The 144,179-nt window shown below is 34.2% G+C and overlaps 5 protein-coding genes and 1 long non-coding RNA gene across 6 annotated transcripts in view; 2 read left to right on the forward strand and 4 right to left on the reverse strand.

Annotated features, from left to right (window-relative positions):
- Nucleotides 1–3,241: 3,241 nt before the first annotated feature.
- LOC138136798 (angio-associated migratory cell protein) lies at nucleotides 3,242–4,972 on the forward strand. Its single transcript, XM_069056100.1, has 2 exons — nucleotides 3,242–3,495; nucleotides 3,550–4,972. Exon 2 carries the CDS (start codon nucleotides 3,564–3,566, stop codon nucleotides 4,668–4,670), a length of 1,107 nt encoding a protein of 368 aa, XP_068912201.1. The 5' UTR covers nucleotides 3,242–3,495; nucleotides 3,550–3,563; the 3' UTR covers nucleotides 4,671–4,972.
- An 8,390-nt stretch (nucleotides 4,973–13,362) lies between these two features.
- On the reverse strand, nucleotides 13,363–25,470 carry LOC138137591 (uncharacterized). The gene is made up of 2 exons (XM_069057067.1): nucleotides 20,811–25,470; nucleotides 13,363–17,614 (listed from the first exon to the last, which is right to left on the reverse strand). Exons 1-2 carry the CDS (start codon nucleotides 25,380–25,382, stop codon nucleotides 17,516–17,518), a joined length of 4,671 nt encoding a protein of 1,556 aa, XP_068913168.1. The 5' UTR covers nucleotides 25,383–25,470; the 3' UTR covers nucleotides 13,363–17,515.
- Nucleotides 15,301–16,261, forward strand: LOC138137089 (uncharacterized). The gene is made up of 2 exons (XM_069056376.1): nucleotides 15,301–15,803; nucleotides 16,057–16,261. The coding sequence occupies exons 1-2, from the start codon at nucleotides 15,301–15,303 to the stop codon at nucleotides 16,259–16,261; spliced, it is 708 nt and encodes a 235-aa protein (XP_068912477.1).
- A 24,229-nt stretch (nucleotides 25,471–49,699) lies between the features above and the next one.
- Nucleotides 49,700–55,232, reverse strand: LOC138137594 (zinc finger SWIM domain-containing protein 3-like). Its single transcript, XM_069057072.1, has 5 exons — nucleotides 54,980–55,232; nucleotides 51,521–53,543; nucleotides 51,294–51,464; nucleotides 50,894–51,203; nucleotides 49,700–50,830 (listed from the first exon to the last, which is right to left on the reverse strand). The coding sequence occupies exons 2-5, from the start codon at nucleotides 53,505–53,507 to the stop codon at nucleotides 50,806–50,808; spliced, it is 2,493 nt and encodes an 830-aa protein (XP_068913173.1). The 5' UTR covers nucleotides 53,508–53,543; nucleotides 54,980–55,232; the 3' UTR covers nucleotides 49,700–50,805.
- A 22,097-nt stretch (nucleotides 55,233–77,329) lies between these two features.
- Nucleotides 77,330–78,780, reverse strand: LOC138137401 (uncharacterized). Its single transcript, XR_011161718.1, has 2 exons — nucleotides 78,239–78,780; nucleotides 77,330–78,176 (listed from the first exon to the last, which is right to left on the reverse strand). It is a non-coding gene; the product is annotated as an uncharacterized lncRNA (long non-coding RNA).
- A 63,927-nt stretch (nucleotides 78,781–142,707) lies between these two features.
- The window catches only part of LOC138137387 (uncharacterized), a 19,637-nt gene continuing 18,165 nt past the window's right edge, over nucleotides 142,708–144,179 (reverse strand). Inside the window, exon 3 of the mRNA XM_069056746.1 lies at nucleotides 142,708–144,179. This exon is cut by the window's right edge and continues 57 nt beyond it. Within this exon, the coding sequence (XP_068912847.1) occupies nucleotides 144,114–144,179 (66 nt within the window). The 3' untranslated portion in view covers nucleotides 142,708–144,113.

Consider the following 144,179-nt stretch of genomic DNA (forward strand, 5'->3'; position numbering starts at 1 on the left):
GAGTTTACAGTGTGAAAATGACAAAATGACCGCAACTGGATACAAAGAATAGCATGTTCAACATATAAGAAATGATGCTTTTATGCTTGGGTAAAATTAATCCAAATCCAAAATGAAACATTTACACCGGGTTGAAAATTTTTTTTCTTTACTTGTTAAATTATCTACTATTTTTCTAAAATCGCCACGAAATCGACAGTGAAATATTATTTTTGTAACAATTTTGTGTAATTTTGATTTGAAAACATTTATTGTTTATTATACATGTTAAGATTTTGGTACAGTTTCCCTAATCTACGTCATTGGCGCCCACCGTGGAGGGAGAAAAGACTGGAGATGGCATTTCCTATGCTTCCCATGTTAAAAATCCGAACCCTCTAAAAGCACGTGCAACAACCTTTTATGACCCAGTCCACAATGCGCTAGATAAAGAAGCACAATGCGCCTGGAAGGAAGGCGAAGGAAGCGATTGGCCTAGCGTCTATATTCAGAAACCTTTTATGACTTTGTAGCTTTCGCGGGCCGGTACACTTATTTGAATTAGTGCCATCTCCAGTCTTTTCTCCCTCCACGGCGCCCACACATCACCCCTTCAAGTGGTGGTGCGGTCTAAAAATAGAACGGGCCGAAATCAGAGCACTGCGTGGCATTCGATAAGAACCGACTAATCGAGTCAGGGTGTGTTTTTGTTTTGAGTCGAACTGTTGTAAAATCAAATAAAGAACGTTTTAATTCCAAATATTGCATCATTGCTAACATAGATTATTGGGTCGTACCACGACACCCTTATTAAATTTAATCATGTCTCTAATTACGATGGTGACGAATTCATTTCTTTCTGGCATGTTATAATTGCATAAATCTATATCGTTTTATGTTTACTTTAATTACGACTTTAGTAAAACGGCAACTTTAATACCGTTAGATCATTTAAATTTATAATTAGAGTTGGCTATGACTTTAAAATTAGATTGGCAACATCATTGACATCTTGATTTGGTTTGTCAAAATGGCGCTTTAAAATTCAATACAGAATATGAAACTGCGAGTTAACAGTTGTATCAAATAGCTGACTTGGATACAACTTACTGTTAACTCGCCGATTCATACTTTGTATTGAATTTTGAAGCGTCATTTTGACAATTCAAATCAAAGTGTCAGCGATGTTGCCAATATAATTTTAATCTCTCTAACTGTGAACGTGCTGTGCACTATGGCCCCAACAACTACAAGGCATTCACGATCTTTTTGGGACCGAGTTGGCTATGACCATCTAGTGATTTTGTTGGCAGTACTTCGGTGATAACTAAATTCCCTAAAGGAAATTGACACTTTTTGTGTTAGGTTAGGTTGTTTTCAGTTTAGGGTTATATTTTCTAAATAGGTACATTGTTGCCGGATCTCTTAAATCTGATCTGTCCTTTTTAAATTAAATTAAATCGTTTAATAGAAATTTTTTATCGTATAAAATTATTTTGGCAATTTTTACTGTTCCTTTGACGGAAATTTAAATTATTTTTACATACATAATAAATCATTTAGTTTCTTACGAATATTAAAATAATAAATCTGGCAATCCGGTGGCAAGAAAATGTCGAACAGACACTGACATAAAAAAAAATTACATCACTGAGTCAGTGAGTCCAACATGAAAAGAAAAAATCATAGCCAACTCGGTCCCAAAAAGATCGTGAATGCCTACTCTCGTGTCAAAAATGGATTACTTCCTAGGATTTAGGGATATTCGTTACTAGGTTGCCATAAATTTGGTTAGGTTGGAGGCTATGTGGTTTCTGGTGACAAACAAAAGATATCCCAAAAATGTAAGACAGCAAATTAATTGTAACAGTTGCAAATGCCTAATTTCTCACTAAGTGATAGATGATTTTTTGTTTCACAATCAATTTTGGTTACTGGCGGCATATTTATTTGGATTTAATCTCTCAATTCAAAGTAACCAACCTTAGGCATTCAAAATAACTTTTGAAAATTCTAGTTACACACAATATGAAAAACGTTATTTCCCTAAAAGTTCGAATTCTAGGGAGTAATCCATTTTTGACACGAGAGTAATACGTAGTTGTAGGGGCCATACTGTGTCCTGATAATCTAGGTCCTGATCGTGGAGGGAGAAAAGACTGGAGATGGCATTTCCTATGCTTCCCATGTTAAAAATCCGAACCCTCTAAAAGCACGTGCAACAACCTTTTATGACCCAGTCCACAATGCGCTAGAATAAGAAGCACAATGCGCCTGGAAGGAAGGCGAAGGAAGCGATTGGCCTAGCGTCTATATTCAGAAACCTTTTATGACTCTGTAGTTTTCGCGGGCCGGTACACTTATTTGAATTAGTGCCATCTCCAGTCTTTTCTCCCTCCACGGTCCTGATACATGTCAATAATTAATTATTCTTTTCCTAGACCAGCGAACAATGTGTGTTGCCTAACATTGATTAGGATCTTGTATTAAATTAGTCAAAACTTCACGATTTCAAAAATATTTCATGTGCACTACGGCAATAAAGTTGTTTTTTTAATAACTATTTTGGTTCATTAAAACTTTGATCACTTGGTCATAAATAATTAGGTACCTACATATTTGTCTGCGGTAAAAACAAAAATGCTTACCTACACAGAAAAGCTAATTGTAAAGAGGGATCTTTACCTGTTCTTGACAATTCTTGTTTCTCATTTCTTCGACGCAAGTTCTTTCTTGGTTTATTTAATTAACTACTTTGGTGGTTTTCTGTGCATCGTTAAGACACAGTATTAACATTTATTAACTATAAGATTTTCTCTTCATATAGGTAGGTACTCGAGAAAAAACTTCAAATCAAAGATCTTGGAAGGTCCACGATGGAATGTCTACATATCAGATACACATTAAGAACAAACTGTGAAGACCAAAAACCGCCAATTTACCAGAAAGTAATTATTTTTGATAAATGCCATTTTCAAACGCAAATTTTCAAAACGCAACTCAAAAAGCAACATGGCATCATTTTCATATCCACTTATCCAAATAAAGGCAACTTACAACAAACACAAAAAATATCGAAGAACTAGCATAACAAGTTAACTTTTCAGGTATCATCCTGGCGCATATTTTTTAAAAACCTCAAATTTTTACCATTTTCAAAGACCTAGGGCCCCCAAAGCACAGAAGAGAAATAATTGTATCTATTCTGTGCCCAAAGCCCAAAGGGAAATTCACCTACTTATTAGCAGCGTCATCTGAGTGATTAATACTGCAGCCTAGCTAACATAACCTCAAATATGAGTTGTAATATCATCTAATTTAACGAATTAATCGTCGGAATAGTTGTATTTCTCATCTAATTCAATAAATTAAATGCTACAATAGTTGTGAAGTTTCATAATTTAATGGGATAAAAAGTGTGTTGCCTATCTCAGGGGATGAATACAGCGTAAAAAGCGTAATCCATTTTTATCAAAGTTATTGGTTAAAGTACAAGCATCAAGCACGTGCAGCGTGGTATAGTCGTATTTCGACACTTTACACAGCTTTTTTACCTGTCGTGTGTTTTAGATTTATCCACCAAAATGGATGAATTCACAGAAAACGCAGAAGACGTGGAAGTAATATATTTGGACGAGGAAATCGACGAATCAGTTGAACTTCAAGAAGTCGAATACAATAATGACCAATCCGAGCCGGTAGATGTTGCCAAAGTAACATTCACCAAGCATAGTAAGTCAGTGTTTTGTTGTGACTTAAGTCGCGACGGCCAAATAGCAGTGACCGGGGGCGAAGACGACAACGCCTACGTGTGGTCTACCACAGACGGCAGCGTCGTGTTCGAGTGCACAGGACACAAAGATTCAGTCACGGCGGTTTGTTTCAATCACAACGATGAACTGTTGGCCACCGGAGACATGGCTGGGATGCTGCAAGTCTGGAGTGTCAAAGAGAAGAAACTGATCTGGTGCTACGAGGGCGACGACATGGAGTGGCTGGCGTGGCACCCGCTGACGAATATTTTATTGTGTGGGAGTCACTCCGGAGAGGTGTACGTTTGGCAAGTTCCACAAGGTAATTGCAAGGTGCTGACGTCGCACGGTTCAGCTTGTACCTGCGGCCAGGTCCTTCCGGATGGCAAACACTTGCTGGCAGGCTACGAAGATGGATACGTCAAACTGTGGGACCTCAAAGCTGCCACTGTCAAATGGCAATTTACTGATTCCCAAGTCAATTCTCTCGAGATAAATTCAGATGGGAGTTTGTGTTCGTTGGCCCCCAGTTCTACTCTGCTGAAAATAAATGACGGTAAAGTCGTTGGGAAGTTGGTAGTCGAGGGGGAGCCAGAAATCGAAGCTCACGTGTTCAGCAGCGAGTTAAATCTGTTAGTTACTGGATCTCTAAGCGGACAACTCTGCGTGTGGGACTTGCCCAGACAGGCGATTCGTCACCAGGCGAAACTCGACTGTGGGGTGACCATGTTGAAGTTGGGGTTAAATGGCAAAGTGTACATTGGCACCACGAGTGGGGTGGTTTACGTGTGTGATGTCAGGACCGGTGGTCTCGTCGAGACTTTTACCGGACATAAAGTAGATATTTTGAGTTTGTGCGTGTCCCAGGATGGACTTTCGGTTCTCACGACTTCGGATGATGAAACGGCCAAAATTTTTGTCAGCCAGTCCACCACGTGAATTTGTATTTTTTAATAAAATTTTTGAATTGTATGTGTGATTGTGAAAATTTGCGAGTCCAGTTGGCCTCGAAAAACTAAAGCGGGTTCGTAGATTGACTTGTACGAGTGAAATGGTCAAGACAAAAAAGTTGAGTTTGTCGACATCTTGTAAGAATGGAGTCAAGGGAGTTATAGTTAACAACGGTAAAACATTAATTTACGCTCAAGTTTTAATTTTCGTGGTAAACGAAACTCAAATTTTCTTCATCATGTGTTATGTTTTATGTATGAATGTTTATGTAATATATTTTAGTGTTAAAAGATGATTTTATTGTTCCATTGCTGAATCTATACTTCATTTTTTTCCATGGAATATGTTTATAATAATACTTGCTAAATATTAGGCATTCACGATCTTTTTGGGACCGAGTTGGCTATGATTTTTTCTTTTCATGTTGGTTTAACTGACTCAGTGATGCAACGGATGCATTTTTTTTTCCTGTCAGTGTCTGTTCGACATTTTCTTGCCACCGCATTGCCATATTTATTATTTTAATATTCGTAAGAAACTAAGTGATTTATTAAGGGCCGGTTGCACCAACGTGAGTTAAATTTAACTATAGATTAAAATATAGGAAAACATTGTTATAACAATAGGTAACTAAAGTAACGAAACATTTTAACCTACAGTTAACTTTAACTGGCGTTGGTGCAACCGGCCCTAAGTGTGTAAAAATAATTTAAATTTCCGTTAAAGGAACAGTCAAAATTGCCAAAATAATTTTTTTGTTCGACACTGTCAGAATTTGAGAATTTTCTCCAATGTGAACGGATTTTGATAAATGTCACAACTTGTCAAAACGAAACTTCAAGATAATTTTAAAGGTTTTAAGTGATTTGGAGCCTTTAAGGGGCTCGTCGAACAAAAAAACGTTGTATGCAACTCGTTCGTGTCTAAATTGGGCCTTTTTTGGCACTCGTGGGCCTTTAAAACGCTCGTTTCACTCGCGTTTTAAAATGGCCCACGCGTGCCAAAAAATACCCAATTTACACACAAACTCGTCAAATAAACTACTATTATTACGATAAAAATTTTCTATTAAACGATTTAATTTAATTTAAAAAGGACAGACCGGATTTAAGAGATCCGGCAACAATGTACCTATTCAAAAAATATAACCCTAAACTGAAAACAACCTAACCTAACACAAAAAGTGCCAACAAAATCACTAGATGGTCATAGCCAACTCGGTCCCAAAAAGATCGTGAATGCCTTATACATAGATATAATTTCGTAGTAATTTCTATTGTTGTTGCTACTTTTGTACTACTTTTACAGTAGCTTGTATCGGGTGTTTTTTTGTGAACAAAGTATGCAGGTTAGGATCACGGATCAGCTGTTTTACACCAGTGGTGCGTTCACAATCGACTCTTCAACGCCTACTACTAAAAAAACACCCGATACAAATGCTATAAAAAAAATGAATATTATACACAACGATAAAATTTAATTATCTTCTCGAGCGTAATTAGCATTTCGACTAACGTCTGGACGCTAAAAAACGCTCTCGAAGATAAAATACAATTTTATCGTCTTGTATAATAAATAACTACTGTTAAATGAAAGCCTCTGACAAATTAAAACGAATTTATTTTGAGTGGATGACCAGCATAACTGCATGTGAGCTTGATTACTACTCTCCGATCTTGCTGTTTCTTGATCCGAGCAGAGCGGTGTTTCCCCCGCTGCCTCCGGACCACTGGCCTCGCCGTCTGGCGGACAATTGAAATTTCATTTAACATTCGGCTGTCCTGACGTAGGAGCGTCCTCGCGACGGCTGTCCTGACGTAGGAGCGTCCTCGCGACTGCTATCCATGTCCATCTATAGTCTGTTTTTCCATCAAAGAACCACCAACACCGCAATTTACACCCACTACCATGAAATCAATATATGCGGAAATAATTTTATTTGCGACTCGCGCCTATTTATGGAACTTTTTTCGTTTACTTCATCCGTTCTAACGCACTTGGTTCAAGCTCACCCCTTTTCTTCTTAAAACACTCATCTTCGACATGTCCCTTTATTTTGCAATGATTGCAGGTTTTATCGGATTTATACTTAAAACAGTCAACCTTTTTGGGCCCCTCGCGTCCGCAGAAATAGCATCTCAACACTTTCGAGTCTTTTGCAGTAGAAACAGGAGACCGTTTGCCCAATCTGTCTTTCACAGATCCACTACCGGAAGCGGGTTCTTGTTGCTCCACATTTGCAATTAGAAACTGTAATAAATGTTTAGTACTTACGCACCCTGCTGCTCGAGCCCCAGATTTGAGGAAAGGGTCGTTAATCGTGTTAGTGATGATGTCAACTATTATGTGGTCGTCCAACTTGCACGCACGACCTAGCGCTAATTTGCGATAGTAGAAATCCACCAAACTCTGATGTTCTTCCCGTTGCACATTGACCAATTCTTTCAGCTTGTCGAACACACCTTGCCGGGGAGGGAACGCTTCGATCAGTTTTGTCTTCCATTGTTTCCAGGAAAGATTGAGGTTGTCCTGATTGTTGTACCATGATTTTGCATTGCCTCGTAATTTATTCGCCATGCAAAATATACGACCCTTATCATCCCAACCAAATACATCTCCAGTAGCGTTGATGGTGTGTATCCATTGCTGCACGTTCATTTCCTCGAAACCACCACCGAACATTGGTATACCGTCTATTTTACCTTCATATCGGTTTGACTTTGTACTTAACTTACTTCCTCTTTAGTTTTCGCACTTTTCTCTTTAGATGCCGTTTTTCCTGTAAACTATCACTTGAACTACTGTCTGAAGTACTGGTACTGTCAGTACTGTCACTCGAACTTGAACTCGATGATGATGGTGATTGTTTTCGATGTCTCTTGTTCTTAGGCATTGTTATTACAATTTATCGCGTATCGATCTATTTTTGGGAAACACTATGCCGAAAAGCACATAGGCCAATCCCACTTCTGATTTGTTAAATGAAAGCCTCTGACAAATTAAAACGAATTTATTTTGGGTAGATGACCAACATAACTGCATGTGAGCTTGATTACTACTCTCCGAACTCCGATCTTGCTGTTTCTTGATCCGAGCAGAGCGGTGTTTCCCCCGCTGCCTCCGGACCACTGGCCTCGCCGTCTGGCGGGACATTTGAAATTTCATCTAACACTATGAACATTTTTTATGAACTCGGGTAAAGAGTGTTTTTTTAAATTTGGCGTCGAAGTAGGCGTTGGAGAGTCGATTGAGATCGCACCACTCGTGTAAAAGCGTAAGATTTAAACAGCTGATCTGTGATCCGTAACCTGTATAGTGTGGTATAGTGGTGTATGTGTGGTATCCCGCTATGATGGGTGATTTTTGTTAGGTTCTTCAAAAGGAAGATGATAGCCCGCATAATAGAAAAATAGTTATTTTTATATTAAGTCCGTGAAGAGAGTGTTTTTTGTGCAGAAAAGGTCTTTTACGCCGAGACGAAGGTCGAGGCAGTATAAGCCTTTGAATGCACAAAAACATCTTCACGCACGAAATATATACAATATTTTTTCTATAATTGATTCAAAAAATTAAAATTAAAAATTCAAATTTTTGAAGGAACTCTGAAGTTTCAATGCAGTGACCATGTTGCTAGCTAACTAATAAAAAACAGTGCGTGAAGTGAAACACAGAAATAGTCGTGTGCGTGAAATCGCATTTCACATACTGTTTTGTATGGTTTCTATGGTTTCGATCTTACTAACAATGCAAAAAAAAATACACGTAAAAAAATGACCCACTTCATGTACGGATAACTATGCGTGAATTTCAATTTTTTGAATCAATTATATAAAAATGTATTTTTTTTAATTGTAAAAATACAATGGCGTCAGTTCACTTTACCGATTAGATTTGGTGGTCTGCTTCCCTGCTTTCCTATCTTCAATTAATGGGGTTAAAAAGCTTGTTTCTTTATTACTAAACTCAAAGGATAATGAGCTTAATATTCACCATTATGATGAAGTTTAGCAGTCTGGGGTGTAGCAAATGAGAACGAAATACCAACAATTCCACAATTTCAGAAGAATTGGGATAATATTAATATCAAAGGAATAGTGTTTAGAAAAAATTTCGATTTTACCACTTGTAATTTCAGCAATTTCAGGGAATAGTACCGCAATCTCTTTTTAAAAATTTAAAAATTCTGGATTTAGCTAACACATTGGTAGTTGAAATTCAAAAAGGTATATTATTATACTCATGTCACATCGTGAGGAAGTTCCTTAACATTTACACAGAACATACTACACAACAAAGTCAAAATGCGGAGGCGAGACGCCGGTAATTATGTTGATAAGCACTGCACTATTACTTGATAGTAATATCCGTAATAGTGTATGTACTCCGGCAAAATTGCCGTGCCGTCGGGTGGAGGTGGGATACGAAAATTGCCAATGACTTAATCTTTAATTCATCTAGAGACTTGGCTCGTTTTAAAGCTTTGCAATGCAGAGAATCAGGATCTTGGTTACATGCAATACCTTCTCCTAATATTGGTACTCTTTTAGATAACACTTCCTTCCAAGTTTGTATTGGTTTAAGATTGGGTTGTAATCTTTGTACACCTCATCTTTGCAAATGCAATGCGAAAGTTGACGAAATTGGCACCCACGGTCTAAGTTGTTTCAAAAGCAGTGGTAGATTTTCAAGACACACAGAAATTAATTCCATTATCAACCGGTCTTTAACTTCTATTCATGTGAATTCAACTTTAGAACCAAGCCAAACGGACTGTCTCGGGATGACGGAAAACGCCCAGATGGGATGACTTTAGTACCGTGGATTAAAGGTCAACCTTTGGTTTGGGACGTTACTGTTGTAGTAGATACACTTGCAGACAGTTACGTATTGAAATCATCTGAAGTCTCAGGTTTTGCCGCTGAAATGGCTTGCAAACGCAAACATAGCAAATATAGTTCAATCATTTCGTCAAACTACGTGTTTAAAGGGTTAGCATTTGAAACCTTAGGCCCTTGGTGCAAAGAAGCCATCGATTTCATTAATGTCATCGGAAACCGACTTATCGCGGAATCAGGCGATTCAAAATCAAAGAAATTCCTTTTCGAGAGGATTTCCCTTGCCATTCAACGTGGAAACGCTGCAAGCATTCGGGGCACTTTTCCAGATTCCGCAATATTATCGGAAATTTTTGTATTATAAAACAAAAATGTTTATGTAATTAAAGTCCATTCGTTTTAATAAACAATTGTCAATGTCAAAAATTCTTAAAAGACTGGACTGTACCACCCCAGATTCCCCAGAATATCGTGTTTATGGACCAGATGTATAATGGCTTTTACACTAGATATTTATTGAGGTTATGTATATGTTGCACTTTGACGTTTTTCTTTCGCAATTCGATTACACAAATCACCACACCATAATAATGTCATATCCAGCGACCGGTACGAAAGTACCTACAGAAAAATGATATCTGTTAAGACCTTGCACATCAAAAGCAATGTTATGACGTTTAATGATTCTGAAAAGTGAGTTGCGTCTTCAAACTTAGCAAGAAGAAAGGGAATATTTACTTGAAATCCAATAAATAGGGAAATGTGAACGGTTAAATAAAATGTGGATTAAAAGATAAAAGACAAAAACTAGTTTAATATTAGAAAAATGAAAAAACTAGGAAATAGGTTACATCAAAAATATGAGCAGCTTTCTCGCAAATTTCTTTCATCGACATTCATGGTTTTTCCGTCTCCAATTCTTTGCAGTATCAAACTACTGCCATCTTTTCACGTTGAAGAAGCGACTGACCTGTACCCCTTTTTCGTTAAGCCATTCTTCAACTTTAAATTCTTCGCCAATTTTGAAATTTATGCTTTTATATTTAAACAAGTCCTGTGCATGTCAAATAGATGAAATTTGGCTGACACTCAGAATACCAAGATTCATTTATGAAATAACTAGGTTTGACATTTTGGCAAGTCTACCAACTTGACAACATTTTGACAATTGTTTATTAAAACGAATTTACTTTATGTTATTAATATAAGCTCTTACAATTTTATTTTATAACTAAACCTAAAATCAAAAACTGTTCAGTTTCACAATCAGATTTGCTTAACTTATTATTATACCAGTTGATAATTATAGAAAAAATATTGTTTATATTTCGTGCGTGAAGATGTTTTTGTGCATTCAAAGGCTTATACTGCCTCGACCTTCGTCTCGGCGTGAAAGACTTTTTCATGCACAGAAAACACTCTCTTCACGCACTTAATATACTATTGTTTTGTGCCGAATTGTACTGGTACTTAATCGTTCTTTCTGTATTAACATTTTGCAATAGAATTATTGATTTTTAAGTTTTTTTACTGTTTTAATAAAAATAACATTATTGCATATGGGTTGTCACATGTTGTTCATAACTCGGAATCTAGACGTGCTAGAATAATTCTGTTGACGTTTATAGAATCAGCAGACCCTAATTATCCCAGATTAGGTGTTTTGACTGCAGTTATAAAAAAAAAATCAAAAATGTCGGGTAGTGTTATTAGAGTATAGGGAAGTGCGCGTACCAGTTCTTATGTATATCGTGAGTCAATCTAAGACGAACTTTTCGATAAAACAAAAGATGAGGTAGCAGAGTAGCACTCTTGATTTGTTTTCTTTTTGATCACTCGGTATAGTCAATTTTTTAATTATAGTCCAATGAGCCTAGTCCGAATCAAGAAATCGGCATGACCTGCATCTGCTTTTGACATTTGACAGCAGTGCATGATGCTACCAATATTTGAAAATTTATATTGGCATCTTGAGACAAATATCATTACAAATTTAAATTTCTGAGATTTTGAGTTGTGTTCTTTTGTGTTTTCTTAGTTTTTCTGTAAATTCATTCGTCCGTTTATATTTTGTTTTTCAAAAGACAGTTGTCGAGGCGTAGGGCCACCCCCCTCCTTTTCGAACGAGAACCACCCCTGCGTGGGTGAAGACAAAGATTTTTGACGACAGTACCGAGATGGACTCAGGGTAGAACAGTCAGAGTCACAAGTCAGAAGTCATTTACCCAACATCTCGAGTACGGTCGTACGGTCCAAAGAATTGTATAAATGTAAATAAACGTTTTACACAAAACGATACGGTGTGTCAGTTCACGCGCGCCTACAGTCAAACCAGTGAAGCCTCCATTAGGCTGAGCAAACCCAGGAGCCCCATTTGGTTCCGAACAAATTCCTGGAGCCCCCATTAGGCCCCAAACAACAGTAAAAACGGGAAGTTTTAAACATTTCTGGGATGACGGCAGCTGTAAATGTGCCATGTGCCAAGTACACTGGTTCCGAAGGGAAACGGTACTTATACTCGTATTATTATTTGTGCATGCGGGATCAAGGAATTGTCGGCGTTAATATTTGTACATATTCAATTGAGAAAAAACTTTCAGTTTTGTAAGTTTCTGCGCAATTTCAATGTTATTTTTGCAATTACAAATTGTGCAAATGAATCTGTCCACTTGCTACGTAGCTTTTCGTTGGGATTATACTTTATATGAGTGTGAAAGAGAGCGGTAGATACCCTTCTCGGGTTAGTTTTGGGACTCCATAAATAAAGATAGTTATTTACGGGGGCAATTGGCTTCTTAAGAGGGTTCACAGTAGGATGTATAATTGCAAAGATGACACTGAACCAGTAAAGTGCCTTTAAAAGAGAATAGCCGAATCCGTAATCCCCCATAAATTACAAGTGACAGTTTTATGAAGTGTTCTGACAGAAATCAGTAGGAAAATATTTCAAGTTTTATTGATTTTTTATTAATCGAGTTACACATTTGGCGCAATGATATCAAATATTCGTCATTTCAAGACACGTCGATTGATATCAAAATATCCCCATTTAAGTGGTCTTTAGAATTACATATAAAGTGTGCGTTCTCCTTTCAAGTAAAATTAAACAAAACTCTCTAATCGCATATGCCAAAGCGAGATGCATATGGGATGTGCTTAATACTTACCTACAATACGTACTTTACATGAATTAAATAGGTTGTTTTACATTATGTCGAAAAGAGATCGCAATATATGTAACAGTTGTTCGGCTTATTAATTCATCCATTGGAGTATAATTAAAAAATGGACTTTACCTAAGAGTTATTTTACCATGTAGCCGAGAATTAGTACCGAGGAACTTTAAATAAACTATTATCTCAGAAATGCTAAACAGCATGCACAAATCTATGCACATTAGGGATCGAACTATTTGAAAAACGTTGCCTATAAATTTTCTGGGCTTCAGTAGCGTTCCCGGAAACTTCACCATAAGCTAACTGTATGGTGATGAGTTGGACCACAATGTATAATCCAATTTTTGTTGAATGCTCGAAGGACCAATCTTGATAGATGAATATGTTTGCGGTCACAATGGATGACCAGTTTTTGTAGTTGAGGATCACAATGGATGACCAATGTTATGCTTGATGTAGATCACAATGGATGATCCAGTTTCGTCGTACCAATGTTTCGTGCGATTAGTTGAGGGTCACAATGGATGACCAAATTAAATATGTATGTTGCTTTGAACTTCGTTTATTTAAACTTAACACTTAATACTACACAATGTCAACAAGAGTACACAATGAATTTACGAGAATGTTTTGCAAGAATCATGACCAAGAATTCCATAAAAATTTCAATTCAATTCAACTTCATTTATTTCCTTGCTTATTTATTACATTTCATTCGTTCTTAGGGCTATAGCAGATTTTTACAAGGAGGCGCTGCTGAGGCTTAAGGCCTTTTCAGCGCTGGGATTATTCTAATTAATGTTATACTTAATGTTAGACAATGATATGGTTATAATACAATAATGATACAATAGAACGGAAAAAAAACAAAGCTGAATACAATGGAAGTTAAATAACGTTTGATGGTAACAGTGAACTTTTGCTAGGTGAAACAAAAACTTATATACTAGGTGAGGCAGATGGGGCTGGGGGGTACAGATGGTGTCCTGGGCGTCCTTGAGGTTCCTGTGGGTGGATGGTTCTGCTACTGGATTGTTTTTTTTGCTCTTCTGGGTCCTGTTGTTCAGTATCTGGAATGGAGAAAGAAGAGCAGAAAGAGAACAAGGGGGGTTAGAAGGGCTTACCGGGGTAGATGTCCTGAGTCCCGGTAGTCCTGGCGTCGTCGACGGCTACCGCATGGTCAAGGGGGTTGAGTCCACAAGCTCCTGGAGGTCATCTGGTAGGTCGGTGTAGGCTGGTGAGAGGAGAGCTGTTGGGGGGTGTTTTAGCTTGCGCTTTGGAATTTTCGGGATTCTGCTGAGGAGGCGGCCGTCTCGTGACGGGTATTTAAACGAGGTGGACAGGGTTTGGATGGCGAGGGCGTTGTTGGAGTTTAGGATGCGTGTCACGTAGCGGCTCTGGAGTTCTTTGAGGCGGGATTGGATCGGGATTGTGTTGGTTTCCTGGTGGAGCTTTTCGGAGGGGAACTTGTCGGGGAGTCGAAAAAACCTGCGGAGCATTCTTCTCTCGCAGGCGGAGATTTGGTGGAGGAGGGCCGGGTATAGGGTGGCGTAAATGGGGGCGCGGTATTCGATGACGGAACGGATGTAGGATTTGTAGGTGATAATAATTTGAATGTTCTTAGAATTTATAGTTTTCGGGGTAGGTAGCGTCAACCCCATAAGTGGGCGTTGCTTCCCCACCCCGCTGAGGCCCCATCGGCCGTAACATCTGCAACATCCCGGCCCCATTGAATCGCCAGGTTCAATTTACTTAATTCTATTTACAATCATGGGAAATCATTGTTGTTACAAACTCATCACCATACATTGGTCCTTGCGAGCCGGATCGTGACGGCGAATCAACAATCGAATCGAATCAACAAGAAGACAACGAGAGCCAAGAATCCCGCCTGGTCGACTCAGCAGTCAAGGTAGGCCTTTTATATTTTTCACTCTGTATATATCTCCTCACGGGTACGATAAACAATGACAATGACTCAAGAAGACGTAAAGGCACTCATTGCGCGTCGCGGCCAAATAAAGGCGATCACAACAAGAATCAAAACCTTTCTAGACAAATTCAGAGAGGGTGACAATATTTATCAATTAAAATCGCGTCTTCCAAATCTCGGCAATGCATTCAAAGAATTTGATCAGGTTCAAACACAATTAGAATCATTACAAGCGGGAGAAAGACAGGATAAAAGCGCGACGATTTTGAAACGGATTATTACAATATTGAATCGCAGATAGGTATTGGCATTATTACATTCCGTGGAACATGCAAAAAGTAAATCAATTAATGGTCAAGTGCAGTCGTCGAATAACCGCGTCTAAACCCGGTAAGGTTACCCAGATTGGATTTACCTTCGTTTTGCGGCAGTTATTTAGAGTGGACCGCGTTCGCAGACACCTTTAAATCATTGATTCACAATAGCGATCTGTACAGTGAAATTGAGAAATTCCATTATTTCAAATCGTGTTTGAAGGGAGATGCTCATAAGGCACTGGAATCAATATCCGTGTCATCAAACAAAAACGGTTTGAAAATAAGCGATTAATTATGTTGGAGCATGTAATGACAATTTTAAATTCACCGCCGTTAATCAAAAATTCACATGTGGCAATGCGTCAACTTTTAGACAACATCACGATAAATATCGAAGCTCTCAGAACGTTGGGACAAGATGTGGATAAATGGGACGCGTTGATTGTACCGATAATTACCCTAAAATTCGACTTTGTTACCAAGCGTGATTGGGAATCAACCCTCGATTGTCTAATAGCCAAATTGGCGGATCTAGTCACGTTTTTAAACAAAAGAACCATTTTGTTAGAGTCATTAAATGCAGCCGAACCAAGATCTCAAACGAATTCGAAAGGTAAAAGTAATCAGCATTTCAATAATGCTCAACAAAAAAACGGTGTTTATAATGCCAGCGTAATTGATGAAGGTAAAGGGCCGTTGCAGTGTTTCATGTGCAAAAAGAATCATTCGCTGTATCAATGCATTGAATTTCTCAATCTACCGGTCGTAGAAAGAATCACGCGAGTCAAATCACTAAAATTGTGCGCAAATTGCCTAAAACGGAATCATAATGCGGAAAAATGCATCCTCTTGCCGCCAATGTAACGGAAAGCACAATTCGTTATTGCATACGGAAAATGCAATCGCGGAAGTCGATCCCGTTCAATCAGTTGTGTCCCATGTAAAGAACAACAAATCCGAAATACATCAGGTACTATTATCTACGGCACAGATCCTAGTAAAAAATCGTCGTGAACAATGGGTCCTTGTCAGGAATCGAGTCGTTATCGGGACGGACAACTTTTTGTTTCCTCCTTATTTTGCTCGCCTCTGCTGTTTTCGTTGTTTTTGTAGCAGAGCGGCGGCGGCGAGGGTCGGAGCCGGAAGAAGATCTCCCGGAGTAGTCCGGTTGGATCCTCCGCGGATCGCGGCCGCGGTCAAGGTCAGAGCTGGCGGGCCAGGGTGCAGGATCCAGTTCGGCAGGTGGTGCGGTGGTGGTCCCCCTTTCCGGGACTTACTTCGAAGACGAGTGGTGACTAGTGGAGAGACGCGAGAGTGAGAAAGACCACCGTGAGGTGAAGTGTAGTTTTAAGGGTAGTGTAAGGTTTAGGTTAAGGCTAGTTTGTAAGTTAGGGTAAGTTTTAGGTTTAAGTTTAGTAGTCCTAAGTCTTTGTAAATAGCTCTCGACGAGAGAAATGTAATCCGGAGGTTAATAAAGAAATTTATTAACGTTTTCGTATCCCTCCTCCACCCGGCGGCACGGCAATTTTGCCGGAGTACATACACTATTACGGATAATACCGAGCGATCATTTAAAAAATAAATCGAGTTTGCTTTGGAGCCTATGCTATAGCATGGGTTGCCATAGGTAACACGCCGACTCGATTTATTTTTTAATTGATCGCACCGTACTATCAAGTAATAGTGCAGTGCTTATAAACATAATTACCGGCGTCTCGCCTCCACATTTTGACTTTTTTGTGTTTTATGTTCTGTGTCAATGTTAAGGAATTTCCTCACGATGTGACATGAGTATAATAATATACCTTTTTGAATTTCAACCACCAATGTGTTCTCTAAGTCCAAAATTTTTAAATTTTTAAAAAGAGATTGCGGTACTATTCCTGTTGCTGAAATTATAAATGGTAAAATCGAAATTTTTTCTAAATACCAAAGATTTCTCATAGCAACGGAGAGTTCTAAATATTTATTAATTTTCGTATTATATGTCTGTGTTATATTGTGTGAATTTGGAACAGCTATATCTAAAAGATATGCTTGCTTTTGTTGTTTATTTAAAATAATAATGTCTGGTCTGTTATGCTGAATGTGAATGTCAGTTAAAACTGTGCGTAACATTAATATTAGTATTACTTAAAATCAGTAACGAGCATCATAGAAGTTTTCACTTCTGTGATGCGGTCTTAAGCACATACTTTTTTTTATTATCCTTACATGTCTCGCACGTCTCCAAACAGCATTTTATATGTCATCTTTTTGAAAACTGGCAAATGAACAGGCCGGAGAGAGCCAAGAGTCTCGACTATTTAGAAGGTCGTGAACTTAAGTAATGTTTAAATATTTTATTTCAAGAAAAAAATAAACAGATTTTCCAATAAAAATGTTCGGCTTTAGTACTCAAGACCTACATATATGACATATCTAATTCGTCTTTATCAATTCTATAATGTGATTTACAGTTTACATAAAAATAATCTGACAAATTTTGTGGTGGCCTTTCTTTAATCGTTTCTGTAAGTGGTATGAGACCCATTCTCGAAACTTTACTTATAAAATTATCATTTACGTGACCCTAGTTGGAACTATCTTCTGAATATACCCATTCGTCTTCTGAGTCATCAAATGAAGAGTAAACAAAATCGTCAAGATCTGAATCGTCATGAACCAATACCTAGAAAATGTAAAATTTTTACTGATAGAAAACAGACAAAAGATCTCGTGTTATATAGGCCGTGCCAAACCCAAATAACCACCACCTGTTGAATTATGTTGGTGAAAACAAAATTACACTAAGTGTATAATGGCAATTTTGATATTATTAGGATGCTAGACCAATCAAATCTAAGTGTACAACGTTGCCGGTTGATTTTTTGGGTAGAATGCAGTGTTGATGGTTATTTGGCTTTGGCAAAGACCATACATACAGGGTGTCCCAAAAATGGGGTACTAACTACTTACTACCGTATCCAGGATGTTTAAATGTACACGAAAAAAATATGGAAAAAATTTTTCAGACAAAAAAATTAATTATTATTATTTTTATTATTAACGGTAATACAATGTAAACAAAGATGTACTCGTACATCATTACCTTGCAATGTTACCGTAGCGGATTTAAAATATTTTTTTCGATTTCCAAAGCTTCTAAATTCACTATTGTGCAGGATTAGATATTGGTAGTGAGTAATCCTGTACTTTGTGATAATATGTACGATTAGAGGTAGCAGTCATGAGAATTTAATACATATATTTCAAAATAATTTTTCTGTTAAGTGCCACTTTCAAGGACCGCCAAATCAGCAAATAAGTCCAATAGAATTTTTTAAACATTTTTCTGACGTTTACTGTAGTCTCTTCTACACCGTAGTGCACCGTTAGTACGCCATTTTTGGGACACCCTGTATAATCTATTCCATCTTTTAAAAAACAATAGGTTGCCATGCTTTAATTTTGTTAAATTGGCAGTACTGAGGAAAGTAGTAGTTATATTTCATTTCATGTTGGTTGTAAACCTTTTTTAACTAAATTTGAAATGCTATGTTGCAAGATGATTCTAAAACAAAAAGTAAATAAAGTTATCAATAAATGTCATTTTGACGTTTTTCTAATTTATTTTAAATTAGACAACACAGAGTAATAATTTAAAGGGTTTGCCTACTACAAGTGCATAATGCCAAAAGTTGTGTCATTCGAGACAAAACGTAGTGTGTTGAAGTGCTACACACATTTTAAACGATCTACTCGTAAGTAACGATACGATTATTAACAGATTGATGGACATCTTCAATGTGAGAAAAATGAATTTGTATTCGATTAAATTCTAAACTGTATACAGTACAATTTCGACAATTCAGACACACTCTGGTTCTCTATTAATTTCTTTTAATACGATTCGTAAAAAAGCAGAACATAAGTATGGCAACATTGCGACCTCAAAATTTTCAAAATTCCTAACCAAACTTTTCTTCAGATTTACAGGATGAAATCTGTCAGACTGTCATGGCCAAGCATCGTTTTTTTTAAGTTGGAATACATTATAATAAAAATTTACACGTTTCAAAACTTATCAAAATGCATTGTGTCAGTATAATGTAGAAGCAGTGCTTCAAGACATAAGAAAACTTTTTGTGTCAGTGCAATGTAGAAGCACGTTGAACGTTACAATATTCTTGACATCGTTATCATCTTGAGGAAAAGAATAAAAAATAGGTGACGGTACTATCAATGAAATTTTAATTAAATCAATCTGCAACCTTTGTTCAAAAAGTTTAAGTAAATATGGTAAAACCACGAATTTGTTAAAAATGTTACTTCAAAGAGAAAGTTAACAGCTGAACTTACTTTTAACAACGGAACAATTTTTGTGCAGATCTGATCGATTTCGTGACTAAAAAATTGGACATTGCCCGATTATACAGAGTGTTTCTGAAATACGTGTGTTAATTTTAACCAGTGAAAGAACGCGCCAAATCATGGAACTTTTCTCTATAACATTTTTACGAAAAAGCAATACAAATTGATTTAAAATTTGGAATAAATTAACCATCAAAGTGTATACTCGCCAATGGGTAAGGGCGAAAATTTTCTGTTGTGATAGAAACAGAGCTTTGTTAAAAAGTTCCATTGTTATAGAAAAAAATAAATACATAATCAAAATTTAGATTCTCATGGTTACAAAAAATAGAAACTAGTTAATCACACAAAACGACTCGTTTGGTAAAAATTGTGGGTCAAAAAATCTTGGAATACTTTTACGAATTTTACAAAATGTTATAGAGAAAAGTTTCATAAATTGGCGAGTTCTTTCACTGGTTAAAATTAACACACGTATTTCAGAAACACCCTGTATATAGTCGTCCAATAATGCACTTTGACTTCATTAATGAGATGATTATTATTATGTGACACCTCTTAGTGAGAAAGCCACAGTTCGGCCCAACAGAAACTACCTGGAACCTCCACCCTGTTTTTTACAGTGTCCCCAAAAAAGAAGACGAGTCCATAACTCCGTTATTTATCAGAAGATTTAAATTATCTGTACACCAAATTAAATGGTTACTAGTAGGCTACAAAATGGCCTAATAAATTCAAGTATAGCTCCATGGGCTTCAAGAGTAAACTGTATTTTTTTTTCAAATAGGATTACATATTTTTTCTAGTAATTCTGATAGAGATTTTTATTCTGAAAACAACAGTGTATCACAAGTATATACTTAAATACCAAAAATTCACACAAGAAAATGTAAAAAAAACGCTACTATCGTCTATGTTCCATTTTGCCCTAAACATTGGCGGCATATCTGCGCAGTCCCACATGTTTTTATTTGTCATTTGTTTTTCCAGCTACCTTAATTTGGTTATTACATTGTAACGCAATGCATTTTGATAGCTTTTCGCTTGGTGCTCGTCATTTGTTTCAAAAGTTAGTGTTATTTTTTTTATGTGAAGTTATACTTGTGAGATACTGTTGTTTTCAGAATTAAAATCTCTATCAGAATTATTTAAAAAAAATATGTAGCCCATTTGAAAAAAAATATTTTGACAATTTAGTCTTGAAGCCCTTGGAGCTATACGTGAATTTATTAAACCGTTTTGTAGCCTATTAACAACCATTTAATTTGGTATATAGATAATTTAAATCCTCTGATAAATAAGGGAGCTATGGACTCGACTTTTTTTTTGGGGACACCTGTAATGTAGAGCTGGGTTATAAAAATTTTTTTCACCGTTGAAAACTGCCGAACTATTTATTTTTTTAATAAATTTATACCTAATTATTCATAATTACGGACTAATGAACAATTATGAAAACAAAACTTAAAATTGGGTTGTCCTGTTGTCACAATTGATATTAAAAAAATACTTACAGAATCGAACCCATAACCCTTTGAGAAAGAATCCTCTAAGAGTTTAACAATTAGTTTTCTTTCCAAAATTCCTTTTTTCTTACAATCTCGAATAAACTTGGTCATTTTCAATAATAGATCGCTGCGAAGGTGTTGATTTTCGACTGCAAATTTCAAAGGGTATTCGACGTTGTTGACATCGATCTTATCCAAATCTATTCTACCTTCTAGAAATAATTCTACAGCAAAACAATTGCCATGGTAAACAGCGTAGTGAAGAAACGTTACGTAGTCAGCAGAGATTAACTGATCGTGTGCTCTAGCATCGAACAGCATATTCACCACGCGATGTGATTTAGTAGATGTTACAGCATAATCTAGAGCAGTCTTTTGGTTGTTATCTCTTTTGTTGGCGTCGACACCGTGACTTAACAACAACTGAATCACTTCAAGATCAGGGGAATGTACTTTTTCGAAAGCCGCATGTAACACAGTTTTCCCGTAATCACAGACAGCATTAATGTCAGCATCGTGATCAAGTAGCACCTTTATACAATTGTAGTTTCTTTGGAAAGCAGCATAATGCAGTACACTCTGATTTTGTGAATCTTTAGCGTTTACGTTGGCACCATTTTTTATTAAAAAATGTACTGTTTTTGATTTTGAACTATTGGAAAGAATCGTGCGGTCCAAAATATTTCTTTTACAGATGTTTGTGGCATTAACGTCTTCCTCCGATTGAACAGTTGCTGTTAATAGATCAAAATCGTATTGGCAAGCATAATGTAGGGGAGTACACCCATCATCGTCTTTACCATTCACATCTGCGTTTTTACTGATCAGCAACCTGATCATTTCTTTATTTAATTTGCCTTTTGTGAATGTTGTATGTAATAAATTAGTTTCCTTCTTAGTGACAACTTTTGCGGGAAGATCACGATCAAGTAACATTTTCAAAGCATCGGAATGTCCTTGTCTGCAACAAAGATATGATGGAGTTTCTCCATTTTCATCTTTGGCGTTCGTATTTATCCCTTCATCTATCAAGAGTTGTATTATTTTTATATTTACTTTAGAATTTTTAAGTGCAAAATGTAGTGCGTTCCTTCCAACACGATCAGTCAAATTGATATTCGCTCCTCGTTTCAGTAAGAATTTAACGATCAGATCGTTATCAAGTTCAGAAGCCAGATGCAGAGCAGTTGTTTTACAGCCACATTGTGCATTTACATCCAAACCGCATCCTATTAACGTTGTCATTACATTTATGGTTTCCTCCAGTAAGGTTTGTTCATATTTGTTATTCGTTTTAATTCCCATAATTGCCACGTGTAATAATGTCAAATCGCATGTTCCAATTTTCACGGATAAAGCTTCCGAGTCTTTTCTAATGACAGCACGTAATAAATTAGGATAACCCATCTGTGACGAATAATATGCAAGTGTGTCAGTGTCATAGTGATCGAATAAACTTTCAAGGTTTATCGAGTCTCCAAATCTTTCTAAAAATTTTTCTACTGCGAACAAGTTGCGGTGTCGAATGGCGTAGTCAAGACAGTTCCATCGAAAGACGTCGTCCTTTTGAAATACATCACAATGCGACAACATTTTGAATATTAGTACATACTGTGTAGAGACTCCTTCGATGATATTTGCAACACATTTACTTTTGTAAGACGATGACGATGTGTCTACTTCTTTCTTCAAGAGAGGATGTTCGACGCCATAAGTGCACAACAAATGAAGTGGACTTCGACCACCTTGATCTTTCGCTTCACTTTTGTCCAAATGCTTTAAAACCAAATCAACATGTTTATAGATTACAGCCAAGTGAAGTGCACTATTTTCCGCCAACATAATATCGAATATGAGCTTCAGATTTTGATTTTTTTTTGTAAATAAGTCATCTTGCAGCAGCGAAACCTTATCCAGATTATTCTTTAGCCATTCACACGCAAAATACTCTGCGTAAGTCTGGTTGAATATGGCTTCATTATCATCGGTCACTCCACTGACTATTCCAAACGGATCTCCAATTTTTAATTTTTCTAAGAAATTTTTACTCCTTCCCAAATTTATCTTTAACTTGTCGAAAGTCGTGGTATCAAGACAAGACACCAGTGCTGGCAATTCGTATTGTTCCAGATACAGATCAAAGTCAAACCCGAGTTGGTTCTCGTATTCGTGCATTCCCAATTTTCGATGTTGATGTTTCTTCTTTCCTTGGAAAAATATTTTATACATTTTGGTCAACACAAAAATTTCTTGGTCGGGTTTTTTCCACAAATTTTTATTGTTGAGAAAATTTTCTGTAAACATGAACAAATGTAAAGGAACTTCCAACAAGTGTCGACACTTAACGATATCCACGTCTGCGTATATTTTATTGGTAATATGTTCGACTTCATCTTCTTGGTACAAATCCTGAAGACGCTCTTGGATGTATGCTTTCTGCTGCTTTTCTGTCAGCTCTTCAATTTTTATGGGAACTATGTTTAGGATTTGCGACACTTTTTGCTCCAAATTTTCACGTGAAGTAATCCACACCCGATGACCCAACGAAGAGATGTACTTAATAAAATGCAAAGCGTCCTGAAGACAGTCACTATCTATTTCGTCCAATCCGTCGAGAAAAAAATACATTCTTTTGTTTTGTAAAAGCATCGAACGAATCTTAACCACTAATGAATCCTCCTCTTCTTCAAGAAAATGGTGCAATATTTTATCGTATGCACATACATTCTTAAAAAGTGTTTTGTGATTGATCAAATTTACACGGACACTCCAGTAACTGGACGGACAGATGCTGGTTAAGCGAGACACCAGCGTGCTTTTTCCCATTCCGGGTGGTGAACAAATGACATTCAGAGGATGGTCGAGATATGTGAAAATTTCCATTTCATCGATACGTGCTCTTTTAGGTTTCATTGTTTTCAACGAAAATCTGTCTCTTTTACTTATAACTGAAATGCAACTTTTGTCGTCGAAAACTTGGAGTAAATGCACGTTTCTCTCGGTCTTTTTACAAATGTCATTGAATTGAATTTGAGGCCATTTATTAGTCGTCAGCAAAACATCACATTTCTTTCTATCTTCCAGTTCCAAGTATTGGTCAAGCTCCATCGCGTGCAAATCGAACTGTCGAATTGCTTCATTCCACCGTTGAGAAACGTTGCAAATGATCAGGAGAGAACTTGTTTTTTTACAAAACTTTGAAATTTTGTTTATGTCTAAAGTAACCGTAGAAACACTTCTGGGAATATAAGCTTCAAACGAATTCTCCTGCCTTCTCCCGATTTGTATAACTTCTTGGGTCATTTTAATAAGTTCTGTTGTTTCAATAATTCTGCCATTTTCTTGATCAAAGTTAGGCAACTGGTCCAAAAAAATTGGTGGTCGACCTTGAAGGGACACCGCAAAATGTTTAGTGATATCTGTGTAGACACCTTCATTTTGTATATCCGAAAGATCTTGGAAAATATTCCACCCCGGGAACTCTTCTTTTGTAGCATTTGCCAATAATACTACTTTTTTTTTTTTAATTATCTCGAGCAGCCTGATGGCGTGTTTAACTTGTTCTTGACAACACTCTTCCGCTTTCACAATCAAGGGAACTTTGTTTAAATGCCACAACACTTTACTACTTTCCTTTGGAGATAAATCCTTAATCCCCTCAACACACAATCCAGAATATTTCAGCGATGTGAAACAGATTTCCTCATCACTTACTGTTTCGTTCCAAATGTTAGCGACAACTTCATCATGCGTATCTCTAACAAACGTCATGTCAAATTTCAAAATTGCTTCTTTAAGAAGTTTTGATTTTTCGTTGCACTTTCTGTCCGATATCGTTTGTATAAAAGGTGTAAGCGTTATCTCAGCCAATTTTGCTACCACGTCATATTTGGTCAGGATAAAGTTACCAGACCACCACGTTTCCATGAACTGGATAAAACTTGAAGAGTAAGTAGCATCGATGATTCCACACTTTTCTTTCAACATTGCGTTGATTAACGACTCTGCTCCTGTCACGTCAGTCTGATGGGCAAAGAAATAAAAACGTTTCAAATAATCATCAAGACTTTCAACTGATCCACTATTCTGATTTAATTCAAACTGAAAAACGTTTGTTCCTTTAAGGCGTTCTTTTTTTCTATTTTTTTTCTTAGTATTTTCATTTTTGCTCCATAACAGAAGTTTCTCAGAATCCAAGTCTTGCAGTTCCGTCACAACAACCTTATCATATGTCTTGTCTTCATTTTTAATATCAATTGTTGATTTACTTCCGATACTTGTCGATTTATTTGTGTATAAAATAAAACTGACATTTTCAGTGTTTTCAAATTTTGAAATAGATCTCATATATTGCTGTAAGCTGAAGTCGCCATTTTCCGCTGCAAACATTTCGTCATTAACATTTTTCATATTCTCAGAATGTTTCAGTTGCAAGAGAAATATTTGCGATTGTCCATCCATAAAAGTCACTTTTAGCGCCACGTCGTCAAAGTCTCCACAATCGTCACTGTTGGTTTTCATCTCGAAATCTGCCACAATATCACTTGTGCTGAATTTTAAAGCGAATAGAGCGCACATCAGTTTTTCATAGTCCTTGCCGATATCTGTGGTTCCAAATCTTTTTTTGTAAGTATCAAATCGGAGCTGACTTGAAAAATCAAAGAACTTCTTGTTTGTTGCAAACTGAAGATTAAAAGAAAATTACAAATTACACTATTTTGAAAGAAGTTACATAATTATCATATTTAACAAAATTTTATTGAATAAAATTTCATCCAAGTGATTTACTTGTATTGTTCAGTTGAATAACTTTATAATTTTTGAAACTGCCTGTTAAAATCGAGATAGAGCACTTAAGACTTTGTTACCACTTCTCAGTTATGCAGTGTGAACATAGAGTATGAAACAAAATTCATAATAGCGTTAGGTATACAGGGTGTCTCAAAACTGGCGCCCAATCTCTTGAGGGGTTAAACTATTTGAAGAGTTGAGTTCAATTTCGTTGTGAATTTTTTTTCCTTTGTCTATTTTCTAAGTTATACACATTTTAAAATAAGCAAATTTGGCAACATTGGTTGGTATGCACAATCAACTAAACCAATTCTCCTTTGAGGTCAATGTTGCCACTGTTATTTTAGCGTATTTTGCTAGGTCATTACTCTAAAAAGAATTACTTCGGTGTTGTTCCACTACCTAAAGGGGTCTTGGAAAAAGTAACATTGTTAAGTAATTTATAATTCAGCTGTAAAATTTGGTAATAAAGGAGATACATCTCTTTGAAATTACAATATTTAAGAGCAAGTTATACAAAATTTGTTGGTCCGATCAAATTTTGTATTGAGATTTCACGGCTACAAGTAATTCATGGCCTGTTACGAATAAAGTTCTACTTATTCCTGATAATTTGGAATTGACATTTATTTATTTCTTATGTTATAATAACATTTCAATATACAGAATGTGCTATATTTTTGTACTCAGAAAAATATAATGAATCTAATTGTACCAAAAAAATTAGATGTTGCCATTTAAAAAAATTAAATTGACCCTTGGAAGGTAGGATTGCTAAGGGCAATATTTTATATACAGTTTATAGTACTTTTAGAACCCTTTAATTTGATGTACCGCTCGTTGAAATTGCACTTCAAATAAGAAAGATATACTTAAGCTGGGGCGTTTTTTTGTGATCACTCTGTATGTGATGTATTTAAGAAAATCGCTCGGACAGCTCGATTTTATTCCATAAAATGCCATTCTGTGACGCATAATTTGTTTTTCTATAATTGATTCAAAAAATTAATATTCATGCATAGTTATCCATGTGTGAAGTTGAAGTGGGTCATTTTCTTACGTGTATTTTTTTTTACATTGTTAGTACTGTAGTAACTATAGAAACAATACATAAAGCCGGCCACACACACAGAGGGAAGAATGTGCAGTTAAAAGTGTACACGCTTGTCCTAATTTAAACCTGTGAGTACATACACACTACTGCTTCCCCGTCAATTGTGCAGCAAACGTTCATTGTGATGGTGACCAAAAAGTAAATTTGTCTGATAGCAGTGGCGTGCCCCTGCATTGCATTCACGAGACATATTTCGTAAATCAGACAAAATACGGCGGTCACTGAATTTTAACTGAAGCTTGCAGAGACTTGTGGCCACACACAGTAAGTTATCCCCGCGCGGGATTGAATGTGCACGCCAAAAATCAAGACAGTCTTGATTCCAACTGACTTGAATGCGCGTGCCACATTCTTCTCCACACACACGGAGTTTTAACTGTACCCCGTGGCGTGTGCATTCAAGTCTTGACTCTTCCCTCTGTGTGTGTGGCCCCCATAACAGTGTGTGAAATGCGATTTCACGCACATGCCTATTTCTGTTTTTCACTTCACGCACTGTTTTTTTATTAGTTACTTAGCAACATGGTCATTGGTTGATATACGTCAGATTTGCTTTAAAAATTTTAATTTTAAAATTAAGCTTTGAAAGCAATTATAGAAAAAATATTGTTTATATTTCGTGCGTGAAGATGTTTTTTGTGCATTCAAAGTAGTGGCGGCTCGTGGCATCTGGTGTTGGGTAGGCGACTGGGTACTCAGCAAAGTAAAACAAAATAGGTTAGAATGTCGAGCCGCTGACAGCGGGGGTTCGGGGGGCAGTAGCCCCCCGAGTAATGCGCCACAGGCAATTTTTTTATAGAATTATTTATTAAAATGATGCTTAAATCACCCCAATGTTACTGTTAGCTCTTTATTTAAAACCTTTATTTTTTGGGGGGTCATTATCCAAATGACCTCATGGACCAGCTGTCCCTGTTAGGTTTTATATATCAAATTGATTCGTCTGTCTTTTAACAAAGCGAATCTTCGGATTATTTCATCAGAAAAATCATTCTTTTGATAAAGTCGAAATAAAAATTCTTTTTCGATAAACAAAAGCGCAAGGAATGTTAACCGAGATTGGCACATTGTGTTCCTTGAATAATTTTTTATTCGTTTGAGGCATGAAAAATTCCGTTCCATTGATACGGTCGGTCGTTGAAGATACAGAAGCCGTGAAAACGGCGTTTCTATCAAACTGCATAAATAATGTCGTTATATACATCCATTTTATTAAATAAGAATGGGAGAAACTATTAATTACCTCTCCAAAAAATCAAAAATACTGTAAGGTATGTAATATTGAAAGATCAACCTGATTTAGTTTAGGCGCCAACGCCGAAAAGCCAACGGTCAACCTGTTATTGTCTTTTATTATAAACTTACAGACAGTACCTACTTATTGGGTCATATGCATAAACCATTAGCAAATGCTTTTACTTGTATTAGTAAGAGATAGAAATACATGGACTCTATTAGATAGAAAAAGACAAATATATAGTATAAGCAAATGCTTATTCTTATTCATACTACCCATTATACCAACCTGACCTGATCTGAAAAACCTGCCAAAGCAATTCAACACCTGAAAAACACCTGAGGACCTCTGAGGAATCACCTAAATCACCTGTTTTAACTACTACCGCTAAACACTGAAACAACCTTGACTAAAGCAAACTTGCCATAAAGTTGAAATTAGCCGAGCACGATACATTTTTCACGTGTGCTCACGAAAAGCGGCGGAGGCGAACGAAGAAATCGCCTGAAATCCTCTATTTTGTTGTGAATTTTAACACGTCAACCACTGCTTTCGCGCTTAGATTTTCGCTTTGTAATTGTCGTAGTGGAAAATAAAACAGACAAATTTTAAAACTTCCAGATTGTCGCCGACCCGCTAAAGGCTGAGCAGTGCAGTGAGATGGATGGCTATGGCGCACGACTTATTTCTCACTTCATTACAAAAGATACAAAAAGATCCGATGAAAATGAGAATTAAAATTAATACAATATACGTAACAGTATTAAAATAAAATTTTTCTAAATTTCGAACGTTAGGCGGTGCCTACCTTGCCTACCCTGACCAGCCGCCACTGATTCAAAGGCTTTTTTGTCCTCCTGTGATGGAAACTTTGCAAACACGCACTGTTCGCGTCACATGAAACTTTGTTTTTACAGCGACTGTGCGACGGTGAATTTTTCCCACATACTATGCGGCGAAGTAAATAATCCTTGTTTTTAACCTTTAAGAAACGTAGAAGAAATACACAATTTTAACTTAATGAAGCTGAGTTTCAGGAGAACAATATGTATACATTTTGAATTCAATTAGTTTTTAAAATAAAATCTAAAAGAAATGAAAATAGCAGCGCCATCTGTCGGTTCTGCCTTACATTTGACAATTCTTGGGTGCGTTCCATTAAAATTCGAAAAGTAGTCATTGTTTTTAACATTTTAAATTAAAAAACGTTGGTCAAAAAGCATTATACATACCTTGTGTGTGAAACATTTTGCAGCGCTTAGTTTATGAAACACTCCGCTGCGCGTCGTGCTTCAAATGAAACTTCGCGCTGCAAAATGTAACTTCCCACACTCGATTGTAAATAGCTATTACTGCCTCGACCTTCATCTCGGCTTAAAACACCTTTTCATGCACAAAAAACATTCTCTTCACGCACTTAATATAAAAATAACTATTAAGTGACGTCAATGGTTTTTGCGCAATGACGTCATCACCAATTTTTTTTTTAAATGACAACCCCCATTTTTTTCTTCTCTTTCTGATAGACTTTCCTACTACCCAAACGATGTATGAAAAAATTGATACCTTACATAACAATTTTTCTTGTGAAAATTACATTTTTCACTTAAAAAATTCAATTTAATTTTTATGTAAAAAATTTTAATTCACCGTAAACAAAGACAAACAAACATCTAAATTTAACAATAAAATTTAACGCAAATCTTGAAATTGTCCCCGCCAACCATTTGTTACTTACCGACATTGTAAGTACACTGTGCTCAATAATGTCAGGGCTTATTTGTTCCATTTCAGCGCAAATTTTCTGCCGTAAATCCTCTAAATTGTTTGGTGTATTAAAATAAACCCTCTATTTTAAATAAACCCATACAAAAAAAAAAGTACCTACTGTGCGAGCAAAAGAAACTGGTCTTCAAAATCATGCTTTAACGCAATGGAAAATGCTCCATTGTAAAACGGTCGTAAATATCATAACCTATCATCATGTTGTATGACCTTAATTGTCATTTTTTTCTCATGTTTTTGACACTTTGTTGACATCGGCATAATCAGACAGAGATTTTAAATTTGTGACAATCTAACGAAATTTTGAAATGACATTGACGACCAGAATTTTTTACTCGCGACAGTACATAAAAAATTAAATTAAATTTTTGAAGTAAAATTTGTCATTTACTCGAAAACATTGTTATGTAAGGTATTTATAAATTTTATTTTTATTACCATCTCCGAAAAATTAGTCACCTCGATTTCAAAATTTAGATTTCTCTTAACAACGTCAAATTGTTTCTGCTCGATTTATAAATTCCATTTATTTTCATTAAAAATACACATACAGGGTCTCTCAAAATTGGCTTACTACCTTATCGAGGATGTTTAAATGTAGGTACGTGAAAAAAATATGGAGACAAAAAAAATCAATTATTGTTATAAATGTTGTTACACAGTCTAGGACTGGTTTACAAATCTATGAGGGGCGTGATGACCAACTCAATAGACCGGGACCAATGGCTTAACGTGACTTCCGAATCACGAGATAGAATATAGCCTTTTTTTTCCGCCCTGGGTCGGAATCGAACCCGCGACCCTCGCGTCCCTGAGCCGAAACGGACTCCCTTAGGCTATATTCTGCCTAAAAAATCAATTATTGTTATTATTATTATTAACGGTAATTCAATGTAAACAAAGATATACTCCTACATCATTACCTTGTCATGTTACCGTAGTGGTTTAAATTAATTTTTTCGATTTCCAAAGCTGCTTAATACTCCATTATGCAGAATTAGATATTGGTAGTGAGTGATCTTGTACTTTGTAATAATATGTACAATTAGAGTTACCTATCATGACGATTTAATATATACAGTGCGTTCGTAAATTCGGAATAAATTCGATAAAACTGTAAGTATTAATTTCTGAGAAAAATCCTCGAAGAGACGACTTTATATTTTAAAAATGCATATTCTTCAGTACTTTACTTATGTTGACAGCTTGTCATCTCCTAATTATGACGTCATCAATAATTTTTTTAAATGACAACCTCCACTTTGTTCTTCCCTTTCTGATAGACCTTCGTACTACCTAAATGACGAGTGAAAAAAATTGGTACCTTACATAACAATTTTTTTGAGAAAATGACAATTTTTATCTAAAAAATTTAATTTAATTTTTAAGGTAAACATTTTTTTTTCTATGGGTTTAGTTAACATCGAAGATTTATTTTAATAGACCAAACAATTTAGAAGATTTGCGGCAGAGAATTCTCACTGAAACGAAACAAATAAGCTCTGACATTATTGAGTGCAGTGTACAAAGTGTCTGCTAAATGGTTGGCGGGAGGCAATTTGAGCATTTGCGTTGAATTTTTCTGTTAACCTTAGATGTTTGTTTGTTTTTGTTTGAGGTCAATTAAAATTTTTACAAAAAAAATTAAATTAAATTTTTGAATTAAAATTTGTCGTTTTCTCAAAAAAGTTGTTATGTAAGGTATCAATTTTTTTCATTTATCGTTTACCTAGTACGAAGGCCTATCAAAAAAATGAGAAAAAAGTAGGTAATGTCAGAAGTGAAAACTTCTATGATGCTCGTTACTGATTTTAAGTAATATGTACCTATTCTATAAAAGATATATCATTGTGGATGACTTGGAGGAATAAGGAGCAAGGCATAAATAATTAATATTATTTAAATCCAATGCTGTTTTTAAATAAACATAAAAAATATGTATTTTTCAATAGAAACTGCAAATACGTCCGCTTTTAGAGGTACACTCTAGCAAAATTTGACTGAGATGAATAAGTAATAAATAAGTTTCTGGAGTTGGCCTTTTGTATTTATTTCAACTTCGTATACCAAATCTTTCGTATGGCCCCAAAAATTAAAATCCAGAGCGGTTACCTAAATGGAGGATCGGGGACGCCATCGTATTGGAATAAGTCAGAACCAACCTCACATAAATTAACATAAATGCACATGTAGCTCCACAAAAGTACAACGGGACGGAAGGACTCCTTCAGGAAAACGCTCGCCGTATGGTCGCCTTGCCGATCTTAAATTACCACGTGTTTCGCCATAGAGTAAATGCAAATCGGCGTATTCTTGTTTTGTGAATTTCATAACTTTTTGAAGGATTCGCAAATTTAAAATTAAACTTGACAAATGTCATAGGTGTTACAGGTACCGTTGCTAAAGAAATTGCAGCCGCGTAACCAGAATTACCTTTTTAAAACCGATTAACTCATTAGCGTACAGCAAATTTGGACCAGATTTTCGACTATTTTTATCTCGAAAACGAAAAGACTTTTATTAGAAACGTTTTTTGTGTACGAGTTCTACTCATCATCACCTATTACTGGATTTCTTCTGGTAGGTTATATCGGGACCAGTCTGTATATACAATTACTCCTGTAGGTCTGCACTGAGGTCAGTCAGGTCACAACACAATTATCACTGAAAATTGAAAACTGGCAAGTGACGCACAGTTGATTGTTTTTCGCTCGCTCCGCAAAAATCTCGACTCCCATGATTTTAGCTTACCGTGTCGTTCTGCGGACGATTTGCGCTGATCTGCGTTACGATTTTACCGTGTCGCATGAAACTAATTCACTGCCCGGGAATAAAATGGATGTAGTGCGCCTAAAGAAGTTTTCACTTCAAAAAATTCTTAATGACGTCATAATTAGAAGATGACACGCTGTCAACATAAGTACAGTACTGAGGAATACGCACTTTTTAAAAACAAAGTTGACCTCTTCGAGGATTTTTCTCAGAAATTAATACTTACAGTTTTATCGAATTTATTCCGAAGTTTACGAACGCACTATATATTTCGAAATAATTGACCTGTTGAGTGCCACTTTCAAAGACCGCCAAATCAGTGAATAAGTCCAATAGAATTTTTTTTACATTTTTCTGACGTTTACGGTAATCTCTTTTACACCGTAGTGCACCGTTAGTAAACCATTTATGGGACACCTGTATGTTTCGTGAATATTGAAATGTTTAGAAAGTGCCGTTCCCACGAAATTCACGGAAGTGAATTCCCTAATACAGATTAATAATAATACAGGGTTATTCTAAATGATTGTAGTCGTAGTAGGCGTGAAAACTGAACGTAAAATTTATGGTTGCCGCTCCGCATAAAAAAAAAGAATGATGTGAATAAGTGAGTACACACGGGAGTTAAATTGAATGCAAAACAACTCAATATCCCTTAGATACATACATAACCGGGAAATGATATACAGGGTGATTCATCTTTTACCGCCGGTGGCAAAAGAATTAAGAAAAAATTATGAAATTTACAGTTTTGATTTGTCGAAAAATTTATTTTCAGCCGGTATAATTGATTTCAAAATTTTTTTCTTCTAAGCAGATATTTATAAAAAACTGTTTTTAAAAAAACTTCATGTTTAAATTTTTGCATCAGAATGTGGCTAATGACGTATAAAATCAATACCTGCAACCCGTTTCAAAAAATCTTTGATAGTTTTTGAATTATATCGATTTTAATGGAAAAATTGCTTTTATTGGTAGTTGTTGGCTTTTAGGGTTGTAAATTTTCCTTAACAATGACTACCCTGTAAAACTGACCTGCTTAGGTGAATTTACGATAGGATTTGTAAAGGACCCACTGCTGTGGCAATAAAGACCTTGTTGTTAAGATATTGGGACATTATGTCGTAAATCATGAAGCAAATACAAATTTGAATATCAAAATGCGTTTATTTCAATAATACCATATGCGAAAATTGATTTAACATGGTAAAATTGTGTGAAAATACTTGAGTGGACATATGCCACAAGATTGAATAAATTAAATAACTAATAATTGAGAAAATGCCAAAATTTGACATAATTAACTTATAAATTCCATTTTTTGATATTATGTGCCTTATGGATAATAAATTAGGTCTGCAAAATATGAAAGTGAAATCATAATTTTTAAGGTCAATTTTGCCACCGGCGGTAAAAGATGAATCACCCTGTATACCTATACAGGGTGATTCACGTAGCGCGTTCGTTAGAAACTTTCTGATTTCCCAAAATCGTATTGATATGAAAATTGGCAGCCGACTACAATCGATTGGTCTAACTTCAAATAAAATATTTTCAAAATGGCGACGCTTCCGGAAATACCGGAAATCGACGCCATCTTCGTTTTTTAAATAGAAAGGCCCCATTTTGATTTCAAATTTAGATTCTACGTTAAATTTTGAGTTTAGATCGTTCTTTTATCAATACATATCTGTCATTGGGGGTTGCAGGAGTTCATTAAAACATTTATAACTCCTGAACCATTCGAATGTGCCTTAGAGAGAATGGAGGTGATTTCGAACATTTGCTATAGTAAAGTTATGGTTACTTGATTTTTGGAAATTCTACTTATTTTTTTAATTAAAAACAAATTTTTGATTTTTTATTTTAATGTTTGTGTATTCAGAAGATAAACATCTATCAGAATAAAGATAAAAAAATTTACAGTGCAACTTAAAAAAACAAAGCTAACTGCGGTCTGTCAAAAAATATAATGTCAAAAAAAATCATAGCATGTCGGGCTATAGTGTTTTTAAATAGTATACAGGGTGGAAACTTTAACTGGAATAAAATTCATAACTTGGAAATAGGCAATTTTTATAAAAAAATCCCGAAACGGGTCGATTTTTATTTTTCCTTGCCCACATTTTGACGCATATGGTTTTTGCATATCTGCTCCCGGAAGTGCGCAACTACCCTCAACTTTTTTTTTCAAACAGAAGGATATGTCAAGTGACACCTCGTTTGAAAGACCACTTCGCAAAGAATACAACGAACTATTTGTTCCTAGATATTTTCAAAGCCTACGTGTTAAAAAATAAAAACCAATTTTTGTAAGTTTAACATTATTTAATGCAAAAATTGTTCAAAATGGCCACCGTTTGTTTGTTGGCAAATTGCAGATCGATAGTAACCTGCATTCCTTACGTTTTGTAACATTTCCGGTGTGATTTGCCTAACTTCGTGCCCAAAACCGAATAATAATATATATATAGCCTAATGGAGTCCGTTTCGGCTCAGGGACGCGAGGGTCGCGGGTTCGATTCCGACCCAGGACGGAAAAAAAAGGCTATATTCTATCTCGTGATTCGGAAGTCACATTGGTCTCGGTCTATTGAGTTGGTCATCACGCCCCTCGTAGATTTGTAAACCAGTCCTAGACTGTGTAACAACATAATAATAATAATAATAAATAAATAAAAATTTATTTTTTATAATAATTTATTATCCAACAGTAGGTACACACTACTAATAAAAATTTAAAAATAAATTTTTATTTTTAATTTATTATCCAACAGTAGGTACACACTACTAATTACAGGATAACATTATTAACTAAAATATAATTAACTCAGTCGAAATACAATAATAACAAATTAACAAAAAAAAGAAATAAGAGAGAAAAAAAAACAAAAATCTAATACTAAAGAAAGAAATTACTCATTCACGCCCAAAACTGACCAAATTTTCTAATACCTTAATTATCTTTAATTTGTTTTAATGTGGAACAAAAAATGTCAACATTAAAGCAATAGGTATTCACTTTGCGGCACATTTCAACGAGGGGTCCATTAGCACAGTGACGAGTATTGACACATGGCAAGTATAGTCATACAGAAACTCTAGTGGAATTCGGCTTTAGTTGTAAATATAACAACAACAACCGAAGAATAAGATTTTATTATCAAGTAATAAATGTTGTCATAAATACAACTACCACTACCTGTAACGGGGACAGGTAATCTCGCCACCAGTAATTACCTTAATCTTTTGCGCATCCCCGTTGAGTAAAATCCCATCGGTAATTTCGCCACCAATATTTTTCAATACATTTTTATTGAGGGTCATACCCAATACGGGTGGATTTAAGTAACTACCTGACACCTGACCCAACTTTATTTGTGTTTTTAGAAAAACTGAAAGAATTTCAAATAGACACTTATGTGAAAATACAAAGTCTACATTTGGTAGCAAAAATTCATAATAAGCATGTCAGAGACAGACAAAAATTTATAAATAATATGATAAAACGACATAATAATAAGATTACAATGGAAAGATTAATTCTTAAAAATAACAATTTTATTTTCAAGAATTAATCTTAAATAATAAATTGTTTTTCCATATAGGTACATGCATTTACTTGTTTTCCTGTCTCAGACTCTCAGGGCCTGATTTCAAGTTGACTTGCGACGGTCGCACTTGTTGTTGTCATGGTAACGTCGCAAGAGAGAAAGATGACGCATATTGGTAATTAATGTGTAGGATAAAGATAGCTACACATTTGCGCTGCACAACCTATTTGCGACCATGACTTGAAATCCGGCCCTCAGATACAGAAATATTTATGTCGGCCGTCCACTGGCTCCGTCCGTATGGGCAGGTAGGTGTAGAATGTAGATTAATTCCGGGAAGTACAGTGGCGAAATTACCGGTAGGCTTAGCATGCCATTAAACGGTGGTGGCGAATTTACCTGTATCTTAATCTCGTAATGATGCTTGGTGGCGAAATTACCAACACCGCCTGTAACATCCCTGCCTGATGCTAACATTGCAAACCCCAAACTGACAACCCTCATTAGCATTTATCAGTAGAATTATTGCTGCAGCTTAAAATTCTATTTTTCAAGTGACAAGCATAAATTTACAACCAAAGCCGAATTCCACTAGAGTTTCTGTAGGACTATAAAAAGTTAACGTACTCCTGCTGTTGAGTCTAGGAACATTAAAGTTCAAAGATGAAAGTAAATTTTCATCCGATATAGAATTGTTTATAATTTTACAAACAAAAATAATTTGACCTAGTGTACGGCGATCATTTATTGATATATAATCAAACTCATTTAATAAATTATTATAACAATATCCATGGGCCAAATACTCATGATAACGACGATAATACAATGTTTTAAGAAATTTTCTCTGAACAGTTTCAAGCATATGAATGTATTTTTGGTAGGTTGGACTCCATACAATGAAACAATACTCTAACTTGCTACGAATAAAAGCATTGTAAAAAGTTTTTAAAACATTGGAATCAAAAGAAACAGTGTTCCGAATATTGAGAATATTAGGCATGACCCATAAAATTAGCCAAATCACACCGGAAATGTTACAAAACCTAAGGGATGCAGAAACGGTGCCCATTTTTAACATTTGTTGCATTAAATAGTGTTGAACTTATAGAATTGGTTTTTACTTTTTAGCACGTAGGCTTTGAAAATATTCAAGAAACAAATAGTGCGTTGTATTCCTTACAAATTGGCCTTTCAAACGAGGTGTCACTTGATATACCCTTACGTTTGAAAAAAAAAGTTGGGGGTGGTTGAGTACTTCCGGGAGCAGATATGCAAAAACCATATGCGTCAAAATGTGGGCAACTAAAAATAAAAATTGATCTGTTTCGGTATTTTTTACAAAAATCGCCTATTTCCAAGTTATGAATTTTATTCCAGTTAAAGTTTCCACCGTGTATACTATTTTTCAGTTTTTACGGTAAAAAAAAATATTTTTTTGTTCGACGTTGTCAGAATTTGAGAATTTTCTCCTGCGTGAACGGATTTTGATAAATGTTACAACTTATCAAAACAAAACGTCAAGCTAATTTTAAAGATTTTAAGCGATTTGGAGCCTTTAAGAGGCTTGTCGAACAAAAAAACTGTATTCAACTCGTTAAATAAACTACTATTTTTGTTGATTTGTTTATTGAAGTGAAACTTTTTATGGGAGGGTCTTGAAATTCTGATCGGCAACCTTTTTGTGTGACGAAAAGTGGTGGGGGTAAACACTATCGTCTATCAGGTCGAGTGGGAGCACTGTCTCGTATAGTGCTTGTAACTTCCTAAGGAATTCTGACTATACAACGGTTGCGCCAATTTTTCCATCTCACTTAAATGTAAGTTAATCTGTTTGACACGATACAAACATCCCTTAAAATTGTGTATACTTCTGTCTTTGTCACACTCACGGCATTTATCGATAATGTCCTCTCATTAATTTGGAGGCTTAAAAATGAACAATGAGTTACGCATTTCGATATTGTTTAGTGTTATCGTTGTTTATAATTTATTTTCTTCATTAAAATATACAATTTTGTTGTGAATATGCTATTTAAAAGTGACTGATGGATAATTACAATGTTCCTCTGTAATACAAAAGTTTCACTTCTATCGTGCGTCTTTACGACACATTCTGTTTTTTATTTAATTATTTTGTTGTTACATATCTACTATTTATTTCAATGCGGTATTTGAATAAAAATTCAAATAAAACAAGTGCTATTTTCAAAAAATAGAAATTACGTCAAAACGGCTGGAAATAGACATACATAATATTAATAAAAGTGGCTTTAAATTAAATTTTACATTTATATTTAGTATCAGAAATGGTAGTTGCCATTTAAGAAAATGAAGTTTTTGACATAAGAAAATTGAACAGTTTATCAGAAGTGGTGTAGAAAGAAATGTTTTGTAGCAATTGCAAATTATAGGTATTATGTATATGTATTATAGTTATTATTCCACACACAACAGCAAGCTTTTTCTTATTGCTGAACATTATCCTACATTTTTTTTAACATTTAACACTTATTAAAACTAAAAAACAGAGGACTTGGGGTACGAAACTTTCGTCAAGTCGAAATTCCACAGATCTGGTTTGATCCATGCATAAATCCCTGATTACTCGCGCATCAACATGCGGTTTTGCATGTGGCAGATTAATTTTGCAAGATTTATTCGAGGACTTTTATTTTGTGATGGTGGGTGAAAACGGTTATAGTGCTTGCAGATAAAATCGACAATCTTTACATGTTACAAGCGAAAGATCAACCTGTGTGTAAATTACTATTAGAATATTCACCCAAATTTTAAGATAACATGATTTTTAAATGCTTCTTACCATAGAAACTCCTTTCTGCTTTTTATGACTAGCAGTTTTCTTCTGTAAGTTTTGAGCTTCCTTGTTATGCTCATAATTTGTACTACTGCAGGGGGAATCTTGTTCGGTACATCTTTTCTGCAACTCAATTTGATCGTCCACCTTCAGCTTCTCTTTGTTGTCACAGTGTTGCTCCACTTCGTTAGAACTTTTATTATTCTTATTGCTCATGTTTCGTATTTTTCATAACTTTCTCCAAATGCTCGTTTTATGTGTTTTTATCTGCAACCCTGATGAAAATTTAAAAATAAAAATCATTAAAAGCTTAAAAATGAACCTTGAGTTACGCATTTCGATATTGTTTAGTGTTATCGTTGTTTATTTTCTTCATTAAAATATACAATTTTGTTGTGAATATGCTATTTAAAAGAGATTGATGAATAATTACGTTTCCATGTAAAGCTTGTTTGACACGATGCTAAATTTTGTAAATTATTTTTTCATGTTTATAACTTCCAATAGTTCATCAGCATTTTTGATCACATGTTCAAATCTGTTCAATCGTATCATTATTATAGTGAGAATAATCTAAGTACATTATCCAAGTGAGAATAATTATAGTTCGTATTTTGTTTTAAATAGTGACAACGTATTTTTCAATTCGACAGTAAGTGTCATCAATTGCTGAACATGAACGAAGAACAATTCAGTGCGATAATATAATTTTTTTTTGTATTTTTGATTTTGTACTCATGAAAAAATAATCCTACGAATACCCCTCGAGAGTGAGAATAAGTAGAAAATAATTCGCCAGATTCTTTCTCAAACTTGTTGCCAGATGGCAATAGCCACTCGAGCCCTCCGGGCTCTCGTGTCTATTGCCTGGCAACAAGTTTTCGAAAATCTGTCGAATTATTTTCAATTTATTCTCACTCTCTTGTGATATTATTACAGAAAATTTGTTAGAAAATGAGAGAGACCCTCGATCGGACCAATGAACGATCAGGATCATAGTCTGTCTTTGTCAGATCCTGATCGTTCATTGGTCCTCTCTCATTTTCTAACAAATTTTCTACAAAATTTAGCATCGTGTCATACAGCCTTTAGTTACTAATAAATATACCTACAGTGTCTCAAAAACGGCGCCCAATCTCTTACGTGGTTAAGATGTTTGAAGAGCAGAGTTAAATTTCGTTGTCATTTTTTTTCCTTTGGCTAGTTCCTAAGTTAACAATGGTTATACCAAGGGCATCTGAATCAAAAAGCTACGCTTATAAGGACGTTTCAACTTTCGATTTTTCCATATAAACTTTGTTTCTGTGACATTTCGGGCGGCAGAACCTTTTTGCGCTCCATCTACCGATTTTGAACGCAGTCAATTTACACTTTTTCCACTTTTTACTTTGAGGTGAAGTGCTTAAAACATCAATTAAAACATGAATACTATAAAATATCCAAAATCCGAGCTTATTTTGGATACATTCGGGACTAGCAAAATACTAATAAATTAGAATTGCAAAAAAACATGAAATCATAATACAAGGTAGGTTAGAACAATTTATAACTTTAATATTTTTCTGCAAAGTAGTTTGTTCTGGATTGCACATTTCTTCTTTGATAAATCTGTTTTTTCTTGACAAATATGTATTATCTAGAACTGGTTTCAGCGTTGCAGTTATTATCAGCTCGCAAATCTCATTTTTATGTTCCAGACAAGATGAAAGTATTGGATTTTCTAGCAAATGAGGGCCCATTATCTCAACCATTTGGTGGCACCCAATTACAGGAAGTAATGTGCTGAGAGCACGGTACATACAACTAGATTACAAGCTGATATGTAAGTCATAATAATGATAAAACTCTTTGAAGACAACAGTCGGTATTTTACAGCGTCAAGAATTGTTTTCAAAGAGTCAAAGTGAATGTCACACCTTGTAGCGAACTGATTAAAGTTGTTACACATTAAAATAATCGGCGACTTAAGCAACACATTTGTTCTGTAGCTAGGAATACGAGTATAAAACGTAGTGTAGTTTCGACTATTCGTGCGAGGAACATGAAAACTAATTTTGCTTAAAAGAAATGAACAATCAATTTTGTGATGTACAAGCTTATACAGAAATGATACAACAGCATTGACTCTGCGAGTATACAAAGACTTAAGCTTAAACCTACCTAATAACATGTTGTTATCATAATTTCTTATAGGGTAAACACCGTCAAGTTGAAAACTTAAAAACTTCAAAAATTTTCGTTGGACTTTCTCGAGTTCATTTATATTTGTGATATATATCGGATACCATATAAGTGAACAATATTCCAGTTGAGATCTAATCAATGACGTGTACAGTAGCAATAGAGTTTTTGGATTGCTGAAGTCTTTACAATTTCTAAATACAAATCCATACGTTTTTAGAGCTTTGCTAACAATATTGTTAAGATGATCGTTAAAATTTAATTCCGTATCGAAAGTGACACCGAAATCTTTGAATTTGCAGACTCGTTCTAAACGATGTTGGTCAATTATATGTATAGGTATGTTCCTTGACAGAACGAATCCGGGAATATGAGGATACAAAACATTTAGCAGTATTCAAAGAGAGCCGATTTCGAGATGACCATTCAACAACCGCGTCTAAGTTATTTTGTAGTAGATTAAAACCACTATCAGATTCGATTCTAATAAACAATTTAAGATCATCAGCGAAAAGCAACTTTTCACAGGTAATAACATTGACCATATCGTTTATGAAAAGTAGGAATAGAAGAGGTCCAAGGTTTGAGCCTTGCGGAACGCCTGAGGTCGGTGTAAAGGACTTGGATACAAAGTTTTGGTAGATAACATAGTGGCGCCTATCTAGCAGATATGACCGAAATAAGGCAAGTAAAGAATTATCAAAACCAAACAGTTCAAGTTTTCTGAGTAGAATGAAATGATCGATTTGGTCAAACGCTTTCTGAAAATCTGTATATAGAACGTCCACTTGATATTTAGAGTCAATTGCCTCTGAAACGTATTGCGAAAAATAAGCGAGGTTGGTGAGTGTTGATCTTCTTTCTACAAATCCGTGTTGATGAGGTGAAATATAGTTCTTTACGTCTGCATAAATGCGTTTATATAATATAGATTCTAAGATCTTTGAAAAATTACATATTATAGAAATGGGTCTAAAGTGTTCGATGTTTGACCAATCTCCTTTTTTAAAAATCGGTGACACCCGTGCTTGCTTCCAAACTGTGGGAAAAGTTGAAGATTTAATTATGAGGTTGAATATCGAAAACAGTGGTGTTACAAATATTTGAGCACAATCCCGAAGAAGGAAACTTGGAATCCCGTCAAGCCCAGCAGTCATGGAGGTTTTAAAAGATTTTAGTGAAGATATTATTTCCTCTTCGAAAATTTGTGTAATTGAAATAATATTATGAAAATTAGTGTCAACAACTCTCTTCGTATATTCAGGGTCGGATGCTAAATATACTTGATTGAAAAAAGAGGAAAATGCATCAACAATGTCTTGAGGTGAGGATAGCGTTAGATCATCAAAATGCATCGTGTCAGGTATTCGAGAACTACTTGAATTGATTTGGATGTGATTGGAACAGTTGGAATGATGAAAGACACTACAGGATTTTGTGGTACAGTAATTTCAACCGGAGTTTCAGTGGGAAAAGTCTAAAAAACAAAAACATTAATAAGATGACAGTAATTAATAACTGGAGGTCCCTGATTATGACTGTGAAAACTAATAAGTAATGGGTCTGTCTTTTTTGGCGCTCCGCTACCTGCTTTTTGACCAACAGTCCCAACATTACGAAATTTCGCCACACATTTATAAATTTGTTGAACCAATTTTTGGTAATCTACAGGAAAATTAGGGAATGTGTTTTGAAAACCATTAACGCAGTGCTCTACAGAATACTTCCATTCGCCATTCTCTTGTTGTTCAGCGTTTTTAAAATAATTCTCAGTAAGAAAAATGTTCTGTTCGAAATAAAAAATTTTGAAACGTCACTTTGACAATTCAAATTTTAAATCAAATTGACAACAGTTAATAATGCCAACCTTATTTAAAATTTACAGCCCGCTCTAATTTATAATTTAAATGATCGCACGGTACTTGTACATTATTACCTGGCAATGTTGCCGTAGTGGATTTAAGATAATTTTTACGATTTCCATAGCTTATAAATTCTCTATTACGCAGGATTAGATACTGGTAGTGAGTGATCTTGTAATTTGTAATAATACCGTGAGATCGAAAAAAAAATTAGAGTTGGCTGTGACCAAAAATTTCAACGGCCAATTCGTTAAGATTAATTATGAGATGTCAGTCTTAACAGTTGGGTTAGTAATTTTGAGAACGTTCAAATCTTGATTTTCATAAAAGTGTCAATTATGTGTGACCTGTCGGTTGTAAAAGAATTTCCTCAACTATATACATATTATAGTGCAATGAGACAGTGAGATTTAAAACTCCTGCGGTGAGCACGCAGCTTGTTTATAAATTCAGGTTATGTTGTGGGAGTTCTTAATGTATAGGGGTTTAATTTCATGCACAACAAACACACGATAGAGATAAAAGTGCAAATCTTTTTTAATCATAAGCTGAACTATACCAAATGATTAGGTACCAAAAGGTTAGTTTCTTGGGTTAATCTCCGGATGGATTTATTTGGGGTCTCTGCAATAGACCTTTACAAATAAGAATGTTCTTATTCAGTATCCAGTCGCTATCACCATCTTTGTTGTCTCACAGTGACGTCACTGTGCGACAAAGAAGATTCTTATTTGTAAAGGTCTATTCTTTGTTCAACCTCTTCAATATTTTCAGCTGTTCTTTTTGTCGTCTTGTCGGTCACCCACTACCTTTTTTGCGCAGAACACTACCTGTTTCCAAAAACATGTTTACGCATTTGTAGACTTTCTGGGCAAATTGTTGGTTAAGTGTCTTCAAAGTCCAGAAACTTTTGTTCAAATTTCTCAAAAATTCGAGGTGTCGAATAGAACCATTCGCCGTTCTCAAGTTCTGAAGTAACACTGTACAATGAAAAATTTTCGCTCTAAAGTGAACATATTGTAATAGCAAATTTTAATAGTCAATAATTAATAATGACACTTACTATTGTAATGACATCTGATGACATTTGAATTAAATTTTTACGTGTTGCCAACTGAAGCATATTAATCACGGCCTTCTCGATTTTTTTATTTTCGATCGCACGGTGATTCGAGGTAGATTTCATGACAGTTTACTCATATACAGAGTCATTATAAATGATTGTCCCATCGCAGTAGGCGTTGGTGACGTAGTTGAATGTGCCGCAAGCCTCATAACATGAGTGAGACTAGTATCTCCGATAGGTGGCGATACTGGAGGTAGTCGAAATCTCTCTACTATAGTTTGTCTAACGTTGCGAGGCTGGCGGCGTATCCAAAATTTTTGTGGGTTTTCAACGCCAACTGCGATGGTACCTACAATCATTTCTAATGGCCCTGTATTTCGAAATAATTGACGTGTTAAGTGCCACTTTCAAAGATCCCCAAATCAGCAAAAAATAAGTCCAATAGAATTTTTTTAACATTTTTCTGACGTTTACGCTAATCTCTTCTTCACCGTAGTGCACCGTTAGTGCGCCATTTTTGGGACACCTGTATAATTGTGTAACTTATTTAAAAATTGTGTCGTTTTCATTTAATCTTCAGTTTGCAACTAAGAAGAAGTCCTTTGATCCTTCAAGTCCGCTCCACTTTGATACTTACCCAAAAAGACGTGGAACCAGAAATCTCGGCAACGAGTATGAAAAACTGATGTGCGCTCTATTAGCTTTGGAATTCAGCACAAGTGATATTGTGGAAGATTTCAAGATGAAAACCAATAGTGAGAATTGTGGAAACTTCGATGACGTGGTGTTAAAAGTGACTTTTAAGGAAGGACAATCCCAAATGTTTTTTCTGCAACTGAAACATTGTGAGAGTATGAAACCTATTACGGACAAGAAGCTTGCGGCGAAAAGTGGCGACTTCAGCTTGCTGCAGTATATAGAATCTATTTCAAAATTGGAAATCACTGAAAATGTAAGTTATATTTTATACACGAATTCCCCGACAAGTATTGAGAATGATTCAGAAATTTGTCTTCAAATTGAAAACTGGAAAAACGAAGACAAGAAAAATGAAGATGAGAAAAACGAAAAGGTTGTTGTGAGGAAACTGCAAAACTTGGATCCTAAGAAACTTCTGCTATGGAGCAAAAAAGAAAATACTAGGAATCAAAAAAGAAAGAGAAAGGAAAAGAACAAACCAGAAACTAGTTCTAAACCTCAAGCTCAGGAGAAGGGAACAAACGTTTTTCAGTTTAATTTAGAACAGAATAGTGTTAAAGATAAAGATCTTAATAATTGTCTGAAATTTTTTTATTTCTTTGCCGATCAGACTGACACGAGAGGAGCACAATCATTAATCAACGCAATGTTGAGAGAAAAATGTGAAATCACCGACGCTACTTACTCTTCAAGTTTTATCCAGTTTATGGGAACGTGGTATTCTGGTAACTTTATCCTGACTAAATATGACGTGGTAGCAAAATTGGCTGAGTTAACACTTACGCCTTTTATGCAAACCATATCGGACAAAAAGTGCACCGAAAAATCAAAACTTCTTCGAGAAGCAATTATGAAATTTGACATGACGATTGTTAGAGATACGAATGAAGAGGTTATCGCTAACATTTGGAACGAGACAGCAAGTGACGATGAAATCAGTTTCACTTCGCTCAAGTATGGATTGCGTCCTAATGGAACTGAGGATTTAGCTGCTACAGAAAGAAGTAAAGTATTGTGGCATTTAGACAAAATTCCCTTAATCGTGAAAGCGGAAGAAGGGAATGAAGAACAAGTTAAACACGCTATCAAACTGCTCGAGAGAGTTCAAAAGAAAAAAGTGGTATTATTGGCAAACGCAAAAAGAGAAGATTTTTCGGGGTGGAAAATTTTCCAAAATCTTTCTGATTTACGAAAACAAGATGTTTACAACGATATTGTTAATCGTTTTGAGATTTCTCTTCAATGTCGATCATCAATTTGTTTGAAAGATTTACTCGAATTTGATCAAAATTTTTGCAGAACTATTGAAACTACAGAACTTATTAAAATGACACAAGAAGTTATGAAAATCGGGAGAAGGCAGGAGTATGCATTTGAAAATTACATTCCCAGAAGTGTTTCTACAATTAGTTTAGACATAATGAAATTGTCAGAGTTTTGTAAGGAAACAGGTTCTCTCCTAATTATTTGTAACGTTTCTCAATCTTGCAAGAAAGCAATTCGACAGCTGGGTCTGCACGCTATGGAGCTTGATGACTACTTGAAACGGGAAGGGAGAAAAAAATTTGATGTCTTGTTGACGAGTAATAATTGGCCCCAGGTTAGATTCAATGACATTTGTGAAAAGATCGACAGGAACGTGCATTTACTTCAAGTTTTCGACAACAAAAGTTGCATTTCAGTTATAAGTAAAGAAGACATATTTTCGTTGAAAACAATGAAATCTAAAGGAGCACTTATCGATGAAAAGAAAATTTTCACATATCTCGACAATCCTCTGAATGTCATTTGTTCACCACCTGGAATGGGTAAAAGCACGCTCATGTCTTACTTGAGCAGTATCTGCCCCGCCAGTTATTGGAGTGTCCACATAGATTTGATCAATTACAAAGCAGTTTTTAAAAATGAACGTGGGTACGATGAAATATTGCAGCATTTTCTTCAAGATGAGAAAGATCCATTAGTCGTTAAGATTCGTTCAAAGTTTTTACAAAATAAAAGAATGTACTTTTTTTTCGACGGATTGGACGAAATAGATAGTGACTGTCTTCAGATCGCTTTGGATTTTATTAAATACATCTCTTTATTGGGTCATCGCGTGTGGATAACTTCACGTGAAAATTTGGAACAAACAGTGTCGCGAAGCCTAAACATATTTCCTATTAAAATTGAAGAGCTGACAGTAGATCAGCAGAAGGCATATATCCATGACCGTCTAGAGAAAATTTACGAAAAAAATGAAATTGAACAAATTACCAATAAAATATACGCAAGCGTGGATATCGTTAACAGTCGACACTTGTTAGGAATCCCTTTACAGTTATTCATGATTACAAGAAACTTTCGCGACAATAAAGAATTATGGAAAGCACCTGACCAAGAAATTTTTGTGTTGCCCAAAATGTATAAAATATTTTTGCATGGAAAGAAAATGCATCAACATCGAAAATTGGGAGTGCAGGAACAAGTGGACCTGTTCGACTATTACTTTGATCTGTATTTGGAACAATACGAATTGCCAGCACTGAAGTCTTGTCTGGACACCACAACTTTCGACAAGTTAAAGATCAATTTGAAAAAGAGTCAAAAGTTCTTGGAAAGATTAAAAACTGGAGATCAGTTTCAAATAGTCTGTAGAGTGACCGACGATAATCAAGTCATCTTTAACCACCAGACTTACGCAGAGTATTTTGCTTGTGAGTGGTTAAAAAAAAATCTGGACAAAATTTCGCAATTGCAAAATGACTTGTTTACCGAAAAAAATCAAAATCTTAAATTCATATTCGATATTATGTTGGCAGAAAATAGTGCAGTTCACTTGGCCGTAATCTATAGACATACTGATTTAGTTAAAAATCATTTGGACAAGAGTGAAGTGAAAGATGAAGGTGGTCGAAGTCCACTTCAGTTGTTGTGCTCTTACGGCGTCGAACATCTTCCTTTATCGTTAATTGAAAACAATTGGTGGTCCCTTCACCCAGTGAAATTTATTTCATATAAAGAATTTGCTGAAAATAACATTGAAGGTGTCTCTACACAGTACAGAGAAATATTCAAAATGTTGTTACACCGTAATGTATTGCTAAACGACGACGTCTTTCAATCGAATTATCTTGACCACGCCATTCGACACCACAACTTATTCGCAGTAGAAAAATTTTTAGAAAAATTTGGAGACTCGTTAAACCTTGAAAGTTTATTCGAACACTATGACATCGACACACTTGTATGTTATTCGTTACAGATGGGTTATGCAAATTTATTACGTGCTTCCATTAGAAAAGACTCGGAAGCTTTGTCCGTGAAAATTGGAAGATGCGATTTGACATTGTTACACGTGGCAATTATGGGAATTAAAACGAATAACAAATATGAACAAACCTTACTGGAGGAAACCATAAATGTGATGACAACGTTAATAGAATGCGGTTTGGATGTAAATGCACAATGTGGCTGTAAAACAACCGCTTTGCATCTGGCTTCTGAACTTGATAACGATCTGATCGTTAAATTCTTACTGAAACGGGGAGCGAATATCAATTTGACTGATCATGTTGGACGGAATGCATTACATTTTGCTCTGAAAAATTCTGAAGTAAATATGACAATAGTACAAATTTTGATAAATGAAGGGATAGATACGAAAGCCACAGATTACACTGGAAAAACTCCATTACATCTTTGTTGCAGACAAGGACATACCGATGCTTTGAAAATGTTACTTGATCGTAATCTTGACGTAAAAGTTGTCACTAAAGAGGAAATTAACTTATTACATACGATATTGGCAAAAGGCAAATCAAATGAAGAAATGATCAGGTTGCTGATCAGTAAAGACGTAGATGTGAATGGTAAAGACTATGGTGGACGTACTGCGTTACATTATACTTGCTACTATGATATATTTAAAAAAACATCCGGCTGGTCCGGGGGAGACGTTAATAGCACAAACAACTATAAAAGAGTAAATTCGGAGGACAGGATTTTTTCTGACACTTCAAAAGCAAAAATAATATCGTTTTTAATAAAAAACAATGCCAGTGTAAACGCTAAAGATTCGGCAAACCGAAGTGTACTTCACTATGCCGCTTTCCAGAGAAACTACAATTGTATAAAGGTACTAATTGAACACGGTGCTGACGTTGAAGCTGTTTGTGATTCTGGAAAGACTGTATTACATGCGGCTTTTGAAAAAGTACACTCCCCTGATGTTGAGGTGATTCAGTTGTTGTTAAGTCACCGTGTTGACGCCAACAAAAGAGATAACAACCAAAAAACTGCTCTAGATTATGCTGTAACATCTACTGAATCACATCGCGTGGTGAATATGCTGTTCGATGCTAGAGCACACGATCAGTTAATCTCTGCTGACTACGTAACGTTTCTTCACTACGCTGTTTACCATGGCAATTGTTTTGCTGTAGAATTATTTCTAAAAGGTGGAATAGATCTGGATAAGATCGATGTAGACAACGCCGAATACCCTTTGAAATTTGCAGTCGAAAATCAACACGTTCGGAACGATCTATTATTGAAAATGACCGAATTTATCGAGGATTGTAAGAAAAAAGCAAATTTCGGAAGAAAGCGAATTGTTGAACTTTTAAAGGAATATTTTTCAAATGGCTATGGGTCTGATTCTGTAAGTATTTTTCAATATCAATTGTGACGATATATTTATAGTCGTTCAAGAACCGCAAAGTAATATTGTTTATTGCCTTATTGTTGAACGATCAAATACCTTTACAAAGAAGCCGATATGCAAATAGGGCTTGGCTTGGCTTGGGATACTTAACTTAACTTAACTTAACGAGCTTGTTTGACAACGTAGAAGACTAAAATCAATAAAAAAAAATTGTAGCTCAAAAAATAAATGTCATTTTATTTTTTGACATAGAATTTTTTAGATATTTTTTCCGAGTTCTACATGAAGCCAGTAGCTCGTGGTTAAAATATGTACAACTTTCAATAACACCCTGTATTTACATAAAGATTGATTTAATGTCAGTTATTTTTTTACGCTGTGACTAGCCTCCCGGCTCCGGTATTCATACGAATCCCGGTTTTGTTCTGACATCATGCAAGTGACGTCACTGATGACCGGGATTATTGAAATCCCGGCTGGGAACGTAATACATGCATCTAGATTCTAGAGTCCAATTTTTACCCATTTGCGTATGTTTGAGCTAGGATCAGAAACAAATTTAAATTGATCATAAATAATAACTACATAATAATGTTTCAAATTTCTTGACAATTGCTTCGAAAGGTTATGTATGTAATAAGTGAAAGAAATTAAAAATTGTCAAATTGGCAGGAGCATAAAATAACCACAAAGTAACCAACAATAAATAAACGTAGGTACCGCTTTTTTTGTATTTTTCTGTTTCTGTCGTTTCAATTGAGAGAAAGCGAGTAAAGAAATCGTGACATCACCTCACAAGGGTAAAAATTGGATAGACGAGATGGACAATCCCGGCCGAAGGAAGTTCAAATGTTCAAGGTAGAGGTAATAACATTAACAACAGTTGTATATATGTAGTTGGAGTATAATGTTTATTCAAAAAGGGTAAATATCTTAATTCTAAAACTAGAAAAATATATTTAATAAACTCTGAGCATAAAACAGTATGTGTAAACAATTCGAAAATAAACTTTGAACACAAAAGAAATCATTAACAAACAAACAAAAAATTATAGATCGCCAGGACAAAACTACAGTGTGGAACAAAATGATCTTCATCTAGTTATCTTTACATTACATTAAATTGTAATAATTATCAATTTGATTGATGACATTTATTGACAGAACTACGTGGCTACTTCAAAGAGTAGAGCGATGCAGGAAAATTTACATGTGAAAAAATTCCCGAGCTAACTAGATGATAATCATTTTGTTCCACACTATACTATGGTTTTGTTTACGCCTTACATTCCGAACAAATCCATTTATTTGAATATTTCGGTATTTTCTTTAAAGTCGTACATTTAACGTGCCTCCAGAGAAGGCATAAAGCACAGATAATGCAATCAGATTGATCTCTCGTAATTTCTAAATTGCACATAACACACAGCCATTCGTTTTGCTGCCTTTTCTTTATGATTACATTTTGGACAACTTGTCAGGCAGCATCAGAGAAGAAGTTACTGAAATATTAAATAATTGTTATCATTAAATTGTCTTACAATCATTTTGGTATTTATTCTTACCGAACTAAATTAATATCTACATTTTCATGTAGAACCGAATGAGGAATGATTTCCGATCTGGTTTCAATCGACTCTTCTTCAATATAGATAGATCCATCCAAACCCAAGGCCGCAACTTCCTCACCAACAAACCAGCTCAAAATTTTTTTTTGTTTGTTTTGGAATGGCATGTTTAAAAATGGTATGATATTTGCTTCCTTCCTTTTAGGAAGTCCAATGGTTGTTAAATTGCTGCCTTTAGGGCGTCCTCTTTTTTTGATTTTTTGCGGCATTTTAATACTTGTGAGCTCATCACTGGTGGTTCCAAAAGCTGTGAAAACATTAATTTTCTATGACAGCAAATATTTCAGTATGCACGAGTACTTGATCGAATTGTTTTAGCACTCTGAATCAGTCTTACCTTGAATGTTGGTGCCTTCATTGGAGGCTGTTTCAGTGCTACTTGCGTGCTCCAGGGTATTTTCACTATTTACAGAGACATTGGTGATGACTTCTATTTGCACGGTGTCTGTATCAGCAAGCACAATTGGCATATTTTCGACATCCAGAGAATTTTTGTTCACATTCGATGCTGTAAAAGATATTTTTATTGATTTGAAAATTTTCTGATTATTTTAGGTAGCTCACATGATAACTCTGCTTCATCCTCATTGATCATTATTACTCTTGTCCTTTTACCTTGCTTCCACAACATTTCTAGAGTTTTCAGGTTGTCTAATTTCTGATCGAATGAATCATTGCTGGACATAGCAACTAAATTTGCTAAGGAGTCGGTTGTAATTAATGCTTTTCTTCTTTTCTGACCATATGTTTGAGCCTTTTTTGTATTTATAACAGTTACATTAGGTGTTGCTGATGCTTCAAGGTTCGTTCCCAACACCGGCTCTATTTCAGCCTTATTATTACAATAATCATGTGCCAAACGCCTTTGACAGGTTTTGTAATAATCTAAAGTCCAACGCTTATTCACAAGCTCTTCCGAAAACAAAGGCAATTTTAAATGCGTGCGAATGGCAAATATGTGTCTGCAAGGAAGCAACATACCAGCTTTAAAATTACAGCTGCAATCAGTTGGATCACATCGTAATTGCCCTTCAGTACTGCTGATAACAAAACAGGACTCGTTGTCTTCTTTTGAAGGGACTTTCACTTTTTTGCTGAACTCAATTTGTTTAATTACCATTTTACCAGCTTCGTTGGTTAAAAAATTCAGAAAATTTTGTTCATCGCTGCCTGGTAAGTATGAGGTAACGAGCCTTTTTTGTAACTGGTATATGGCTTTAAAATCTCGTTCACTTTCAAGGGATGATATAATGGTGAAAAATGAATGCACGAACTCTACTAATGTGCTGTTTTTTGTAATAACGGACTTTAGTTTCGCGTTTATCGATTCTATACGATTGTTTGTCGTATTTTGAAAACAACCTTTCATGAAATTTGTAGACATTGACCACTCGTCCTTAATGGGGTACCAATTCTTGTCAAAATATTCAATAACCCGTTTTGGGGCAGATATGTTTAGAACGTTGTGCAATTGTTCAAACTCTCCTTCTGTTTTGGCATAAACCATTTTCTGTAAAATTTCCAGCGACTTATTCCTATCGGCTTGGCTTATGCCCATTTTTTCACAGGTGATTTCTCGGCTGAAGGTTCGCATTGAGTGAAAGATACAAATGATTACATTAGCTTCTGAAAAAGTGTCTTTTATGACTGACCTTTCCAATAAATCTTTATCGGTCATGATGCATTTCGTGAGTTCAGTCTGTGGATTATTTGCTCTAAATGTTTCTAGAAACCAAGTAAAACTATCTTTGTCTTCAGTGGTCAAAAGACAAAAAGAAATTATCTCAGTCTGACAATTGCCATCTTCTGCTACAATTAGAAACACAGGTATGCCGATGTTTATTAATTTATAGGTACCATCAATACCTAAAAATTCTGGGTATGCTTTGAACGTGTTTTTCATATTAGATGTTTGAATAAACATGCCCTTAAAATTATTTTCTCCATCTTTAAGAATATTTACTTCAGCGTTATATCGGTTTCTCAAAACATCGACACATTCGTCTAAATTTTCTGACTTCTTTCCCGACTTTTGGCCAATATTAGATAGATCTTTTAACGTCAACACTTTTCCGGTCTCCTGTTCTAATTTTTGTTTCACTAACTTCTTATTAGCTCGCAGAGCCAGTAGTTCTTCCACACTCTCTTTATCTTTACCACTCAATCTTCTTTGGTGAGGCAGGTATTGAAACTGTAACATACTTCTGTCATGGTTGTGGGTTTTCGAGACACTTCTCACTTCCAGATCTCTTCCGTCTACCGTTACTCGTAAAGCCACATGACCAGGACATAATTGTTCTTTCTTAAAAGTCCTTATATCTCTTTGCCCACTCCCGGATGGTCTGAATTTCTGACCTCCATAAATACAGCAAAATTTTACTTCCACATATTTTAGTTCCCCTCTAATTGGCCGTGGGATGCGTGAAGAAGCAATAAGACGTGCATCACGTTTCCAGAATTTCGCAAAGGTTTGTTCCTCATAAGCCTTAAGGGAATTTTCCACATCCGAATAACTATGGAACTTTTTTCCAACTTTGAATATGTCCGACATCGTGTAACAGGCTTAGAACCTCAGGCTCAGCGTAACCTAAAAGTTTGTAGTTTACATGAAACCCTATTTTTAAGGCCTAAATTCTGCATAATATACTGGGTGCCCTAAAATTCGCGGAACAGCTTAGCCGTACCTACGTTGTTAAGTAGTCATCAAAATACCAGGTAAATATGTAAAAAAATCAATATTTTTTTTTGTAGAAAATATGGACCTATTTGTTTGTTACGCCAAGGTCCAGTTTATAGAAAGAGAATTAAATATTTAATTCCCATTAAATTTTAATGCGCGATTAACCCATGAATCCGAAACTTCGATTGGTTCAATCGGATCACGTGTTCAGTTAATTTCGCATTTGATTACGATTTAATTAATTTCGCTTCTGTAAAGTGGCCCTTACTGTTAAGTCCATTCACGTTGGATTTCCTTTTCAAGGTCAAATAATTAAATTTTTTGGCTATGTAATTATGTTATTACAGAGCCAAAAAATTAAATTATTTGACCTTGAAAAGGAAAATCTAACGTGAATGGACTTTAGCAACATTTAAAAACATCCTAATAGTCTGTATCCATGGAAATAAGAAAGAAAAATCAAAGCCATGTTGCCATACGTTATTTGACGTAAAATCGACATAAAATCACTTCGTGGAAATTTTGGAAATAATGAAGACAATATATTTCATGTATCACGTGATCATGAATGATCCAATCAAAACGCGTAAAGTCATGGCTATCACAGCGATAATAGAAAACAAAAAAATTATTATCTTGTTTATTTTCGCCGTTACGATTTTTGATTGAAATAAATTTGTCAGTTTGACAAATAAATGAATAATTTTGTATTTCATTCATTATATTGTCTCATGGAATATAACACGTGGCATGACTAATCATCGATGATATTAAATTCGTGAAATTGAAGCAGGACGTTTCACTCGTCCTTTAGACTCGTGAAATCTCCAGCTCAATTTCACTCATAATATCATAGATAATAATCATACCACTAGTTATATGTATTATAGCTGAAAATAATTGCGAACCTGATCACAATCATTCTGTATTATTATGCCACTGGCTAATAAAAGACAAATAATCAAAATCTTTTTTAATATTCAAAATAAATGAGATCAAAGCTGCAACTTTTGAGCTCAAATATCTTCAAATCTAAAAGATAGGGCCGTATCACGGCTCGCTTATTAAATGTAATCAGTAATCACGATCTTATTTAGCATGGTGACGAATTCATCTCTTTCTGGCAGGTTATAATTGCATAAATCTATATCCTTTTATGTTTACTTTAATCATGATTTTAGTTAACAGCAACTTTAATAACGGTGTCGTGATGCAGCCCACACGTTTTTTAAATTATTTTTCACATATTTTCTAATATAAGTTGACATTGCCCCATTGAGCTGTTCCCCGAATTTTGGGGCACCCAGTATAAAACTAAAATAGGTACCTAATTAAGTACTCACCATCTACTAGTACCAAAGGCACAATTTTCAGGAAACAAACAATAACAATCACGTGAAAACAAGCACTGTCTGGCGTCGTTTCGTCTACGTTGTTAGCCGGGAACCGGAATTTATACTAATACCGTTGTCTCTGCCAAAACACCCCCAATACCGGTCGCCGATGACATCACTTGCGTGACGTCATAATAAAACCGGGATTCGTATGAATACCGGAGCCGGGAGGCTAGTCACAGCGTTAAATAAATTGGCGGCCGAAAAAATTTTGTGCATTACACGGCTAGAAAATGTTTTGCAAGTGCTCGCAAAATGTCATTCGTGTCAAACGGCGGGAAATTCAAACTTTTTACTGTTCTAAACGGTTTAATTTTTCCAACGCCTACTCAGCCCAGGATTTCATTTGAACGCGCGATACAAATAACTATTTCACTTTAATATAATTGAATGATAACTCCTAGTATACGAAATACGTGAACATGTCCATAACAACCGGGGCATAATAAGAGGGGGTAATAGGAATAAGCGGGCGTAATAAGAATAAGTGGGCGTAATGAATTCATAACGCCCTCAACAATTCATAATTGCAACACAAAAGAAAATTTGACAATTATAAATAAACAATTTGTTTTTGTTTCATAGGCTACCAAATGTTGTATTTATGTAGGTAAAGCGTACAAAATCGATCTCTCGGGTTAAAGCCCTCGAGCTGGATTCATCGTTCTCCGGGCGTAATCATCGTTGTAACGCCCTTGGTGCATAAATAGCTATTGCCTCTATTTCAAATGGACCATTAATACCTACTGTTATTAAAAATGCCAGCCCAGCCAAATATTAATTTTTTGAGGCTACTGTTAGTCTTAAGATCCCACTGCAAGATTTCTACGTTCATCTGTTTTTGTAAAATCGTAACAAAATGAAGTCATTTATACAATAATTTGCGGGCGTAAATAATGCCTTTTGCGCCCTAATGCCTAAAAGAACAACAATTAATTTTAATAGCTATTTTATTTGTTGCATCACATTGGCAACCAACAACATAACTCTTGATTTTTGAGAACGAATCATGTCATTTATTTTTTCAAAGCTTTAAGGTGGATTTAAATGATTTATGATTTTACAAAAAATAATGTTTGCATTTCGGGCGTGAACGGCGAATTTGACCCTTTGGCGTTTATAATCTCTCGGCCCTTCGGGCCTCGTGCTTAGTTTATCCTTGCTTATGGAAGGTTGGTAAGATATGTCGTATATTCAAGTCGGGTAAGAAGAATATTATCTCAAATTATAGACCTGTCACCATTCTACCGCATATTTCCAAGGTATTTGAGTCTACTATTTACTCTTATACAGGGTGTCCCAAAAATAGCGGACTAACGGTGCACTACGGTGTAGAAGAGACTACCGTAAACGTCAGAAAAATGTTTAAAAAATTCTATTGGACTTATTTGCTGATTTGGCGGTCCTTGAAAGTGGCACTTAACAGTTAAATTATTTTGAAATATATGTATGAAATTGTCATGACAGCTACCTCTAATTGTACATATTATCACAAAGTACAAGATTACTCACTACCAATACCTAATCCTGCATAATAGAGAATTTAGAAGCTTTGGAAATCGAAAAAAAATTTTTAAATTCACTACGATAACATTTTGCAAGGTAATGATGTACGAGTACATCTTTGTTTACATTGTATTACCGTTAATAATAAAAGTAATAATAATTTATTTTTTGCCTGAAAAATTTTTTCCATATTTTTTTCGTGTACATTTAAACATCGTGGATACGGTAGTAAGTAGTTAGTCCGCCATTTTTGGGACACACTGTATACAGGATGTCTCAGCTAAGACTTTCGAGCCTAATAACTCAGTTATTTTCCAGCGGATTTTTGTGAAATTTAAATTGCAGATATTTTAGACGGTGAAGAATAAAATCCCATTAATGCAATCACCCAAGTCTTAAAAACGTAATTTTTACATGCCTTTTTAAAATGTTGAATCAATTAAGATTTACATAAAAAATTGATCGCCAATAAAAAATGCTGTAGGGAAAAACTCGTCCTTGAAAGACGTCTGGTTTGCAAGAATTAAGCAAAAAACTGTGTTAAACTTGCTGCAAATGCAAAAACGTAGTCGCGTATGAAACAAACGCGCAATTTTGCAGAATTTTGGTCATCCCTTTTCGCAGAAGCGCAGGTGACATATTTGACGTTTATCTTGCTAACCTTACAAACATTTACAAAGTTAAAGACAACATTTGGACGTAATTTATTATACTGGATGCTTTAATTTTTCCATAAAGGACTAAAACACGATCGGGATATTTTAGATAGGTAATTTAGTTCACGTACGCTTCCTGTGTCTTCAAATAAATACATTTAGATAGTGTTCCAGGAGAAAACGAACTGTGTCATTGAAGTTCTTACGACATTCTCCATAGGCAATTTTTTTTCCTTTTTCAACAATATTGAAATTGTTGAATTTCTTACGACACTCTCCATAGGCAATTTTTTTTTCCTTTTTCAACAATATTGAAATTTCTGCCGCTGTAGTCTATTTTTAGAGTATTTTCAATAAATTTTCACAATTTGACGTTTCTAATAAAGCGCGCCCAATTTTGACAGACTTTAAAGTGGTGTACAAAATATTGCTTGGCAATTAATCATCAATTGTTTCAAAAGGTAACTGCTCAAATACCTTCAAATTTTACATTAAATTTTTAACGACAAAATCTAATCTTTTCGTTGAATCAGACAAGTTATTTACTTAATTGTTTGTGTAGACCCCTATTTTTTAATGTTTAGCAATCTAATAATAATCGCGCATAATTTTCGATAAAGGAAACATGTGTTAAAATTACATTTTTTAACTTGAGGTAATTTTATTACATATTACTAATTGAACCTTCACGGTCTAAAATATCTGCATTTTAAATTTCATAAAAATCCGTTGGCAAATAACCGAGATCAGGCTCGAAAGTCTTAGCTGAGACACCCTGTATATATACTAATGTACAAAATGTTATCTCTGAACATCAGCATGTATTTTTTAGGGGTAGGTCTACGTCCACCAATTTATCTTGCATCTCGCATTTCATTTCAGCTGCGTTGGATAAAAATGCTCAGGTTGATGTCAACTACACCGATTTTTCAAAAGCATTTGATCGCATCGGTCATAATATCTTATTAAATAAACTCAGATACTTCGGATTCAGTGACTCTCTTTTAAATCTATTCCAGTCCTACTTATCGGATCGTTTTTGTTATTCTACGTAAAAATTTTAGGTTTCTATTCTGCTCGGCTAGTTAAGTAAATTCAGAGTCCAGTGTTCACAATAATGTTAACGGAATGTTACTCTTACAGCTGTCAACGTGGTGTGAACTGTCACTGCGCCTGCGCGTGCGTGAAATTCTCGATGGTGATTGGTAGATGTAACGAAGATGTTAAAGAACCAGACATTTTCTGGATCTCTTAACATCGTTTCTAACATTAACATCACCATCACCATTATTGTGAACGGTTGAACGTTTCACCAATGTTCTGAAGATTAACATTCTGGCTAACACTAACATTAACATTACCATTAACACTATTGTGACAGATACATTAGGGTGTGTTTATGTTGGAGCTGTGATAAACGATAAGAGCAGGGATACTAGGGAAGCAGAGAGAATGATTGTCATTGGTTTGTATTAAGGCGTTTATGTTGGCGCGACGCGTTGAGCAACGCTTGGTGGCCGAGCAGCGATAAGAGCGGCGATAAATGATTTGTCTATTTTCTTTGCTTTTATCAAATTTGTTCGGGATGGATATCGACAGGTTAATTAGTAAAATATTTGTCAGGACTCCTGTGTGGAACCAAAAAATATAAATCATCATAACAGATGAGAAGAATTTTGCAGGACGTTGCCTTAATTCTTTGTAAAGATGATGAAACTCTCCAAAGACGTGCTTGTGGGTATTTATAGGGTGTGTAAAGTAACAGCACTTGAAAAAAGCATTTCGTCCCCAGAATCACACATGTCGAAATGTGTAAGATCTATCAAGTTCTGCATGCAGAGCAAAAGTCTTTGCTATTATCGAAGCTCCACTATAAAATACCTAGCATGGAAGTGATTTTCGCACTGCTAGTGTCGCTGCTATCATCGCCGCTCTTATCATTTATCACAGCTCCAACATAAACGTACCCTTAGTAACGGTCTCCCCTTGAATCGTGACAAATGCTACATTCTCTCGTTCTCTCGTAAGACCAAGCCGATTATGTTTGATTATAGCATTGGGAATGCTTCATTGACTAGGTGTTTCACTTTCAACGATTTGGCGTTACATTTGACGCTCAATTCACCTTTCGATCGTGCAAACGATTCAGGTCTGAGAGTTGCTTAAGGGCACTTTATTTTACCTTGGTCAGATGTAAATTGGAGTACTGTTCAATTGTATGGTTGCCGATCTATCGAAGAGGTGTTGATGCTTTGGAGTCGGTTCAGAGAAAGTTTGCCAAGTATCTTCTGTTCAGGTTAATTGCTGAACTTCCTCCAAGAGGTACTCCTAATTGTGTTCTTTATAATATGGCAAATTTGATGATGATATTTCTATATAAGATCATACACGGCATTATTAATTCTCCCTTCTTGTTATCTCAAATTTATTTCAATGTGCCTCGGGCAAATCTTAGATCTGGTCGTTTTTTTAATGTTCGGCGAGCAGTTACTAATGTACTGCATCTTTCCCCTCTTTATACTGCCTGCACACTATTCAATAGCAACTGTAGTGAGTGCGATATTTTTGTGATTAGCCTTGGACAATTTAAGAGAATGATTACCTGCATTTCAGAGGTTTAATTGAGCGTTTCCCGTAACGGGTACACAGTCGCCTTTTGAGCTATTGTATTGTACAGGGTTATTCTAAATGATTGTAGTCGAAGTAGGCGGGAAAACTGAATGTAAAATTTATGGTTGCCGCTCCACATAAAAAAATCATCAAAATGATGTGTTAAATTGGGTGCAAAACAACTCAATATTTTAAAAATTGATTGTAGAACAACTCAATATTTCTGGATTCAATCGTTAATTTAACAAAAATTAATAAAATCCTCATCACCGCACTTTTCACCTAAAAAATGACAGTGACAGCGACACAACTGACAGTTCACATGAAAGCGGCAAAAACGTAATAACATGGGCATGGCCTACTTCGACTACAATCATTTAGAATAACCCTGTATAACGCCGTTTACTGTTGGTTTTTGTTTGGGTGTACAACCTGTTAACCAACATACTAAATAATAATAATTTCGCCGCGGGCCAAATTCGCCTACTTCACGCCCTTAGTACAAAAATATCTATTTTTAATTAACAGTAGTTTATTTAATGAGTTCGTGCGTGCCTTTTTTGGCACTCGTGGGCCTTTAAAATGCTCGTTTCACTCGAGTTTTAAAATGGCCCACTCGTGCCAAAAAAGGTCCAATTTACATACGAACGAGTTGAATACAACGTTTTTTTGTTCGACGAGCCCCTTAAAGACTCCAAATCGCTTAAAATCTTTAAAATTAGCTTGACGTTTCGTTTTGACAAGTTATGACATTTATCAAAATCCGTTCACACAGGAGAAAATTCTCAAATTCTGACAGTGTCGAACAAAAAATACAATTTTATAGATAATTATGAATAGAGAAATATGTTTCTGCAGGGTTGCCTATCAAAATATGGCCGCAAGTACATACAGGCTGTCCCAAAAATGGCGTACTAACGGTGCACTACGGTGTAGAAGAGATTACCGTAAACGTCAGAAAAATGTTAAAAAAAAATTATTGGACTTATTTGCTGATTTAGAGGTCTTTGAAAGTGGCACTTAACAGGTCAATTATTTTAAAATATATGAATGAAATTTTCATGACAGCTACGTCTAATCGTACATATTATCACAAAGTACAAGATCACTTACTACCAATATCTAATCTTGCGTAATAGAGAATTTAGAAGTTTTGGAAATCGAAAAAATTATTTTAAATCCACTACGGTAACATTTCAAGGTAATGATGTACGAATATATCTTTGTTTACATTGTATTACCGTTAATAATAATAATGAAAATAATTAATTTTTTTGTAGAAAACATTTTTTTCATATTTTTTTCATGTACATTTAAACATCCTGGATAAGGTAGTAAGTAGTTTGTACGCCATTTTTGGGACACCCTGTATATACCATTCACCATGTTTTGGCATAAGGGGAGGGGCCATGGAAAAAGTGCATTTAAGTTGGTAGTAAAGCTGTCTGTTGAATTAGGTTATGTTTTTCTAAGTTTGAGGTTATAAACTGCGTCATTGTCTAGTGCATTGTTGTCTGTTTTACTAGTTTGTAATAGAACAATACTCACACATTTTTAATCCAATTTAACAAAACAGGAAACTGACTTGAACAGACTACAGAATAGTAGGGACCGGGACCGAAAGACGAAGTGGTTCCTGTTAATTTATGCACCACTTAGATAACCCACCTATACAGTGTCTTAATCAACCAGTTAGTAACTTCTCAATGTATTTTTTATTTTAACCAAAACATTCCTAGAAGTAGATTGTATAAAATCTTGTACTATGCCGGCCAAAAAATTTTAGCCATCATTGTCTGTCAATTCAAAAAAAAAATTGTAATCCGTACTTTATTGTCATCATGATTACCGTCTTGATTATGAACGTTATTTTTTGAGTGGTAAATTTCAAAACTCAAAATTATTTTGTCATTTCTATGGCGGCAGCGGAGTTCCTCCCGGCGGTCAGAAATTTTCGGGTCTTGTAGCAGGTAATCAAGTGTAAGGGATTAGCGCTGGCGGTAAGAATTATCGGGTAACAAGGAATTATATTGCCTTTCCTAAAATATTAAATTAAAGATTTCTTGGTAAGAAGACATACTTCTTGGGACCAAATATTAAAACTCTCTTTTATCTGGTAGGGTGCAGGGGTAAATTTCACTCATAAATAGGCCCATTTCAAAGCAAAATTTTTAGTTAAATTTTTTCTTTAAAAGCATCAGCATGGAAGTTAAACATATTTTGAGTGAAAAAGGTAAACAACTTTTTGTAGTGAATGGTGCTAAATTTTGTGAAGCCAGAAAGTTAAGTGATAACCGTATACGTTGGAGATGTGTTCAAAAGTTTTGTACTGCAAAAATATACACTCAAGGTAATATCTTAAACTATTTTACAATAATATCATTCATAAATCACGTTACTTATGATTGCAGAAAACAAAGTTGTTTGCACGAATTTAGTGCATAATCATAATACGGATGGATCTTCAATATTAAAACAACAAATCAACAACAGTGTAAAAAGAAAAGCACAAGAAGATATCTGTGAAAGACCAGCCAAACTAATTCACCAAATTGCTAATGCGACTCAAGATTGTTCGGACGAAACGGTAGATATGCGTGCTCTTGAAAATATTAGAAAAAAATATTTATGCGGCTAGACGCTCTATTTTACCACCACTGCCGAAAAATATAGGAGACGTACATGATGCTTTAAATACAATGCAAGTTGAAACCATAAAAAATGATAATTTCTTGCTGGTTAATGATTCTGTCACAAACATAATTATATTTTCTTGTTTCACTAATTTACAATTTTTATGCTCGGTCGATGTCCTATATGTACCTAGATGGTACATTTCAATATTGCACGAAATTTTTCTGTCAATTATATACAATTCATGGGTACAAAAATGGCCAATATATACCGTTAGATGTTGGGGACTGCTTTTTAGAATTAATAGAAGATGATTGCAGTTTCAATCCTCATATGTGGGCTGATTTTTCAGCAAGTACAACTCGAACAACAAATGCCTGTGAAAGTTTTCATTCACATTTTAAAAGTAATTTTTACGGCAGTCATCCTTCTATTTATATATTTGTAAAAACATTATTAAGTTTTCAAACTTTTACCTATGCAAAAATAAAGAGCGCACACAATAGCAGAAAAATAATTAGATCCAACATACGGAAAAAACAAGATTCTCTAGGTAATCTAATTGAACATTTTAAAAACGGTCATATAAATAGAGTACAATTTGTAAATGCCGCATGTGATTTTAATTTACCCTTGTAAATATTGTAAATAAAATTGTTACTTCCCTCATCAGTGTATTTATTGCCAAGTCCAAGCAAAATAATTTTAATCTACCAGGGCTATCTATCTACCACCCGTCGAGTACCTACCGCAGTAATCCCCGATACCTCGGGAGGAACTCGTCTCTTAAAAAAGGTTATCCAGGTAAAGAAGTGACCGCCGGGAGGAACTCGGATACGCCCATTTCTATTACACAGGACGTTTACCTCAGGTTATCTATGTACGTTTGCTCTAATTTTGTTCATTCATGTCGGATTTTTGGAATATCTGAGCTTCAAACAGTTTAAATTGTTTGCCAAACTGACAAGAATCGAAATTGGGGTTACGATTCCTAAAGGTTTATTTACACTTTACTTGAATGTCAAGAAAGTGACGACCAAAATTTTTTGGCCGCCATAGTACCTACTTATTAAGCCTTACTATTGGGGACAAATTACTTTGGTCGTCAAAGTCAGTTGACTGACATAAAGGTGTAAAGCAAGCTTTAGGACGGTTAACCTTATTTTTTACTACTGTCAACCACTGTCACTGTCAAACTCATCATTGCAAAATGTTAAATACCGAAAAATGGATAACTGAAGGAGATATTCCAAGTAGGAAAAATTGAAAAGGTTTCCACAAGGCAATTTGGCCCACGGACAATCCCCCAGAATCAAGGGAGATGATTCTAATTTTTTTAATGGTGGATGGTGCCATATTTTTGATAAAAGAAAAGTCAATAATTTGAAATTGTCATCACCATTGACTTGATGTTAATGCTTGGTCCACATTAATTTGTTTTGAAGTGACAGAAAAATGACGACCAAAGTATTTTGTCCCCAATAGTACTTTATTCGAATCTTTTTGCAAAATATTTCAACACCTATCGTCCATGACAAAAAAGAACAAAACTATTCTACTTCCATAATTTATTAGAAAATTATGAATCATCATTACTTGCATCAAAATCCCAATCAAATTCCGAGTCAGATTCTCCTAATGAAATTATTAAAGGAAGAACGTTTTCAAATGAAAGATTTCCCATTCATTTTGCCCAGTCTTCTGAAATAAGTTCTTCACAATATCTACAAAAATGTTGGCAAATTTCAGGAGTACATTTCAAAATATAAATTCACAACTCTATCGCGAAGTCATTTCAATGGGTCGTTGTTTCTTCCTTCACTATCCGTGCTGCATATTTATCTTGTACTCACCTACGATCCAATTTATACACAAAAAGAACTTGACTTCATTGTAACTTACTGAAAATATGTTCATGTTGATAGGTCCGCATGTCAGGCACTTTAGTGACAGCAGAGATGACAGAAATCAAACATGTATCCAACGTTAAAAAATGAAATCATAGCCTCCCTTTATGCCAAAACATCGTGAATGGTATATATTTTTTAATTAAAATTAATTAATTTTTTGCAAACAGTTTCGTTCACTTGTTTTTTTACATAAATTATAATTCATTTCAAAGAGAGATGTGTAAAGAACTTGAAAAGTTTGGGTTGCCATTTCTCAATTGGCCGCAACCCCTTGGCAACCGGGTGTAAACATGTACCTCCCTGTTTAATTTATACCTTCATAACGTATCCTCATAAATTATAAATCAAATTAAAACTAATTTTTTTCTCTACACAATGGAATACGGTTGCTTATGGAAAAGTGGCCGCAAATAGGGGTAACTGTTAAAGATAGATAAGAGCGAAAGAGAGTTAGCGCACCACACCGTGCATCAGACAACGATGCATTGTACGTGGTTAAGATAAAAATGACGCTATCTAATTGAGCAAAAATGACGTGAAGTTGGCAAGTAGAAATGGCAACTCAAACTTTTCAAGTTCTTTACACATCTCTCTTTGAAATGAATTATAGTCTATTTTTTAATCAAAGAACCACAACCTGGTGATTTAGGTTTATATAAATATAAAATTTTAATGATATCTATTGGCTATACCAGCCAACGTCTGTCGTTTTTAATATCCTTGAAAGTATGCAAACTCGTCGCTAAAATTTGAACGTGTTATTAAAAATGCCTCGCAAAGTAAGACATTTATTAAACTCTCAAATTAGTTGTTATTAACTTTATTAACATGCTGCGCCACTAATATCTGTAATACCTAACCTCAATTTTTATATGATGAGATTTTTCACCCTATGTCAAAAGTGTACAATGTTGTCAGCTCTATTTTGGGTGTAAATTGCGGTGTTGTGGTTCTTTGATTAAAAAATGAACTAGATGTAAATCATTTTTTTGTTCGACACTGTCAGAATTTGAGAATTTTCTCCTGTGTGGACGGATTTTGATAAATTTGACAACTTGTCAAAACGAAACGTCAAGCTAATTTTAAAGGTTTTCAGCGATTTGGAGCCTTTGGGGGGCTCGTCGAACAAAAAAACCTTGTATTCAACTCGTTCTTGTGTAATTTGGGCTTTTTTTGGCACTCGTGGACCTTTAAAACTCTCGTTTCAGTCGAGTTTTAAACTGGCCCACTCATGCCAAAAAAGAAAATTACACACGAACTCCTTAAATAAACTACTATTATTCCACACTGTATACAGGGTGTCTCAGCAAAGACTTTCGAGTCTAATATCTAGGTTATTTTTCAACGGATTTTTATGAAATTTAAAATGTAGATATTTTAGACCGAGAAGGTTCAATTAGTAATAATAAAATTACCTCAAGTTAAAAAATGTAATTTTAACACATGTTTCCTTTATCGAAAATTATGCGCAATTATGATTAGATTGTTAAACATTAAAAAATAGGGGTCTACACAAACAATTAAGCAAATCACTTGTCTGATTCAACGAAAAGATTAGATTTTGTCGTTAAAAATTTAATGTAAAGTTTGAAGGTATTTGAGAAGTTACCTTTTGAAACAATTGATGATTAATTGCCAAGCAATATTTTGTACACCACTTTAAAGTCTGTCAAAATTGGGCGCGCTTTATTACAAACGTCAAATTGTGAAAATGTATTGAAAATACTCTGATATATATGTATACAGCGGCAGAAATTTCAATTTTGTTGAAAAAGGAAAAAAAAATGCCTATGGAGAGTGTCGTAAGAACTTCAATGACACAGTTCGTTTTCTCGTGGAACACTATCCAAATGTAGGCTTTACAAAATGTAGGTAAGGTTAAGAGAGTCGTCAATTTATTTGAGAAACAGGAAGCGTACGTGAACTAAATTACCTTGCTAAAATAACCCGAACGTGTTTTAGTCCTTTTTGGAAGAATTAATGCATCCAATAAACTAAATTACGTCCAAATGTTGTCTTTAACTTTGTAAATGTTTGTAAGGTTAGAAAGATAAACGTCAAATATGTCACCTGCGTTTGTGCGAAAAGGGGTGACCAAAATTCGGCAAAATTGCGCGTTTGTTTCATACGCGTCTACGTTTTTGCTTGCATCTGCAGCCACGTTTCACACATTTTTTTGCTTTTTTCTTGCAAACCAGAAGTCTTTCAAGGACGAGTTTTTCCCTACAGCATTTTTTATTGACGATCAATTTTTTATGTAAATCTTTATTGATTTAATATTTTAAAAAGGCATGTAAAAATTACGTTTTTAAGACTTTGGTGATTGCATTAGTGGGATTTTATTCTTCACCGTCTAAAATATCTGCATTTTAAATTTCACAAAAATCCGCTGGAAAATAACTGAGTTATTAGGCTCTAAAATTTTAGCTGAGACACCCTGTATAATTTATGTAAAAAAACAAGTGAACGAAACTGTTTGGAAAAAAATAGTCAATTTAATTTTAATTAAAAAATACTTGCGGCCATATTTTGATAGGCAACCCGGCAGAAACATATTTCTCTATTCATAATTATCTATAAAAATTTTATTTTGATTAAAAAACAGAAGAACGTAGAAATCTTGCAGTGGGATCTCGTACTATGAGTTCTAGTAGGAATATTAACTCTAGGATTTTCCTGAGCCCAATGTCGCCTGTTTCGAATATTTGGTTCGTTTGTATAAGTGCATTCGTCTGTGAAGCCAATTGCCGACAGAAAGCGACGATCATTGTTAGCATGCTCCTGCATTTCATAACAAAATGCACTTCTACTTTCTTCGGCAACAGTAAAAATCTCTTGATGCTACTGCCTTGTAGGGATGATATTTGTACATCCTGAGGACATTCCGATTTACATGAACCTACTTCAAGAGAAATTTGTCTTAAACTGTATTCATTTTCCCGTTTTAAACTGGCTCACTCATACCTCAAAAACAATTTACACACGAACGAGTTGAATACAACGTTTTTTTGTTCGAAGAGCCCCTTAAAGGCTTCAAATCGCTTAAAATCTTTAAAATTAGCTTGACGTTTCGTTCTGACAAGTTGTGACATTTATCAAAATCCGTTCACACAGGAGAAAATTCTCAAATTCTGACAGTGTCGAACAAAAATTGTATAATTCCTTACAAGGTTATGAGTGAAGTCTCAAACTATTTGTATTATCACAAGATAACAAATACTCAACGTTAAGCAGTATTTTAACCAAACTAATATCCTGTCCTATTTAAGCACTGTATAATTAAAATGATCCTATAAAATGTCCAAATTATTTTCAACACTTACATGCTACTTCAAGGCGTTGAATCAATGCAGTTTTCGGTAGAAATTATTCACATACAACATTACTGAGCCGTTTGAATTCGAAGTGATTCCACTCTCCGTTTGCGTAATCAATAATATATAAGATATGATATCTTGTGATATGACGCATTTGTTATAGTTTTGTGATACGATTATTACAAAAGGGTTAAAGAATAAATATGTCTATGTTGGGATACAAGGTTAGTAAGTGCATTATAACAAAATCGAGAAAGAATTCCGAGATTCTGTTATGGCACTTAATAACTTCATAACGTTTTTCGCACAATTAAGGCTGTATAATTTTTTTTGAAAATGTCAAAAATATCGCGCTTTGGTTTTAGTCCGTTATCTTAGGTTATCGATGAGGCTTTAGACGATAATAATATGTCAATCAATACGAGGAATTTAATATCATTAATGTTTCAGAGTTTATTCGGGTAGTAATCATTCGAAGTACATTCGTATTTTTGTAAAATTATCTACAATTCGACACTTTGACGGAAACTCGATCCTCGATCGTGTTGCCAGACGTAGAAACCCTTGTGTTTCACGCTCGGGTTGTTACTAAACGCTGTTAAAAAATCAAAACAGCATTGTTCACACATTTTTCATGGCATTTCATATTACTTATCATCAGTTATCATCAGTTATCAGTGTGACAGCTAAGTCATTTGCTTCACAATGGTTTTTGGATTTTTGAACAGCGTTAAGGCAACACGATGTCGTTTCCGTCAAAACTGTGTCTCATTTACAATTTTACAAATACTCATGTAATTATACAGGGTGATTCACCTTTTACCGTCGGTGGCAAAATGACCCTTAAGAATTGAGAAAAATTTATGAAATTTACAGATCTGATTTGTTGAAAAATTTACTTATACTATAGTTTATAGTTATTTACGATGCAAGACCGTTACATAGAACATTACATGTGAGCACAGTAACATTGACATTAGTATGACATTCCATAAGCGTGCATTTGATTTTTTTATACCATTGCACATTGATTCGATAATTTTCAAAATTGCGCGACTATGAACTGTCAAAGAAATGTCATCTCTATCCTACTGACAATCAGCTGTCAAATGACATTTGTGCATGTAGGCAAATAGGAATAGAAATAAAACAACTACATTTGTTGGACAGATCGCGAAACAACACAAAAGTAAAAGCAAATGTAATTTTATTTTAATTTTGACTAGATTAGGTTTTTCCAGATTTTTCTCCAAATCTTTCAGATTTTTTTTTCTATTGAAAACATCCAATTGAGTTATGTATTTCCATCCCGGGAGGATATCGAAAGAAAGAAACAAGAATTAACCAAACATACATACATACATATAATCTGTTTCAAAATCAAAAATCCACCAACACTGCATTCTACCTCGAAAATACAACCGACAACGTCGCCAGCTTTTGTTTTTAGTGTGTTTGCAAGTGTCAGAAAAAAGTGGGGTTATGAAAGAAAACTGTTGACAGTTGTTTAGGTCGTAATTCATCGTGTTTTTTATTCTCATTTTATTATATCACTCAAAAGTTATGATACGGTAGCTGCCACCTTTTTGCACATAATAATTATTTTGTATTACGTAAATAAATTCAACAGTTCAATGTCAAATTTTGGCGGGAGGTTGGGTCAACCCAAAAAATGAAACTTATTCTAGGGATTTCTTTTTTTTCTGCCAACATAATTCAGCAGGTGGTGGATTTTTGATTTTGAAACAGATTATATAATCTATAAGGCATTCACGATCTTTTTGGGACCGAGTTGGCTATGATCGTCTAGTGATTTTGTTGGCAGTACATCGGTGATAACTAAATTCCCTAAAGGAAATTGACACTTTTTGTGTTAGGTTAGGTTGCTTTCAGTTTAGGGTTATATTTTCTGAACAGGTACATTGTTGCCGGATCTCTTAAATCTGGTCTGTCCTTTTTGAATTAAATTAAATCGTTTAATAGAAATTGTTTATAGTCATGAAATTATTTTGGCAATTTTGACTGTTCCTTTGACGGAGATTTAAATTATTTTTTCTAATTTTGACATATAAAGTGACACTTTTCAAAATTAACTGACGTTGGGAAACGTCACACTTTTCGTAACTGGTTACGAAAAGTAAAATCTTTCCTAACTGGTTAGGAAAAATTTATTGTATCATCAATTTGACACTGTCATATGTTTTGTTTTTAAGCAAAATAACCGTGCCTACTTACCTACTTGATATTTTAACACAATAATAATTTATTATTAATGAAATTCATTACTTCGTTTAACGTTTGAAGAAACTTTTTTTTGTCAAAATTAGAAAAAATCTTGTATGTAACACATTAGGAAATGCAATTTTGTGTAACTCGTGTGATTTTGCGGGATCTCGCTGCCCTCGTCCCGCAAATATTCCACTCGTTACACAAAATAACGCATTTCCTAACTGGTTACATAAATAGCTATTTACACACTTAATACCTAAATCATTTAGTTTCTTACGAAAATTACAATAATAAATCTGGCAATGTGGTGGCAAGAAAATGTTGAACAGACACTGACAGAAAAAAAAAAAATTGCATCCATTGCATCACTGAGTCAGTTAGTTCAACATGAAAAGAAAAAATCATAGCCAACTCGGTCCCAAAAAGATCGTGAATGCCTAACGAGTCTTAATAGAATAACTGAAATTTCGCAAACCCTAAGTACACGGTTTTTATCTAATCTGGTCGAGATAGTGAATAAACATAATTTTACACCAAGCAGGATGTTTAACATCGACGAAACGGGAATGACAACGGTAAACAAGCTTTGACCTATCATCGCTTCTAAAGGACAAACGCAGATTGGAGTAGCTACCAGCTAGGAAAGAGGAAAATAGTAACTGTTTGTTGTGCAATGAGTGCACCTGGGACATATGTGTCTCCTTTATTTATTTATACAAGAATGCGGATGGCAGAAAGTCTTAAACGGGATGGACCAACTGGAAGAATTTATGTCTGTTTAAAAAATGTTTGGAAGGCAGATCAGGTTTCCCTCGTGGATATAAGATATTTCGTTGCAGTTACGAAAGATTTTCCGGTAATTGTTCACTTTAACTACTTCTAGAATTTTCGCGTTTTTTCTGGTTAGTGTCACCGGGCACCGGTTGCGTCCCGGTTTGGTCAGGACAGCTTAGTCCCAACTTCCCTAAACAAATAGGCGGCGTCGGCCGCAAAACGTCACAAGTTGGTTTTTACACGCAAAAAAGTGCGTGTCATTTCACTCCTCTCCCCAAAAAACGAGACTGCGGCTCTTTTCAGAGCCTGGCTCTGGTAAAAGTGAGCTGGGCTACGAGACGGCGATCTTCTTCGACGGAAGAACGCTTCGAGAGACGAGACGGCCACAGGTAAATTGCGCACAGCGGTCAGGAATTAAGCAGGTATATTCCAAAGTGACCTTTTACGCCGGTAAATTGCACACAAATCCTCTTGGGTTGGTTCGACAGGGTTGAGGATTTAAATTCAGGTAGGTATATATATATATATATATATATATATATATATACAGGGTGGTCCCGATATAACCTGCCAGAAGAAATCCAGTAATAGGTGACGATGAGTAGAACTCATACACAAAAAAAGTTTCTAATAAAAGTCTTTTCGTTTTCGAGATAAAAATAATTGAAAATTTGGTCAAAATTTGCTGTACGCTAATGAGTTAATCGGTTTTAAAAAGGTAATTCTGGTTACTTGGCTGCGATTTCTTTAGCAACGGTACCTGCAACACCTATGACATTTGTCAAGTTTAATTTTAAATTTGCGAATCCTTCAAAAAGTTATGAAATTCACGAAACAAGATTACGCCGATTTACATTTACTCTATGGCGAAAACGTGGTAATTCAAGACCGGCAAGGCTACCATACGGCGAGCGTTTTCCTGAAGGAGTTCTTCCGTCTCGTTGTACTTTTGTGGAGCTACATCTGCATTTATGTGAGGTTGGTTCGGACTGATTCCAATACGATGGCGTCCCCGATCCTCCATTTAACCCCTCTGGATTTTAATTTTTGGGGCCTCACGAAAGATTTGGTATACGAAGTTGAAATAAATACAAAAAGCCAACTCCAGAAACGCGTAACAGACGCCGTGAACCAGATTCGTAAAAACCTAGAAATGCTGAATTCTGTTTACGAAAATTGGTACCAGCGTACTCAAATGTGCTTAAATGCCAACGGAAGGCACACAGAACATTTATTATAAAATAATGTTTCTAGTCTAGTTTACCTTTCATTAGTTAGCAGATATTCTCAGTTAGAGTTGAAAGTACGAATATGTAAAGTCTAAATAAATTTATTCAATGCATTATTTTGGTTATTTAACCACAATTAAGACGATACTCTTATTACACAGTTCTTCCACAATTTTGCACACACACTACCTCTACATTTATTTACACATTGAGGAACACCACTTTATTTATTACTCATTCATCTCAGTCTACAAAATCAGCTTTTGTACCTAAATAAGCTGGTGAATTAACGCACGCAGTGTACAGCGTTTTCAATAAATGTCATTAGTTTGATTTAGTTTGTCAGATTTGAGATTTGTCATAAACGATACAGGTACCTACGTTGCTTAGATACTGTCATCCTTACAAACACCAACAATTAATTCCTGAGTAGGTACGTATTTTTGTGGTCAGCAGCGTCGAATGGGTGTGGATAGGGGTTAATTTATTCCCATTATTTTGGACCTAACGAAGGGGGGTTTTTTGGACTTGTTAGATCTTTCTAATGACCCCGAATTATTTTGGCAGGTTATATCGGGACCACCCTGTATATATATGTATGGGGAAAGATACTTTTGAGGAGATTTCTAGCACGGAATGGTACTTTCGAGGAGAATTTGGGAATTTCGAGGAGCTCCTCGAAATTCCATGCAACGGAAAGGTACCTTTGAGGTATCAAGATCTCATTGGGATGTGCTGCCCACTACATGAACTAACACTGTATCGACACTGTAATGGGTTTAACTAGGCTATTGTCCCCTAGGTGGTGAAATACATTACGAAATTATTTTCAAATATGGACAGCAATTTCATTGCCATAAAACTGGTTTTCAACCCTTATTTTAATTGACAAAATGTCTATTATTATTATTATTATTACTCTTATTTTAGCATAATAAAAATCTGCCTTTAAATAAGTTCTTCCACATGATCAATCATATCCTTCATCCCGTTTTAATCAACAATTTGTAAAACTACCTCTTTTTGTGAAATAAATCCAATAATAATCAATATTTTTTTGCAATATTTATCGTTCACCCCAAGAATTTTTAGTTCTAATGTTAACAATTTTAATGAGAAGTTACCCTCCAACCTTTTTTTATGTTTGTGAAAGCAAAATACCACAAACGTTAATTGTCTAATTTCGGATAATGATCAACGGTATTTTTTTTAATTTTCACCCCCTGCGTTTACTTTCACAATTCTAAATGTCGTAAAAGTTTTTTAAAGTGTTGTGATCATCTTAAAAACTGTCACAACACTAATGGCTAATCAAACATTTTTTTTGCTCATAACTGGCTTATTTACAAATCTGTGCCGCAACCCCCTACACACGAATTGGTACTTTTGAGAAACCGTAACTCCTTGAAAGTATCATTAGATACATAAACTCTATTATCAAGGGCAATGATATTTTTTGTCCTTTTACGTTCAACCCTTTGAAAAACTACCCCCTTTTGTAAATTTGCTCCCATAAATTTTTTGTTTTTTAGCATTGATTGTTCACACTAAGAATTCTTAGTTTTAATGTTAACAGTTTGATAAGAAAATACCCTCCCACCCCCTTTTAACCCCCAAACTTTTTTTATGTACGAAAAAGCAAAATACTTACAAACCTTAACTGTCTAATTTCAGATGACGAACAAACAGTAACTTTTTTTCAATTTTCACCCTCCACCTTTCCTTTCAAAATACAAAATATCGTAGAAGTTTTTTAAAATAATGCGATCATCTTAAAGACTGTCACAACATTAATGGCTAATCAAAAATTTTGTTTTGCTATAACTGGCTTATTTACAAATCTGTGCCGCAACCCCCTACACACGAATTGGTACTTTTGAGAAACCGTAACTCCTTGAAAGTATCATTAGATACATAAACTCTATTATCAAGGGCAATGATATTTTTTTGTCCTTTTACGTTCAACCGTTTGAAAAACTACCCCCTTTTGTAAATTTGCTCCCATAATTTTTTTGTTTTCTAGCAATGATTGTTCACACTAAGAATTCTTAGTTTTAATGTTAACAGTGTGACAAGAAAATACCCTCCCACCCCCTTTCAACCCCCAAACTTTTTTTATGTACAAAAAAGCAAAATACTACAAACCTTAACTGTCTAATTTCAAATGACGAACAAACAGTAACTTTTTTTCAATTTTCACCCTCCACCTTTCCTTTCAAAATCCAAAACCTCGTAGAAGTTTTTTAAAATGATGCGATCATCTTAAAAACTGTCACAACATTAATGGCTAATCAAAAATTTTGTTTTCCTCATAACTGGCTTACTAATTTGTGCCGCAACCCCCTACATACAAATTGGCACTTTTGAGAAACAGAAACTCCCTGAAAGTTTCATTAGGTACATAATCTTCATTGACTATGTATCTAATGATGCTTTCAAGGAATTTCTGTTCCCTTACGGGAAAGGATATTTTTTTGTCGTTTTGCGTTCAACCGTTTGAAAAACTACTCTACTTATTTTTGTGAAAACTGTTAAGAAAATAAAAAATGCAAGTAAAGAATTAAAATAAATTTCAATTATTGAGGGACACTTCATCCACTTTTGCAATCTTTAATCTAAGTCAAGGAGAGGTGGTCTATACTTACAAAAAAGATTTGAATCAAAAACTTTGAAAAGACTTTTTAAACGAAAGGTTAGTCGACTCCATTTGCTATTTATAATTTTTAGTTCCTAATATCATTTTAGGGTCAATTTTGTCTTCAAGATTTGTTTTTTTAACAATATAAATTCATGTTTATGTAACATCATTTCCAATAGAACATAACCTTAAAAAATTGATATCACGTAAAGATACTTTTGAAGAACACGAATTCCCCAAAAGTACCTTTACGAGAATCGAGGGTATATTCGGAATCAGTGCTTTTTAATTCGTTTGTGATTTGGACAATTGCAAGTATTTTTAATACTGTTTAATAATCGCCAATGAAGTAAAATCGGTTGTAAAAAATATTTCGCCAAATACTAGAAGAGTCACTGGATTCCATTTCATATTTGATATTTTTTAAAATGGGATTCCTGTTGATTATAATTTAATGTCAACATTGCCTTCAAGATAATTAGGTCTTTTTAAAAAGACTCAGAGAAGCCGACATACTCTGTAACATCATTTCCGGTAGAACATACCTATATAACCTCAAAATTGATATGACGTAAAGGTACTTTTGAAGAACATAAATTCCCCAAAAGTACCTTTGCGAGAATTGAAGAATGATTCGGAATCCGGCTTTTTAATTCGTTTGTGATAGGATAATTTCAAGGAATTTTGAGTATTTTTTAATCACCTTCAAGTAAAATCGGTTATAAAAATATTTCGCCAAATACTAGAGGGGTCAGCCGATTCAGTTTCATATTTTACATTTTTACGAATGGGGTTGCAGCGGTATTCCTATTGATAATAATTTAATGACAACTTTGCCTTCAAAATTAGGTCTTTCTGAAAAGGCTCAAAAAGGCCAGGATAGTCTGTAACATCATTTGCAATTGAATATACTCCTGAAACGCATATCACGTAAAGGTACTTTTGAGGAACACGAATTCCCCAAAAGTACCTTTGCGGGAAATGAAGAATGATGCCGAATCCGGCTTGTTTATTCGTTTGTGATTGGGATAATTTCAAGGAATTTTGAGTATTTCTTAATCACCAATCAAGTAAAACCGGTTGTAAAAAATATTTTGTCAAATACAAGAGGGGTTACCCGATTCTCTGTCATATATAATCTTTTTAAGAATGGGGTTGCAGCCGGATTCCTGTTGATAACAATTTAATATCAACTTTGCCTTCAAAATAATTAGAACTTTTTAAAAAGATTCAGAAAGGCCAGCATAGTCTGTAACACAATTTCCAATAGAACATAACCTTAAAATTGATATCACGTAAAGGTACTTTTGAGGAACACGAATTCCCCTAAAGTACCTTTGCGGGAATTGAAGAATGATTCGGAATCCGGGTTTTTTATTCGTTTGTGATTTGGACAATTTCAAGGAATTTTGAGTATTTTTTAATCACCAATCAAGTAAAACCGGTTGTAAAAATATTTCGCCAAATACTAGAGGGGTCACCCGATTCCGTTTCATATTTTACATTTTTACGAATGGAGTTGCAGCGGGATTCCTATTGATAATAATTTAATGACAATTTTTTCTTCAAAATAATTAGGTCTTTTTAAAAAGGCTCAGAAAGGCCAGCATAGTCTGTAACATCATTTCCAATTGAACATACTCCTAAAACGCATATCACGTAAAGGTACTTTTGAGGAACACGAATTCCCCAAAAGTACCTTTGCGGGAGTTGAAGAATGATTCGGAATCCGGCTTTTTTATTCGTTTGTGATTGGCATAATTTCAAGGAATTTTGAGTATTTTTTAATCAGCAATCAAGTAAAATCGGTTATAAAAATATTTCACCAAATACTAGAGGGGTCAGCCGATTCCGTTTCATATTTTACATTTTTACGAATGGGTTTGCAGCGGGATTCTTATTTATAATAATTTAATGACAACTTTGTCTTCAAAATAATGAGGACTTTTTAAAAAGGTTCAGAAAGGCCAGCATAGTCTGTAACACAATTTCCAACAGAACATAACCTTAAAATTGATATCACGTAAAGGTACCTTTAAGGAACACGAATTCCCCAAAAGTACCTTTGCGGGAATTGAAGAATGATTCGGAATCCGGCTTGTTTATTCGTTTGTGATTGGGATAATTTCAAGGAATTTTGAGTATTTTTTAATCACCAATCAAGTAACATCGGTTATAAAAATATTTCGCCAAATACTAGAAGGGTCACCCGATTCCGTTTCATATTTTACATTTTTACGAATGGATGTGCAGCGGGATTCCTATTGATAATAATTTAATGACAACTTTGTCTTCAAAATAATTAGGTCTTTTTAAAAAGGCTCAGAAAGGCCAGCATAGTCTCTAACATCATTTCGAATTAAACATACTCCTAAAACACATATCACGTAAAGGTACTTTTGAGGAACACGAATTCCCCTAAAGAACCTTTGCGGGAATTGAAGAATGATTCGGAATCCGGGTTTTTAATTCGTTTGTGATTGCGATAATTTCAAGGAATTTTGAGTATTTTTTAATCACCAATCAAGTAAAACCGGTTGTAATAGTTATTTACATTAGAGTACGGGATGTGAATTTTCCGGCACGACAACTGGTTTCGGGCACGATGGCGCAGCCGAGTGCCTGATTAGTTGGAGGGCCGGAAAATACGTCCCGTACGACATTTGTATTAGACTTTTCGGCTGACCAAAATATTAAATCTTTTAAAAATCAAGACTAATTTTATTGTAGAATCTGACATCGTCAATAAAGAATCGAATGGTGTGGAATCAATTCCTTGACGACCGTGACCGCTCATTTGTTTTTTTCCTAACAAATTATTTGCCGGCTAAATTTTCACGGTCGTGCTTCAAAATTTGATTTTGGTGTATTAATCGAGTGAAAAAAATGTCTAGTATATAATATAGAGTGAGTTAAATGTGACACCAGAGGCAGTACAACTAGTGGCAGGACTAAATTCTGAATTATTACCACAAAAATCGAAACAACGTTACATAGGACAATTTTTTCTCACAAAAGTATGTAATAACTATTCTTTAGTTAACAAATTTTTAATAAACCATATTTTATTACAGACAGTTTTATTAATAGGTGTTTGTGGTGCCTGTCTCCGAAAGGAGTTATATACTCTGAAAATGGAAAATGTCAAGAGAAGATATTATATTGATAACTGACACAAAAACCAATATTTGTAGATCGTTTGCCATTACCAATCCAAACTGGGTTGAAACTGTGAAGAAATATATAGAAGTCAGGTTAAATTGGTATTAAAACAATTTCAAATAAAATTGACAAATATTTGAACCTTGATTGCCCTATGGACACAAGATTGAAGTTCCTAAAATGATTCGTGATGATTGATGGCCTTCCTTCAACATCAAAAACAAAATGTACTGCGTTGCAGCTACAGCTCAAACAATAGTGAGTTGTGTCACAAACTTCGATACAGTGCTTTAATGTACTTGAATTTTTAGCAGTTGCTTCCAATGTAATCATCCAACATTGAGAATTCCATCATCAGTACCGTATGAGAAGCACCAGTACAACATATTGACATTCAACCCAGAAGTAATAAAGCTGACAGTTACCAAATTGTTTCTGCATTGTTCTCTAAAGTGGAGAATTGTAACAATACTGTTTACAACTGTAATTTTACAAAATAAATTATGTTAATGTTGCAAATTATTAAAATGTCTTGTACTTAACCACTACTTCCTGGTGAAAACGAATCATTTTTCTTCAGGTGAATACAAGATTTTGGGGTTAGAATGTTTTGTAAATTTTTAGTTTCCAGTTGCACTTTAGCACTAACAGCTGGTACTGGATAAAGTAGGTACACAAAACCATATATCAACTTCTGTGGTTTAGTTTTATTGTGCAATTTTGCAGATATTTATGAAATACCTGACAATTGTCAAACTTTTTGACATATACAGCTGCCAACCCAATAGGTTGTATTTTCCCTGTTACGATTATTTTCTTTTTCGATCGATATAAATTAAACAAACACATTTATCGGAAAAATTATACAGGGAAATGTGTTTTTTTACACTAAATTAAAGTAACGTATGGACACTTTAATTTTAAAGTAACTGTGAAAAGAATAAATCAACGGTGTCCGCACATTTTTCCCGTACTCCACTAGATTTTTTCCCACATTCCACTAGAAATTTTTGACATTGTACGGGAAATCGCACCTCCCTTGACCTAAAGTGTAAGGTAACGCTATATTTCCCAGATTGGGAGGCCGAAAAAATATTTCGCCAAATACTAGAGGGGTCACCCGATTCCCTTTCATATTTAACACTTTTAAGAATGAGATTGCAGCGGGATTCCTGTTGATAATAATTTAATGTCAACTTTGTCTTCAAGATAATTAGGTATTTTTAAAAATTCGTTTGTGATTGAGATAATTTCAAGAATTTTTAGCATTTTTATCATTATCACTAATCAAAAAAAAAAATTAGCCCCGAAGAGCACCGTTTTACAACAATTAATATAAAAAATCTCCTATGAATTGTAAAATTGGTACTTCGCTTCCGGCTTAATGTGAGTCATAAGCAAAAAAATTCAGTCGTTTGCAAACATTTTTTTAATATTTATGGGAGAATGAAATTCAGGTTTAAGGCAAAGATGACTGAAGGAAAGTTGATTGTATTTTGCATTAACATAATGTGCTGGAATATTTAACAAACACGCTTTATATTTTAGCTGTAGTAATTTTTAAATAACCATAGGAGTATTTTTTTGCGAGCCATTGCAAGGACGGCGCCGGCGTGTTAAACACCTGATCGGTGCTTGACTCTGATTTCAAGAGTATGAACTATTTATAGATTTCGAATCGAAATGTAATATATCCTTTGTTTAAAATGTGGGGCCTAATTAGGTGTTGTAAGAAGCAGTAAGTCGGGCAAGATTTTTAGGAACGATCTTGTACTCTGATGAAATAAATGTTAATTTTTTAGGTTTCGAGCAGTATTTCTTACAAGCAGTTGATTGTTTACTGAAAACAAAATTTGCATTTTGTTTTATTTAAATAATAATAATTAAAACTTATCGGTGTGTTATTTTATACAGGGTGTTATTTTAATTTTTTTTTATTAAAACGTATTTGTGTGTTATTTTATATAATGTACAGTAAGGTGTTGAAATGCACCTTCAGACTGGTACTGTTGAGAAAAAAGAACCCCTGGACTCCTTTCGATGTAAAGTGCACCCATAAACCGTGGATTAAATTCGATAAAATGCAAACAAAGAATTTGTGAAAAAAATCTTCGAACAGATCAATTTCTATTTTCACGTAATGTACAATGACTGATTCTGTTGGCAATGAAACAGTTGAAAAGTACTGGTGGTTTTTTGTCTCGTAATTGGCACTGACCGGATTTTTTAACTTGAGATGACATTAAATAGATTTTTGGTTATGCCGGTTATGTTTATGCTATTCCAATCAGATTTCCTTTCATTCATTCGTTTTTAAGAATGGGGCTGCAGCGGGATTCATGTTGATAATAATTTAATGTCAACTTTGTCTTCAAGATAATTAGGTCTTTATAAAAAGGTTCAGAAAGGCCAACATACTCTTTACCTTTACGGATTCCGATGACATTAATGAAATCGATGGCTTCTTTGCACCAAGGGTCTAAGGTTTCAAAGGCTAACCCTTTAAATACGTAATTTGATGAAATAATTGAACTATATTTGCTATGTTTGCGTTTGCAAGCCATTTCAGTGGTAAAACCTGAAACTTCAGAAGTTTTCAAAACGTAACTATCTGCAAGTGTATCTACAATAGTAATGTCCCAAACTAAAGGTTGACCTTTATTAATCCGTGGCCATCTGGGCGTTTTCCATCATCCCGAAACAGTCCGTTTGGTTCTAAAGTTGAATTAACATGAATAGAATTCAAAACCCGGTTGATAATAGAATTAATTTCAGTGTGTCTGGAAAATCTACCACTGCTTTTTGAACAACTTAGACCGTGGATGCCAATTTCGTCAACTTTCGTATTGCATTTGCAAATATGAGGTGTACAAAGATTACAACCCAATCTTAAACGAATACAAACTTGGAAAGAAGTGTTATCTAAAAGAGTACCAATATTAGGAGAAGGTATTGCATGTAAGCAAGAGTTTCTGCATTGCAAAGCCTTATAACCAGCCAAGTCTCTAGGTGATTTAAAGATTAAATCATTGGCAATTATTCGTTTGGTAATGATATTATCCCAATTCTTCTGAAATTGTGGGATTGTTGGTCTTTCGTTCTCAATTAATTATTAATTCATTATTACGAGTATAAGAAGTATTACTAGTTGTATAATTAACCCGGACAAGATGGTGTTTTAATGTGTTTGGATTAATTTATTTATTTTTAATTAAATTAATTCGACAAAAATATTAGTGCATAGAATCGGCTCTTCAACTAATATTAAGATCGTGTTTTCTGTTTATCTTAAAAAAGAAATCTTCATTCCAGGCCTGATAAGTACATATTGTATAGCCAGCGTCATTAAATCAAACGATCAGTTTTCGCCGAAGTTGTAAAACTTTCCCGCGCGATTTTTTTGTTTCGCTGTGAGAACGCTTGAAATGGAGCCTTTCCCGCTGTTTACGCTATTCTCACCACTCCCGTTGATGTAGCATTGTTGATTTATTTTTGTACTACGCTTATTAACTAATTGTCTAATTGGAGATGACACGAACAAAATGAAAAGTATTTTAGGACTTCCACCGCACAGTTCCACACCCCATTTAAATAATTTAATAATTTATAAAATATTAAATTTTACATAAAATTATATTTTCGAAATTTGTTACGCAACCCCTAGATACAGATTGGTACTGTTGAGAAACAAGAACTCCTTGAAAGTATCGTTGGATGTATAGTGCGCCCATAAAAGGTGGATTAATTTCGAAAAATGCAAACAAACAATTATTGAAAAACAATCTTCGGACAGATCAAATTCTATTTTCTAGAAGACATATTTTAATGAGAAAGTTGACCTTAAAATGTCATTAGGAAGCAATTGGCAACCCTCATTTTAAAGAATTTAAATAGCAAATGGGAGCCAATAGCTGTTACAAAAAACATGCATTCTCTTATAATTAACCATTGAAAGGATATTTTAAATTAGGGGTCACCCGATTTTCTTTCATATTTAATAATTTTAAGAATGGGGTTTCAGCGGAATTCCTGTTGATAATAATTTAATGTTAACTTTGTCTTCGTGAACGCGGCACTTCCAGAATTTTATTGAATATTTCCGTAAAATGATTAAAATATCCGGAACTGCAGCATCCTATGTATTTAATTACGGAATTAAGGGATTTTTCTTTGACAATGTACGAACTTGAAAAATTGCAAATCCGGAAGTGTAGCGTTCGAGGATAAAGAAAAAAAAAGTATTGTCTGTCATCCACACGACAATGAAAAAAAAAAAACAAAAAAAAAACGTCCCCTGCACCGAAGAGATGTTGTACATGCTAATTACAATATATGTATTAGGCCTTCTTTAAAAAGGCTCAGAAATACCAGCATTGTCTGTAACATCATTTCCAATAGAACTTAAAATTAAAAGTTATATCACGTAAAGGTACTTTTGAAGAACACGAATTCCCCAAAAGTACCTTTGCGGGAATTGAAGAATGATCTAGAATTCGGCTTTTAATTCGTTTCAAAGAATTTTGAGTATTTTTTAATCACCAATCAAGTAAAATCGGTTGTAAAAAATATTTCCCCAAATACTAGAAGGGCCACCCGATTCCGTTTCACATTTAACATTTTTTAGAATGGGGTTGCAGCGGGATTCCTGTTGATAATAATTTAATGTCAACTTTGTCTTCAAAATAATTAGGTATTTTTAAAATGGCTCAGAAAGGCCAGCATAGTCTGTAACATCATTTCCAGTAGAACATACCTATATAATCTCAAGAATTGTAAAATTGATACTTGGCTTCCGGCTTAATGTGAGTCATAAGCAAAAAAAAATCAGTTGTTTGCAAACATTTTTTTAATATTTATTGGAGAATGAAATTCAGGTTTTAGGCAAAAATGATTGAGGAAAAATTGATTGTATCTTGCATTAACATAATGTGGCGGAATATTTAACAAACACGTTGTATATTTTAGCTGTAGTAATTTTTAAATAACCATAGGAGTATTTTTTATTGGGAGCCATTGCAAGGACGGCGATGTTGAACACCTGATCGGTGCTTGACCCTGATTTCGAGAGAATGAACTATTTATAGATTTAGAATCGAAATGTAATGTAGCCTTTGTTTAAAATGTGGGGCCTAATTAGGTGTTGTAAAGAGGAGTAAGTCGGGCAAGATTTTTAGGAACGATCTTGTACTCTGATCAAATAAATGTTAATTTTTTAGGTTTTGAGCAGTACATATTTCTAACAAGCAGTTGATTGTTTACTGAAAATAAAATATGCATTTTGTTTTATTTAAATAATAATAATTAAAACGTATCGGTGTGTTATTTTATATAATGTACAGTAAGGTGTTGAAATGCACATTCAGACTGGTACTGTTGAGAAAAAAGAACCCCTGGACTCCTTTGGATGTAAAGTGCACCCATTAACCGTGGATTAAATTCCATAAATTGCAAACAAACAAATTGTGAAAAAAATCTTCCTGCACATCAATTTCTATTTTCACGTGATGAACAATGATTGAGTCTGTTGGCAATAAAACAATTGAAAACCACTGGTGGTTTTTTGTCTTGTAATTGGCACTGACTGATTTTTTAAACTTGAGATGACATTAAAAAGATTTTTGGTTATGCCGGTTATGTTTATGCTATTCCCATCAGATTCCCTTTCATTCATTCGTTTTTAAGAATGGGGCTGCAGCGGGATTCATGTTGATAATAATTTAATGACAAATTTGTCTTCAAAATAATTAGGTCTTTTTAAAAAGGCTCAGAAAGGCCAGGATAGTCTGTAACATCATTTCCAATAGAATATAACCTTAAAATTGATATCACGTAAAGGTAGTTTTGAGGAACACAAATTCCCCAAAAGTACCTTTGCGGGAATTGAAGAATGATTCGGCATCCGGCTTGTTTATTCGTTTGTGATTGGGATAATTTCAAGGAATTTTGAGTATTTTTTAATCACCAATCAAGTAAAATCGGTTGTAAAAAATATTTTGCCAAATACAAGAGGGGTTACCCGATTCTCTGTCATATATAATATTTTTAAGAATGGGGTTGCAGCCGGACTCCTGTTGAAAACAAATTAATAAGTATGTATCAACTTTGCCTTCAAAATAATTAGGACTTTTTAAAAAGATTCAGAAAGGACAGCATAGTCTGTAACACAATTTCCAATAGAACATAACCTTAAAATTGATATCACGTAAAGGTACATTTGAGGATCACGAATTCCCCAAAAGAACCTTTGCGTGAATTGAAGTATGATTCGGAATCCGGCTTGTTTATTCGTTTGTGATTGGGATAATTTCAAGGAATTTTGAGTATTTTTTAATCACCAATCAAGTAAAATCGGTTATAAAAATATTTCGCCAAATACTAGAGGAGTAACCCGATTACGTTTCATATTTTACATTTTTACGAATGGGGTTGCAGCAAGATTCCTATTGATAATAATTTAATGACAACTTTCCTTCAAAATAATTAGGACTTTTTAAAAAGGTTCAGAAAGCCCAGCATAGTCTGTAACACAATTTCCAATTGAACATACACCTAAAACGCATATCACGTAAAGGTAATTTAGGGGAACACGAATTCCCCAAAAGTACCTTTGCGGGAATAGAAGAATGATTCGGAATCCGGCTTTTTTATTCGTTTGTGATTTGGATAATTTCAAGGAATTTTGAGTATTTTTTAATCACCAATCAAGTAAAATCGGTTATAAAAATATTTCACCAAATACTAGAGGGGTCACCCGATTCCGTTTCATATTTTACATTTTTACGAATGGGGTTGCAGCGGGATTCCTATTGATAATAATTTAATGACAACTTTGTCTTCAAAATAATTAGGTCTTTCTAAAAAGGCTCAGAAAGGCCAGGATAGTCTGTAACATCATTTCCAATTGAACATACACCTAAAACGCATATCACGTAAAGGTACTTTTGAGGAACACGAATTCCCCAAAAGCACCTTTGCGGGAATTGAAGAATGATTCGGAATCCGACTTTTTTATTCGTTTATGATTGGGATAATTTCAAGGAACTTTGAGCATTTTTTAATCACCAATCAAGTAAAATCGGCTATAAAAATATTTTTCCAAATACTAGAGGAGTCACCCGATTCCGTTTCATATTTTACATTTTTACGAATGGGGTTGCAGCGGGATTCCTATTGATAATAATTTAATGACAACTTTGTCTTCAAAATAATTAGGACTTTTTAAAAAGGTTCAGAAAGCCCGGCATAGTCTGTAACACAATTTCCAATAGAACATAACCTTAAAATTGATATCACGTAAAGGTACTTTTGAGGAACACGAATTCCCCAAAAGTACCTTTGCCGGAATTGAAGAATGATTCGGCATCCGGCTTTTTTATTCGTTTGTGATTATAATAATTTCACGGAATTTTGAGTATTTTTTAATCACCAATCAAGTAAGATCGGTTATAAGAAATACTTCTCCAAATACTAGAGTGGTCACCTTATTCCGTATCATATTTTAAATTTTTACGAATGGGGTTGCAGCGGGATTCCTATTGATAATAATTTAATGACAAGTTTGTCTTCAAAATAATTAGAAATTTTTAAAAAGGTTCAGAAAGCCCAGCATAGTCTGTAACACAATTTCCAATAGAACATAACCTTAAAATTGATATCACGTAAAGGTACATTTGAGGATCACGAATTCCCCAAAAGAACCTTTGCGGGAATTGAAGTATGATTCGGAATCCGGCTTGTTTATTCGTTTGTGATTGGGATAATTTCAAGGAATTTTGAGTATTTTTTAATCACCAATCAAGTAAAATCGGTTATAAAAATATTTCGCCAAATACTAGAGGAGTAACCCGATTACGTTTCATATTTTACATTTTTACGAATGGGGTTGCAGCAAGATTCCTATTGATAATAATTTAATGACAACTTTCCTTCAAAATAATTAGGACTTTTTAAAAAGGTTCAGAAAGCCCAGCATAGTCTGTAACATCATTTTAAATAGAACATAACCTTAAAATTGATATCACGTAAAGGTACTTTTGAGGAACACAAATTCCCCAAAAGTACCTTTGCGGGAATTGGAAAATGATTCGGAATCCGGCTTTTTTATTTATTTGTGTTTGGGATAATTTCAAAGAATTTTGAGTATTTTCTAATCACCAATCAAGTAAAATCGGTTATAAAAACATTTGGCCAAAAACTAGAGGGGTCATCCGATTCCGTTTCATATTTTACATATTTACGAATGGGGTTGCAGCGGGATTCCTATTGATAATAATTTAATGACAACTTGGTCTTCAAAATAATTAGGTCTTTTTAAAAAGGCTTAGAAAGGCCAGGATAATCTGTAACATCATTTCCAATTGAACATGCTCCTAAAACGGATATCACGTAAAGGTACTTTTGAGGAACACGAATTCCCCAAATGTACCTTTGCGGGAATTGAAGAATGATCCGGAGTCCGGCTTGTTTATTCGTTTGTGTTTGGGATAATTTCAAAGAATTTTGAGTATTTTTTAATAACCAATCAAGTAAAATCGGTTGTAAAAGATATTTTGCCAAAAACTAGAAGGGTCGCCCGATTCCGTTTCATATTTTTCATATTTACGAATGGGGTTGCAGCGGGATTCCTATTGATAATAATTTAATGACAACTTTGTCTTCAAAAAAATTAGTTCTTTTTAAAAAGGCTCAGAAGGGCCAGGATAATGTGTAACATCATTTCCAGTTGAACATACTCCTAAAACGCATATCACGTAAAGGTACTTTTGAGGAACACGAATTCCCCAAAAGTACCTTTGCGGGAATTGAAGAATGATTCGGAATCCGACTTTTTTATTCGTTTGTGAATGGGATAATTTTAAGGAATTTTGAGTATTTTTTAATCACCAATCAAGTAAAAGCGGTTATAAAAATATTTCCACAAATATTAGATGGGTCACCCGATTCCGTTTCATATTTTACATTTTTACGAGTGGGGTTGCAGCGGGATTCCTATTGGTAATAATTTAATGACAAATTTGTCTTCAAAATAATTAGGTCTTTTTAAAAAGGCTCTGAATGGCCAGCATAGTCTATAACATCATTTCCAATTGAACATACTCCTAAAACGCATATCACGTAAAGGTACTTTTGAGGAACACAAATTCCCCAAAAGTACCTTTGCGGGAATTGGAGAATGATTCGGAATCCGGCTTTTTTATTTATTTGTGTTTGGGATAATTTCAAGGAATTTTGAGTATTTTTTAATCACCAATCAAGTAAAATCGGTTATAAAAATATTTCACCAAATACTAGAGGGGTCATCCGATTCCGTTTCATATTTTACATATTTACGAATGGGGTTGCAGCGGGATTCCTATTGATAATAATTTAATGACAACTTTGTCTTCAAAATAATTTGGTCTTTTTAAAAAGTCTCAGAAGGGTCAGGATAATCTGTAACATCATTTCCAATTGAACATACTCCTAAAACGCATATCACGTAAAGGTACTTTTGAGGAACACGAATTCCCCAAAAGTAGTTTTGCGGGAATTGAAGAATGATTCTGAATCCGACTTTTTTATTCGTTTGTGAATGGGATAATTTTAAGGAATTTTAAGTATTTTTTAATCACCAATCAAGTAAAAGCGGTTATAAAAATATTTCCACAAATACTAGATGGGTCACCCAATTCCGTTTCATATTTTACATTTTTACGAATGGGGTTGCAGCGGGATTCCTATTGTTAATAATTTAATGACAAACTTGTCTTCAAAATAATTAGGTCTTTTTAAATAGGCTCAGAAAAGCCAGCATTGTCTGTAACATCATTTTTAATAGAACATAACCTTAAAATTGATATCACGTAAAGGTACTTTTGAGGAACACAAATTCCCCAAAAGTACCTTTGCGGGAATTGGAAAATGATTCGGAATCCGGCTTTTTTATTTATTTGTGTTTGGGATAATTTCAAAGAATTTTGAGTATTTTTTAATCATCAATCAAGAAAAACGGGTTATAAAAACATTTGGCCAAAAACTAGAGGGGTCATCCGATTCCGTTTCATATTTTACATATTTACGAATGGGGTTGCAGCGGGATTCCTATTGATAATAATTTAATGACAACTTGGTCTTCAAAATAATTAGGTCTTTTTAAAAAGGCTTAGAAAGGCCAGGATAATCTGTAACATCATTTGAAATTGAACATGCTCCTAAAACGGATATCACGTAAAGGTACTTTTCAGGAACACGAATTCCCCAAAAGTACCTTTGCGGGAATTGAAGAATGATTCGGAATCCGGCTTGTTTATTCGTTTGTGACCGGGATAATTTTAAGGGATTTTGAGTATTTTTTAATCACCAATCAAGTACAATCGGTTATAAAAATATTTCACCAAACACTAGAGGGGTCATCCGATTCCGTTTCATATTTTACATATTTACGAATGGGGTTGCAGCGGGATTCCTATCGATAATAATTTAATGACAACTTTGTCTTCAAAACAATTAGGTCTTTTTAAAAAGGCTTAGAAAGGCCAGGATAATCTGTAACATCATTTCCAATTGAACATGCTCCTAAAACGGATATCCGTAAAGGTACTTTTGAGGAACACGAATTCCCCAAAAGTACCTTTGCGGGAATTGAAGAATGATCCGGAATCCGGCTTGTTTATTCGTTTGTGTTTGGGAAAATTTCAAGGAATTTTGAGTATTTTTTAATAACCAATCAAGTAAAATCGGTTGTAAAAGATATTTTGCCAAAAACTAGAAGGGTCGCCCGATTCCGTTTCATATTTTACATATTTACGAATGGGGTTGCAGCGGGATTCCTATTGATAATAATTTAATGACAACTTTGTCTTCAAAAAAATTAGTTCTTTTTAAAAAGGCTCAGAAGGGCCAGGATAATCTGTAACATCATTTCCAGTTGAACATACTCCTAAAACGCATATCACGTAAAGGTACTTTTGAGGAACACGAATTCCCCAAAAGTACATTTGCGGGAATTGAAGAATGATTCGGAATCCGACTTTTTTATTCGTTTGTGAATGGGATAATTTTAAGGAATTTTGAGTATTTTTTAATCACCAATCAAGTAAAAGCGGTTATAAAAATATTTCCACAAATACTAGATGGGTCACCCGATTCCGTTTCATATTTTACATTTTTACGAGTGGTGTTGCAGCGGGATTCCTATTGGTAATAATTTAATGACAAATTTGTCTTCAAAATAATTAGGTCTATTTAAAAAGGCTCTGAATGGCCAGCATAGTCTATAACATCATTTCCAATTGAACATACTCCTAAAACGCATATCACGTAAAGGTACTTTTGAGGAACACAAATTCCCCAAAAGTACCTTTGCGGGAATTGGAGAATGAGTCGGAATCCGGCTTTTTTATTTATTTGTGTTTGGGATAATTTCAAGGAATTTTGTGTATTTTTTAATCACCAATCAAGTAAAATCGGTTATAAAAATATTTCACCAAATACTAGAGGGGTCATCCGATTCCGTTTCATATTTTACATATTTACGAATGGGGTTGCAGCGGGATTCCTATTGATAATAATTTAATGACAACTTTGTCTTCAAAATAATTAGATCTTTTTAAAAAGGCTCAGAAGGGTCAGGATAATCTGTAACATCATTTTCAATTGAACATACTCCTAAAACGCATATCACGTAAAGGTACTTTTGAGGAACACGAATTCCCCAAAAGTACCTTTGCGGGAATTGAAGAATGATTCGGAATCCGACTTTTTTATTCGTTTGTGAATGGGATAATTTTAAGTAATTTTGTGTATTTTTTAATCACCAATCAAGTACAATCGGTTATAAAAATATTTCACCAAATACTAGAGGGGTCATCCGATTCCGTTTCATATTTTACATATTTACGAATGGGGTTGCAGCGGGATTCCTATCGATAATAATTTAATGACAACTTTGTCTTCAAAACAATTAGGTCTTTTTAAAAAGGCTTAGAAAGGCCAGGATAATCTGTAACATCATTTCCAATTGAACATGCTCCTAAAACGGATATCACGTAAAGGTACTTTTGAGGAACACGAATTTCCCAAAAGTACCTTTGCGGGAATTGAAGAATGATCCGGAATCCGGCTTGTTTATTCGTTTGTGTTTGGGATAATTTCAAGGAATTTTGAGTATTTTTTAATAACCAATCAAGTAAAATCGGTTGTAAAAGATATTTTGCCAAAAACTAGAAGGGTCACCCGATTCCGTTTCATATTTTACATATTTACGAATGGGGTTGCAGCGGGATTCCGATTGATAATAATTTAATGACAACTTTGTCTTCAAAAAAATTAGTTCTTTTTAAAAAGGCTCAGAAGTGCCAGGATAATCTGTAACATCATTTCCAATTGAACATACTCCTAAAACGCATATCACGTAAAGGTACTTTTGAGGAACACGAATTCCCCAAAAGTACCTTTGCGGGAATTGAAAAATGATTCGGAATCCGACTTTTTTATTCGTTTGTGAATGGGATAATTTTAAGAAATTTTGAGTATTTTTTAATCACCAATCAAGTAAAATCGGTTATAAAAATATTTCGCCAAATACTAGAGGGGTCATCCGATTCCGTTTCATATTTTACATTTTTACGAATGGGGTTGCAGCGGGATTCCTATTGTTAATAATTTAATGACAAACTTGTCTTCAAAATAATTAGGTCTTTTTAAAAAGGTTCAGAAAAGCCAGCATTGTCTGTAACATCATTTTAAATAGAACGTAACTTTAAAATTGATATCACGTAAAGGTACTTTTGAGGAACACGAATTGCCTAAAAGTACCTTTGCGGGAATTGAAGAATGATTCGGAATCCGGCTTGTTTATTCGTTTGTGACTGGGATAATTTTAAGGGATTTTGAGTATTTTTTAATCACCAATCAAGTAAAATCGGTTATAAAAATATTTCACCAAATACTAGAGGGGTCATCCGATTCCGTTTCATATTTTACATATTTACGAATGGGGTTGCAGTGGGATTCCTATTGATAATAATTTAATGACAACTTTGTCTTCAAAATAATTAGGTCTTTTTAAAATGGCTTAGAAAGGCTAGGATAATCTGTAACATCATTTCCAATTGAACATGTTCCTAAAACGGATATCACGTAAAGGTACTTTTGAGGAACACGAATTCCCCAAAAGTACCTTTGCGGGAATTGAAGAATGATCCGGAATCCGGCTTGTTTATTCGTTTGTGGTTGGGAAAATTTCAAGGAATTGTGAGTATTTTTTAATCACCAATCAAGTAAAATCGGTTATAAAAATATTTCGCCAAAAACTAGAAGGGTCATCCGATTCCGTTTCATATTTTACATATTTACGAATGGGGTTGCAGCGGGATTCCTATTGATAATAATTTAATGACAACTTTGTCTTCAAAATTTTTAGGTCTTTTTAAAAAGGCTCAGAAAGGCCAGCATTGTCTGTAACATCATTTCCAATAGAACATAACCTTAAAATTGATATCACGTAAAGGTACTTTTAAGGAACACGAATTCCCCATAAGTACCTTTGCGGGAATTGAAGAATGATTCGGAATCCGGCTTGTTTATTTGTTTGTGATTGGTATAATTTCAAGGAATTTTGAGTATTTTTTAATCATCAATCAAGTAAAATCAGTTGTAGAAATATTTCGCTAAATACTAGAGGGGTCACCCGATTCCGTTTCATATTTTGCATTTTTAGGAGTGGGGTTGCAGCAGGATTCCTGTTGATAACAATTCAATGTTAACTTTGACTTCAAAATAATTAGGTCTTTTTAAAAAGGTTCAGAAAGGCCAGCATATTCTGTTACACAATTTCCAATTGAACATAACCTTAAAATTGATATCACGTAAGGGTTCTTTTGAAGAACACGAATTCCCCAAAGGTACCTTTGCGGGAATTGAAAAATGATTCGGAATCCGGCTTTTTTATTTATTTGTGTTTGGGACAATTTCAAGGAATTTTGGGTATTTTTAATAACCAATCAAGTAAAATCGGTTGTAAAAAATATTTCGCCAAATTGTACTAGAGGGTCACCCGTTTCCGTTTCATATTTAACATTTTTAAGAATGGGGTTGCAGCGGGATTCCTGTGGATAGCAATTTAATGTCAGCTTTGTCTCCAAAATAATTAGATCTTTTTAAAAGTCTCAGATAGGCCAGCATAGTCTGTAACATCATTTCCAATAGAATATAACCTTAAAATTGATATCACGTAGGGGTACTTTTGAAGAACACGAATTCCCCAAAAGTATTTTTTTTTAAAGTGAATTCACAAAGAGGAATATTTTTTTATAAAGTTGGCCGAAATGTAATGCGGTATAGGCAGGGAATTGCCTGACGTATTTTTAATTAATTCAGAGGCTAATTAATACTGCTGATTTTTTTCTTGAAGTTAAGACTGCATAAGCTAGGCAACTATTTTCGCTTTAACTTAAGTTCTTCGAAAGTACCAATAGAGTATAAAAAGTTCTGAAATTTTAGGCAACCAATTTTGCTGCGAAAGTCCTCGAAAGTCTTGAAGGTTCCCCAAAATTCCTTCAAACGTCTAGCTTTGCTACAAACCAAAAAAAACACCCCATAAGTATCTTTGCATACTTTTTTTGCAAAAATTATCTTTTCTTTACTTTTCTTTATAAAAATGGCTTCAGGTAAAAATTAGATGAATTTTAGTGAAATCCTCACCTTCGTACGACAACGAATAAAAAAGCTCCCCGAAAGTCCCTTTCTACATACATATATATATATATAAATATTTAGACCTGTCATCACATTTAATCACTTTTTACTAAACTAACTTTTTACCTTTTATTTCCCTATGAATGAGTTTGGTTGGTCTAACAGATATATCCTCTTCAGCCTTCCTTTTAACACTGTTGCTTATCTTTTGCCGATATATATCAGATGGATCATGATTATGATTGAAATTGCTCTCAATGATGAAGGGTTAGCATGTTTAAAACATTATGTTTTAATCTACAGTTTAAAACAGTGTTTTAAACATGTTGTATAAAAAACACACGTTAGTTTAAAACACGTTTTAAACATGTTTTTAATCCATGTGTTTTAAAACAAAAAAAAGACAAGAATTCAACTTTTTTTAGTCACGTTCATTTATTCAGATTATTCACATTTCCAATACAAATTGAGCTTTTTTTGGTATGAGTGGTCCAGTTTAAAACGCTCGTTTCACCGTCTATAACCATTAGGGTTTTACCCCGTTCACTCGACATTGTTTCCATGTTATAAATTGAAACTTGCACTGGAATCTATTAACTGGCTATTTCTTAAATTTAAGGTAATTAGTGGATTCGAGGGGTGTTACCTGTACTTGTACTCTGGAGGGGGTCGATAATCCCTCCGCCCCAAGTACCTGGTATACTTTTCTCGATTTTTGACCGCTGTGCGCAATTTACCGTTGCCGGACGAGACGAATCGGCTCTTGTGGGAGTCGTTCCGACGAAGCAGAGACATCGGTCAACAAATCGACACCGGTCCCGATCACACCTCGAGGGCCGGTGGTAACATTAGACAGCCTCAGGACGTCCTCCTGCATCGTTTCCCACCAGTCAAACCTTGTGCAAATGAAAATTTTCCTTACCCTTTAGTTATACTAAGACTTGCCGCTACCTTGACGCGACCTTGAAACACAACAAGAGAGAAAAAAAAGGCATTTTTCACAAGGTTTGAATGGTGGGACACGATCTAGGAGGACGCCCTGAGGCTGTCTAGCCAGAAAAAACGCTAAAATTCCAGAAGTAGTTAAAGTGAACAATTACCGATTTTCCAACCAATCCCATTTTGGTAATTTTGCATAACCACGTTAATCATATTTCATTGCCAATTTACATCTAGTACCGACAGAATGGTGTAATATCACTACATAGCTTCCACCGCCTGCATCCCTAGATATATGTAGAGATCTTGGATTTTCTCATGGGGTGAATCATATCTGCGCAAGCGACGAATATCGGTGTCAAGTAGGCGCTACAAGCCGACCGGAAAACATCATCATTCGTTACGTTAGTTTTGTTTCGTAAACAGTGTTCCTCCACGTGTTACCTCGTCGCTATAGTAGTCGACATTTTCAGTTTTCATTTAGAGATTTTTCACTGGATAGATATTTCAAAGATCACAGTCCACGAGAGAATCCAACACCTCTATCATTCTATGGTTGTTTGAAGATGGTATACTATACAGGGTCTATCAGAACTGGCGGACCAAAATAATACAGTGAATTCATCATCTTTTGGGAATAATAGGAAAAATGTTCAAAAAAATCTATTTTAAATAGTAATTAAGAAAGAAGCAATTTAAACTGACCAATCCTGTTTTTGATGTTAAGTTACCCTTAAATTAGTTTTCCAACTTTATTTGTAACTATGGATGCATTTCAAATGATGCATAATATGCATTGTTGGCTATCTGCATTGTTTGTGCAATGACGGGCCTTTTTAGGTTATAGTATTTTTCAGTTTATACAGTGTGGAATAAAATGATTTACATCTAGTTACCTTTGGAATTTGTACACATATAAATTTTCCTGTACCGCTCTACTTTTTTTTTTCGAAGTGCCGAACTATTAGTTCTGTCAATAAATGTCATCAATCGAATTGACAACTGTTACAATTTACTAAATTGAATTAACAAAGGTTGGTGGCCACTTTCAACACTAGCTGTGACTTGCTTTTGTTAGCTCCTTTTTAATTTCAATCTTAACTTTGCGTTCATATCATCCCTTCGCAATAAATCACATTTGGAATTTAGATATATATTTTGAGGTTAGGCTTTCTTTTTTTTGTAGAGCGGCATTTCGTATTTTTACAAGGGTAATGTAAAGGTAACTAGATGTAAATCATTTTATTCCACACTGTAGTATTTCTGCTAGGATGTTCCCTATTGGGAAAACGAACTGCGTACTCCTGAGCAGTAACTGTGGCACTCTCATCACATGTCCATATAAGACCAGCATACCTATCAAAATATTCTGAAGAAGTAAACATTAAGCGTTTTTAATGACTTTTGTAATTGTCAAAAATAATTTACTATGACATAATATTCAATTATTATGTCTTTGCAACAATGAAATTTGTTTCGATAGTTACTAATATAATTTTTGAAGGTAATTTTATATCTACACGCGATTGGACAATTAAAAACGTTCTTATTTTAAAATCCAATGAAGATGGATTTTAAAAAATATTTTTCCTATTATTCCCCAAAGATGATGATTTCACCGTATTATTTTGGTCCGCCAGTTCTGATATAGTTCTCCCAGAGCTGCAGCGATTTTATGGCAGGGTACCATTATACTGGGTGCCCCAAAATTCGCGGAACAACTCAATGAAAAAATGTCAATTTATGTTAGAAAATAACAAGAAAAATATTTAAAAAATTCTATACTTCTTAGATTTGAAGATATGGGGACTCAAAAGGAGCAGCTTTGATCTTATTTATTTTAAATATTAAAAAAGATTTTGACTATTTGTATTTTACTGGCCAGTGGCCTAATAATTCTGAACGATTGTGATCAGGTTTGCAATTATTGTCTTCATTATTTCCAGTATTTCCACGTAGTAATTTTATGTTCGTTTTACCTCAAGTAGCCTACGGCAACATGGCTTTGATTTTTCCCTCTTATTTCCATGGATACAACAAAAATGAAGTATTTGCAGACCATTGGGATGCATAGAATGTTTTTAAATGTTGCCACATTTACTGTAACGAATAGGTCCATATCTTCTACAAAAAGGAAGATTGATTTTTTAAAACATTTTTACCTGATCTCTGAATGACTACTTAACAACGTACTACTACGTTGTTCCGCGAATTTTGGGGCACCCAGTATAAACGTTAACAACACCCACAATAGGTTTAAACCGCAAGTACAACCCGTAATCGTAAATTCGTCCAAGTACTACCATGTAAATTGACAGGTATAGAACGAAAATGATGATTGACAGGGGTTTGTGTATGTCGCTTATCGGCATCTCAACAGGCGTAATAATTACTATTGCCCTGCCATAAAATCGCTGCAGCTCTGGGAGAACTATAGACCCTGTATACTACGGCCAAGAAAAAAATTACCTTACATTTAAAAAATCTGTAAAAATTACCAGCGCTTACAAATACATAATTCAAGCTTAATATAAGATTAATTTTAAAAAAATCTTCCGAACAGTTTCTTAAAAAAATTTAAAAAACCATGTTTTTAACCAGCTTTTATTTTTTATATTAAAAATGGAATGATAATTCTTAATGAAAATCCAACATCAGGTTACAATAGCTTTTCTGTAGGTGTTCCATTTTTTTGAGTGATTTTGAATGCATAAAAAACCGACGATTCGAAATCAAGTAAAAATACATGAATTAAAATTAAAAACCCATTGTAAAGTTTGTAAATATAATGAAAAGAAGATGTAAGTCAAATGATTGGCTGCAATAATGTTTTTTTCCTCAAAAAAAGCATTTTGAGATTATAATTTCAAAATGCGACACTAGGTACTAATGCAACCATGGATTTATTAGTACTGGATACGGTGTACAGCCATCATAGTTGAACAAGACGTACCATCTATTTCTGTCGCTCTCAACGCATTATCTGGGTATTAGCACTATCCTTTAGATTTAGATAGTTCAAAAAACAGAAACTGATTGGTTTAAATTGTCAATCTATCAATTATTTATTACTCTCCTGTCATTCGTGTCATTTTTTTTCTAATCTGTTTCTCTGAAGTTTGCATAGTTCCAGAGTATTTGAACCGTTAACTCTATCAAGTATTATTGTTTTAGAACTTGAACATATTAAGAATGACTAATTCGTCTAAAGCCAGGTATTTTTCACTCTAATGTGAAACACTGACAATGCTGTTGGTAAAGATTTCACAAAAGGAAATCGAGGTTTGGACTACAAAGGTGAAGAGAGTTGTCTGCCTTGGATCGCGTTTACCTGCGTTTGAAACGGTCGAAAAAGCGGATTTTCGATCACGTTTTTTGAGAAAACAGTACGAGATGAACGTTTTCTCTCTTTTCTACATAAATTATGAACATTTCTATTAGTGAACTATGAAGAGAAAAATATAATTTTGTTTTGACGAATTTGTTGAAAAACCACAAATAAAATGCTCTGCTTGGAAGCTGTGTAGGCAAAATGAAAAGAGATATCGAAAATATCTCACGTCATTCACTAGATATTGTTATGAATGTGACGCAGACGAAAAGTGGTGTTTCCTACTTGAATATTAGTTAAAAAAAACGAAAAAAATGAAGTCATTTCTCAACGTTAAAATTTCACGTTGTAGACAACCAACCCTACATGCTACCTGAGCTAATAGCTTACGGAAAGGGGACTATACAAGGGTACAAATTACATCGGCATCACAGATCACTAGTGATAGTGAGTGATCTGTGATCGGCATATTACCCATTTTAATATTATGCAAATCTCTATCCTTTTTTTTACGTGCAATAATAATTTCCAGTAATAATACACCATGAAATAAGCACAATTTTTTCCTTTATTTCATGTCAAAATTCACGATTTAAAATATTTTATTTTATACTGTCCGGTAGATGTTCGATTACATTATTCATTTGAGTCCGGTAGGGTAGTTATAACAGTATCAGAGACTGTTTTATTTATACAAATCAAATCTGACATTGAAAAGTGCAAAAGTCGAAAAACATTCACTTGAGTGCTTCGAAATGATCATCGAGTTGTGATACGAAAGTTGATTAGCAACCACGAATGTGATTTTTTAAAATGGTTGCAAGTTGCTCGTCAGAAGTTGACGACTCATGTTGACATTTGATATAAAAATAAAAAATGTGACACTAGTATTCGCCGTTGTCTTAAAAATTTAAAAAAAAAACATTTGAAGGACAATAAAAAATTATCGAAAAATTATCGCTGTAATTCAAAAAATAAAGCCTTACGATTGGTCGAAAATGATGGTGAATGAAATAATTACATATTATATCCCAAGTGCAAAATTTTTTATCGGAAATTTTTTTGCTAATGAACGAAAACATCCATAAATGAGGTCAGAAGACCAATTATTAGCAAATAAGAGCACGAGACGAAGTCGAGGGCTTTTATTTGATAATAATTGGTCTTCTGACCGAATAATTTATGGATGTTTGAGTTCATTAGCAAAAAAATTGCCGATATTAAAATTTTGCACGAGGGGTATACGGCTGATTATTTCCTGAATAGAATGAAAACAAACGCATTATTTCCAATCCTTTTTATTCAAAATAATTAAATAAAAAAAATCAGGTACCGGCATTTTTTATCAGATTATTGCACATTGCATTTTAGAGAAATTTTATCGGGTTATTTTTTGTTTTCTCGTTTTGATTGGTCAATATTTGTCACGCAATTGGTTGCTAAACACATGAAGGAAATACTCATTGTAAAAAACAATAGCAACGGCCATTAAGAGCTCCACAGACTGCGTTTTTGTTCGACGGTTTTGTTCGACGAACATGTCTGTTCGAACAAAAACGATACAAATCTAAATTGTGTGTCTGGAAAACCGTCGTTTTTGCTCGCGAACAAAAATGAGGAAAATTATCAGGTTTACCCTGATTATGTCCGTCGAACTTGTTCGACAGACTTGTCAATTCGAGCAAATTTAAAGTGTGTGCGGTGAACGGTTTTAAAAAACGTCGGTTTTTGCAGTGGTGTAGTACCAAATAATAAAACCAGATTTTGGCGATTTGTATTTTGCGACAAATTATTGTTTGAAAATGACGGATTTTCGCCAGATTAACAGAAAGTTCTTACTGGAATTTATAGAACTCCTCGCAGTCTTCCGTGTTTATTGAAAATACAGGGTGTCCCAGAACTCGCGGATCAAATTGAAACTGTATATTCCTTGATGGTAATGAAGGTAAAAAACGTTTAGAAAAATATTCAGGGTGCAACAGTTTTTTAGTTATGAATTAATCAAATTGACCAATAGAGCTCGATCTAATTTTCCCTTTATGAGAAAATTGAGTACCTTCCCTCAATTGCCAAGCAACGTATAATTCGATGAATAATAAAATTATTTTCAATATTTGTCTGGTCAACTTGTCGAAACAGACGTCAAAAGTGACAGCTACTTTTGAAATAACCAAAAATGGGAAATTTCGCCAAAGGCAGGTGAACAAATGTATAGAATCTAAATCAGGGAACGCAAGAAGTTTCTTCTTCCGGCAATGAATGAAATATGGTTTGTTAGGAGTGAAAATTTCCAGAGCAATTGTAACCTTGAGTGGTATGGGAAATTGACGGGAGGGATATGATGAATTGAACCTTTGTTGACGGAGGGTAAAATGGCGACGTAGCGTCAAGTGAGTAATATTACTACCTTAAAAATCTTAGTAAAAAGTGAAATATGCAGGGCCTGTGAAGTGAATCGGAATCACAAGAAATTATCCTGACTCCTGACTTTCTGCATCTCCAACGTATTAGCGCAGCTATACACGAGCGGGACTTTTCATCGTCGAAATGAAAGAAAAGACTTTTAGGAACATTCTTGACATTGCAAAAAAAGCTGGAGTTACACGTAGGTTTTGAACAACAGATCAAGCATAGTGGCAGTTCTGAAAGAAAGAAGACAAAACTGGATTGAACTAACCTATTTATTTTAGCATCATTATTAATAAAAATTTAAGGTCAAATTTTATAACTAAATGATGTAGAATGCAACAAATGAAATAAGAAACATGCAAAATAAAAAGAATAATTTATAACAAGTGTTCAAAATGACCACCTTTCATCTGAAGGAATAGGCGAGCTCGTTTTATTAAATTTTCCCTTGCCAGTCTAAGCATATTAGGAATAACAGTGGCCAGTGTTTCGTGAATTTGGTCATTTAGTTCTTCTAAAATATTGATAGGTTCGCGGTAAATATAGTTCTTCAAATATACTTCTTCTACCGTCGTCATCAAAGGACTGAAGAACAGCATCTTCAGTCTCTGGCTTTCTAACTTCTCGCGGGGGACCACCAATTGCTTGTTAGGTAGGCACCAAGGACCCAGTGTCTCGAGCACGGTACACCAACGATAGAAATACGTTATAATTTGGATGTGGCAAACGTCCTGGAAAACGTATTGCATATTCCCTTGCATCCTCACTTGCATTGCGCCGGCACTCTCCATAAATAATGAGCATTTCGGCATCCTCTGCAGCTGTATACATGATTTCAATACAAAGTTTGACAATTTCGAATCAAATTATAACTTGACGTTGTCAAAATCTTCACGGTTGCCCAAACATTTACTTGAAATTCCATACCATTCTTACTAGAATTATGTTACTAGGCAATTCAAACCGTTGGTTAAATTTATGTGAAATTCAAATTAACAGCGTCCTTCTGATTGGTCAACTTTAATTATTCATTACAAAAAATCGGTTATACCCTGTCCTTTTTTTTAAACGCTATTGCTTTCAGTTATCACCAAGGAAAACACACTGTAAGTTTGATCCGCGAGTTCTGGGACACCCTGTATATGCTTTTATAGCTAATGCCGCCGCCACTGCATACAAATATAACTTGATATTTATTCACTCATTAAAACCTTTAAATAAAGCTGAAGTGTGTATGCAACTCGTGTTCGTCGTTTTTGTTCGAACAGACTTGTTTGTCGAACAAAACCGTCGAACAAAAACGCAGTATGTGGGGCCCTTTACTACAGGAAAAAAGATGATGCGATTTTCACAAAATACATATGATTTTTTATTTTTGCAATAAAATTATGATACAGAACAGACTTCTAGTATGAAATAATAGTATACTATTACTATTACATGAGCAAGTACAGAATAAGTAAAGAATAAAAATCGTTACTTGCGAGTACATAATATAATCCTATACTTTATCTGGGCAGGCGTCTTTTCCGCACCAACCATTGCTTATAATCCCCTTATAATCGCAGGTTCAATTTTGGTGTACTGCTTTTCCGCACTAGGAGTTCGAGGAATTGCAAATTGGGGTGCGTTATAGACACTTACAATAGATGTTTTTGTCCATTTGCGAGTGCCTATAATACAACTTAAATAAAATATTAAAGGAAGGAAAGTACAAAAAACAAAACACAAGTTTTAGTTACATTTATATTTTATTAAAATTACAAATCATATTTACAATTTTTTTAATCTTTGTATAAATGTGAAACACATTTAACAAAATGAAATCTATTAATGATGCCTGAATTGTAATTTATTTGTATTTGGGTTTGTAATAATTTTTGTTTACTATGCACTATTTTATTTTTTAAATCGACTGGTTCATTTAAACTTTGTATTTTCATTTCCTATTTCTTTTGTTTTCATAACTGATTATTACCGCCAATAAACGTCATCCGAATTTAAAGTTTTATATTTTCGGTACGTATAATTAGATATTATAAACAAGCAATTCCTTGCGTCGTGAACTAAGCACAATTTTAGCTTCCATTCTACACAAGAACTATTATAGAAAAGAATAATTATGTCGTTTAATATGCACAGTCAAGAACTGAAGAGTAAATTTTTGCAAAAGGAATTTTATCATCCCCTCCAACAAATTCAATTTCTGGAAGTGAGTCGTTTTCTTGGTATTTGCAATAATCCTTTAATCTCTCACTTGGTGCGGAAAAGAGGTATCCAAAAACACGGCCAGGTAGTCTAGTGCGGAAAAGACGAACCCCGCTTTATCTATAGCAAATTTTTTTAACTAATAAACCGATAATATTCAATTATTCACCGAAGGGACACAAGATGAAACCAACCGTTTCATTGTAATTTTACCTTAAAAATATTTTACCATAAGGGTCATTTTTGTCTCATTCATAATTCTTGACAAATCAGGTAGAAACTCCGACCTAATATTCATTCCCTCATCTGCAGGGAGTAAATGCAGATTTAATCGTAATACTTTGGGAAAATACAACTACACAATGCTGCACCCTGTATTTGGTGAATATTATAGTTTTATTAGTCGGACCTTCAAAGTCAGAAAAATGTCCTATACGATCAAATTGTAGGTATATTATGTACCTACAAAAAAATACTAAAACAAATTCTTAGCTCAATATTTTAAATTTTTTAAAATTTAATGTTCCTTTTGTTAAAAAAAAATCGGGAAAATTACAAAGGAAAGTCGGAAAATTAGGGCAAACTTCAAAAATTATAATTTTTGTATGCACTCTCGATCATAACTGACGACATATTTAATTGATTTTTTTTTGTTCGGTTTGTTCCCGGGATGGAAATAACTCAATTGAAAAAATGTTTTTGGAAAATTTGGAGAAAAATCTGGAAAAACGCATTCCAGCCTAAATTAAAATTACAGCCGTTTTTACTTTTCTGTTGTTTCGCGATCTGTCCAACAAATGTAATTATTTTATTTCTATACCAATTTATTTCGCTATCGGATTGTTCACTTGAACATCGATCTTGCAATCGAAATGTAAATAAAACACCTTGAGATTCATTGTTATTTCAAATTTAATGGAAGAAAATAAATCATTATCACAAACTAATTTACTGAAATTTGGATTGGACAAGACAACGTCTGTCGGGTCAGCTAATAAATAATAAAATGGAATGAAACAACAGTTTGCAGTGCAGCCAATTCAGATTTGGCATTGTAGGACTTGTCTTTCCAACACAAAATTTTATCTCCGTATTTAGGTACGGAACAGGACAGGATCGTAATCCTCTACCCTCTACTGAATGTCTGTGACTAATTCAAGGTACCTGCGTCTCTCGGTTTGTTTGACCCGTTTGACCAAAATATAAATTTGTAAATAGAGGACCCACTGCACATCAACTAGGAAATTTCTTTTAGGTAAACGCGAGCCTTAAGGGTGCTGTGAACTACTAGGCAAAATCGAGGAAAATGGTGCAAACGCGGATCGTGTTTCAGCCCACATTTTTAACTTTGAAAAAGCGGTCGATGTGTCTACATATTGGTAATATCTGTATCAGTGACGCTACGTTGACAGATTTTTTTAAATATTTGTATATTTGAAAAAAACCGTATTAATGCTAAAAACGGGAATCGTCATAACTCCCTCGAAAATAAGATTTTTATATTGAAATTACACTCAATATGTAGCTGTTAATGTTATCTATTCAGCTACAATCGTAGATTTTTGTTTAAGGTGATATTTTGTAAGCAAAGATAGAATTTATAGATAACGAATTTTAAAATAAAATAAGAAATAGGCAACACAACTTACAATAAGAGGGAAGATTTATGAGGGTCTCAGCAGGTAATAAGTGAAACGACTCTTCCAAATGTTTGCGGTAAGTAAGGCGCGTAAACAAGGAGGTACATAATATCCATGTCGTTATTACTAGAATTTGGTCGGCTACTAACAGCACGCAGTAGGAGGTATTGGTCAATATGATAAAATAATTTCACAAGGGTTTTCCGCATCACCTCAGAGGTACTCTAATTGATGGGTTGGCTCTTATGAAGGCCTCAGCAATAGCCCTATCTCCATTAAATTAGTGCGACTTATCAACTTTCTTTAATTATAAAAAATGTATTATTATTTTAACAAAAATCTGTTTTTCAAAAACTGATATAAAAATTTTAATAAATTTATTTATTCCTTATCTAAATGACTAGAAATTAGAATTGAATTAAATTTAGAAGATTAAACCATGGAAAATTATAACTCTTTTTTTAGTATTCTTCTAATCGGCTGTGTTCTTTTATGTCTAGGATCTACTAATTCCGGAAGTAAAGCCCCAAAATAAAATTCTTCCAAGTGATTTTCCATATTTTCACACCAGAATCTATCGTCTTTTTTAATTATGCAGTATTTTAAATCCGAATTGAATTTCTCTTTCGTTGGAGTGTAAACAACGAAGTAACAAATATTGCGATTGGTGACGTGCAATTGACCTTGTACTTGATAATAATACGGGTGAGATGTTTTTAATTTTATATACTTTTCGTCATCTATTGTTAAATAATCAATAATCTTATTTTTTATACCTTCTTCAATTATTATTTCACGTGCGGAATTTTTCTTTCACTTTTTCTTCATTTTGCATTCCATGTAACAGTGGTTTAGGTACAGAATTTCGAGTGGATGATTTTTCTGAATATAAAATTTCATTTACCGTATTTGCAGTGTCAGTATTTAAACGCATTTTACAAATTTTCCCGAATTTACTAACCATAAGTCGAAATGATTGTTCTCTATACCATTCAGGATTTGAATTTTGCCCTCGAGTTTTTTGTTCTATATCAGAAATGTTGACGCTAGAAACCTCATTCAAAAATTTAATCTTGGCATTTTCATATTTATCCGTAGACATGTCTGGAAATTTTGACTATAATCTGAATCGGTGCTGCAAGCACGATTTTTAACTTTTCGACCCGTTACCTTTCTGTTTTGACGTAATTTATTTACTTTCTCACTATATTCCATTGTATATTTTCCTATATTACCATTATTTAATTCCTGAGATATCGTAGAAATAAATTGACCTTTTGTGTGATAACTAATTGTTGCAGCATAGCATCTACCTTCATAAGATCCTTTTAAAGAAAAATTTATTCTTTTACCCCCAACAAATTTATTTAGAATTGAATTATAAGATTCCGCTGGTTTCCAGGATTGTTGACCGTCTATTTGCATTTCTACCTGACAGAAAATACCCAGAAACTAAACTCTCAACAGATCGGTCGTGAAAGCCTCGTTTCCTCGACGAATTACAAAGTTATTATTCTGATAATGATGGTATGAGACACAAATAAATTCAATGCAGTCAAAAGTAGAATAGCGCCCAAAAATAGTACCTATATTAAAAAACGAGTTTCATAAGGAAGTGTTTATTTCATGAGTCCAAGTTTATAAAACGAGTCGCAAAACGCGAGTTTTATAAAGGACGAATGGAATAAACGCCTCATGAAACGGGTTTTTTAATACTATTTTTTCTATTTTGCACCTTTCGAGCCGTTTTTAAATCAAAAGTAAGAATTTTAAAATTCTGGAAAATTTTATGATGGTTGGCAAAAAACAATTGAAACCTTTGTCGGCTTTGGGATATTAGCGCGTATTTGCTGATGCTGCCAGAATCCTCTAGACTTTAGTAAATTGTACTACCCCTATTATAGAACCGCTTTCAGGTGTTACGATTCTGTTTTTGGTATTGTAACAGATCTGTCACCGACGCAAATAGAAAAACATTTATTATAACATTCTTCCTCGAAGAATCAGTACATAATTTCAACAACAGTTTATAACAAAATACGTTTCCTGAAACTTTGTTCGAATGGATGTTTTGGAACTAGAATTTAAAAACGTGCAATTTATCAGCGTACGGAGTATACTACAGCGTGATCACTGATCAACAATGACTGAGTCTGTTGGCAATGAAACAATTGAAAAGTACCGGGTTTTTTGTCTCGTAGTTGGCACTGACAGGATTTTTTAACTTGAGACGACATTAAGAACATTTTTGGTTATGTCAGTTATATTTTTGCTATTACAAAAATGAACCTTTCTTGGTAAATATCAAATTTGCCAACTTTTATTGTTACCAACAGATTCAGTCATTCTTGATCACATCGTATCTTCGTCCTACAGTCCAGCTGTTTCTGTTCAACGATCACCGACACCGCTTCGTAAGGGGCAAGGGAACGGTAACTAGGTATAATGTCATAAATTTGTCGGAAAGCACTTACACTGACTAAATATGAATAAATAATTCGTGGAAACTTCGGTGATGGTTACTGGAACTGTAAATTCTAAGTAGCGATGCGATTGATGGACATTTTCAATGCGAGAACAATGAATTTGTATTCGATTAAATTCTAAACTGTATACAGTTTAACTTCGACAATTCGGACACACTTTGGTTCTCTATTAATTTCTTTTAATCGATTCGTAAAAAAACGTAACATAAGTATGGCAACATCGTGACTTCAAAATTTTCAGAATTCCTAACCAAACTTTTCTTCAGATATACAGATTGTCATGGCCAAGCATCGTTTTTTTAAAGTTGAAATACATTATACCTATTGCTTCATTGAAATTTTTTGTGTGCCTAGTATTATAAATTCATAGTGGAAATTAAATAAAAAATAAAAATTTCATACCGAAGGAAGTAATTTTGAATATGAAAATTAAATATTGTGAGCTGAAAAACAACCAGTTTTCACTCAAAAGAAACGATTCATACTATTGACTATTGAGTGATGATGTACGAAATTTTATGTGGCAACTGTGTGCGTGTGGTATAGTTGACATTGGTATGACATTTCATATGCCTGCATTTGCTTTTTTTTATACTATTGCTTGTACTATTATTCCGGCGTGGTACAAATATTTTTTTCGCAACTTTTTCGACAGTTTAGGATATTGAATTGTAATCTATCCGATACTTTAAAAAATCTTCCAACTTTGTTCCAAAAATGGTTTGAATATTTTCATCAGAACAAAAGTTAACAGGGGGTATAAGTTTTACCATGCAATTCCCTATGGCAACAGTTAAAAAAAATGCACTGTATAAAGACATTATGAATGTAAGAAAGCGTTTACTTGTTATTTGCAGTTTGAAAGTTTTCTTTCTATGTGAATACGTGAGCTTCTAAACGTTGATTATCTGATTTGTAGTGCTGCAACTTCAATTTGGATATACAGCGTGTACCAGAGTTGGGAAAAAGCTCCATAATTTGTTCGTTATTAAAGATTTCAACTTTTCCTTTTTTCTATATGATAGCTACGCTCCTACTTCACATTCGAAAAATATTGCGGTATATATACAGAGTGTCCGAATATTATAAAGACACTAAAGTTATGTTTTTTTTTAATGGAACCTATCGAGTTTGATTTCATTTTTGGATTCTATGCTAAATTATGAATCACATCTATAGAGGTCGTTTTTACTTATCTGCCGTCGTTTTTGATCTGTGGCGCTTTTTTTTACCAGAATTTCGAATTGCAGGGGTCCGTTTGAAAATTTGTACCTTCCAAATCATTGCACATAAATTAAAATGATTGACGCTATTTGATTCCTGAATGTTTGTCACATCTGTTGAGTGTTTACTCAACAACAGTTTTAAACATTACAACCTAAAAATGTCAAAAACTAATTTTTTTCAAATGGCACCTCGTATTTATTATTGCATTGATCGAAAGCTTTTTTAACCAGCTTGTCTTTAGCGGAAAATTTGCTCCCAATTTAGTGATTTTAGGATAGCACCCTAGATTTTCACATTCGACCATACAAACCCTACACGGGTTGAAAAGCTTGACATTTTTAGTTTTTTATGTTCAAAAAATCGTAATAAAATATCCGTTTCCAGCAAGTGATCAAACAATTGAAGAAGCTATCAAAGCGAAAAAGATAGGCTTTTGTACAATCGATCCCACTGAATATGCAGGCGAGAGTGATAAAAGAATTACATATATTGAAATGTACACAATCATGTTTATATGTATCAAGTGGAAGGCCAGTTACATATTAATATTACAAAGCGGAAGCAGTGTTATTTTGTCGTCTACACAAAAAGATTTGAAGAATGGGATAGTCTAAAAAGATGATGACTTTTGGACAAATATATGGTACAACAATTAGAAAAATTTTATCTGGGCGCTTTGTTACCTGAAATAATAATTGATCCCAGGCGTACCAAAAATAGGGCTGTTAGATGCATATTAAAAAAGATCTATAATAGCAATGATTAATAACATGCAACTATTACTAAATTACGCGTATTCAGCATTAATTAAATTAAAGGCCAGTTTATAGAGGACGCAGGTAAATTGCGCACATGGTTAAAATTGTTCAGGGGTTTTGACCAGGTAACGGCAACCAAGGGATTAGCATCGTTCAAGTCTTGCTCGCATTTCCAACGTATGTGAGTCATTTTATTCTATCACTTCAATAAAAACTTTTACTAGGCGCATCCAAATATCTTTGTGCTTATTCATAATGGACATAAGCTTGACATAAGGCATAAGAAATTCATGATACATGCAGTGGATATACTATTAATTTTTACGTAACTTATGAGAAGTGACCTTAGTGAACATTATTGTTGTGTACAAAAAGGCATGAAGAATCATATTCGAGTTATATGGACACATAAATTATTTTCCAGTTGCCGAAATTTACAAATTATTCTTACGTATCTCTTTGTATTTCTTATGTCTTATGTCCATTGTGAATAAGCACTAATGTTGTAAATGTTCTTATTACATATCAGACTAACTAACTAACTAATTAGAAGCGCTAATATTGAGAAAAAACTACGTAGCAAAATTATAAAGAAGGAGTTGTTCTTAGAGGAATGCGTTAATTTATATAATGTAGAGGGAGACTTTCGTCCGTTCGGTTCAAAATCACGGCCACAGTTCGGTTAAACAATTATATTTACATATATTACAGTTTGTAGTTACAGTACAGAATACGAATACTAAAACAGAACACAACATGGTGCAATAATTTTAGCAGTACATTGCGCATGTCATAATGGCCTTTAGCTGGATCGGCGCACAACCGTATAGCTGCTTGCCTACTCAACAGGCGCATAATTGGTAGCTGGCTGCTACAATAAGAATAATTCTACTTCTGAATTACATAGATTCAATTATGTAAAAACTGTAAGTTACCGCAATGTACCTACAGAACCCTAAGATGTAACGCCTAATGTCAAAAAATATTTTTTATATAATTGATTCAAAAAATTGAAATTCACGCATAGTTATCTGTGCCTGAAGTGGGTCATTTTCTAACGTGTATTTTTTTTTGCATTGTTAGTAAGATCGAAACCATAGAAACCATACAAAACAGTGTGTGAAATGCAATTTCACGCATACGACTATTTCTGTTTTTCATTTCACGCACTGTATTTTATTAGTTACCTAGCAACATGGTCACTGCATTGAAACTTCAGAGTTCCTTCAAAAATTTGAATTTTTAATTTCAATTTTTTGAATCAATTATAGAAAAAATATTGTTTATATTTCGTGCGCGAAGATGTTTTTGTGCATTCAAAGGCTTATACTGCCTCGACCTTCGTCTCGGCGTAAAAGACCTTTTCATGCACAAAAAACACTCTCTTCGCGCACTTAATATAAAAATAACTATTTTTTCTGTAAGTCTGATATATTTATTTCGGAGTGTTAAAGCCCAAGTGGTTAAAATAAGATGATTCTCTAGTCCTGAACGAGAATTATTATGACCGAACGCCCGTCGGCCCGTCCTCACCAACTCACCACTGGTGCCCAATTTACCTGTATTTTAAAGGGCCCTCAGGTTCCAAACTGTTAAATTTGACCAGTGTGCGCAATTGACCATATTCCTTTATAGAAAAAGAATTAAATATTTAATTCGAATTAAATTTTAATTCGCAATTAACCCATGAAACCGAGACTTCGATTGGTTGTATCTGATCACGTGTTCAGTTACTTGCCCTAAAACCTCTGTAATTTTTAGTATTTTATATTTTATACCGGGTGTATTATGAAAAATCTTTGGTGCTACAACTTCCTTATTTTTTATCCGATTTTAATAAATGATACGTCAAACAAAATCGCTTTAGAAACACTATAGCCCGACATGCTATGATTTTTTTGACATTATATTCTTTGACAGACCCCAGCTAACTTTTTTTTTTTAAGTTGCACGGTACATTTTTTCATTTTTATTCTGATAGATGTTTATCTTCTGAATACACAAACATTAAAATCAAAAATCAAAAATTTGTTTTTAATAAAAAAAATTAGAATTTACAAAAATCAAGTAACCATAACTTTACTATAGTAAATGTTCGAAATTACCTCCATTCTCTCTAAGGCATATTCCACACCTTCCACTGACGCCCATTGCGACGTTCAATAAAAATTCTGATGGTATTTGTTCACATACTGCTACGATTCTTCTTACTAAATCATCTGACAATTAAATTTTATCGTCGTGTATAAAGTTGAACATTTTTTTACAGCATTGTGGATTATGGTACCTATCGGGGAAACCACGTTAAAAAAAACGCGCCTTTTATTCTACCTCTGTGGTGGTGTGGAAAAGAATAAATAACAAAGAATAAAGAGGTATTTGGCTAAAAGTATAACTTGTATTCGAAGTAATACCATCAGGTAGTAAAATTGAAATTAGCTCGGGGCAGAGAGAAGTCGGCCGGCCCCTTGGTCCTAGTCTCAGCTCAACTAATGGGTGCTGTAAATCATGGGCTGCTGATATTGTTGGTTGCCATCATCACACTTTCGTGCAATGAGTTTCGTTTTTTATTTTGCCTAGTAAGTCAGAATTTAACCGATTTCAAGAAAAACTAAGATTTCTCCTCACTAAATTATAAATTCATGATTACAATGAGCTACTTTAGAACTCAAACAAGTTAAAAATGAGACCGCTACGAGTAATTATGAAATTCTGTTTGTTTAATCGTAACGACCAATTTATTGCCTTAATCGAAAAATCATTATTTCTCCTTATTTGATTATGTCAAAAGGAATCGATAGAACCGTCGAGCAGCGTTTCAACTTCAAATTTGAAGTTTTTACGAGTAATTTGCATTTACATTAGTATAGGGGTACGATTTTGAGATGAAGAACTTGTAAATAGAGATTCGTCCTCTGTTTATCAGTCACGTGTTGAAAAACGCTTGAAGCACTTGCCCCGAACTGGTCGACAGCAGACACGAACGTAATATGAAATTACGATTGAATCTCGTAATTTCAAATTTCAAATTAATTTTTTGATTATTAAAACTTAAATGTCATCATTTTTGACGCTGGTAGAAAAAAATATAGTTCAAGTTTATTCATTTTCAATATACCGGGTGATCAAAAAGGACTGTTTGAGTTGGCAATACAATTAAGAGCATTTTGTTATTCGGCTGTTTGCAATATTGCAACCGGATAAGTCTTTTGACAGAAATTTGCCGTAAAAAACGCGTGCGACAAAATGGTGTCTTATAAAACTCGTATAACAAATAACAGGCAGAATATAGCCTAAGGGAGTCCGTTTCGGCTCAGGGACGCGAGGGTCGCGGGTTCGATTCCGACCCAGGGCGAAATTAAAAAATAATAAAAAAAAGGCTATATTCTGTCTCGTGATTCGGAAGTCACGTTAAGCCATTGGTCCCGGTCTATTGAGTTGGTCATCATGCCCCTCATAGATTTGTAAAAACCAGTCCTAGACTGTGTAACAAATTTTTTTACTATTTTCTATTTTGCCCCTTACATTTAAAAAAAGTTCAAAACACAATGCTAGGAAAATTATACTTGGCAAATATACAGGGTGATTTACGAGGAATAATGAGCCCGATGGAATAGAAAATGCAACCTGCAATTCATCAGGAGAAAAACCCGGCTATTTACCGCTTCGATGTCCAGCTTTTTGTTCCAATGTATTGTGGGTTGCATTTTCTATTCCATCGTGCTCATTATTCCTCGTAAATCACCCTGTATATAAGGGTTGGTAACGTTGGTAACTAGACGAACAATTATAAGTTTTGAATAAAGTATCGTGAAGTGCAGTGATCACGTAGCAACTATTCACTGTGAGTCACTGCCAACATTAAAAATTTAAGTAAATGTTCCTGAAACGCGTATCGAAAAGAGCTCCTTTTCGAAACCCGTTTGAGTGTTATACTGACTGTGTTAGAGGTGCAAAATACAGGGTTATTCTAAGTGATTGTAGTCGAAGTAGGCCATACCGGGCCATATCCATGTTATTACATTTTTGCCGCTTTCATGTGAACTGTTAGTTTTGTCGCTGTCGCTGTCATTTTTCAGGTGAAAAGTGCGGTGATGAAATTTTTATTTATTTTTGTTAAATTAACGATTGAATCCAGAAATATTGAGTTGTTTTGCACTCAATTTAACTCCCGTGTTTGAACGGTGTGTACTCACTTATTCATATAATTTTGATGTTTTTTTTATGTGGAGCGGCAACCATAAATTTTACATTCAGTTTTCACGCCTACTTCGACTACAATCATTTAGAATAACCCTGTAGAAAAAAATATTTTTTACGAGTGAAATACTATACTTTTTCTACGACCTCACTATAACAAATTAAAAATAGAAAACTAAAGAAGTAGCAAAAATATCTTTTCATAAGAGGTCGTAGAAAAAACATATTTTTAAACTAGCAGTTTGACATTTCCATTAAATCTGTTTTAATTAAGTAATAATTAAAAAATAAACCCTTTTAAAAATCGAATGACCTAACCCCAAACAATTGGGCAATATGAAATCATTTCAGTATCGAGTTCTATTATTAAAAAAAGTAGAAAATAAAGGGTATTAATATAATGTTCACCAAATTAAATTATACACCCCTAGCGCTGTCCTCCAAAAAATTAAATTAACATCAAAAATTCCTAGTGGACACCAAATAATGACACTTTGCACTGACACTGTTGCTTGTATTGTAAATGCTATAACGGGTGTTTTTTAAAATTTGGCGTCGAAGTAGGCGTTGAAGTGTCGATTGTGAACGCACTATACAGGTTACAGATCACGGATCAGCTGTTTAAATATTACGCTTTTACACGAGTGGTGCGATCTCAATCGACTCTCCAACGCCTACTTAGACGCCAAATTTAAAAAAACACCCTTTATGTTTACCTATTTTACTAAATGTTCACCAAATGTGGAACGCTCACGTTACGCGCCTTTACTGCAAATATAAATATTCACGCTATCCATATTAAGCACTTGCTAAAGAAAACTACTTTTTCGAAAACTGATAAAAATATGTTCACATTTACATGACCTAAATCGATTGTCAAAGTGACTGTTTTTTGTTCACTGGATTTATAGTCCGGACAAAATAAATGTGAATTCTGACTTTATTAAGTCAAATTATTTAACAACATGATAACGATAATAAAGATTTATTGGTAGGTCGTTCTCGAAAAGGGGTGGGTATATAAATACAGCGAGTTTTCGAAATTCTACCAGCAACTTTGGTGGTGGATATCCATCTGTTTCCCATCATAAATCTTTATTATTGTTTTCTTTTCATTTTGATTTGAACATGTTGTTAAATAATTTGACTTAATAAAGTCAGGATTCACATTTATTTTGTCCGGACTATACAATCTAGAACAAAAAAGACTTTTACGTTCAGCAATTTTTGATTGAAGAAGAGGTCACAATTTCGCAATTTCTTAGCTTTATATTCCAAATAGGCCAGTATCACACTTTCAGACACGTTCTTTAATTTCTTAGAGCCACACCAATTCATGAAATCCTTCTAAGCAGATTCATATTGTCTTGAAGGCTTTTCCGGGATAAGACTAAAAACTGCACTTCGTGCCGTTTCTAAAACATCCAAAGGCAGATCATCTTCATCAATTTCGGAACTCATTTTTGTTTTTTCTTCATTCTTTTATTAAACACCAGTAATTCTCCCAAAATCGCAACCAAACCTTACAAAATTAGAAGATACATCGTTTGTTTGACGGTTGCTATCATTAGTAGTTGGTCAAAGCATTCCAAATTTAAAACATCAAGATAATTGTAGACAAAAAAAAATCCGCTAATGTGGAGCTGTGCAGTTTTCGAAAAAACGTTGGCTGATATTCGATTGTGAATTTCTTTTGCATTCTATGTCCTTATTGAGAGGAGACCTAATAAAATATTGATAAACTCGGTACAGGTTGCAAAAACACACTTGTCATTTGCAACAGCATTTTTTTCATATTTCTGAACCAAAGAAAGGCACAAAGGGACCAGAAAATCATCGTTTGGGTTGAATATTTTCCATATAAGTACAGTTTTAAAGTAATTTCAAATGACTAATGCCATAAAAGCCCTGTTGCAAATGACAAGTGTGTCTTTGCAACCTGTACCGAGTTTAGATTTTTCTTACAATTGATATACTATCCAGCGATCAAATTAATTTGTAATCGAGTCATCCATGGATTTGATTCCGTTTGTCTTTGCGATTGATATTTCGCGATCTAACCTGTGTTTCAAGCTGTGTTTATTGCAGCGTGGATTTCAAGTAACGACATAGGATTCCGGATTCATGGATAACTCGATTACAAATTAATTTGATCGCTCTTTATATAAAATTCGGCCGACCCCTCCTTACAAAGATACTGAAGGTGTAGAGTTTGCATCAAATTTTGTTCAAATAGAAATTAGGAATATTTGCCGTTTATTTTTATTTATCGTGAGAAAATAATGATGCAAAAAATTGTCTTAGAAAAGTAGCGTTATCGCGGAGTAAAAAATATATAATTTTTGCATTTTTGTTCAAAAAGAGACGGCAATTGGGCTAGATTATTGTTTTGTAACCTTGGATACGGATAATTCGAACTGGTATCAACCTAGGCATATTTTTGTACATATCTCAGTAACGCTTTGATTTGAAAATTATAAGGTAAGGAATGCGGTTGCTATATTGAACAAAGTTAGAAGAGTTATATCACATATATCATCTTAAGAATTATTCAACTTTTTTCAATAAGTTCTTACTCGCTGCACGGCATACTCCCTGCAACGCTTTGGAGTCGGAATGCTTTAATTATAAGACACTCTGTATGTGAGGCTAATAAGAAGTCTAAATCAGGGTATCCATTTGAAATTGAATATACATAGTATAAAATATAGTAAACATTTAGTATTTTTGTGAAACAAAAAGTTTTTTTTTACTGCATAAACACCGGGTGTATTATGAAAAACCTTTGGTGCTATAACTTCCTTATTTTTTATCCGATTTTAATAAATGATATGTCAAACAAAATCGTTTTAAATGGGCTACAATTTGAATTGATCCAATATTTGTTCTTGAGTTCTGTTTTTGACAAATAATAGTCAACTTTTTTTTGTCAAATGGCACTATTAACTTTTTTTGCTCAGTTTTATAGAGATTTTTATTTTAAATATGAGAATGTAAACAACCATGCTCATGCATAGAAGCAAAAAGAAGAAATTAAAAAACGATGTATTTTTTTTTAATTAAGCAGTTACATTAAACAGTAATAAAAGTGCATTCTAATTTTGCAAAGTGACTAGGAGAGCTATGGACATTCAAGACAATGTCTATTTGACTCCGGCCAATAACAGAGATGATTTAATAAAAAGAATCGTAGCAGTATGTGAACAAATACCACCAGAATTTTTATTAAACGCCGCAATGGGCGTCAGTGGAAGGTGTCGAATGTGCCTTAGAGAAAATGGAAGTAATTTCAAACATTTGCTATAGTAAAGTTATGGTTACTTGATTTTTGGAAATTCTATTTTTTTTTATTAAAAACAAATTTTTGATTTTTTATTTTAATGTTTATGTATTCAGAAGATAAACATCTATCAGAATAAAGATAAAAAAATATACAGTGCAACTTAAAAAAACAAAGTTAGCATGTCGGGCTATAGTGTTTCTAAAACGATTTTGTTTGACGTATCATTTGTTAAAATCGGATAAAAAATAAGGAAGTTATAGCACCAAAGGTTTTTCATAATACACCCGGTATAAGACACTAACAAAAATTAAATATCTGGTTATCATTTCAGAATTAAATATGGAATACAATTTGGTGAACATATAGCATTTTTAGGTAACAAAAGTTATTTTTAGTAGCAAATAATATAAGAAACTAGCAGGATGTCAATATCTGGTTATCGCTCTAGGATTATGTATGGTTTTAATTTTGGTGACCATTTAGTATTTTTGGGAAACGAAAGTATTTTTTTGTATGAATAAATTTGGTAAATTTGGTAAACAGTTAAATACCACCCGAAAATAAAGCCTAAGAGGCCGATTTCAAGTTGAGTTGCAACTTGTATTGTCATGGTAACGGCACAAAATTGCAAGTTTGAGAAAGATGACGCATATTTGTTGGCGGAAACAAAAGACTGAGAAATGTCACAAAATTGTATTTTCAGTGTCAAATTTCTCATAAACGCCGTAAAAAGGAATGTCTAGGAAAATTAAATTTTCGCTAAATAGATTGAAAAAATAAATTCTAAGGAAACCAATTTTTGTCAGTACTTCAAAAGGAAAAGTTATTCTCATATAATCAGACGTATTACAAATTATGTCTCTAGTTCGACGATTAATAACTTTCTTATTGCCAATTTGCTGCATTTCTGTCAAAATCACGAACATCTTTGAGAAATTTGATACTGACAATACAAATTTGAGACATTTCTCAGTCTTTTGTTTCCGCCATCAAATATGAAAATATCTCTAGTAATTAATGTGTAGGACAAAGATAGCTACACATTTGCGCTGCATCACCTATTTGTCACCCTGACTTGAAATCGGGCTCTAATTTGCTAAAAGTTATTTTACTATACCGGGTGATTCAGTTTGGTATTCGCGGCCCTACATCTTTTTTGTTTTAAGAAAAAAGTATAGCAAACCATATATATTTTGTAAATCGCTTGTGAAACTACAATAGATGATGTTGTCAAATCTTCTCTACGGTGACATATGTCAAAGTTAAGACAGTCAACTTTTTTTTTTAAATAGTACACTATACATTTCTTGGCCTATTCTTGTAAAGATCTTTTTTCTACATTTGAATGTGTAAAAAAAGTTGACACTTACATCAGAAAAAAATCGAGAAAAATAATAAAATATGATTTAATTTATTCGAAAGCGTTATTTTCTAAAAAGAGCTAGTAAGCCAAACATTTGTAAATTCGCATTATGTTGGTTCCCTGCATGTCACTATTTACAAGACAACCACGTAGCCAAAAAATAAAATGATTTGGTCTTGTTTGTTTTCAAGCCTCGGGTGCGCCTCGGCCAGAAAACTGAGACTCGGACGAAATACCAAATCCATACTGAATTTACTATGCTAAATTCGCGTTATGTTGCATCGCACTATTTTAAGAATTACATAACCAAAAAATAAAATTATTTGACAGTGAAATACCCGATCCATCCTGAATTTACTTTATTCGAATATTAGAATTTACACTTATTCTAATTTTACATAGTCACCTATTCAAATATTCGAAGAATTCGAATACGATTCCCAAGACTCATCATGTCATTCATGCACTATCAAAATTCAACTACATATTTTAATCGTGTATGGATTCAAAGCGGTATAGTCAGGAAGAAGTTAGGTTTCGAAGTCAGATGTTATACTCGTATCATAGTTATTTATTTAAATGTAGGTCATAACATAGCTATTTATTTAAATGTAGGTACGTTAATAATAATTGACGCTATTAATGTCAAAATTCAATTGTCTCCATGGCTAACTAGCTCTTTTTAGAAAATAACACTTTCGAATAAATTAAATCATATTTTATTTTTTTTCTCGATTTTTTCCTATTGCAAGTGTCAACTTTTTTTACACATTCAAATGTAGAAAAAAAAGCTTTACAAGAATAGACTAAGAAATGTATAATGTACTATTTAAAAAAAAAAGTTGACTGTCTTAACTTTGACATATGTCACCGTAGAGAAGATTTGACAACGTCACCTATTGTAGTTTCATAAGCGATTTACAAATATATATGGTTTGCTATACTTTTTTCTTAAAATAAAAAAGATATAGGGGCGCGAACACCAATCTGAATCACCCGGTATGTATAGCCGAGAATTAATACCAAGGAGCCTAGAGAATCTACGACCTCAGGAATACTACACAACATGCACAAATGTATTCAGATCAACGATTTGGAAAACGTTGCATATAAATTCTGTGGACTTCAGTGGTGTTTCCGGAAGTTTCGCCATAAGCTAACATCATTAAAAAAAATGTACTTCTAAAAATCTAAACCATCGAATTACCAAATGTGATGTTGATGAACGCTTTTTGTAAAAAACATAAGTGCTGCTTGAAGTCGGATATAAAACTAAGACATTAATGCTCTAATTTTTCGTGACGTTGCCTTATGAAAACTACCTAAAGTCCATTCAAAAATCAAAAAACCACCACCTGTTGCTTTAGGTTGGTAAAATTTAAAAAACCCTAGGTAGATATTTTTTCATACTATGTTGGTAACTATAAATTATGACATTTATTTGATTCAAAATAAAATTCAATTGCTTTGAATGCTTTTCATATTGTTTTATTAGCAGGACGTTTCATTTATTTATTGATTCTTATTATTTTTACTTAAACATGCCCAGAAAAACAAGACATTTAATAAACACTTAACCTCAAAATTACAATTCTCACCAAATTTTACACTAAACAGCGTTGCCGATAGTAATTATCGAGGAAAATGCGACGTTGGTGGTTTTTTGATTTTTGAATGGACTTTAGATATATGCCATTCACGATGTTTTGGCATAAGGGGAGGCCATGGAAAAAGTGCATTTAAGTTGGCAGTAAAGCTGTCTGTTGAATTAGGTTATGTTTTTCTAAGTTTGAGGTTATAAACTGCGTCATTGTCTAGTGCATTGTTGTCAGTTTTACTAGTTTGCAATAGAACAATACTCACATATTTTTAATCCAATTTAACAAAACAGGAAACTGACTTGAACAGACTACAGAATAGTAGGGACCGGGACCGGAAAACGAAGTGGCTCCTGTTAATTTATGCACCACTTAGATAACCCACCTATACAGTGTCTTAACCAACCAGTTAGTAACTTCTCAATGAATTTTTCATTTTAACCAAAACATTCCTAGAACTAGATTGTATAAAATCTTGTACCTACTTATTAAGCCTTACTTTATTCGAATATTTCTGCAAAATATTTACATAACCATCGTCCATGACAAGAAAGAACAAAACTATTCAACTTCCATAATTTCATTAGAAAATTCTGAATCATCATTACCTGCATCAAAATCCCAATCAAATTCCGAGTCAGGTTCTCTTAATGGAATTATTAAAGGAAGAACGTTTTCAAATGAAAGATTTCCGATTAATTTTGCCCAAACTTCCGAAATAAATTCTTCACAATATCTACAATAATGTTGGCAAATTTCAGGAGTACATTTCAAAATAGACTCAAGCCATAAATTCACAACTCTATCGCGAAGTAATAATAGGTCTTACAAAACCCCTGTGTCATTTCAATTGGGTCGTTGTTTCTTCCTTCACTATCCGTGCTACATATTTATCTTGTACTCACCTACGATTCAATTTATACACAAAAAGAACTTGACTTCATTGTAACTTACTGAAAATATGTTCTGCAGTCTAATACAAACACAATCAATACTTTTTTTGTTCGACACTGTCAGAATTTAAGAATTTTCTCCTGTGTGAACGGATTTTGATAAATTTGACAACTTGTCAAAACGAAACGTCAAGCTAATTTTAAAGATTTTCAGCGATTTGGAGCCTTTGGGGGGCTCGTCGAACAAAAAAACGTTGTATTCAACTCGTTCTTGTGTAATTTGGGCTTTTTTTGGCACTCGTGGGCCTTTAAAACTCTCGTTTCACTCGAGTTTTAAACTGGCCCACTCATGCAAAAAAAAGCCCAAATTACACACGAACTCGTTAAATAATAGTATATTAAGTATAAAGAACGGTAATGACAATGTACGGATCGAAGACAATTGTTTGGAGGAGGAGCTTGCGACGACTCCAATATTGTCTGAGATCCGTACATTGTCATTAACGTTCGTCATGCTTATGAGATTTTTTGCGCGATTGAATATTTATTACAAAACATTCCTAACTAGAATGCAATGCGATACGACGCCCTTCACATCGTGTTGCCACAATGTCGATTTTTGTATCGCGTTTCTAAGGCAATCTGCAAACAACTACCGCCATTGCAGTTTTTGTGGGCAAATATCGCCAGTTGTGTTAAAAAACAAGCAGTAAAATGAGTGATATTAGTGATTCCAAAAACAAAGTGGATATTGTAGAAGAAACTTTGAATGTGGGGTGCGTCACAAATAAAGAATTTTTGAAACTAACGACCTCAACGTGTAATTAAGAAGACAAGGAAAATTTGTGGTATGAAAATTTTGATAATACTAATGTCGCGGCAAGTTCGCTAATATTATTTCATTGCAGCGGCAAGGAATGCCGACCACAAGAGCCGTGTGTTTCCAGAAAGTGCTAACATCTTGTCTTCAACTTCTGTCTACATAAATCAAGAATTTTCGAAACCAGGGAACTCAATATGAAATCAAGCAGACAAGGAAAATCCGGGGTATGAACATTTTGACAATTCTAATGTCGCGACAAGTCTGTTACTAAAATTGTTTCATTGCAGCGGCAAGGTAGGCCGACTACAAGAGCCGTGCGAGTTTCCAGAAAGTGCTAACATCTTGTCTTCAACTTCCGTCTACATAAATGAAGAATTTTCGAAACCAACGATCTCAATTTGTAATCAAGAAGACAAGGAAAATGCGGAGTATGAAAATTTTGACAATGCCAATGTCGCGGCAAGTTTGCTAATGCTATTTCATTGCAGCAGCAAGGAAAGCCGACTACAAGAGCCATGTGAGTTTCCAGAAAGTGCTAACATCTTGTCTTCAACTTCTGTCTACATAAATGAAGAATTATTTTCGAAACCAACAACCTCAATGTGTACCTAAACAAGAAGACAAGGAAAATGCGGGGTATGAAAATTTTGACAATGCCAATGTCGCGGCAAGTTTGCTAATGCTATTTCATTGCAGCGCCAAGGAAAGCCGACTAGGTACAAGAGCTTTATGAGTTTCCAGAAAGTGCCCCCACATCTTGTCTTCAACTTCTGTCTACATAAAAATTATTATAATAATCGATTAATTTTGAATAAACTTTACTTACCGTTCTGGAACACCAAAAATTACTTACCGTCGAGTTTATCGTTAGCAACGAGTAAACAGAGCTTACCATCTTGGAAACAGACGTGGTAAACAACCAAATAGAGTACAATCGCGCAAAAACTACTATTTAAAGTCGCTTAATTATGATTACGGTAAATTCGGCAACATGTTACGTTCATCTTGATAGGTCCGCATGTCAGGCACTTTAGTGACAGCAGAGATGGCAGAAATCAAACATGTATCCAACGTTAAAAAATGAAATCATAGCCTCACCTTATGCCAAAACATCGTGAATGGTTTATACTGTCTGTGGAGGCCTTTTTCCTTTATCAAAGAGAATGGTTTCCCTCAAGAAAATTCTGCGGAAACGATTACTGAGAAAAATATACAGACGTAGAAAAAGAACTGGTTAGAGGCGTAAACAACTTGTTTTTGTTTAGCGAACAGTCTTGATATAATTGTATTTTTGTAATTTGCCTCCATTTTGATTCTCAAATAGACATATTAACGAACGCGACGTGATCATCTGGGATGTCTTTATAGCCATTATTTCACGGAACATTTTACGAAAATTTTTAGGTTGGCAAAACTTGATTCGTCATGCGTGTCAGTTTAAATTACAAAAAGTGCAAAGAATTATTTATCAGGATTTATCAAGCAACAAATTCGCGACCGTATTTTTGGGAATTTCACGTATTTCAGCGGGCGTACATGAAAGATTATCTTTCATATTCGTGTTTTGTGACAGAATTTGGATAAAACAAAAGGCGACTTTGAAGAAGTCTTCAAGTGATCAAGTGATCAAATTTTCACTTTTAAAATTAAGACATTACCATCCGCCACGAAAATCCCTAAATCGAGGAAAGTAAACATTTTTGTTTAAAAATGGCTTAAAAAGGGCAAATTACAAAAAATAGTATAAAAAACTCGTTTCATAAGACCTTGAAGCACTCATTCTTTAAAATAACTCGTGGCTACGCCACTCGTTTTTTAATCTTGAATTCGTGCTTCAAGGCTAGTCTTATGAAACTTGTCTTTTAATATACTATTTAAGAATTGAGCATAAGAATAAGATTTATGCGCTAACTCTCTAGTTTTTCCACTAAAGATTATTTTCAACAAATCCTTAAGTACAGGTGCGTTTCCTTTGATTTGGAAAACGGCGGATATTATACCAATTCATAAGAGTGGATCCAAGACTATGGTGAAAAACTACAGAGGTATTAGTATAATGAGTGTTTTTCCTAAAATATTAGACTCTACTGTTAGCGACATCATAACTAATACTGTTAAAAATATTATTATTGATGAACAACATGGATTTTTGAAGAGTAAATCAACTACAAAAATTTATTTGTTCTTACGGAATATGTAATCAATTGCTTTAAAAAAATATGGAAGTAGATTGTATTTACACTGATTTAAAAAAGGCGTTTGATCGAGTTGATATATCTAAATTGTGTTTCAAACTTTCCATTGTGGGAATTGGTGATCCACTGTTGTCTTGGATCAAATCTTATCTAAGAAATCGTAAACAGAAAGTGTGCATTACTTCACATAGATCTAGGGAAATTAAAGTGACTTCTGGAGTTCCTCAGGGATCTCATTTGGGCCCTGTGTTGTTTTCGATATTCATTAATGATATAAAGAATGTTATTACAGATAGCTTGTTTCTGCTGTACGCTGATGATTTAAAACTTTTTTACAACATTAGATCTGAACAACATTGTGTACGAATTCAGGATGATTTGTGTCGAGTGGTTTCATGGTGTGAGTCCAATGGTCTAGAACTTAATATCTCCAAGTGCAAAGTAATTCGTTACTCTAGAATGAAAATTATTACCCTTCGATCTTATTATATTCATAATAGTGCTTTAGAATGTTTCTTCCAAATTAGTGACCTAGGAATAATACTCGATAGTAAACTTACTTTTTGCTCGCGTATTGAAAAAATTGTCAAGAACTCAAACAAAATGTTAGGGTTCATGGTTCATCAGTGTAGTGAGTTTGACAACCTGAGAGCACTTGTTTTGCTATATAATGCACTTGTACGGTCTAATTTGGAATACAACACTATAATATGGTGTCCGCTGTATCAAAAGCTAGCTCGGTGGCCGCATGGCTGTCGGAGACAATGCTCCGAGGTCGCGGTCTCGGCGCTAGTGGGTTCGAATCCCACCGAAGGGGGAGGATTTTTTCGAAGGAAGGAACCTCCGCCGGGCCATGGATGTGTATGTATGTCTATTAGGGGCTGACGGTAGGGTGGTGGAAGGAAGAGCGACACTCTTTCGACACCACCGCGAGGTCAGCAGGGTTCGAATCCCAGGCCTGATGGACCTCCCATGGATGTTGTGTTGTTGTGTGCGTTTCGTGTCGTCCAGAAAAAGGAGAGGAGAGGAGAAGGTGGGCGTGGGTGGCCGGGGAAAGTACCCCGGAGCCCCGCCGCACCACCAAAGGAAAAAGGGAAAAAACTAGTCGACCGCAAGGTACCTGATAGGCCAATATGGTGAAAGGGGAAGGCTATAATAAAAAAAAAATATATGGTGTCCCCTGTATCAAAATGCTATTCACAGAATTGAAAAAATTCAGAGAAAATTTATAAAATTTTCCTGCTATATATGTCACATTCATTTTGATAGAAATAACTATGATAATATATTGGCTTATTTTGGTTTAATTACTTTAAGATCCAGACGCATTCAATTGGATTTATGCTTCTTTTTTAAAGTAATTAATCATATGATTACATGTTCGTCAATCTTAGGCTTATTTTTACTTCATGTGCCTCAATGTAATTTCAGAAGTGTACATCTGTTAGTTGTTCCTTATCATAGAACTAACTATGGGTTAAGGCCGCCTTTATCTAGAATCTGCAGGAATGTTATTTTACATTCTCATAATGTTTGTAGTGACCCAGTTTAAAATTTAAAATTTTAATTCCCGGTACCGCCACGAGAGCGCGCCCAATTTGAAGGTACTAACGGCTAGGGTAGGAACTAAGGGATGGGGTTGGTAATCCTGGGGAGTTGGGAACTCTGAGAGCGGAAATATAGGGGGGTGAAGCGGTCTCTCGCGCGCGTGGTTGAAGGGGGTAGGTCACTTTTGTTTGGTTTTTCGAAACGAACACACCGTGCAAAGAGCGATCCATATTCCAAAATTTGTAAGTTAAATCTGAATCAATTACACTACCGTCCCGAGTAGATATTTTGTGTCCCCGTGAGGAATCCGACGTTTTTTAATCCCCCCGGGTAATTTGTCCCACGTTCGCTGTCCTTTTTTTTGTTTTTTTGGGATCAAGAACACGTGGTAAGGGAATGTTGTAGATTTCATTTTGTTGCATGCTGTTTCTTTGAGAAGCGCCCATTTGTTAATTTAAGCGTTATCCCTAAGTTTCTCCCGGGAGGTTCATTTTTTTGGCAATCTGTTAATTTCGAAAATTAGTAGCCGTCGTCCGAACCGCGTGCCTCCATTTTGTTTCGCTTTCACTAACATTTTCTAATGGCACTCGACCCGCCATTTTTTTTGTTTAGTATTGCCAGCGATTGTTGTATTCGTTATTTATGTTGCTTACCGATATTTGTGCCATTATCGTTTAGTGTTACACTTTGTTCGATTGGATTAAACTCGGCTTTTCTTTGTGTTGTTGCTAAGCGCCGCTAGATTTCGGAAGAGTTAAAGTGAAATGTTGTAAGTGCGCCATTTCTGTGGAGGCCACGGTTAGTTATGGCCGTTAGCGGAGGCGGACCTAAGTCCTGCTCGATGCGGCTCTGGGATGCTGACGTGAAACCTCCGTCGCGGTTCTAGGGACCTCGTGGTTTGTCGGTAAACGGTTGGTTGGGGAAGGCGGACCTAAGCCCTGCTCCAAGCGGCTCTGGGATGCTCATCGTACAGCCCCGAGCGCTTCTATCACTCTTTCTTGGTCGGTAAAATTGTCCGACGTTCATTTACCCGAGTAACTAGAAACGTCGCTGGTCTCAAGCCGATTCAGATTATTCTTCTGAGTCCCCTCGCGGCCGAGAGTTTGTTACCTCCAGCTCTAAGCTTCTGTCGGCGTACCTTGACCGCGTAGTTACTAATTAAACTTGGAATTGTCATGTAAAATATGAGTAATACCTGGGATACGGTTTTGGAGAGGGTTTTTATCTGTCCCTGTCTGTCATAACTGCATTATGAATTAGTTACTTGTTTTTTTTGCAACCTTTAACTTGTCATTTTTGTTGTCATTTACCCATTCTGTTTGTTTTAAATGTTGCTGTATTAATATTGTTGTTTGTTTTTGGCAATGGCCTCAGCTAGTTAATTTTCTTTACTTGGTTATACTTGTCTCCGTTAATTTTGGATTGATTTCATTTGTTCGCCGAAAATCAACGTTATCACAGGCATTTTTCAATAATAGCTATTTATACAACTAGTTGCAATACGAAGGCTTTTTTCGCACTAGACGTGCTGCGCTCGTGTGAGAACACGTCGTGTGCGAAAAAAGCGAAGTATTGCAACGAGTTGTATACAAGGCATTTTACAATTTTGCCAAAATTTAAGTAAAATATTAATTAATTTTTACCGCGAATAAATTGAATTTAAAAGATAGGTGGCTGAAAATATTTGGTTGGTTACTGTCATTTTTATAATAAACAACGAAAACGATCTGAAGATTGTCGCATTTTTAAAAGTTTGCGATTAATTAACTGTTTTTGGAAAAAAAAAAGAGCGATTCAGAAGAAGACAACGTTCTAGAGCGTATTGAAGCTGCTGCACAAAAGGCCGTCTCAAATTTAATCCCCCAGAAATCCCGCGTCGCTTACGAGACAACATACAGCCGTTTCGAAGAATGGAGGTCTAAACAAAAAGTAAATTGCATTAATGAGAAAGTGATGTTGGCGTACTTCCTTGAAAAATCAAAAATTGTGAAGCCCTCAACGTTGTGGAGTGTATATTCCATGTTAAGAACCATGATTTCAATCAACAAAAACCTTGATTTGAGTAAATACACAAATTTGATCGCATTTTTGAAACGACAAAGTGAAGGATATCGCGCCAAGAAATCCAAAAGCTTCAGTAAGGAAAATATTGAAAAGTTTCTTACAACAGCAAATGACGAAAATTACTTAATGCAAAAAGTAAGAGTTTTTTTGTCGTATAAGTTTGGTTACTATTTATTTTTTGTTTTCAGGTGGTTTTAATAATAGGAATTACGGGAGCTTGTCGGAGGCAAGAATTACTCAATTTAAAAGTAAATGATGTAGAAGATTTAGGAGAATTTATGAAAATTATGTGGCCGATCACTAAAACAAAAGTGCCTCGTGAGTTCACAGTAACAAAAGGAAATTTCAAAGAGCTAAACTTGGTGGATATGGTTCGCAAATATGCAACACTGCGCCCATCTCATACTCCTCATGCCAGATTTTTTATAAACTATAAAAAGGGAAGATGTACCGTGCAACCAGTGGGCATCAATACCTTCGGTGGTCTCCCAAGTAAAATTGCAAATTTTTTGGAACTCCCAAGTGCAAAAGAATATACTGGACATTGCTTTAGAAGAACTTCAGCGTCTTCATTAGCTAATGCAGGAGCTGATATGTCGGTTATAAAAAGACATGGAGCCTGGAAATCCTCAAATGTAGCCGAAGGATACGTAGATGATTCTTTAGAGAATAAAAAGAATATCTGCAAGTTGCTGGTAGGCGGAGAAGATCAGGAAAACACCCAGATTGAAAAAAAAAAATGAAATTTAATAAAGCTGTTACTGCTTCATCGTCTTCGGGAGCCTCGAATGTTTAGATTGAAAAAAAAAGAAATTTCATGAAACTTACTGCTTCATCGTCTTCGGGAGCTTCGAATGTTCACATATCTGACGAATTGCGTGTAACTTCTGGTATGTATTTGTTTTTCGAATTTAACCAATTGTAATTTTTATTTTTTATTCTAAATAAAATTGTTGTAGGGGAGAGTGGGGGATTGGTGCGCAGCGGGTAATTGTGCGCAGGGGCTTATTTCAAAATTCCCGGCAGTTTTGGAAACAATAATTAGTGCTACCATCTCGTACTTGTCTAGCCAACTACTGCCGCCATCATTCGCAACACAACGTAACTTTAGAGTTTTGTGAGAGACGATAATGGAAATTTGAGTCTACAATTGAGTCTACACTTGCGCTCGCAACGCACAACATTTTTTTTATACAACTGACATTAAAAGTGACGTTTTTAGTGGAAGCTAATTTGATTAAAAATTGCTCTTTATAACTTACCGTGTTAAAAGTATTTTTAACACTAGTAAAAAAAAAACTTTTAACACTAGTTATTTTTTATTTATTTCTAAATGTTAAAGTGACTCTATTTGCCGCTTTTTCAATATCTGCGGGAAATCTGTCGTCGATATCGGCATCGTTAACGTCGTTTCCTTTGGATTCCATGTTTACGAATGCAATAATGTGGAATTTTTTTAAGCCGAGGTAGTTTATTCCCCGAGAAGCGAAGCTTCGAGGGGAATAAAGAAGCGAGGCTTAAAATTGTCTTCTCTAGCGTGGTGTATATATTATTTTTTTCATTACTAGATCCGTTAAAACCCTTTCTAATAATAATTATTAATTAAATTTGTTTGTCCGATGCGACGATCCGAGTTCTCATTATTCAACGGTTGCTATGAAAATTGAAAATCGTCTGTCTACGTTAACCAATAAAATCAAAGAAAATTTTTCGTTGCTAAGTGACGGCTGTTCATTGTTGACCTTGGTTAATAATGAAAATTATTATTAACCAAGGGAGAGAAATTCTACTTCTGGGGTCGGTTCGAGAGTCAATAATGACGCCTTCTGAGACTAGTAGTGAAAAAAATAATATATACACCACGCTAGAGAAGACAATTTTAAGCCTCGCTTCTTTATACCCCTCGAAGCTTCGCTTCTCGGGGAATGAACTACCTCGGCTTAAAAAAATGTCTTCTCTACCTTGGCGTATAACATACTATTATTTTATTTATTATTTATTTATTTTTAAATAAGTTAACGTTTACCGATAAATTAAAACGTTTTGCAAAAACTCTTTTTAAAGACGTACGACATCATCTCTACGACATAAAATGACGTTGTCGTTAAAGTTTAACGGTCATAATCAAACGGTTTGCAAAAACTCTCTATTGATGGGATGGACATGTTCAACGAAATAAAATTTATAAAAATTCACTTGCAAACTTCAAATTCAAATCCGGAAATAGATCCTTCAACAATTTTGCAATATACACTGTGAACATAAAGTTTGGAACAAAATTCATAATAGCGTTATGTGATGTTTTTTTGGAAAATCACTAGGACAGGTCGATTTTATTTTAAAAAATGCTATCCTGTGACGTACTATCGCGGCCAAAATACTTTGGTCGTCAATGTGACATAAATGACATTCAATTGTAAAGCAAACTTTAGGATGTTTAACCTTACTTTTTACTACTGTCAAAATTATTTTAATCTATCAGTGTCATACGGGTGGGGTAAATCCCAGCTGCGGAGGCAGGGTTCAAAAGCAAAAGATCAACATGGTCGGGGTTTAGACAACCTTCAGAAGCAAGTAAGACGATTCTATATTTATCAAAAACTGAAGGTGCCATATTTTTGACAAGAATAATTTGAAATTGTCATGTATATTGACATTAATACTTGATTTACATTTGAAGTGTCAAAAAGTGACGACCAAAGTATTTTGGCCGCGATAGTACAACGTGTTTAAATGACGTCATTGGTTTTTGCGCAATGACGTCATCACCAATTTTTTTAAATAGCAACCCCACTTTTTTCATCTTTTTCTGATAGACCTTCCTACTACCTAACCGATGAAAGAAAAAAATTGGTATCTTACATAACAATTTTTTGAGAAAATTAAGAATTTTACTTAAAAAATTTAATTTCATTTTTAGTGTAAAAATTTTAATTGACCTTAAACAAAAACAAACAAACATCTAGGGTTAACAATAAAATTTAATGCAAATGTTGAAATTGTCCCCCGCCAATCATTTGGCACTCACCGACACATTGTACACTGCGCTCGATAATGTCAGGGCTTATTTGTTCCGTTTAAGCCCGAATTCTCTGCCGTAAATCTTCTAAATTGATTGTTCTATTAAAATAAACCCTCTATTTTAAATAAAGCCATAGAAAAAAAAATTACAATTAAAGTTTAGATTAAATTTTTGAAGAAAAATTGGTCTTTTTTTTTCTCAGAAAAATTGTTATGTAAGGTATCTACTATTCCGGACACGGAATCTTGGCCACAAATGACATTTAACTGACAAATAGGTGTGAACTGGCCTTATTGAATATAACCCAACTTTTGACCCGATAATGCCATTTCCCTGCTTTTTTAATGTCACAAGAAAAACGGGAAATTGAATTTAAAAATCGACCTGTTTTTGCTATTTTTTCAAAACTCAACAGTTTATGATTTATCGAATTGTTGCGTTACTTTTGCCCCTCACTGTATACACTTTCAAATGCGTGTTACACATTTTCAAATGCACATTGTTTGAGTAAATCAAAATACCCATGTAATTTTACTTATTAATTATTAGAACCTGCAAATTAAAATACGTAATAAAATTTGGAGGAGCGCAATATTTGAACTTGCACACAGGCCGCCACTTGGTTTGGCTCGGCGTGAAAAGTGGGAAAGAAAGAACCGCTCGCCTGAATATTCATCAACTCTAATTAGTGCTCACAAATTCATTCGGTCGACTGTAAAAAGTTGTTTCGTTGATTCTTACGCCCTCTATCAGTGGCATCCAAAAGTAAAATTTCTTGGATACGGTTTTTCATTTAGGTGGCCAATCTAGTAATGTAAAATCAAAGGTTTAGCTGTATCTCTGTTAATATCTATGGTTAAAACAGTAACCTTTGGGTTAAGGAACGGTTATTTAAATTCACGGATACATTAAACATTAAAGTAATCTGACGAGCTCGTTGATAGTACTGCTCGTCAAATCTTAGATGGCCGCTAAGGATGCGCAGAAGAGGGAGTGCGATGCAAGATGTGGAACCGAGATGCGACAAGGTGAAGCGGTAAAGTGGAGTATAATTCTCAAAAGTACACTCAGATACAGAAATCGACTTGTTCTAACTCCGCGTTGTCGACGAGATTTTAATCCTGTAGCTGTAATCTACTGACGTATTGCGAATCTTCAATGTATTTGTGATCTGCAATTTTTATTACCTAAATAATAATAAATAGGTACCTTTCCCACTAAATTTCCGACGGCATTGTAATTTTTACATTTCTCCTTTTTAGAAAATGACACCCATAAAGTTGCTCTTATTGTTAACAGACGTTGTACATTTTGATAATTACGTCTCCTTAAATTTCAAAATCATAAAGCACTGTAAATTGTATTGAAGTACCTGTTCTTGCTATTTTGTCGGTGGACGAGCCGATTGGACCGTTCGTTTAAATTACAATAATTACAAAGAGATGTTCGTTATTCGCAGCGCTTCAGCCGCTTTTACATAATGCCGTAAACAATTTCCCAGAATTCGAATACGGTAAGATGAGGCACAAAGAATTATTCATTATTTTAATAAACTGTTATGTATTACGAAATCAAAGACATTATTCCATATACCTAATTCATAATGTCATATTAATAGTTTAAATTTAAAACATGTTTCACTCTCCTTTTAAAAGCCATGGTTTGGAGTGTACCAGTGTGTCCACTGCTACGACGCTCGAACAAGTGACGTCCCCACTCCTACCGTTACCAAAGAATATCCACGTACCGGTACGTGGATATTCTTTGCCGATTGCCGTTACCATTGCGCATCCGAATCTCAGCGGCCATCTAACATTTGACGAGCAGTAGCAGTAGTAGCACCGATCGTCCGATCTTGTAGTTACGCCAAACGAGAGAAATTTCGATGCAGGATGTTGGATTGTCGAGCTGTTGTAAAAAAATCACTTTTATTAACTTCCTTTTTGCCAAAAACTTTTATTTTTGGGACAATTCGATTCAGCACAATGAAAATGGTATTTGTAGGTAATTTTTAGATCTCCTAATTTGTTTAAACAATCAGAATAACATAAAAAAAACTTTCAGGATTGATATTTTTTCCTTTCCCCGAGAACATAGCTCAAATGGTACTAGATACGAGAAAAATACACTAGACCTTTTTTGTAGAGCATGAAATTTTCTACAAAAAAGTCCCTGGAGGCATATGTTTATCTGTTACAGTTCAAGAGATACAAGTTCCAACACCCAATAGCGCGCGAATAATTCCGCTAAAAATGATCATATGTATTTACTTTTAGGTCACTTCTATTTCTTTAACTACAGGGTCTCTATAAATGATTGTCTGGTCAAGCCAGCCTTGGAAAAAAATTTTACTGTTCCGCTTTTTTGAAACCGATGCCAAATTCTAGTTCGTTTTCACGGTCACTTCTGAGATTAGTGAATGACGTTTCGTTTGCGCTTGTCAGTCGATTATATTCGTTTTATCACAGTTAATCACAGTTAATATACACCAAAAATCTGTATTTTTCAATAAAAATTGCAAGTACGTCCGCTTTTAGAGGTAAATACACTGGCAAAATTTGTGAGGTTATGCTTTAATGTTTTATGTTTTATTTTAGCTTTATTTTCTTTACAATGGTTTATTCTGTTGAACAGAACACGTTCATTGTTGTTTTTTACTTTCGAAATGGAAGGTTTAGTAATGGGGAATTATCTGTTTGTAAAAATGAATTCCAGCAAAATATCTGAACATTCCAAATGATTGTTAACTCATATTAAGCGAATTGTGAACAGATTTTTAACAATCAGAACAATTAGCAAGGGTAAATCATTAGGACGACCACCAGTATCTGCTGAAATACTCGAGGATTTGAAAGAAATGATGGAAAAGACTCTACAGATATCCATAGCCTGTTTATCTCGTCAATCTGGTGTACCACGAAGCACTTGTCACAAAATCATTAAAAATAAGGCTACAACTGCATCTTTATAAAATTAGTGTTGTACAAGAACTCCAACCTGCAGATTATCAAAGTTGTATTTAATAATGTAATCAGTTTGAAAATCACCTCAATTTCATAATTTGGAGTGCTGAGAATCCACACCAATTTGTAGAGACTCCTTTACATGTTTTGAAAATTGGTGTGTGGAACTGTGGATAGCAGTGTTGCTGTACCCTTAACTAAGAAATGCTGCAAAATATTTTTGAAAATAAATGAAGAATTGTCAAGTGTTTAGAAGTTAATGGGGGACATTTTCAATCTGTTTAAAAAAAAATACTTATTTGTTATCGCTATTTAGTGTTGTAAATTATGTTGTTGAATACATTTAATTTTATTGAAAAACCAGTAAGACTTATTTGTTATGAAAAACACTGTTATTTATATTGGAAGAAAAAATGGGAGTCAATACCATATTCGACAATTCAGTCTAGGTCGTATTTACCACTAGCATAAAACAAGAAATGTGAAAGCACTAAAGCAGACAAAAAGGCAGTATCAAGTATTGTATTGTGGTATACGGGGACAAGGTGTTCTCAATATTTATCTGTTTGGATTTGTTCTCATACCAATTCCTGTACAGTGTGTGGCGGTACGATGGGGGCAATAATTGTTCCCCTGTTGGTGTTGATATTAAATATTAAATACATTAATGTTAGCAAGAGTAAAGCACAGTTGAAACTTGTCTCTGGTTAAAAGCCAACAACCTAACCTGAAAATGTGACATTCATTATTTGCCGAACAAAGCGGCACATTCAAAATTTGACAAGTTTCCATGGCTGGCTGGACCCGACAATCATTTATGGAGACCCTGTATAACAGATAAACATAATGCTTCCCCGCATTTTTTTATAGGAAATTTCATGCACCACAAAAAAGGTCTAGTGCATTTTTCTCGTATCTAGTACCATTTGAGCTACGTTCTCCGGGAAAGGAAAAAAAATCAATTCTGAAAGTTTTTATAATGTTTTTCTGATTGTAATATTTAATAATATGTAGATATGTATACATATTAAAGAACAAGTTAAAATACTAATTTTATCTACACCTATTTAATTATTAGCATTTTTTTCGTAGAATTATAGTAGTCCAATTACTCTTTCTGCGACTGACAATCGACGCGCGTGTGCAGCCAAGTGTGTCGCCATATTGTTTGTTTACGTTTTTCAAAAGCCGAGCGGTCGAGAGGTACCGGTTAATTTTCCTCCAGTTTGTAATAAAAATTAATTAAAAATGTAGTACATACAGGGTGTTATTGAAAGTTGTACAGATATTTTAACCACGAGCTACTGGCTTCATGTAGAACTCGGAAAAAATATTTAAAAAATTCTATGTCAAAAAATAAAATGACATTACTTTTTGAGCTACAATTTTTTTTAATTGCTTTTAGTTTTCTATGTTGTCAAATAACCTCGTAGGTAAAATTTCGGCACATTTTAAAAATACATCCTGTATATCATGTTTTATAAAATGTACACCTGTATATAGACTTCTATGTACTTATTACTTACATAAATAACTATTTCAGGGGTAGAAAAAATGAAAAAATAAAAAAATTGAAGCAAAAAATTTATTAGGTGTAGATAAAGCAGCAATTATGGCCCTTATTCATTCCGATGATTTACTTCGCTCGCCTACGGCTCGTTTCGTAAACTTAATCTTCGTGAATAATGGCTATCATGATCGCTCATATAATAATCTATATAATCTGTTTCAGAATCAAAAATCCCCCAACACTGCATTTTAACTCGAAAATACAACCGACAACGTCGCCAACTTTTGCTTTTAGTGTGTTTGCAAGTGTCAGAAAAAAGTGGGGTTATGAAAGAAAACTGTTGACAGCCGTTTAGGTCGTAATTCATCGTGTTTTTTTAGTCTCATTTTATTATATCACTCAAAAGTTATGATATGGTAGCTACCACCTTTTTGTACATAATAATTATTTTGTGTTACGTAAAAGACTCAACAATTCAATGTCAAATTTTGGCGGGAGGTTGGGCTAACCCAAAAAAATGAAACTTATTCTAGGGATTTCTTTTTTTCTGCCAACATAATTCCACAGGTGGTGGATTTTTGATTTTGAAACAGATTATATATATAAAACAAAGTCGGGTTAGTTACGCTATTTATAACTCAAGAACGGCTGGACAGATTTTTATGATCTTTATATTGTTGGATTTGTCTCCGCCCCGATTAGCAGAATAACTATTAAAACATCGAATAACTAACGAAAAAAAAATTATTAAGAAAATTCATTTTGAAAGGTTATGTCATCTGTCACAATCTGTCATTGTGCGCGCATCGACAATTTGAACTTAACTGAGATTTAACGTCAGCTGAGTTTTAACACCAAGTGTGATCAATGGTGTTCAACAACACCTACTTTTGCATTGTACAGGGTGCGACAACATAACTTCCTTTTTTGAAATGCGCGCTATTCAGACTGTAGGGGTCGTAATGGGACGGGAGTGGTCTTATTCGGAAGCCGTGGTTTTTAAGATTTGTTCCTTATCCCTGTCAGCTGCCATCATGCGTTGGAAGAGTGGAAAGCCTGCGTTTGCCGTCTACTTTTCAAACTGATCGCAACCCTTCCGAAATTGCTTCAATGTTGGGTCGTGTCCCGAACCAGAAATCAATTGTTACATGGGTCACTACGTTCAGACCATGATTTCAGACAAACCGGGAGTGCGACAAGTCGAAGAACTGGAGTCTCACCTCAATAAGGGGTAATTTGTAGTAGAGAGCCCGCTCGCCGGATTTGTCCCCTTGCAATTTTGTTTGTGTTTTTTTTTGAAATCTCGCGTTTATATCAACCATCAAAGGACCCTACAAGGCCAACATCCGTGCAGGAACATACCCGCTGCTATGTCATGACTAACGCTAGAAATGGGCTTATTCACTTATTCAGTGTATCGCACCTGTATTTAACTAATTATGCATTTAAGTACGTCAACTGTCTGTAATTATTTAAATGCTACCCCAAGTAATGCTACGTCGCGGGGGAAGCTGTTTTAGGGGGGTTGAACATTTATTGCTGTGCGGCATACCTAACCTCGAAACTATCAAACAAAAACAAATGAACAGTGTGTCGAAACCATCAAACCAAGAAACCAGTGGAACAAAATCTTCATCTACAAAATGTTTCCAACAAACACGCATATGCTTAGTACCTAATTCTCTTTCCAATTTTTAATTTGATTTTCCATATTTTTTTCCCGTCAGATGTTGACTGCATCCCAACCAAACTCATTAAAATATTCAATCCGTTTATGGTGATTGTTAATTCCGGATTATTTTTATACAGTGAATTTTTTTATCAATGAATCATAGAGCTTTACATGGTATAAAGTATAAACTTTATTTCGCGTCAATTCTATTGCTAATTTCAAAATTATTTTTCGGACATGAAATAAAGTTTACACCATGTCAATCCCTATGGTTCATTGATAAAAAAATCACTGCATAGTTACAACTCGGGAGACAGCAATTTGCTCTACTACTCATTATACTCTCACTTCTTGCAAATGAATTTCATTTCATTTTATCTTAATAAAAAAACTTCATTCAATTCAGCTAATAAGTTAACACAACATTTATTGACTCTGAGGCGGTACGAAGTTCGCCGGGTCAGCTAGTATACTATAAAACTTGGCGATTTTTAAATATGACATGCCATGATTTCCAATTTGGACAGCATTTGGTAATTTGTAGGATTAAGTCAGCGGGTTTCGGTAAATTACTGTCAAAATTATTTACGGAAAAATGAATAGTTACTCCAATGAAGAATGAATTTTTATGGTAAAACCCTTTTACAGTTGTGTTAGTTTGCGGAGACTTCTCTAGATGAAAATTTTAATTCAGCAACTTATTTAGATTTATTAGTAACTAAGTTAGGAACTTGCAAGAGAAAATCAGGAAATCAGCATTTCAGCTTAGAAGTTAGAAATTTTTTAAAAGATTCATTTCCAGATTATTGGATTGGTAGAGGTGGTGCTATAAATTGCGCGTTAATTACTGAGAGGCAGTTGACCAGTGTAAGAAATGCTTTTTACAACAGACTGAGTTTTGGGGATTGTGGGGTATTGTGTATTTCAAAACGAATATGAATATTTATTCTAATTTTATCTTTCTTGAGTACTTATTGTAAATTTTTCAAAGAATTATAATAAAAACTGCTTATAAACTGTTAATTACTTCAATTTTTTTTTTTGATGTATAGAAATAATGGCATAATATCTATAAACTGAATGCACAATATTAATTGACTATGTTCGACTTTGAGAGTGAACACCCTGTATATTAATACGTACCCCTTTTTAAGCAAATTGTGCGAGTGTGAGATTTGGCATGGTTAAAGTTTATATGGAGAAGGAGTGCAGAAAGATAAACATTTCTGTATAATATACAGGGTGTGCCCAAAGACGAGTCCATTTATCCCTTATTTATCGGAGGATTTTAATTATTTATACACCAAATGAAATGGTTGTGAATAGTCTACAAAAGGCCTTAAATTCACATATAGCCCTAAGGGCTTTAAGGATAAGGTGTCAAAATATTCTTTTTCAAATGCGAAAACATATTTTTTTTACAATTCTGATAAAGATTTTTATTCTGAAAGGATACATATACATAAAAAAAAGTCAAAAAACGCTGCTATAGTCTATGCTTAATCCCCCCGCAGTGAAATCCACTCCAAGAGGGAGTTGATTTAGATTATTTATAAAAAAAAATCTTCCAAATGAAATACAAAATTATTTGACTATTAGTAGTTTGTCACCACATAAGTTAGTATTGAAAGTTAATTGCATCGTTTTACCGATCAGAAACTTAAATACAAAGGAAGCATTAGTCTATGGAACAAGAATGCGCTTCAAGTTTATGCATCGTAATGCTATTGATTGCGAAGTTTTAACTGGAACCGCACGCAATAAGAGAAATTTGATACCACGTCTAAATTTAATATATACCCATTTTACCATTTAACGAAGTAAAACGTCTATGCAACTAAGTTTTTCAATTATGCGTAAGATTTTTTGAATTGAAGCACTTCATAAAATGCCAGCAAGAAAATAGATTACTAGCAACAAACGTACATAATAAAATCATTAAAAATTAAAAACTCCAGTTAACAATAATGTTGAAATTGACATGTGACAACCATTTTGATAGTTGTGCCATAGGTACCAATTTTTAAAAACCACGAGTGTTTTAATATATATACCGGGTGTCCCAACGGTTTGGCAAAGTAGATTTACTAAGTTAATATAAGTTCTTTGAAAAATGTTATTATTTCATGTTATACATACAAGTTATGAGCACGGTTTAAAAATATTTTAGATTATACAGGGTGTTTGGTGTATCGGTGGCAACACAAACTTATATTTTTTTAAATGGAACACCCAGTATTTTTTTGCGTTTTTGGAAAGCTCTCGTCAAAACAAAGAGGAAGATACCACATTTGATGGGTCTAACTTCTACTGTTAGTAAACTATTCGCTCTTTTGTGTCCGGACAAACCAAACTTTAAAAATTTGTAAAAAATTATAACAGATGATAATTATTTAGGTTAGGTTTTTTTAAAACATTGTAAATATCGTCAATTTTATTGCCTTGTTGAAAAACATTAAGATTTTTACTTAATTACGTAGAGGGCGCTTCAAACGCAAACTCTTTATTTAGTCAATTTTTTTAAATGGAACGCCCTGTATTTCGATATACCGTTGGATAGCTCTTTCAATAAGCGTTCAAAAGATATAAGGTGTTTGGCATCTAAAATAAATAGTTTATCCACAAATTTGGATAACTTGTTTATTGTGGTTTTTTTTTGGAAAGTGTACAACCGCCACTGTTCTTTTTATTTCTTTTTTTTAAGTTAATTAAAGGTTAAATTTATTCTCTTTTGAATTATTTTGTACATCTATAGTAATATTAAACTCGATGAAATGTATTTTTTTGGTTCAGTTAAATTAAAGAAAAATCTGAAATATTTGATATTTTAAATGAAATTTGTGGATAAACTATTTATTTTAGATGCCAAACACCTTATATTTTTTAAACGCTCATTGAAAGAGCTATCCAACGGTATATCGAAATACAGGGCGTTCCATTTAAAAAAATTGACTAAATAAAGAGTTTACGTTTGAAGCGCCCTCTACATAATTAAGTAAAAATCTTAATGTTTTTCAACAAGGCAATAAAATTGACGATATTTACAATGCTCTAAAAAAACCTAATCTAAATAATTATCATCTGTTATATTTTTTACAAATTTTCAAAGTTTGGTTTGTCTGGACACAAAAGAGCGAATAGTTTACTAACAATAGAAGTTAGATCCATTAAATATGGTATCTTCCTCTTTGTTTTGACGAGAGCTTTCCAAAAACGCAAAAAAATACTGGGTGTTCCATTTAAAAAAATATAAGTTTGTGTTGCCACCGATACATCAAACACCCTGTACAATCTAAAATATTTTTAAACCGTGCTCATAACTTGTATGTATAACATGAAATAATAACATTTTTCAAAGAACTTATATTAACTTAGTAAATGTACTTTGCCAAACCGTTGGGACACCCGGTATATATATATACAGGGTGTTTCTGAAATACGTATGTTAATTTTAACCAGTGAAAGAACTCGCCAATTTATGAAACTTTTCTCTATAACATTTTGTAAAATTCGTAAAAGAATTCCAAAATTTTTTGCCCCACAATTTTTACCAAACGAGTCGTTTTATGTAATTAACTAGTTTCTATTTTTTGTAACCATGAGAATCTAAATTTTGATTATTAATTTTTTTCTATAACAATGGAATTTTTTAACAAAGCTCTGTTTCTATCACAACAGAAAATTTTCGCCCTTACCCACAGGCATTTTGATGGTTAATTTTTTCCAAATTTTAAATCAATTTGTAGTGCTTTTTATATAGCCATAAACGACTCCAACTTGAATACAATAATAATAGACCTATTAGAGACACAAATTCTAAAAACAATTTAGGAGACCTTAAAAGTTACCTACAAATTTAATAAACAAGTAATAATTAAATGTACATATACACATAAATCATAAACAATGCACTTCTTCAAGTGGAGTTACATAAGTCAGAGTGCCTAAAATACTTGCAGCATTTCCACGTTGAATTGCCAATGAGATTCTTTGGTAGAAGGAAAATTTTGCTCTAGAATCTCCGGATTCAATCATAAGTTTTGCACCAATGAAATCGATAAATGTTTTACATTCCAAACTCCATGGACTATAACGTTTCGAAAGCTAATGCTTTAAAAATATAATTTGCAGACTTTAAATTTTACAAATACGATTCTCATTGTGCTGAATCGAATGATTTCAAAAATGAACGTTTTTGATAACGAGGAAGTTATATTTTTTTAACAGGAATTAAATGAAAAGATGAAACTGTTTGCGTTTTCCACCTAAAAATAAGTGCTTATTCACAATGGACATAAGACATAAGAAATACATAAGAGATACTTACCTGAGAATAATTTGTAAATTTGGGCAATTGGAAAATAATTTATGTGTCCATATAACTCGAATATGATTCTTCATGCCTTTTTGTACACAACAATAATGTTCACTGAGGTCACTTCTCATAAGTTACGTAAAAATTAATAGTATATCCACTGCATGTATCATGAATTTCTTATGCCTTATGTCAAGCTTATGTCCATTGTGAATAAGCACTAACATTTGCCGATTAATGATAATCAATCACAATGGTAATTAGCCTTGAAATTTTAGTTAAAAATATTAATAGTTCACATAATTGGAAATCCCCTGGAGGTGACCAAATTCATAACTTTTGGTTAAAAAAATTTACTTGTATTCATAAATGCTTACTTGATCACTTTAACGGATTTATTAGGGAACCTAACACATTTCCAGAGTTTTTGGCCCATGGTATAACATATCTGAAACCAAAAGATTCCGATACTAAAAATCCATCAAAATATAGGCCAATCACATGTCTACCTACAATTTATAAAATTATGACATCTTGCATTAAAGTAATAATTTACGACCATTGTCAAAAATTAAATATACTTAATGAAGAACAAAAAGGTTGTGTTAAGGAGTGTTTTGGTTGTAAAGAACAACTCATAATAGATACGGTAATAATGGAACAAGCTAGAAAAAATAATAGAAATATTTATACCGCATTCATAGACTACAAAAAAGCCTATGATTCAGTACCACATTCATGGTTAATTAAAATTCTTAAAATTTATAAAATTAATTTGGATTTGATTAACTTTTTATCCCATGTTATGACATTTTGGAGAACTACTTTAAATTTATCAATAAACAATACTAAATTAAAATCCGAACCTATTCAAATTAAACAGGGAATTTATCAAGGAGATTCTTTAAGTCCTTTATGGTTTTGTCTAGCCATTAATCCTTTGACAAATCTATTAAATAGCACTGGATATGGTTTCAATATTAGACTTAATAATACCACACTATCCAAATTAAATCACCTTCTTTATATGGATGACATAAAACTTTATGCATCTAAAAAGAATCACATTTTATCTTTACTAACAATAACTGAAAATTTCTCAAATGATATTGGGATGAGTTTTGGTATTGATAAGTGTAAAATGCAATCAATATGTCGCGGTCATTACGAACATTTAGAATATATAACTCAAGAAGGAGAAATCATTAAAAATTTAAATAAAGGAGAATTTTATAAATATTTAGGTATTAATCAATCAAATCATATTCAACATTCAATTATAAAAGAAAATTTAGAAAAACAATTTTATTTAAGAATTAAATCTATTTTAAAATCAAAATTAAAGGGTAATAATTTAATTAAAGCAGTTAATACATATGCTGTTCCATTGTTGACCTATTCTTTTGGTGTTATAAAATGGTCCAAAACTAATTTACAGAATATAAACATTCAAACTAGAGTTCTCTTTACAAAATTTTGTAAACATAACCCCAAATCTTCTATTGAAAGATTTAATTTACCACACGAATCAAATTGCTTCACTAAAAAATTATTTTCTCAATAGAGCTCGTGATAACACTTTTTTTAATGCTTTGGTTTCAGCGGATAAAGGTTACACGCCTTTAAATTTAAGTGATAATATAATTTCAGATATTGTTGAGCTAATATACCTGACACTATAGCAAATATAAAACAAAAGTCTTTACATGGGAGATATTTTAAAGAACTAGAACAACCAGAAATTAATATTTAAACTTCTCATGCATGGCTTAAAAAATCAAATATTCATCCTGAGACTGAGGGTTTTATATTTGCAATACAAGATCGTGTTATAAATACAAGAAATTATAAAAAACACATATGCGGTTTACAATCGATCATTGATAAATGTAGAATTTGCGGAACTGAAGGGGAAACCATTGAACACATCATTTCTTCTTGCACCGTTTTGGCTCAAAGCGAATATAAAAAACATCATGATATATTCGCAAAAATTTAGCAGTTAAATTCAACTTATTAAAGGATACACAGATACACAACCACATTATATTTATAAACCAGAAAGTTGTTTGGAAATGACAATTACAAATTATATTTTGATCGTACAGTTTTAACTGACATTCATATTCAGCATAACAGACCAGACATTATTATTTTAAATAAACAACAAAAGCAAGCATATCTTTTAGATATAGCTGTTCCAAATTCACACAATATAACACAGACATATAATACAAAAATTAATAAATATTTAGAACTCTCCGTTGCTATGAGAAATCTTTGGTGTTTAGAAAAAAATTCGATTTTACCATTTATAATTTCAGCAACAGGAATAGTACCGCAATCTCTTTTTAAAAATTTAAAAATTTTGGACTTAGAGAACACATTGGTGGTTGAAATTCAAAACGGTATATTATTATACTCATGTATGTCATATCGTGAGGAAATTCCTTAACATTGACACAGAACATAAAACACAAAAAAGTCAAAATGTGGAGGCAACACGCCGGTAATTATGTTGATAAGCTAGCACTATTACTTGATAGTATTATCCGTAATAGTGTATGTACTCCGGCAAAATTGCCGTGCCGCCGGGTGGAGGTGGAATACGAAAATTTAAATTAAAATTTATGCTGATGTTAAACGTTTACTATTTGAGATCAGCTATTTAAACATACAATAAATTAAAAATTTAATTAAATTTTTGACATAAAATTTGTCATTTTTTCACAAGAATTGTTATGTAAGTTATCCATTTTTTCACTCATCGTTTAGCTAGTACGAAGGCCTATCAGAAAAAGAAGATAAAAGTGGGGGTTATCATTTTAAAAATTATTGATGACGTCATAATTAGAAAATGAAAAGATGTCAACATAAGTAAAGTACTGAAGAATATGCACTTTTTAAAAACATGGTTAACTTGTTGGGGGATTTTTCTAGAAATTAATACTTACAGTTTTCTCGAATTTATTCCGAACTTTACGAACGCACTTTATATTCGCTTCCTTAATTCGTTTAGCCATCAAGTAAGCAACATTTTTCCATTTTTTTGTATTTGGTGTTGCTATTTTTAAAACTGTAATAAACAGTGTTCATCATACAATGTATATCATGTTTGTTTTCAACACCCCCCGATGGTTGCAAGGATTGCGAGATCTGTGAATTTTTCTTTATTGGTTTCCACTGTTGAATGGTATTGTTTTTTGCCGTTAATAAACCTATACAGTGAGTTTTTTTTAAGACTGGCCATAGGGTTTTACATGCTAATTTTTCAACCCCCTGTTAACTTTTGTTCCAATGAAAATATTCAAACCATTTTTGGAACAAAGTTGGAAGATTTTTTAAACTATCGGATAGATTACAATTCAATAGCCCAAACTGTCGAAAAAGTTGTGAAAAAAATATTTTTTAGCGCGTCGAAAGCGTCCAAAATTGGAGATCGTCAGGTACTGGTTGAGCCGACAATGGCGCTACTCTGGCGGCCGCTCCACGTACTATTATTTCGGAGCCCTAAAAAATATTTTTTTCACAACTTTTTCGACGGTTTGGGATATTAAATTGTAATCTATCCGATAGTTTAAGAAATCTTCCAACTTTCTTCCAAAAATGGTTTGAGAATACATATTTTTATCGGAACAAAAGTTAACAGGGGGTTGAAAAATTAGCATGTAAAACCCTATGGCCAGTCTTAAAAAAAACTCACTGTATATTATCCTTCAGTAGACATCGTAGGTAGACGTCAATGCGCTAGCAGTATAGGGCACGTTGTCTGACTTTTAATAAGATTCAAAATTAGAAATTTTCATGTACCAACGTAATCCTTGGTACTTACTTACCTATAACATTTTATACAAAACCAGTATAATTAACAAATATTAATACTAAAAACTACAACTATACGAACTAATTTATTAACAAATTGTAATGTATTTTATAATAGACAATTTATAAAAATTAAATTAAAGCTACAAAACGACAATAAACTGTTTTCAATTCAAAGAAACACCGCCTGTGGCATAAACTCGGCAGAAAATAAAATTGTACTAGATTTAAATTATACTGTTATTCGATTTTATGTTTATTGGTTAGCTAAGTGATGACATTTTTCATTTCTATGTAACCTCGATTTCATTTCTCCCTAACTTCAAATTTACAGAATGTTGCAGGTCAAATTTTGGGAGTAGCTAAGGTGTTGGTGGTTCTTTGAGTAAAAAACATATTGTAGGTAAAATGTATCGACCGATCAAATTACTTTGTAATCGAGCCATCCATGGATTTGAATCCCTATGTCTTTAGCGATTGATAGGTATGCTTAATTGTGGGATCTAAAGTTACGTCATTTGAAACACACTTTTAAAATTGATTTGCTTTTTGTCGTTTCCTAATCCTGGGTATTCAATTAAATTAGTTGCAACTTCAACCACAGTTATAACAGTCTGCACTGTCAAGACCTAACCGTGTTTCGGGCTGTGTTTATTAGAGCGTGAAGTTCAAGTAACGCCATATGTTTTCGGGCTCATGGTTACAAATTAATTTAATCGGTCGATATATGTTTTAAGCTAGGTACAATGGCGGACACGGAATCTTGGACGATTTGTTTATTCGATTGACATAAAAATGTTAAACTGGCTTTAGGTGCAACTAATCTCACTTTCGATTTTTGTAATGATGATGCGAAAAACAAATTTCAACTAAAACTTTCAAATGTCAAATGTGTCAATCGTAATGACAATAAAGTGTATCGTTACATTGACGTTTTTTGAAATGACATAAATTTGACGTCTAAAATTCCGTGTCCGCAATTGTAAATGTGTATCAATTTGGACATTTTTGTCTGTCGTTATTAATCTGTTAAATTCTATTCTGGATATAAACTTCCTGCAAAAAAATATTCGTCAGAATGTTTTTATGCAGACTAAAGACTGTACAGATAGGCTTTAGTTAAAATAAAGTTTTTTTATTCTGTATTTTTTACCATGTCTATTGTCAAAATTTCTTTATATTAACTTAAGTAATGTCTAAACATTGTATGAGTTTCAAAAAATAGACAAATCTTCTAAGAAAATGTTTTGTACTCAAGATTAATAATTATGAAATATCCATTACGTCTATATTAATTCTATAATGCCTGTGATTTACAGTTTAAAAACAAATCTGACAAATTTAATGATGATCATTCTTTAATCGTTTTTGTAAATGGTATGAGACACATTTTGGAAACATTACTTTATAATAATTATAATTTTATAACCATAGTTTAGACTAAGTATCTTCTGGTGGATATTTACCAGAACTCTAATTTCCTGAATAATCACATGAAGAGTAAAAATTATCGTCAAGATTTAAACTCCATAAGTAACT

This window comes from Tenebrio molitor, chromosome 8 (assembly GCF_963966145.1).
Source record: "Tenebrio molitor chromosome 8, icTenMoli1.1, whole genome shotgun sequence".
NCBI classification, from domain to species: domain Eukaryota; kingdom Metazoa; phylum Arthropoda; class Insecta; order Coleoptera; family Tenebrionidae; genus Tenebrio; species Tenebrio molitor.

Bases quoted from the DNA above. Each gene is read 5' to 3' on its own strand.
- LOC138137591 (XM_069057067.1), bottom strand. From the start codon at position 25,382: ATGTGCGCTCTATTCGCTTTAAAATTCAGCACAAGTGATATTGTGGCA. The intron at 17,615-20,810 runs GTAAGTATTTTT...TACATTTTCTAG, and splicing joins AGGGTTATGGGTTCGATTCT to GTATTGGTTCATGACGATTC.
- LOC138137089 (XM_069056376.1), top strand. From the start codon at position 15,301: ATGCGTCAACTTTTAGACAACATCACGATAAATATCGAAGCTCTCAGA. The intron at 15,804-16,056 runs GTAACGGAAAGC...TTGTTTTTGTAG, and splicing joins TGCATCCTCTTGCCGCCAAT to CAGAGCGGCGGCGGCGAGGG.
- LOC138137594 (XM_069057072.1), bottom strand. From the start codon at position 53,507: ATGTCGGACATATTCAAAGTTGGAAAAAAGTTCCATAGTTATTCGGAT. The intron at 51,465-51,520 runs GTGAGCTACCTA...TATCTTTTACAG, and splicing joins GGATGAAGCAGAGTTATCAT to CATCGAATGTGAACAAAAAT. The intron at 51,204-51,293 runs GTAAGACTGATT...ATGTTTTCACAG, and splicing joins TGAAGGCACCAACATTCAAG to CTTTTGGAACCACCAGTGAT.
- LOC138136798 (XM_069056100.1), top strand. From the start codon at position 3,564: ATGGATGAATTCACAGAAAACGCAGAAGACGTGGAAGTAATATATTTG.